Raw genomic sequence first — 117,063 nt, 5'->3', positions numbered from 1 at the left:
ATTAAGGTTTGAGTTGGGAAGTACATTAGCATTTCTATTCTAGATCACGGGACTGTCCATTTTTGCAAAGAACTTATGGCATTGGCTTGAGAGGAAGGAATATCACAAGCTAGAACAACTACTATCTTGAGGCATTCAGTAAAAAGAAAGACATTGCTATGGAACAATCCTCTTGTACATTGTGAATTGGTTTAATATAATGTGGATTGGTCTGTTGCCAGGCAAGGAGTATAGGTGGGGTGACAAAACTATGGATGATGGGAAGGAGAAGGGCCGAGTCAGAAGTTGCCATTAGAGGCAGAGGGAGCAGAGGATGATTGTGCCATGCTAATAAAGGTACCGCCATGTGGCAGAACATAAATAAGAAATATGGATTAACTTAAAATGTAAGAGCTAGTTAGTAACAAGCATTTACAATGAATATAAGCCTCAAACTGGTTGGGACAAGAAACTTTCCGTTATAGGATATGCTGAAGAGGGGATATAGGGTAAGCGTGGAAATGTTGAAAGAGGAAAAAACACTTCTGTATTTCATTGATTGACCTCTGAACACCAATTAATCATCAAAGGGAAGCCTCAACAGCTACTGAACTGATCCTTTTCATCCAAATTCCACTGAAACAGTAACTACAGTTTTTCACCTTCATATAGCCTAGTATTGACTGTCATGGGGTTAACAGTAATCACTCTTATACAGACCTGTCATCAAAAGGAGAAAGCTGGGCAAAGAGAAACACAAAATGTCCACTTGAGGAGAAAAAGAGCACCAAGAAACTTAATGGAACAAAATCCAGTGCTCAAGGAGATTAAAAGAATTTTAAAGAAACCTGGTGCTAAATGATATAAGGGGACTAGTGACTTCAGGGCAGTACCCTTCCAGGTAAACTTCCAACTTGTGAAAAGGAATTAAAGAAAACCTTAAGCAGTGAAGGAAACTATCAACAACAGAAAGCTGATGCAAACAGAGTTGAAAGAAGGGACCCAAGCGCCAGCCCCATCAAGCAGCAGAATTTGATAGCATCACTCACACGGCTTGATCTCTAGAGTCAAGAATACAAGAAAGGGTTGTAGAATCTTCAACCACGGCTAAGGAGAGCCACTAAGGCATGTGTCAGGGGTGTCCCTGCATGGAGGCCCAGAGAGGCCATTGTGTGGAGCTGTGAAGGTGAAGCCTGGATTGCCTTGGAGACACCTGTTACAGAGTTCAAATACACTTGGAAAAGACCAAAGACTTGATTCAAATTATCAGTAAATGAATTTGTTAATTACTGCCAGCAGGTCAACAGCCTTTAACTCAAATCTAAGACATGTTATGCAGATCTGTCTAGAGGAAGGGTTCTTAAAGGTGCATACCACAACTATCTCAATTGTGTCAAGTGTGAGGCTGAGTGAGAAACTGCTTTTTCTCCCCTCAACTTGAAAACCTCTCTCTATCCCCCTGTACACACTGATAAAGGAGCTGTATCACTTCATGGTACACACCCAAAAGTGGATTTTAAAAACCAGCATAATTGATTAAGTATCTCATAGCATTTTTACAAGTTTGGGGTGGGGGCAAGGAATCAGAGTTGCTGGAAGCTCATCTTTTAGAAATTTAGAGTGGGTTGCTAGCACAAAGTGAAATTTTCCTTTTAGGAATTTAGAATGAGCTCCTAGTGCAAAAGGAGTTTTTCTTAGCCATCACAAACAAGGATGTTGGTGATGTCAGAGCCATGGGTACCTGGAAAGAAGATGTGCACATCTGATGTGAAGCCAGCGCAAGACAGAAGTGTGTTGTCGTCAATAAAGCTGAAACTTTGGAGACCTGAAGAGCATTTTGACATTGAGATTCAGAATAGGATGGTCCTCCTAGTTTTTGGTTATGCTTTGGTTGAGTATTTCCTCACTATACTCCCTTTCCTCCCTTTTGGAATCATAATGAATATTTTGTGCCATTGTCTGTTGGAAGAATGTGATTTGTTTTTTCATTTTGATTTTGTGAGGATAGCATTCAAGAGATTTCCTTGAATCTGAGAAGAGACTTTGGACTTTTAAACAGTGTTGAGACTGTGATAGATTACAGGGATTTTTGAAATTGCACTGAATGCATTTTTGCATGATGATATGACTAAAAGTCTATGGAGGCCAAGGAGCAGAATGAGGTGATTTAATAAGAATGCTCCCAATAGTCCCACATATTTGAATGATTAATCACCAGGCACTATTTGAGGGGATAAAAAGGATTAGGAGGTGTGGCCTTGTTGGAGGAAGTGTGTCACTGGGGTGGGCTTTGAAGTTTCAAAACCCCATGCCAGGCCCACATGTCTGTCTGTCTGTCTGTCTGTCTGTCTGTCTCTCTCTCTCTGTGTGTCTGTCTGTCTGTGCATCTGTCTCCCTCCCTGCCTATGTATCAGGATGTAGCAATCATCTACTGCTCCAGCACCTGCCTATGTGCTGCCATGCTTATCTCCATGATGAAAAGGGACTAAGCCTCTGAAACTGTAAGCGAGATCCTAATTAATGCTTTCATTGATAAGAGTTGCCTTGGTCATGGTGTCTCTTCATAGCAATAGAACCGTGACTAAGACACTAGCCTTTGACTTCCAACCTTGATGTCTGAGCGAACATCTACTGATGAAAAAAAAACTCTAAGAACATATCTCAGAATCAGAGAATGGCACCCTCTGCCCCATGAAGCTAAGGATGCTGTCCATCTAACACCTATAAATGTGAAGTAACACACCTTGTTGCAACTGCCCACCGATGGTCCCCTTTATATTCTAGGAAGTGTATTCCAATTACTCTTCTCATTAATGTGATAAAAACTTGAGAGCAGCAGCTTGAGCAGGGTTCCTTTTGGCTCACACTGAGGGCACAGTCTGTAAAATGAGAACCCACACCTAATTGCTGCCATTGACATCTCCTCTCACAGGTATCACCAGGCTGTCTAGGAAACTCTAGCCAATAGACACCCAAGAACCATGCTTTTTACCCGGGGATGTGAGGTTTATATCAAAGAAGGTGTGCTGTCCACACTGCCTTCTCCACACCCCTTCCCTGAATCCTGTCTTAGAATCAAAGATAAGAAGGGAGCCAGGCTCTGACATGCAGGCCCTGATTCCTATCTTGAAAACTCTCACCATGCTGTCTGCTTCTACTGTTGGGTTTTAATTCTCCTCAGAGCTTCTGCAGTGTGGCTAACTGTCCATCTGTCTGTCCGTGGTGTCAATAACTCTTTCACTAAACTCCTGTCTGCCCCCACAATGCACTTTAGTGAACTCCTTGAGTCTGCATCTGAGAACTTTCAGTTTATCATGGAGGGGAGGCCTAGTGAAGGAGGGGGAGGGGCTTATCCCACTGTATCTGTAGCCAGAGGAGGCAGAGAGCAAGGGATGCTGGTGCTCAGCTGGCTTTCTCTTTATTAGTAGTTTATTGCGGCCCCTGGGGTGATGCCACAGCACATCAACAACAGTCTTTCCACCTCTGTTAAGACAAATTAAAAACTTCCCCATGGCGAGTCCAGATTCTAAAAGCAGGCAATATTGAATGTATTGATCTGTGACTTTCTTTTGTTCTGTGATGGCAAACAGCTAGTACCCTCATCCAGGGCCATGCTGCAATTGAGGGAAATGAGTCCATATCATCAAGATTCCCTGTGTTTGATATTTTGACTAGAGACAGGTTCTTCTTGGAGTTTTAAGGCCCATAACTGTTTGTGTTTCTAGGCTTTAAAAATCCCTAATATGCGATGAGTATCATCTTTGTTCCTCGTACAAGATAAAGGACCCTGGAACTTATCATTGACCTTCCAGTCACATGATGCAAGTTTTATTGATGATTTAAAAAAAAAAACCCAGACAAGAACAACTTAAGGGAAAAGTGGCTTATTCTGGTTCACAGTTCAAGGATATAGTTCATCATGATGGAGAAGTCAAGGCAGCAGGAACTAGAAGCGTCTAATCACATGATATCCACAATCAGGAAACAGGATGAATGCATGCATGCCTCCTCAACACAGTGAAGCAATGTGTGCTGCATATGCATTTGTGGACACCCAGGAGAGAAAATGGAAAGGAATGTGTTGTGTAAACACACCTGTTGCAGGTATTAATCTCCACACCCACAGGGTTAATTGAAGCAGCACTATAGTTCAGGGAGGGACTGTGACCAACAGGCATGAACTGAACATGGCCACAGACAAAAATGCAAGGAGCACGCAGAAGGAAAGAGCAGCATCAGCCTTCATTGTTGTTTTGAATCAGGGAAATCCAAACTTTAATTGATAGATTTTCTAACAGATGGAGTCAGGCCCACCCACACCATCTCTTTGGGACCATTATTTAGGAAGATGATCAGTAACTTTACTTTGCAAATTCCCTTCACAGTACCACCTAGACTTGTGTTTAATGATGTGGCTCAGGAGATGTGTGCAGCCTCTGAAGGACACTATTCCCCTCTGCTTCCCATGAGGGAGCAATCCTTGAAGCTCGTCCTAGTGAGGAACATACTAGGAAGGAAATTCTAGACAGTTCAGTGAGCCATGGTGACGTGCCAAGCACTATCTCATGTGGAACATGCAGCTTGGACTAAATGTGGTTCTCTTCCCCTTTGGTTTTGGCTTTTACACTGATTTGTGGAATCACACCATGGCATATATATGGAGGACAGAGTACAACTGGAAGGAGTAAGTTCTCGTCTTTCCTGTGGGTCCTGGATATTGAATCTGGGTCACCAGTCTTGCTAGTCAGCATCATCTCACTGTTAGGTTCAATGTGCGGCCTCAACCCCTGAAATGACAGCTTGGGTTCAGGGCAAGCTGGACTCTGAGCCGGTAAACACATGGATTGCTAGTGGATAAACAAAAGTCTAAAATCAGCATTTCTTAGAAACGTGTGCAGAGAGTTTCTGTGTTTCAGGAGGAGCCACTACTTCCCGTATCTTTACACATAAGAGCAGGCATCAAGTCTGGAGCAGGAAGCCATGGCCACTACATGATAACTGGACATGCAGGCTCCCCAATATAGCAGCACCTTAGCTCTCTATTTGTTAAGTTTCTCCCTGGGGAATCCAGGAGGAGAAGCATACAACAAGCCTCCAGACACTTGAGGCAGATGAACACCACCTTGGGATCCTCTCAAACAAGCCTCAACCTGTGTGCAGACAAGAAAGTTAAGAGATAAAGTCAATATCAACTTGTGTCTTCTCAATTCCCAGGAATGCTTTCCTACTATTTACTCTCAAATATTCAAATAAAAATGTAGGCTTTATATATCTACATCTATCTATATATCTATATATATAGTTACATATTTGAGAATTATTTAAGCATGATGGGCAGCCAATCGAAATGGATGCATATAAAACAAGGTGGCAAGATGTTCATACAGGATGAAGTGAATTAAGGAGGCTAATAGTCAATTACAAATAAATGAATAAATCAATGAAATAGAAGGATGCTAGAGCATCACACAAACCTTTGATTGCCCCCTTGATCGTAAAATGCATTTCTTGGACAAAAAGAGTAGCCTTTCTATGTTAAAATTGTACAGCACATATATTGTAGAAATCTGAACCACAGAGATTTATAAAATATGGTTTGGTTTTCACAGACCCTTTCAGAGTGGTAGTGTTAGTGTATGCTTTGGCTTCTAATGATGACTGCACAGTGAGTCATTTACAGCTTCACTGGAGACACAAGAGTGCTGTGGATATCGTTCTGTATAAATAAAACACTGATTGGCCAGTAGCCAGGCAGGAAGTATAGGCGGGACAAGAAGAAAAGCGAATTCTGGGAAGTGGAAGGCTGAGACAGAGAGTCACTGCCAGCCGCTGCCATGACAAGCAGTACGTGAAGATGCCAGTAAGCCACGAGCCATGTGGCAAGGTATGGATTAATAGAAATGGGTTAATTTAAGATAGAAGAAGTAGATAGCAAGAAGCCTGCCACGGCCATACAGTTTGTAAGAAATATAAGTCTCTGTGTTTACTTGGCTGGGTCTGAGCAGCTGTGGGACTGGCGGGTGACAGAGATTTGTCCTGACTGTGGTCCAGGCAGGAAAACTCTAGCTACACAAGAGAGTTTAGACTGCATTTACATTTCAGAATAGGGAACAGGCTGGATCCAGACAGCCTAGCTTTACACATAGTGCCTCCACTTGCTAATTGCTTCCTCTTTGGTATTTTTGTAATGTATTAGAATAGTAACTCCAGATACATAGTGGGTTCCCTGTCTGTATCTCCTTGGCCCCCAGGAACAGGTCAAATCTCTTGCATCATCATTTCTTTGTTTGCTTCCAAGTGTCCTTTGCCCATGAGAAGGTTTTACCCTGTTGAAGTCAGCCTGTGTTCTGCTCTACATTTTTACATTTTGTATAAACATTTCTGTTTTGTTTTCTGGCCCTGAAAGACTCCATTTTATCACCCAGTTTTGACTTCATCTTGAGAAGGAAGGATGACTGTGTCCTGGGTGGACGTATAAACAAGACCATCCTTTGAGCAATACACCATTCAGAGTTATGAGTGCTTATCCTTGGAAGCTGAAAATGCACCACCCAATGAGGTTACCAGGGTAGCTTGAGAATGTCAGGGAACTTTGGAGGCCCACAAAGGTTTCCTAGTGAGATCTGAGCTTGCTTTACCCGGCAGGGCTACATCAGAGGATTACTTGAACTATGTGTGTGGTGACCAGGTGATTGGAAGGGTCTGTACTTGGCTGTGCTAGGGGGAGGTCTTTTGTTCCACCTCTTGGCATTCCTATAAAAGGCCCTTTAGAAGATACAGGAGGGGCCGGTGGATATTGATCCAGGCCCTCCTGAGGCTATCCTGTGTTTCTATCTCTTTCTTTCACCTATCTTTCTATCTAAATATTTCTCATCCCTCTCTACTCAAGAGCACCCTGGAGAAAAATTGGGGGCAGTTTCCCCCTCAGATGGCACCTGAACAGGGACAGGAGACTTGGCAAAAGGAGGGGTCACAGGTGTAAGGGGCCATGCCTGATAATGAATTAAAAATAAAGGTGACAGTGTTTTATTCTCTGGAGTGAAAGTAAAGTGGCTGAAGAAATGCTGAAGTGAAAAGTGAGGCTGTGGCAAATCTCTCTCTCTCTCTCTCTCTCTCTCTCTCTCTCTCTCTCTCTCTTTCTCTCTCTCTCTCTCTAGGTTCCTTTCTTTCTCTCTTTCTTAATTTCTATCTATAAAACTAAGCAAATATAGAATTATATATAGGAATATTGGATAAGAAGAAATTCAGAATAAGAGTACAATTAGGAATATTGGGTAAGAAAAAACAGGGTAAGGTAGAATATAGTGTAGAAAAAACTTAGAGTAAGATAGAAAAATAAGACAGAGGAGCTATATTCTTAGAACTATGAATGCAGACTCCTGGGGAAGAATCAGAGTCACGAAAAAATATTTTGAAAGAAAATAGGCAGAAAAAGATTCCCGTGGAAACTTTTGGCCTGTGGATATCTTAGATCTAAGTCCTGAGTGGCAGGGAAAAAAAATTTTCCTTGAGGTGGATGCAGGCAAGACAAAAAAACCTCCACTCTGCTGATATTGCCACTATATGAAAACATCATACCATCAGGATTAGTTTCCTTTTGGACATGAAGCTGAGAATAAGGAATACATGTCTTGGGGAAAACTTAGTAATTTCTCTCTAAAAAAAACTGAAAGATTTTCAGGTCTTTCCTTCTCAGCTCTCTTTTCTTTTTATAAGGGCAAAATTAGACTCACCTGGAAGGAACGTCTCTCAGAATGGGAAAAATCACCTGTAATTGCCCTAGAAAAAACCTCTTGGAACACGGCAAACCCTCTCTGCTAGTCCTGTCTCCCCTTCGAGCCAGTATTAGAAAAACAGCAGACACTTTGGACCCTAGCCAGTGTCCCCTGTGGCTAGTGCCTAGTGAGAGATGCCCAAGAGAACACAGGCAGAAAGCCCAGCAGGGGCAGCTTCGCCACAGCGTGGAGCCACAGCAGAGGTGGTGTGGGACCCAGGGAAAAGCTACTGGCATAGAGAAAGCCGTTAGCATAGGGCTGAACCGAGGCTGAGACATCAGAGACTCTGCATCTGGGGAGGAGACAAGTCAGGACAAAGAAGATCTATCAGGGAAAAAAAGCTTTCTGAAAAAGTTGTTGTTTCAAGTACTCTTTTCACTGACCTAGTGAGGCAGAGGAAAAGCTTGGTTTCAGTACAAATAAAAAAGGCAGCTTGGGAAATGTAGTTTGTAACATCGTGGCAGTACAGGCAGGGCTGGAAGAAAATGCAGTCAGACCAGGACAAAAAAAATTTATTTTTTCAAATATTCCCTGTAACAGAACAAAAAGACCCAAGGAAATATTGCTAGTACCGTTCTACACCCCCCCTGCACCCCCCCAAAAAAAACCACTCTGCTTTTCCAGCTTAAAACATTGCTTTTTTTTTTTTCCCCAAATGCTGCTAGAAAGCTTGGCTTTACTTCCTGACAAATGAGAAATGGATGATGCCTGTCAGAAGGCAATTAAGATGCTAATGATGCTTATCAAGTCATTTTGAACCCTTAAGAAAGCAAGGAAAAGAAGTCTGTACATTGGGAAATTGCTTTAGGTATGAAAAAACTTATAGGCAAATAAAAAACTTGGGTTGTGCTATGAGATACTAGAGGAGACAAATGAGGATAATGAGAGAAGTTCTTTGCCTTTTGAACAGGGCCTGCAGGGAGTGATTCCTTTGCAAATCTAATGGGGTCACAAGGAAGCATGTATTCAGAAAGGAGTAACTACTTTGTAGATGGGGACCAACCTCCTGAAAAATCTAGCTGTCTCACATAAATAGAGTCACTTCACTTGAAAGTTCCCTACAAGAAAACAATGCTAAATTAGAATGCTTGCTTAGTGAATGCACTAATGGTTGTCAGAACAGGAAAAGTGTGCCAAGTACTAAAGTCTGAAAAGCCACAACTACAGTCTGAGCTGAATGACTCATGATCAGAGTGTATCACAGCAACTAGTAAAATGGTGTCAGGGGTTGAGAAGCTAATAAATGAAGTAAAAATACTAAATCATGAAAATGTTCTTCCACAGAATGGGCTAATAAACGATGTGTTCCATGATAAATAACACATCTATGTTCTTCTTCTTCTTCTTTTTGAGTGTACCTTTGGGGCTTGTCTTGGAACTCACTCTGTAGACCAGGCTGGCCTTGAAGTCACAGAGATTCACCTGTTTCTGCCCCCCAAGTGTTGGGATTAAAGGCATGCACCACTACTGCCCAGCACATTTATGTTCTTGACTCCTTTGGATAGTAGCAGTTTCTGTGAACAAATAACTCTGTCAGAAATATTGGGCTAATAAAAATCTATTAAAGACAAAGCATCATTGAAAGAGCTCAAAGCAGTCTAAAAAAGTAGCTTCAAAAAATTAAGAAGGGGGAAAATTGTACCCTTAGTCACCAAAAGAAACTTGCTCACTGAGTTTGGTATGAAACTAACATTTTACTTGCTTTAACAGAAAAATCTAAAGAATATCAGTTATAGATGATTGGGATTAATGATCTACTGAACAATGTTTATGAGCAATATTATGTTATATATTTGATCTAGATCCTTTAATCTCATAAATAGTACCTTAAGAGAAGTATTCTTATTTCTACTTTTCAAGTAAAGTCCAAAGAAATTACTGTCTTGTTGGAAGAATAATGTAAATAGTTCTTTTAAGAAATCTCTCCTAGATAGGTGCTAAAGTTTATAAAATAATTCTATAGAGTTTCCTTTTGAATATGTTTGTAAAAAGTGTAAATATGTGTAGTAATATTCATACTGCTTGTAAATATGTTGAATGTAAGGTTTGTAAAAAAGTGTAAATGTTGAATGTAAGTTTGTAAAAAGTGTATAGTGATGTTCATACTAGAATTATTTTTATTACTCTTTACCTTCAGATATATTTGAAAACTTTTTATGATAGCCTAAAATATAATTTTGTGGTCTCAAGTGGTCCCTGGAAAACTTAAGCAAAGGTTACATAATCATAACTAGGGGAGTTTTTCTGTCTTCTTTCTAAAAATTTCCACTTCTCCTCTGTTTCTGTTTAAAAAGGGGTAGGCCTCCCCACAAATGGATAGGCCTCTCATAATCAAGTTAGTTTGTACAGAAATTCTACTGCTGTGATAGGAACACATATATATGAGCTACTTAAACAGCTAAAAGTGTCTTTATAATCAGCATGGGTTTTTGTTTACTTGAGTGGATACTTTGAATTGTTTTGAAATGACTGTTTTCTCCTAGGAATCAAAATAGTCTCTTGAAAATTTTATTTATTATCTGTTAGGAGAGAGTTTTAATTTAGAAAAATACTTGGTGCAGCTAAGACTGCTGTAGTCACCTTAGACTCATTCCCAAAAGGATATTCCCTCTTTATTATCCTCTACTCCTTTACTGGGAGGTGTGGCAGCTATGGAAATCATTGTGGATGTTTGCAAGCTCTTAGTAGGGACCTGGGTCAGAGCTGAGTTAAGCTCTGTAACCCCCTCCTGCCAGAGGCTGGTAGCCAAATATGGGCAACTTTCTTCTTGATTGCTTCCAACCTAAATCAGATTATGCTTAATGGAACGTGTATCTCCATGACAGGTAAGGAAGATTATTCAAGAAGGGTGACCTAAGACAGGCACAGTCTATCTGAGAGGCCTGGGGGGCCCTTTGTTATATCAAGAAAGGGAGTTGTAGAGGCCCACAAAGGTTTCCTAGTGAGATCTGAGCTTGCTTTACCCAGCAGGGCTGCATTAGAGGAGTGTTTGACTATGTGTGTGATTACCAGGTGATTGGAAGGGTCTGCACTTGGCTGTGCTAGGAGGAGGTCTTTTGCTCCACCCATTGGCATTCCTATAAGAGGCCCTTTAGAAGATTCAGGAAGGGCCAGTGGATATTGATCCAGGCCCTCCTGAAGCTATCCTGTGTTTCTGTTTCTCTCCCCTCTATCTTTCTGCCTAATTATCTCTTCTCCCTCTCTCCTCAAGAGTATTCTGGGGAAAACGTGGGGGCAGTTTCCCCCACAGGGGACACTGTGAATTAAAAGCCTCATAGGATGAGGCCTGTGTAGTTTGAATGAAAACATTCAGTCCTTGGTTGATGGCACTGTTTGGAGAGGCTTAGGTGTGTGTGGCCTTCTACGCTCTGTGGTTCAAGTTGTGAACCCTCAGCTGCTGCCCCAGCAGTCTGCTTCACCATCACGGACTTTTATCCCTCTGGAGCTAGCTGTCAACACCAACTCTTCTCTAAGGTTCCTTGGCCATGGTTCTTCATGAGACCAGAGAAAAGTAACTGACACAACTGCCTCAAGACACATGCTTTCCAGCAGCTGAAAGAAGTCAAAAGAGTAACCAATAGCTGTTTGACAAACAGAAAACCTATGAACAAATTCCTCATTGGAAATACTGATAAGCATAGTAAAATTACCATCAGCAGACAGGCAAGCTTAATTTAATGGGCATATATAAAATTTTGTGGTGGACAGAGAAAACTTGACACATGGTCTGACTCCATGTTGAGTTGCAGAGCAAATCTTGTTGGCCTCTGAGATTCATCACCATATAAAACATGTTCAAATTTATTACATTTACTTTTTAGTGTGTGTGTATGCGTGTGCATGCATATGCACATGTGTAGAAGAGAGAAAAGTTGTGGCAATCATTTCTCTGTTTCCATCATTAGGTTCCAAGGATCAAACTAAGGTTGTCAGACATGGCAGCAAGCACCTTTAACCATAGAAAAGTGTGTGTCAGAGAAGCTTCATCCAGGTGTTGGCCCCAAGGCTATGGCCAGGGCACTGAAGGACCAACTCAACCACATGTATTCAATCAGGTGCTTTAAAAAAGGACTCACGCCTGTATCCCAGCACAAGGGAGGCTGAAGCAGGAGGATTGTTGTGAGCTGGAGGCCAGCCAGAGAGCTACATAATACATTCAGCTTACACTGCAGAGTGTCAGAAAAATGAATCAAAACAGAAAACAAACCCCAGAAAAGTACACAAAAGAGCTGTGTGCTAACTGGCAGTCGAAAGATGAACAGAGACTCTCAATTCAGACTGTGATTCTCCAGAGTACCAGCCATATTCAGTGACCCAGCATGCCCTGCAGTTTTGTAGAACACGCTGTTGAGGCTCTATGTGTTAGCTTTTATTGTCAGCTTGATATAGTCAAGAATTACCTGGGAAAAAGGAGTCTCAGATGAAGGGGTGCCCAGATCAGATTAGCCTGTGGCTATGTCTTTGGCAATGCTCTTGATTGATGGTTGATGTAGGTGGGCCCAGGTCACTGTGGGCATGGCCATATAGCCTTTTCCAGATGCTGCTGGGAAGGAGAGCCCTACTCATACATATGCATACAAACATACATATATTCTCATTCATATACACATATGCATATACAACTGGAATCTCTCTCTCTCTCTCTCTCTCTCTCTCTCTCTCTCTCTCTCTCACACACACACACACACACACAAATGCTTACGTAAACAAACAAAAGGGCATCAATGTATGGCAGTGACCAGTCATTTCCTTGTAGATATGGTTTTCTTAACTTTCTGTTGATGGACTATCTGACAGGGGGCCACTTTAGATGTCATCATATTGAAGCATCCAAGGTATGCCTTAGAAATAATCTAATGCTTTAAGTTAAAAGAAGGCTTGTGTGGGCTGTGGAGGGGAAGAGAGGGTACAAATTTTGAAGAATTTAGGTAAAAATAGGTAAAAAGTACAAAGGAAAATTGACCAGCAAAGGCAGCATGGAGTGTGCTATTCACAAGGAGGAATTCCTGAAAAGAAGATAAAAACTCCCTAATAATTTATTCTCCACTGCTAAAACTGCATGGATAAGAATCTTACTTATAAGTAAGCTTAATGGTGAGGTAGTATTCATAGTTGAAAATAGAGGCAGTGGAGATTAGAAAATTACTGATGGAATCAATATTCTGTTGAGACCAAACAAGAGACAGCAGAGTAGAAAAGAGAACAGCTTGAAAATAAAGACACACACGTGAAAAAAAGAGATAAAGGAGAGAGAGGGAGGGAGGGAGGGAGGGGGAGAGAGAGAGAGAGAGAGAGAGAGAGAGAGAGAGAGAGAGGTTTAAAACAATAACCATTAACACTGAGGAAACAATTTGATTGAAACATGATCTAGAGGACACAGGTAGTTTAACACTGAGATAATATCGTCATAACACAGAATCCCCACAGCACAGCAAACCCATCTAGATGCCTCGCCGGAACTGAAGGCCATCCTGAGCTACATAGTCTATGTGGAGGGGTGGTACACAATGTGGGAATATACCTGCATAGTGCACTATCCATAGCACTATACACAAGCAGCCACATCAGTCATGGTCATCTCCACTTTGCCTGTCATCATGACCAAGAGGAAAGGCCCACACTACCAAGTGTACTTTTCACAAGAGGATTTGTTAACATTTCAAATTTTATGTATTGTGAGGGTATCTGAGTGTATGTACTCAAGTCACCAAATGCATTCAGGAACCCATGGATATCAGAAAAGGGTGTTGGGTGTTCCATGCTTGACACATGATTATGAGTCAGAGTTTAGGTCCTGGGACCTGAATGCAGGTCTTCTGCAAGAGTAGTAAGTGGTCTTACCACCAAGTTATCTCAAGCTATCTCACCAGAAACCGCAAAAAATTTCTTAGGAAAGAAAATGAAGCTAAAAGGCTCATCACATGATCCTGTGATGGTGATGGGAGTGCACCAGTTGGTGTGTATGAGCCCTACTCATACACATACATACAAACATACATATACTCTTATTCATATACACATACGCATATACAACTGGAATCTCTCTCTCTCTTTTTCTTTCTCTCTCTCTCTCTTACACACACACACACACACACACACACACACACACACACACAAATGCTTACATAAACAAACAAAAGGGCATCAGCGTATGGCAGTGACCAGTCATTTCCGTGTAGAGATGGTTTTCTTAACTTTCTGCAATTCAGAAAGTTATTCAATAGTTCAGTGACAATGAAAGACAGAGACTCTCAGTGTCAGAGCAAACGGTGTGCATTAAGATTTATTATTCACTTGAGTGTTTCAAGTTATGTGTGAGGATTCTAATATTTACACAAAAACAAAAACAACAGTGGGAAAATACATAAGGTAGTTTATTTTAACTTAAAAATATTGGTTATTTCTAAGGTATATAAATCAAGAAACACATATTTCCTAAACATACTGAAAACAAACAAAAACTACCAGAAAAAAAGTAGAATATTGTGGTGTGGATGAACATTATGTTTAAAAGTTTAAAAAGAGAACTATAAAATAAAAACGCCTCTGACCTGTGAGCCCCACCTGCCCAAGGACAGATAACTTCCAGGAATATTGGGTGTTTTCTTATAATTGCCTGATTTTGTTTATACAAGATAACAAACCACATGTTTTCACGTCTGTAAACAAGCTTGTTTGCCCCTAACAGCATGTAAGAAGGTTGCGTGCTTTCCTACGTGTAGGCGGGATGTGTACCTGATTGCACATAGGCAGGAAGTGTGCTATTACATGATTTCCCTCTTGAATGCAGGCAGGCAAGAAGTACATAGCCTTGTGAGTTTTGCCTTTATAAGCCCCTTACTAATGTAATTTGGAGCATCTTTAGAGAGCTTTAATGTGCTGTACTGGCATCATGAGTATCTGACACCAGAATCTGAATAAAGCCTCTTATTAGTTAAAATTTATTCATGGTCAGACTGGTGAATCTCTGAATGACCCGAGATCCATAACAGTGGTGGTTAATTTCTGTGTCTAGCCTTGTGTTGATTGTGGAATGCCTGGGAGTGTCTATGATCAGAGCATTGGAAACACTGGACTCAGAACTGCAGCATGACGATTAGTGTGGAGATCACCACCCAACCTACTCAGGGTCTTACAGGAGTTTTAGGTTGAGGAAAAACACTGCCCATCTGACTTGCATGGCCACTGAGGCTACAGTAGAAACCCTAACTAAGACAGAATCCACCACTGGGACATGAAATCTTTATCAGTTTTTGTAATCCTTGGATGGGGGAACAGCACCATTGTGGCCTGGAGAAAGGAGGTTGTGAAGATAAAAGATCAATATAGTACCAGATCAGCTTAAGACTGGATAAACCAGAAAGAGGAAGAGGCTCCTGGGAAGGATGTGGCTTCTCTTCTCTACAGTCACACTCTGCCTTAACACCCCAAGACAGGAACAGATTTCCTGGACAGCATCCAACTAGTACAACTTGGCATGAGCTGTAATCTAGTAGGAAGACACTCTTCTCCTCCTGGCTACCCATGTCCTACACCCCAAGCTTCCCTCTTCATGAGGAAGAATACTACTGCTTCTGCTTGTCCATGGCCCCTGTCCCCACTCAGCATGCTTATGGTTTTCTTCTCAGATCTGTCACTGGAATTTCCTATGGCCAGTGCCTTAGGGTTTCTATTGCTGCGAAGAGACACCATAACCACAGTAACTCTTATAAAGAAAACATTTAACTGGGGTGGCTTACAGTTTCAGAGGTTCAGTCTATTATCTTCATAGTGAGAAGCATGGCAGTGCACAGGCAGACATGGTGCTAGGGAAGGAGTTGAGAGTTCTACATCTTGATTTCCAGGCAGCAGGAGTCTGTGTTTACACTGAGTGTAGTTTGAGCATAGGAGACCTCAAAGCCCATCCCTACAATGACACGCTTCCTCCAACAAGGCCATAACTATTCCAACAAAGCCACACCTCCTAATAGTGTCACTCCCTATGAGTTTATGGGGGCCAATTACATTCAAACCACCACAGGCAGACTTTTCTCCTCTTTCACCCAGCTTCATGACCTTTCCTTCTCCTTCTCTTACTCTTTTCCCTCTTAACATGTCCCACTTGCTCCTCTTCTCCTCCCCTCCCCTCCCTCATCTCCCCATAGTGCTGGGGGAACTATAAACTTATGCAGCGGGGAGCTAATAGCTCATACTCTGCATGGAAAGAAGGAGTAAAGAGCCTGTACCCTGGTTGCTGGAGGAGTCTGACAGGTCACAACAGGTTTTGGGGGTACACAGCCTCCTTAATTTCTGGCCTGGCTTCCTCCTGGGACTGTTTGGACATACAAGGCCAAGCACAGACCCATGGTTTAAGAACCATGGACCTAGCCCTGTTCTTCAGCCCTTGAGAGGAGACGCAAGCAAAGGGCACGTTAGCGCCTTTGACATAGGCAGGACTTAGCACTGAGCCTCCCTGCTGCACCATAGCTCTGATTCTTCCCTTCCCAACTTGTGATTCCTTTCACCAAATGCTCTTTCCTTCTTCCTCCATCCCTAGTCCCTGGTCACATCCTCTGCTTCTGGATCTACTTCCCCAGAACTCACATGAGTGAGGTTCAGTGGGAAAGCTCCCTCTAAGGTCACATACGTCTTATGGTTCATGTCCTATAAATGGGGGCAGCCTGTCAGTGGAAAAGGGCCTTGAGAAAGAAAAGGTCAAATTCAAAAATGAATGTTGGTTGCCATTCCGACTCAGTTTCCCTTAGGACTCCATTTTCCATGCCTCATTGTCCCTCGAGGTTATGTCTCCTTTCTTTGGGGTGAGGAGGCAACAGCATGAGCTTTGAAACAGGTAGCTAATCTGCCTCCTCACCCCTTTCCAGCCTCTTCTGTTATTGGTGAAGGCTATGGGTGCCTCCCGGGGCTGATCCTTGCCAGAGGCAGGTGGTGGGTCCTCAAGGATTATGCCTTTGATATTTTCATATTCACTGTCCCCATCCTGGGGAGGTTCCAATGATATATAATATTACATGTTCTCTCACTGAACTATAGGTCAGTTTCACTCACATCTCTAATGTTGATGCTGTCAGTAACTTCAGCATCATCCTATGGTCCTGGGGTCTCTTTGCAGTTGGTATCCTCCAAGAACCACAATACATCCTCCATCTCAGCCTCCACACTATCATCCCATAGGGTTGAGCTAGAATCAGATGTGGTGTCCTCCAGGTAGGACAGGAAGTCCTCAGATGTGTCACCAAATGAGACAGTATTCTCTGTTTCCTCAGAATTGTTGATGCATGCATTCACAAGGTTCCCCTGTGGGGAAGAATTGCAAAGCAAACTGATATCCAGTGTGATGTCTAAATCAGATGAGCTGGACCTACAGTAGCCCTCGTTACTATTTTCTTTATTTATCTCCTGCTCTTTGTTGTCCTCAGATGCAATGAGTGTGGGCAGGGCAGACTGAATCCATCTCTTGCTTAAGAGAAAGGGAGGGAGAGTTAGGAGACATTCCAGGCTCGTGATTGAAAGGATCTTTTGAAGATGCTCTATTCCCCCAAGGATGTAATCAACACTTTTTTTTTCCAATAGAAGACATCATTTTTTTGCCAGGACATCATTAGGCTATTTATTCCTCAAGTCAGCACTGTTTCTATTGGCATGTGGCTCAAGGGACACATAGCATCCACAATGGTGGAGATGGATTACCTGGAACTCTGAATGCTGGTGGTAAATTTGACTCTTAGAGATCCATGCATGAAAATTCCTAATCCACATCCTCCACCTCAAAGGTGGGGAATGGAACCACCACAAGGTGCTAGAAGTAAAAAAGCAAGAGCAGGTCTGGGAGACAAGTTTATGGTTACCAGCTTATGTGTTACGAAAATCGTAGATATCTCAAGCAAGCTGATCAGAATAAATTACAAAGTGTGAATTTTGATGAGAAGAAGAGCACCAGGAAGTAGAATTGAGCTAAATCCTGTATTCAAAGAGATAAACAGATTAAAAAATGGAATAAAGAGTCTGGTGACATCAGGGCAAGATTCCACCCAGCTAAGTTTCCAACTTGTGGAAAGAAACTAAAGAAAAGCTTGGAGCAGGGAGTGGCGGGACACCCCCTTCAATCCTTTTCATTATAAATCTTCATTAGAGTGACCACTAATATCCACTCAACAGAGTCTATACTAGGTTGTTTTGAGATTTCTTCTGCCAATGGAATTAATCCAAATTTCTTCACTTCATCCTCAGGCAGATCCTTTGGACAAGGGCAAAAAGCAGCCACTTTCTTCATCAAAATATCACAAGAATGATCTCTAGGCAACATACTAAAATTTTTGTCCTCTGTAACCTCTTGAGCAAGCCTCCCCCCCCCCCCAACAGTTTATCAAATCGCACTCAGCACCTCTGTCTTCCATGTTCCTACTAGTATGGCCCATTAAGCAGTGCTTAAAGCATCCCACTGCTTTCTAAACCCTAAGTACCAAAATCCAAATTCTTCCAAATAACCACATGGTCAGATCTATCAGAGCAATACCTCATTCCTGGTACCAACTACTGTCTTAGTTAGGGATTTCATTACTGTGAAGAGACACCATGACCACAACAACTCTTATAAAGGAAAACATTTAACTGGGGTGTCTTGCTTACAGTTTCAGAGGTTCTGTCCATTATCATCATGATGGGGAGCATGGCAATGTGCAGGCAGACATGGTGTTGGATGAGAGTGCTGTATCTTGCAGGCAAAATGAAGTCAACTGAGACACTGGGCAGTATCCGCACCATAGGAAACCTCAAAGCCTGCCTCAAAAGTGACATACTCACTCCAAAAAAGCCATACCTCCCAATAGTGCCACTCCCTTTGGGGGCCATTTTCTTTTAAACCACCACACTCAACACACTGCTTCACCAAAGAGACAAGGAAAGATTATTCTAAACTTAATCTAAAAAACCAGTATTACCCTGATGTTGGAACCATAACACACACACACACACACACACACACACACACACACACACACACACACCTCAATATCCTTGAACATTCAAGTGTACATCTTTAATAAGACTACCTCAGAGTTCAGACAAAGTTCAACAACATATGATGGAGATGGGTACTTCATATTCACAGTAGGTTCATCATGGAATCCTAGGATAATACCACACAAAAAGTGGTTAACAACAACCATATAAGGAGGTCAAGGGAAGAGGCCCATGTTCAGACACAGAGAATGAAATTTTGTCATTTTCTGAAAATTAGATGGACCTAGGGTTGGTTGTCTGTAACACGCCAGTTCCAGAGATAAGGTGAGCTTAACTAGAGCCATGGATGTGTAGTTGGAACCTTAATAAGAGGGAAGGACTTTTAGGCACATGCCAGGGGCTACTGAAATATAACAGAGCAGATGGTAATGATCCAAGTTCACTATGAACAAGTATAGAAGTGTCCCAGGGAAATTCTTTACTTTGCACAGTTAAGAGTTCAAATAAGGAATATGATTCCAAAACATGGCAAGCAAAAATTGTCGAAAAAAGAACCAATTAAGAAAACTGAACACACAAGCAGAAATCAATACTTCAAGCAAAAGCACTGATTGCATGAATTAAAAGGAAAAGTAACACAAAAAAACCAAACCAATAAAGAGGAAAACTGCCAACGTCAAGTCCAAGAGATTAGGAAAGCCCAAGTTTATCAAGACCAATGCTGGAGTCCAGTGGACATGTTTTTGTTTTTTCAGGGATGGGGCATGGTGCTGTGGGGTACACCAGGGAAGGCTGCTCGGACATGGGGTTAAGCCAATAGAAAATCTTTATTAGCTGGCTGGTAACTACACTCGGGGTTTGGGATCCCATTGTAGCCTTGAACCTTTCTCAGGGTGAGCTTTTCAGCACAAAAACCATGTTCTGGATTGACATACTTCAGTTGACAAGAATAGTTAACCAGAAACGGAATGATAGAAACCAAAAAGCAAGGTTAGTACATTTTGAAACATCCAATAACTATGGACATTGATGGATTAGGCCTTTGTTTTAGTTTTGGCAGGTGGTGTTGTCTGTATGTGAGTTTACAACCTGAATGGTACTTCCATCATGGAGTCAATTGTGCTAAGTCTGGGGCCCTGTTACAATGGCAAGTCTGGAAGATAGTTAACAGGATAGGTGAATTTCTAAGCCCAACAAAACTTAGTAAATATCATAGTACAAGGGGTGTATCCAAAGTATACACCATGATGAAATTCCTTATTTTCTACCTCTTACTCATACTAACAAAGCACTTAAAATCAGAAAAATTAAATTGAAAACTGGCAAAGAATCATGCTTATTCAAGAAGTAGATTTATGGGTGCAAAAAAAAAAGAAAAAGAAAAAGAAAAAGAAAAGAAACACTCATGTAAAACCAATTAGATAACAAATTAAAACAAGCAAACCAGGATACAAACTCACTCTTCACATATCAGATCAACAATGTCTGTTTCCAAGAGGTCAATAATATCAAAGTCTACGGAAACCAACATCTGAGTCCAACCTCTCTTCAGCCAACCAAGCAACAGCATCTCTACAGCTACAGCATGAGGGCGAGGACAAGGACAAGAACAAGCCCCCACTCCCCCCCTCCCGCCCCCCCCCAGTCCCCGGCCCCCCCCGCCCCAGCCCCCCAGCCCCAGCCCCCCTTGGTTCCCGATTGCCAGGATACCTCCAGATCAGAGCCGCAATGCTTACAGGAAGCTTTGTTCTTCCCTAGGTTATGGACACTGGCTTTTATTAGTTGAGAAGTTATGAAGAATTCCTTGAAGGCATTGTGACTTGGCTTTTACAGACCTATCTTCTCCACACTCACGGTGTTCAATTCCTTTTGCTCTGATGGGTTTAAAGTATGTGGCCCCTCACTGACACTGTCATACTGTAATGCTCTATTTCTGAGGCACCTCAGGGCATCTGTGAGGAACATCTCGGGCCTTGGAGGAAGAAGCTTCATCCCAGCTATCCCATAAGATCCTCATTTGATTTCTCATTAGAAACCCTAGATCTCAAAAGACAGTGGTTGATGGGTTTAGTATTATTGAGAAAGTCTTGTCATTCCAGAGTACTATACACACAAAAAAATTTGTTTCTGGGGCTATGGGAGATGGAGCAATGCTGTCCTGGACCTTCAACGAGTGACTTGGTTTGCATCATTATTAAACTGTGGAAATCAATTTATTGTTTTATTGGTAATAGTGAAATCAAGATGAAGCTACCAGAGGTGAAGGGTGGAAAGGGGGATGCTTTTTCTCTCTGTTTCTCTGCTTTTTGTACCCAACTGAACTTAGATCTTTGTTTGTCCTACATTCTGCTCATTCTGTTACATGGTTTTTCTTCCAAATCACTGGCCTGATCGGCCTCTCTGCCCTGCATAGAGACAAAGCTGTCTAAATTGAAGGAAGATCATATTGTCCTCTAGGAGATTCCCTGCAAAGCTTTCACCTTGTTACCCAGTGTGTATTTTGAGGATTGACAGATGGAGAAAGAAAAGAAACTAATGTAAAACCAATTCGATATAAATTAAAAATATGGTGGAACAGGGAGGGATTGATGTGCATGTGGCTCCCAGGGCCCTAAGCTTTAACCTGCTTTATTCTTAACCTGCTTCAGGCTTCCCTTTTACCTTCCAAGATCAGCCTGGTCCATCCACTGTCACCCAGGTAAACAATCAGGCCAGCACGACTGCTTACCAGGCTGCCCTCTGCCATCTTCTACCTCCCTCCCCTTCCCACCTTCACTCCTTTCCTTCTCCCCAGGAGCTGGAGTCCTGCCTGAGGCAGCCTGGGACCCTTTTCCTTGCTCCTGCCACCTTTCTACACCCCCCCCCCTTTTTTGGCTTCTATGATACAGTGTGACTCTGTTCTCTTGTCACTCAGGTCCTGCCCAAAGTCCCACAGCTTCTGTTCTCAGCTCCCTCCAAAAGTTCCCTTTCCCCTTAGAGCTACCTGTTCTGTCTGTTCCTCTGGCAGAGCTCTTCCTGCAGCTTATATAAACAATGATCCTCAAATCTCTTTTATATCTCGTTCTATTCTATACTTCCAAAGTTTCTTATCTCCACTTTGAACTCAGACATCTTTTAGCTACTAACTTATAAACTGTTATTTAACTCATTTAATGACAAGCTGTATTTAATCTCCTGTATGTTTTCAAGATTAAGCCTAAAATCAGGTATACCTAATAGATAGATAGTCCTCCAACTCTTCAGAGATATGCTGGATATGGCATTTAAAATGTTTAATAAAAGTGCTTCCCATAATAGACATACCATTTCCTACTGGAAATCCCAAGTTCTAGAAAGAAGATAGACGGGGCATGATGACTCCACCTGGATTGTGGTAAAGCTAACCACTGGGGGAAACGTTCTGTGGTGGTACTGTGTTCCCCAAAATATTGTGTACCTTAATAAACTTATCTGGGGTCAGAGAACAGAAAAGCCACTAGATACTTATGATAGGCAGTGATAGCACACACCTTTAACCCTAGCATTCCAGAGGCAGAAATCCATGTGTTCAAGGATACAGCCAAGCATGGTGACTCACGCCTTTAATCTCAGAAAGCGAGCCTTTAATCCCAGGGAGTGGTGGTAGAAAGCAGAAAGATATAAAAGGTGTGAGGACCAGAAACTAGGAGCATTTGGCTGGTTAAGCTTTTAGCTAGTTAAGCTTCAGGCTTTCGAGCAGCAGTTCAGCTGAGACCCATTCTGGATGAGGACTCAGAGGCCTCCAGTCTGAGGAAACAATACCAGCTGAGGATCCGGTGAGGTGAGGTAGCTGTGGCTTGTTCTGTATCTCTGCTCTTCCAACTTCACCCCAATACCTGGCTCACAGGTTTGATTTTATTAATAAGACTCTCTAAGATTCCTGCTACAATGTTCCATGCCTTGCCTGAGGCCAAAGCTTTGCTCAAACTGTGGACACTTTTGGGTTTATTTCCCTACTTTGCCTGGCCAAGGCAAGGTCAGTTTTCCCAAGTTCCTCTACAGGAAAAATCTCTCAGACCTGGGTTTGACATCCAAAGGCCAAAGTTGCTCCATGTGACAGCTGAGGAAAAAATGCTGTCCAGTATGACAGCTGAAGACCGACCACCACTGCCCAGCCTTTGAAACCATGGGGCCCCGGCCAATCATCTAGGTAATGAAAAAGTCTCCTACTATAGTTTATCCTCCTCAGATCTCGGATGACACTGACCAACCTGACTAAACTCACACCAATCACTCTCCAGCAGCCTAGGGCCTCACTTCTCACTTCGTGTGTCAGGTCGCCTTATCACATTCTTCCTAGATATCAGGGCCACTACTTCAGTCCTGAGAGAATTCTGGGGTCCCACTCACCCTTCTCCTTCCTCCAGACTCCTGTAAACTCCACCATTAACTTGCTCCTTCAAAGGCTTCTTCTTTTCTCATGCCTTTCTCCTCATCCCCTCATGCCCTGTTCCCTTACTAGAAGGAAATATCCTCTCCAAAATTGGCATAAAATTTGCCTTCTGTCACAACACCACCTCCCAAGACACCCCTCTTTCCCAAGCCTCTGCATCCCTCCTCCTCCTTTCTTTGGCTTCTGTTTGTACACTCTCTCACTTTCCAAGATCCCCAAACCCCACTCACCCTCTGTCTCTTTCCTTAGTCGATCGCACTGTATGGGATACCACCTCTCCTTCCATTGCTGGGCATCATAAACCCCTTCTTATTGCACTCAAAGACCCTTCTGCCTACGTCCTCAGACTCCAGCACTCCCTACCCATAGCCAGTCTCAGAGGCCTCAAATTAATCATCCAATTCCTTTTATTCAAACAGTTTCTATGTATCACCTCTTCACCCTACATCACCTCCATATTGGCAGTCAAAAAAAAACACCAAAAAACAAAAACCCAAAAAACAAAACCAAACAAACAAAAAACAAAAAACCTACCCAAACCTTCTGCCTAGTACAAGACCTTCACTCCATAAATGCTGCTGTTGTCCCTTTCCACCTTGTGGTCCCCAACCATCATGCTATTCTGTACACTATCCCTAGCAACACTACTCACTTCTCAGTCCTAGACCTTAAAGATGGTTTTTCATCAATACCCCAGATACTCATTCTCAAGATCTTTTTTTCTTCACTTGTACAGACCCCAATACTCAGCAACTCTAACAACTGACCTGGAATGTACTTCCTTGGGGATTCAAAAACAGCCCTTACCTTTTCAGCAAGGCACTTACCACAGACCTGGCCTGCCCTCCCCCTCTTCCTTCCTGCCTGCTTCAGAATGCAGATGTCCTTCTCCTTAGCAGTCCTTACCTCTCTGATAGCCAACCTAACACCACCTCACTCCTCAGCTTCCTCGGCTCCAGAGGTTACTGGGTCTCACCTTCCAAAGCTCAATTCTTTTCTCCCCAAGTCATCTATCTTGGGTTCTCTCTCACCTCAACCCATAAACACCTCATTTTAGACTACCCTGCCCATCTCTGCTCCTTATCTCTGCCCTCAACAAAAACCAAACTGCTTTCCTTTTGGGGGATGGCCAATTTCCTCTGCTCATGGATCCCTATATACTCACTTCTAGTACATTCTCTATACCAAGCTGCTTCTAAGTCTTCCCAGGAGCTTCTTCTTCCCATTAACAAATAATTCTTTAAAATCAAAAATGCTCTCCTATCAACCCTGGCCCTCTGCCTCTCAGATCTATGCAGATCTTTCCACCTTTACACTTCTGAAAAACAAAGTTATGCCATGAGGTCTTGGGACACTCTCTAAAACCGATCTTTACCTCTGTCCCTTACCTCTCCCAAACTCTAGACATTGTCTACAGCTGGCCTTTCTGCCTATGCACTCTTGTTAAAAGCTTCTCTGTTCATCTCCAAATCGAACAAATGAACTCTGGGATCCACCTTCACAATCTATTCCTGTAGTGGCATTTGCTTTGCCCATGACCTTGGACTATACAGTCCAAAGGAGGCAATGCTTCCTGCCATTGAACATGACCTCTTATAAGGAGTTGGAGAAGGCTCACATTCCCCTTCTCCCTGCTCCTGCCTGTGAGGTGGATTCACTCCCAGTTAGATCAGAGGACAACTTCAGCTGTCTACTCCATTCTGTATTCGTGAGTGTATTTCCTCAATTTATATCTTAATAAATTCTATTACCCATTTAATAGACTCACATGGATTGATCATAATAAGTGGCACCCATGTGACAAAAAGATCCTACACTCCCTGTAGCTCCTGCCCACAGCCTCTGCGACAGTGGCAGCAGGTTGGCTCAAGGGCTTGTGTGCTCACTGCAGGTCAGCCATGCCAGCACTCCTGAACCTCTCTGTCCTAACCACATGGATCTGAGCCCCACACATCCCCAGTGGGGCTACTTGAGTGACCTAATCCTAAGGCACTCGGGCAGCTGCTGGTGAGTTTCTCTGCCCTGCAGAGCCTACATAGCTCAAACCCCCCAGGAATGACCTGACCCCTGCTCTGGTGACCAGCTGCATACAGCAGCCTGACAGGGTGCCTGTAGACCAGGCAGCTCACATGGCATGTGAATCAATCACTCTCTGGCCAGGTGACTCACCAGGCATCAGTTCTTGTAACCACTGCCAGAAGCATGTGTGTTCTTCAGCATGTAGAGCACCAGAGAAAGGTGCCTGTACTAGGCGCCTTTCTAGTTCCGTGCTTTTAGCAGCCAGATCGGGTCATAATCCCCTGCCTGGTTAGAGATTACCAGCAGACTGTTCTTTTAAAATTGTTCAGTGTAGCTGCTGCCAATTCCGGGACACCCTGGGCTGCCACCCTCAAGAGCGCACCTGCCTGCCTGCTGGCTTCCACCACTCAGGCTGAGTTCGTCCCATTGCCACACCCCCACCTGCAACCACTGTCACCAGCCCTGTAGCATCAGCCAACGAGACGGCTCCTGCCAGGTGTGTGACCACACCTGAGTGCTTCCAGATCACTGGTGCATTGCCTCATTGTTGTATACAATCTGTTGTGGTCCCAGCAACCTTACCTAGTGTTCAGGGGTTGCCTGGGTGAGTGCTTAATTCACAGGAGCCATTCAGGGACCTGAGTCAGCTTGCACCAGACCTGTTTTGATGCTACACCTGCGACATCTACTGGCAATGATACTACATCCACAAATCATTGAATGAACCAGCCGTTCACAGTACCTGGTCAATTACATCTGGAATATCTGGACATGTGGGACAATCTTTGAGGATTTTATCTGAGTTAAATTACTTGATAATTTTACAGTTCAAACTTTTTTTTCAAACAAATTTTTTTGCTTGTATGATGAATGGATTTTTATAGGACATATACAACTTTCCTGGGACATATATAATATTCACTGCTATGGCAATTAGTATAAAAATTCACATCACATCTTTTAAAAATTGGCTCAATATTAATAGCAAAAATGAGGCATTAATGGGACTGATACAGGACTTACAAGGTAGTAATGAAGAGTTAAGTAAAAGAATTCTTTCTCTGGAATCTGCTAACTTACCACAAGAACTTCAGGCTTCACAGAGTAGCAATGAGGATTTAAACAGGAGGATTCTTTCTTTGGAACATGCTAACTTACCACAAGAATTTCAGGCTTTGTGGAGTAGCAATGAGGATTTAAACAGATTCTTTCTTTGGAATCTGCTAACTTATCACAGGAACTTCAGTCCACTAATAACTGTACAACCAAATTTAATTCTATTGATAATAACTATGAATACTTAATGGATAAAACAATAACTTTCCAGAGCAATATTAACGCTATTCAGATAATTTATAAGGAGGAAAGATTATCACTAATTGATAAAATAAGGTCTGTGGAATCATATTTCAGAAGAACATAAAAAGTTGCATGATTCCATGAAATCTCTGGAATCCTTTACAATAGAGGAAGTTCAGATGCTGCAACAGACCATAGTTGCTCAATTGCAAGCTCTGGAAGAATCTCTCAGTAAAGATGACAAGAAACTAATAAACAGAAGACAAGTCATAACATCTCCAGATGGCTCTCATACAATGGCTTATCCTGTCACCATCTGTGAAAAGTCAGCAGATGATAGACATCCTGAGCCATATGTAGAATATATTTTGCAACCTATTCATGTGAAAGATTTAAAAAAAAAACATTAAGAAAGTGGTGGTCACCTATGGTATACAGTCAACATATGTAAAACAGATGTTAAATAAGTGGTCTTTCACAAATAGAATCATACCAGATGACTGAAATCAGTTAATCCCAGATGTTCTAGAATACAGCCAGCAGTTATAATGGAAAAGCTGGTTGAGAGGGGAAGCTAGAAGCCTGGAACAGCAGGATAAGATCAGAGGTTTTGAGATCTCCCAAGATCAAATTCTCGGTGGGGGATGTTTCCCTGATAGAAATGTATAAGCTACTTTTGATGAGCATACAGTTTCCCTATGTTGTATAGCAGCTTTAAATGCTTGGGAAAAAAATTCAGAACCAGGGAAATCAACTGAGCTATATTCAAAAATTTTCCAAGGACCAGAAGAGCCTTTTACTGATTTTATGCAAAGGCTGACCATGGCTGTAACAAAGCAGTGTCAGACCCATAATTAAGATAAGTATTAGCCAGGCGTTGTGGCATATGCTTTAATCCCAGCACTCAGGAGGCAGAGGCAGGCAGATCTCTGTGAGTTCAAGGCCAGCCTGCTCTATAAAGTGAGTTCCAGGACAGCCAGGATTGTCACACAGAGAAACCTCTGTCTCAAAAATCCAGAGAGAGAGAGAGAGAGAGAGAGAGAGAGAGAGAGAGAGAGAGAGAGAGAAGAGAAGAGAAGTATTAACTCAATCCTCAATCTTTGGCTTTTGATAATGCTAATAAAGAATGCAAAAGAATATTTACACCTTTAATGGTCAGGTCCACACCACTGGAGGAATGGATTCAATATACAAATGGTATTGAGTCTCTTAACTATGGCTTGGATAGAAGAGGCAATTTCCAGAGGAGGAAGGAGGCCTTGAGTTACCAAATGTTTTAACTGTGATACACCAGGTCATATGAGAAGAAATTGTATACAGGGTGCTCCTAAAAGCAATACTCCTTCTAGAATAACCCAAATGGGAGACCCCAACCTTCTGGATTATGCAGAAGATGTGGCAAAGGCCGACATTGGAACAATGAATGTAGATCAACAAGAGATACACGAGGCAACCCTTTACCAGCAGGAAATTTCTCAGGGGACCTTTCACAGACCCCCAAACCAAAAGGTATATGAAGAAATGAAATTTGGAAGATGAATGTGTTTCATTTCGCAGGATTCAGAAGATTAAAATATGTACACCATATCATTGACACCTATTCAGGATTTCAATCGGTAACTCCTATGAGTTCTGAAAAGGCTGACTCTGTGGTTACATATCTATTAGAAGTTATGGCCATCATGAGAATATCTGTACAAATTAAGACAGACAATGCTCCAGCATATATCTCAAATAAAATTAGTCAGTTTTTTGCTTATTACAACATAAAGCATGTAAAAGTTATACCACACAATCCCACAGGCCAAGCAGTCATAGAAAGATTGAATAGAACTTTAAAGGATATGCTAAATAAACAATAACAGGTAACAATGACTCCTTGAAATAGATTACATAATGCTTTATTAACCTTGAGTTTTCTCAATGCTGATGAAAAAGGAACAAGCTGTGGAGAGACACTAGACAACAGAGCTAAACCAACTGGTTTACTTCAAAGATGTGTTGACCTCGGAATGGAAACCAGTATATGTCCTACATTGGGGAAAGGGTTTTGCTTTTGTTTCTGCAGAAGAAAAGCTATGGATACCAACAAAATTAATAAAAATTCGCTTAGAACAGGAAAAACCCCTTGATGAAGAGAAGTAATAGCTCATCCACCAATGTGACTACTCTACAAGTTATAAGAAAAAAAAAACCTCAACAAAGGTTGGGGAAGGGTTCTGGTTTTTGTCTTTACAGGATAATAGTAATACCCATTTTCCAGAAATCATAAGGCCTTAGACACTCAGATGTCTACAGCAGAAGGGAAGAACCTATTGATAACAATATACTCTACAGGGTAATATCCCACTGTCTAACATCAATATATCTCTAACTCTAGAATAGTTGTGGTTCCGATTCAATTATAAGTCTAGCTGGCTTTAGAGTTGGAATGTGGCTCTCTCCTTCTCTAAATACAAGCTTATTGTTAAAAGAAAAAAAAAGTCAAGAGATTCTTCTGTCTCATATTGGAAGAGCCAACTGGTGTGGGGCAGAAGAAAACCAATAACCTAAGGACCATTGTTATCAAGATTCTATTTCTCTCCATGCTTATTCTTGATTTCTCAGAATCCTTCCTTATATGTCATATCATCTTTAAATCCAAACTTTCCATTTTGATATTATCAAAGTTTTCCACAGGGAAAATAAATCTTCCCAATAGTAATCTCTGACATCTCCAAAAGGAAGATGGGCCCCCACAACAATGACTCTACTCTGTCCAGAAAGATGCCATGGTACCTAAGAACATTACTCAATGATCAGTTTTGGACTGAAAACTCTTCAGGACAGTTCTAAGATGAGATGTCCATCATACTACACTTCTAACCAGAATCTCAAAAATCTTATCCATTACTGAGGCTGGCTGCAGACTCTACAGTTAGTCCTATTGAGACCTAACAATCTAAGCTTTCTTACAGGACCCCACAGAGATACTGTCAACCCCCTAAACAGAAGGAAGCAATTCTAAGAAAATAACCCCCCTCTCCCAAAGGTTTCATTTTTCTCAGGGTTATGGATGGATGGTTATAGGGTTGGGGGTGGAACAGTAAAATTTGGACTCAGTATTCTCCTTTAGAAAAGAAAAAGGGGAATGGATAGGTATAGGATATTAAGGTAGATTATTGTATTTACTAGTAAACTAATTCAGTAAAATATCAGTCTTAGATAATTTGCACAGATATGAATTCTTGTATATTGATACAAATTTAAACCATTCTTATATTCCTATTTAAGATAATTTGTATATTGATACAAATACAAAACTATATTTGTTGTATTGTACGCATATTCCTACTTCTGTTTGAAATATTTTGTATATTGATACAAGTATAGTATTATATTTATCATACTGTATATATGTTCTACCTCTGTTTAGGATATTTTGTATATTGATACATATTAAGGATATTATTGTCATATTGCATATTATACTATACATTTCTACCTCTGTTTAAGATATTTTGTGTATTGTCACAATTTTGAGGTCATTATCCTTATATGATACATCTGCTTACAGATGGTTTACCTTGTTAATGTGAAGCCTTAGTCCTTAAGTTATTTTGGTGGATAAGATTTATAGAACTATAGTCACTCATGCTTGCCATTTCTATAGTTATATTAGTTAGGTTGTCCAGATTTACAGAAACATATGTTAGATGGATAGGTAATCTTCAAATAATTCATAGACCTAGAGAATATGGCATGTAAATATTTTGATAACTTAGAATTCTGTTGACATGAGACAGGATTACTCCTGGAAGCATTGATCTGATCCTAAGACAATGTTGGGCTTCAAGGACACTCCATATGGAAGCTTGTCTTCTTCTTGGTACAAAATGGCTTGCTGGGCAAAGAACTGTCCTTTCCTTGACTGCTGACAGCATGTACACTGTCCTTTCTGGACAAGCAGGACACAAGGAAAAGTGACTGCTGAACCTTACCAAGACAGGGTAAGATGGTCTTTCAAAATTCCTTATGATCTATTTATTTTCCCAGAGTCTCCCCAACATTAGGGTCAAGCTTGAACATCTGGAGAAAAGGCTCCTAACCCCATAGGCACAAGTCTTAGCACTGGTCTTTAAGGTATACCATGTGATAGATGAAAAAGCTCATAAATAAAAATACCAAATGCTGGCCAAGGCCATCTGACCAGCTTCAGCAACTGCTCACATTCCCTTGTTCCCTGGGGCTCGAGGACCACTGAGTCCCTGCTTCAATGTGGTCAGGAGGGTCACTGGGCCCAGGCTTGCCCTAATCCCTGCATGCTACCTGGGCCCAAAGTGTCACCAAGAGGGACATTGGGCTGTTGACTGGCCCCATGCCCCTTGGTTTTTCGAGACAGGGTTCTCTGCATAGCTTTGCGCCTTTCCTGGAACTCACTTGGTAGCCCAGGCTGGCCTCAAACTCACAAAGATCTGCCTGGCTCTGCCTCCCGAGTGCTGGGATTAAAGGTGTGTGCCATCACCACCCAGCTGGGAGCTTCTATGTCTTTTGCTCCCCGCCATTCACCTGACCCCAAACTTGCCAGCAGCCCCTCTCCTCCTCCTCCTAGCCACTCACCCTACTGGTTCCAACATGTTGTTTCCTCGGCCAGCCTCCCAGGTGGACCCCTAAGTCTGGGACACCCCAAGCCCCTCTGTGCTAGACACCATTCCCCCTTATCGTCCCATTACAGGGCTCTACACAGTACATTACTCAAGCCCAGTACCCACTCTCACTTCAGAGCCTTAGGGAACTTAAACCCATCATCTCTGACCTCCTAAGGAAAAAAAAACTACTTTATCCCACATCTCCTTTTAACACCCCTATATCTGCAGTTAAAATGTCTAATGGGACCTACCCCCTGATTCAAGACCTCCAGCTCATTAATTCTGCAGTGGTTCCCCTCTAATGGTGATTAACCCTTATGTACTCCTCCCCACTACCCCCTCAGGAACTTCCCATTTCTCAGTTCTGGATCTCAAGGATGTTTGTCTATCCCTCTTAGCACTCAGTCTCAAAACATCTTTGCTTTCACCTGGACTGACCCTGACACCCAACTCTCTACTCAGCTCACTTGGACTGTCCTGTCCCAGGGGTTCCAGGACAGCCCACACCTATTTGGCCAGACCCTGGCTTCTGATCTACTCTGTCTCTCCCCAAATCTAATCTCATTTTACACTATGTAGATGACCTTCTCCTCTGCAGTCCATCTCTACAAATTAGCCAAACTGAGACCTCTGCTCTTCTAAATTTCTTGTCTAGCTGGGGTTATAGAGTCTCACCCTCCAAGATACAACTGTCCACTCCTCAGGTCACCTAATTGGGACTAACCATAACCCCAACCTGCAAAGCCATTAACTTTTGATAGAAAACACCTAATCCAGTCTCTTGCAGTCCCCTCTACTAAAGAGGAGATTTTATCATTCTAGGAATAGCTGGCTTCTTAAGTTCCTGGATCCCCTCTTTTTCCCTCCTTGCCCACCCCTTATATGAAGAGCCCTTGGTCCCTCACATGAGCCCCTCACTCCCATTACTGAGCCCTTTCAGAAGCTCCAGCAGGCCCTCCTCCAGGCCCCAGTACTTAACTTCATCTCCCAGACTTAACTCATCCCTTCTCCCACTATGTAACAGAAAAAGAGGGATATGCCCCTGGGGTCCTAGGCCAACAACTGGGACCTTCCTTTGTACCCGTAGCATACCTGTCAAAAACCTAGACCTTGCCACGCAGGGATGGGCACCCTATGTACATGCTTTAGCAGCTGCTGAGCTCCTTATTTGTGAATCAAAAAAACTAACCTTGAGTCACCCACCATTATCTTCTCCTCCCACAACCCGTCCCATTTCTTAACTTACAAAGGCTTACAAACTCTACCTTCTTCCCAGGTTCTTTGTCTCTAGGTGGCACTAGTAGACGATACCACACTTCCTTTCCGATCTTGCCCCCCACCAATATCTCAAACTTTCTGCCTTGACCAAACGCTGACCACTCCCCATCTCATTCCTGCACTGAAACCCTAGAGAAACTACTGCCCCATCCCTTACACATGCAGGAGGGTACATTGAGTCAAGCCATCTATACCTGGTACACAGATGGCAGCTCCTTTTTACGTGAGGGTACCCGAAAAGCAGGCTATGCCATAGTGTCAGACACTGAGGTGGTTGAGGCACAGGCATTCCCCGCCCACACTACTAACCAACAAGCTGAACTAATACCTCTCACCCATGGCTTCCACTTGGCACAAGGACAATCCCTAAATGTTTAGACAGACTCCAGATGTGTTTTTCATATCCTCCTGTCCCCCTCTGCCATCTGGAATGAGTATGGGCTACTTACAATGAAAGAAGGCTTCATAACTAACTCAGGTCAAAATATGGCCACGTTAAAAGCCTCCCATCTCCCCACAGCTACAGGAATTATTCACTGCTGGTCTCATTAGACTGACAGCTCCATCTTCTCTAAGGGAAATTGCTGAGCTGACTAGGCCCAGACTCACCTCACCCACTACAGAGAATCCGTGCACTACGACCCACATCCCCACTGTCGCCCCCTGACACTTGACAAATTCTGTCCTATCTACACCAACTCTTTCATCCTGATAGCCAGGCTCTGTCTCACTTTGTCAAGACCCACCTCCAGCCCACCCCTGAGGACTTGCATTTCTTAAGAACTATTACTGCCCCTTTAAAATCTGTCAAATGTCAGACCCCGTTTTCAGATGCTGCTGCTCTCCTTTTCCTACCCACCAAGCCAGAGGATTGCTCCCAGGGACTGACGAGCAGCTTGAGTTGACCACATGCCCACAGTCAGACAAGTTAAGTACCTCCTGGTCCTAGTGGAAAACATTCTCAGGCTGGGTGGGGGCATTCCCAATCACTAACAAAAGGGCTCAGACAGTCTCTGACCTCCTTCTCCAGGAGATTATTCTCCAATTTGGAATCCTTGCCTTCCTCCAGGTCCTGAAATCACCTTCCAGATTCCCCAAACCTTATCCAAAGTCCCCAGCATTCCTTGGCATTTTCATACCCCATACCACCCCCAGTTCTTAGGAAGGACAGTACAAACTAACCACTCCTTAAAAAACATCATTGTTAAAATGCCAAGGGAACATTACCTAGATTGAGTAAAGCTCCTGCTTCTGGCTCTTTTTAGGCTCCCAAGCAACCCCTTTCAATCTCACCATTTAAACTCGGGAAGCTGGTTCTACTCCTGGTCTCTTATCGAAACCCTCACCTCTCCTGATAACCTATTCATTCCCTTACTCTATCATCTCCACTTTCTTCTATGGAACTTTACTGACCACTCCCTACCCTGACCATGTGCCAACCTCTGTCCATCCCTAATCAACACTGGGGACCAAGTCCTTCTCTCTCCTCTAGCCCCTTTCCCCTCCCCTCCTAAATGGCAGGGTCCCTTTCAAGGGAATTCTTGTAACTCCCACAGCTGCTAAGTTGAGGGCCTCTCTCACTGGATTCATTTATCTCATCTCAAGCCCTTTAATTCCTCACCTCAAGATCACTTTTCTTCATACACATCAACCCCAACAGGACTCTGCTCCCTTAACTTCCAGAGGATGAGAGCAACTGTCTTGTTTCCAATTCCAAAAGAATGAGGCTTCACCCAGCAGTCATACTCAACTCTACCAAACTGAGAATCACACATGGAAGAGAATGCTTTCCTTCCTGACTCCTCTCCTCATTCTCCTGATTCTACTAATCACACCCTGCTTCATCAATTTCTTCTCTATGTATTTCCAATGACACATTCAAATTTCTCTAGTCAAACAACTAATTAGCTGTTGTTACAGGACTGCCAAGCATTAGCCACAGAGCTGGAGGCATAAAGACCACCAAACATGTCAGGTGGGTAAGAAACAACAGTGTTTCACAAATTCCTAAAGGTCTTATAATAAAAACCTGGAGCCAGATATTGGGGTAAATGCTGAAAGATCAGAGAGACAAAGGAACAAGTCACTAGAGTAATTTCTCACCACTACTAAATTCTCAGGCCAAATGGAAGGTGAGATCCTATCTCCACAAATCCTCAGACTGCAAGCCTCTGAGTCCTCAGCTGAAAATGACTTTTTTAGTTCCCGTCTCCTCAGGCCTTATATGCCTTTCCTGGCCATTTCACTTCCTTCCCAGTACTGGGATTAATGGCGTGTGTGCTCCCCAGATACTGGCAGCAAAGGCACGAGATCTTAAGTGCTGGGATTAAAGGCTTGTGACTCTCAAGTACTGGGATTAAAGGTGTGTGCCACCACTGCCTGACTCTCAATCTCATATAGTTCAGGGTGGCTTTGAACTCACAGAGATCCAGATGGCTCTCTGCCTCCCGAGTGCTAGGATTAAAGGTGCATGCCACCACTGCCTGGCCTGTATGTTTAATCTCACTAGATTAAATCTGATCCTCAGAGCCAGCTTTATTTGATACACAATATATCACCACACAACAGCACCCCAGAGATATCCACATCATCCACACTAAAAAAAAAAAAAAAAAAAAAAAAGGAGACTCACAGAACAGATTTCATTGTACTTCTTAACTATTGACTGCCCTCATCAACCAACGACCTGTGTCTCCTGGGTGTCAAGGTGATGCCATGGTAATGGAAAGGAACAGGTGCTTTAAGGTTTGTTTCGGTGAAGATGGTAAAGTTTCAGTGGTGATAAGAAAAAAGTGATTTGAGATATATAAAAGAATGCAACATGTTCCAGATTTCTCCCTCGTGCTATGCTACTGTTCACAGCCTTAACATTAAACAGTGGAATTCTGAGAAGCCATTAATCTCGCTCTGGCAAAGTACAAATACTATACTATACAACTATATTATCATAGCCACAAGCTCAGGGTTTAAAATCCCCTTTGGTTGCTTCCCAATGACTAAAAGTATGCTTGCTGCCTTTTCTCCATGTGGATTTCTATACAGATTATAAACAATGGGAATGCTAATGTGCCTAAAACTTACCTCTTTTTGTAAACTCAAAATTTCTTGTTAAGCTCCAGGGAGTCAACTTGGATTCACCTCGAACAGGTCAGATGCACCCTAGGGAAGTACTGTCCCCACCCTCCCCTGACCTTGGGACTCCCCACCAGGACCTAAGGGAAAAAAATTTCCCCTAAACGTAACTTTATCTTCTGCCCTGTCAGCCTCTTGCCAGGTCCAAGCTGTACCAGATGATTCCACAGAACCTAGACAGCAGTGAAACAACCAGCTACCTCAGGACGTGGCCAGCTCCCCCAGCTTTCTCGGGTCTCCCAAAGACGACCAACACCGCCCAGGTCAGCAGGAAGCGGTCTCCAGAACTCGGTATCCTCACTCCCGCCTCACCTGCTACCCCTTCCCAACTCCTCACCTTTTATAACAAACAGAAAGGAGGAACGTTAGCATTCAGGCATTATGCTGGCCTGCCCTTGGGACCTGGCAGGGTATGTCATCCCTGCGTGCCTGTGCTTATCAGCATTCAGGCATCACGCTGGCCTGCTCGGGGTCCTCAGAATACATCATCCGCTATGTTGCTATGTAGTTCCTGTGCACATGCACTACACCCCCTTATAAAAGGTGGACCAGCCACTTCTCCCTCAGAGGCTGGTCTCTGCGCCCTTTCTCTCCCCTTCCCCAATAAACAAACCTCCCTCTTGTTGTATGGTGTTCTACAATAGCAGCGTTGTGGAGTAGCAGCGACTTCTTCAAAATGGCCTACTGCAGCTGTTCTGGTGGAAGGCAGAGAAGGGAGGATTTTCTCGGCAGCTGTATCTCACGGGTACCCCTAGAATCCCTGTTTGTATGCACATCAGCTCAGTGACGAGCCCAGTGTTCATGGGGTGTTCTTTCTTTGGACCCTGTCTCCTTCTGTCTTGCTGCTTTTGTTCCTTGAGACTAGCGCAAGCTTTTTGCTTTCTCACCCACCCTCCCTTCTTTCTTCTGCGTTCTAGCCAGAAGGCACAGACTGGCCTGAGGCAGGCAGTCTCCATTACTTCAGCCTTCTGAGTGCGGTAACAGATAAATGAAATAAGGAAGGCAATACAGCATAAGAAAGAAAAGTACAATTAAGAGGCAGAAATACTGGAAATAATAATAAAATTGAAATTTTGGATATGAACAACTAAGTTAAACAAAAAGAAATCTTAATCGGAAGCCTCACCCAGAAAATGGCTTAAATGGAAGACTGAATATCATGGCAAATCATGGGCATAGAAGTAGAAGAACCCTGTTGCACTAACAAATTCCTCTCAAGTGGCTGCCTTGAGGGGATTTCTATCAGGGGCCAGAACAGATGCTACAAGTGGCTAAGGATTCTAATCTGAGGGATATTCAATGAATCTAAGCATACTGAGTTCGTTACTCCATGCATTTTATTCTTCTAAGTCAATTCTATCTACACAGTTTCTTTTCTGTTCTCATACTTAGCTCCTCTCGGTCCCTCCTGCTCTCAGTCCCTTCTGCTGTTCTCTCATCATTCTACCTAGTTCTTTCCATTTCCGTCCTCATCTCTGTTCTTCTCAATCAATTCTCTTCCTGTTCTTTCATCTCTATCTAGGTGTTTTCCATCTTCTCTCCTTCTTTGTTGCCCCAAGCATGCATATAAATACACACACACACACACACACACACACACACACACACACACATTCATTAACAACTTGTTAGTAAAAACTACAAAGTAAACTCTCAGGGACAAGTATTCTGATAGGAGTCACATTTGGTAAAGACTTGGTCAACTTAATTGGTGATTGACAACAGCTGTAGATTGTAAAAAATTCTGGCTATCTCTTAAAGGGATCGCTACAAAGGTTACAAAGAAAGAAATTAAACCAATGAGAGATTTAAGGAAAAGGCAAAGAATATGTTTGCTATTTTATGTGATTAATAATAACCAGATATGGTTAGTCAGTTAACAGCCTTTTTCTGTTAGTCACCTGAATCTCAGGACCTATATATAATTAGTCTACTGAACCTAAAATCTTGCATTAAAAACTAGTGTAGAGCCAGGCGGTGGTGGCGCATGCCTTTAATCCCAGCACTCGGGAGGCACAGCCAGGCAGATCTCTGTGAGTTCGAGGCCAGCCTGGGCTACCAAGTGAGTTCCAGGAAAGGCGCAAAACTACACAGAGAAACCCTGTCTCGAAAAAACAAAACAAAACAAAACAAAACAAAAAAAACTAGTGTAGAAATAAATACAAAGTGTTGTTATTTGAATCAGAGTGGGGAGGTGCTAGTGGAGGAAGTTTAGGGTAACATAGGTGCTATTGATCTCTTGAAGGACTACGATATACCAAGGCCAGACATCTGCACTATCACTTCTGGTTCACTATAATTCTGAAGAGTTTTGCTCTAACAAGGTCAGGCAACTGCAATTCCACTCTGTGAAAATTCTATGAGGACGCTTTGTCTGGCCAATATTTACCTTGTCAGTGACTAAGGATGGAGAGGAAGACCTCTAAGTGTCTACAGTCCACATGGAACAATAGACCTGCATGAAGCATATTTAGTAAACCATCTTCTAGACTATCCACAATGAGATGCAATCATGAGATTACATGTACACATTAACATGGAAATGCACAGTAAATGGGGAGAATCATAGCTGTTATTGCGCAAAAAGTTTACAACAAGAGAGAGCCAGTTCATTCAAAAGGCCTTGTGTGATGGTTTCCTCTAACAGAACCCTTAGTTCTGATAGGTTGACCTTCTGAACTCTAGCTGTCACTGCTGTATACTCTCATGGACTATTGCTACCAGTGGCTCTCAATATTGCATGAATCCTTAAATGGTCTTTTAAAACCTGGAGTCAGATATTGGGGTAAAGGCTGGAAGATCAGAGGAAATGAACCACAGCCACTTGCCAACTCCTCAGCCAATCTTGTCTCCACGAATCCTCTGAATGAATGCCTCTGAGTCCTCAGCTGAAAGGTCTCCTCATGCCTTATATTCCTTTCTCTGCCCAGCCATTTCATTTCCTGTCTCAACCTTCCTAGTGCTGGGATTAATGGCATGTGTGCTTCCCACATACTGGTAGCAAAGGCATGAGATCTCAAGAGCTGAGATTAAAGGTGTGTGCCACCACTGCCTGGCCTCTATGTTTAACTCTGGCTGGCTCTGTCCTCTGGTCTTTAGGTAAATTTTACTAGAGTACAACAAAATATCACCACAGACCCTTCTTCCCTGTGTGGTATTCGTCTTTCTGAGTCTGGCATAGAGAAACGTACACAGCTGTTTACTGCAGCCTTGTTTCCTTCAGTTTCATAGGCTATCCAATAATCCCGTTCTTTCTAGACGCAAAGCAAACAATTGGTATTTCAGGAATGAACCTTTTTGGACTAGGTTTGACAGCTAATGATTTGCCACAAGCACTCTCTGAAGACACATTTTCAATGATGAGTCCCACACAAAGAGAAAGGGACTAAAGCTGTGAGGTGCTTAGAGCGTGCTTTCTTACAAATATGATTGTTCTTTTTGTGTGTGTTTATCCTGGAAACAGAACTGAGGATTGATTACATTTCAAAGTCCTTTCATGGTGTCAGTTGATACCACATCCACTCACCTCCTGCCAAAGTAAACACTGTCATTTTCATGTCCAATTAAGGCTAGGGGGCCAGGATTGCCTCCAGTGTCTTACCTCTGGATTCTTCTGTTGTAATGTCCTTCAGCTTTCCCCTACAATCTCTGAAAGCTTCTGTGTACCCTTTCACATAAGAGTGATTTAAACATTGAATGCAAGAAAAATAAACTAAGGAAGGAAAAGAGGGGAGCACAAGAGACTAGACATTGTGAGAGCTCTGTTTGCTCTGGCTAACACCCCCTTGACTTTGTTTTTATCCTTTCAGCCTGACTTGGTGACCCAGGAGCTGCAGGTGCTCTCGTATATCACCCCCGCACCCCCCCACACACACATGGACTTGAGTCATATATATAGTCTTCCTTCTGAGAATACTCAACTCGCATCTACATGGATCGCAACTTCAGTCTCAGAAGCCATCCACTGTGGAATCTGAGAGTCAAGGTTAATGGATGGGCCACTCTCACTACTCCTTGGCAGATTTTATCCTTTCATGGAACACATAAATGCCAAGCAGTGAGGCTATTTTTCAATAAAACGTATCCAACTTTATATTTCTGATCAAGTGAGTCTTTTATTAGCTTATAAAAATATACTCTTTGGCTCTTCCTTAAGGCATTCCTACAAACAAACATATTTTACTTTCTCCTAGCTATGATCCAATATTTTTTGCCCCATCCCCACCCCATGAAGCCTATTCAAACCAATATCACTGTATCACTTTTTGGTATTCTGAATTTCTTCCATTCTTAGTTTTTATTGAGTATTAGATATGGAAGCATGGGAATGTAAAAAATGATGACTGAATGAATGAGAGAATGATGACTAATACATAGGAAAAAATGTTTTATTTATCAGTTCTTTGAAAATACAAAAACAATGTTTTTCTTAGGAAGTCCTAAGAACAGGACTCCGGTAAAACACTTTATTCATGGTGTCCTCAGTCATTTTGATAATCTGTAGTAGTGAAAAGAAAAGAACATTAACATGGACTTGGGTTTCCATGAGCAAGCGATGTCCCTGCCTCTAAGTATAAATAGGGTGGAATCCAAGGCAGTTCAATGAACGCAGGAGGAAACGAGACCCATTACAGATAATTACCCAGCCAGTAGTGCTAGTGCTGCAAACTAGCTGAGAGCTGAAGAGGCACCAGGCCTCTCCAACACATGTTTTTCTATAATAATATGCAATATAAGCAAAATGATTTCTTAGAGGAATGTTTATGTAGACTTTCTTGGAGGAGGAAATTTGGGAGACAAACCAGAGGAATTCTGGCTATCCTTTACAGGAGTATGAATCGTTTACCTTTGTGGCAAGGAGCACTGTACTCAGCAACTGCAAACTCCTCTGAGAGAAAGAGAAAACAGAAACAAACACCATTATGTGATGTCACTATGAGCATCGGCGATTGCATCAGAAATGCCCATGTCATTCCCCTGATGCACTTTTTGCTGCCTTGGGCATCCTTCCAGGTACAATGAGCCACATTTTCTTTTACTCCAGATTCTTGACAGTCAGTTGTTATACGTCCTTAAATCTCACATTGTCCTACAATTGGTCTATCCAACAGAAAGTTAACTGTGCAGCTGTTTGGTTTTGCTGGTTGATATATTTAAAATGTGCTTTCTCCCACAGAAGTAAGGAGATTAAAAAGTCAAGTATCCAACCTGATGGAGACAACACTAAGTGATGAGAAGCCAGTGCTAACAAGTCACCCAACACATTCTTGAGTCCTGTGATCGGAAGTTGGATTTCTCTGTTCAGGCAGCTCCCACTCACCTTTCTCATAGTAATCATAGACCTTCACTATGGCTGGCTTCAAGTCTCTTATTAGAATATCTTGCTGAACCATGAAGGACAAGTTTATCCTTTCACTTGACACCTGGAAATCAAAAGGAGCTCAATGACTTTCCTGGGAGCTTTCTTCTCACTTTGAATAAACAGATAAGTATTGATTAGGGTCTTAGGGGGTGGGGGCTTTATCTGCTAAAAGTGTGGTGCATGGTGTAGAAAGCCTCAGAGTAAATGAGGAAAATTACTTCTTAAATATCTAACAAAACTTCATCACTACATAGGCCTCAATCCAGTGGTTCTCAACCTTCCTAATGCTGTGATCCTTTAATACAGTTCTTTATGTTGTGGTGACCCCCAACCATAACATTATTCCATTGCTACTTCATTACTATAATTTTGCTACTGTTATGAGTCAGAATGTGAATGTCTGATATGCAGGATATCTGATATGTTGACCTCCAAAGGAGTCATGACTCACAGGTTGAGAACTGCTGCATTAATCAACATCAACACATGGCTCTGTTCATGGTGTGTGTGTGTGTGTGTGTGTGTGTGTGTGTGTGTGTGTGTGTGCATATTGTGTGCACTCCAGCTTTCTGTTAACTACCTATTATATCTTCTTTTAAATTTCAGAGGTTTAGTATAGTTTTGCCTTTCCATTTTGTAAAAATACAGATACTATAAAGATGAACTATAAAAGATGAATCACTGCTCCTTTGTCAACTGAAATTCCTCTCTACAGAGGTCTGACTAACTATGCTACTGCACCTATCTTCTCGATTATTAGTCCATGGGGTAGATTGGTGTTTTACTATTATGCAGTCCAAGTGCCAGCTGAGATTGATGGCATTTTCTCCTTTTATACTGTTGATGAAGATGATAATGTAATGACTGACTGATCACAATAATCATTTCCCTGCATTATTCAGTATCTCTAAGCTAACTGGTTGATATAATGAAAACTGTTATGGAGAATGTCTTACAGGTCCCTGGAAGTATTCATACCCCAGGAATATCATGTGGCATTTTTACTCACAGTCTCAGATGGAATATCTCCAAAGAGGGGGCAGCCACTGTGACACTAGAATTCTCATATCTCTAGCATTGAGGTGATGACTCTATAATACATACACTCAGTTTCCAGACAGCTCCTGGAGGATTCTATTCTATGTATTTTGCACCAGACAGTTAGGGCTCTCACCTTCTCCATGTAAATCAAGACGTGATCATTGCTGACTTCTGTCCGACTCACATCCATAGATATTTCAAGCTGGGGAAAATGGAGACATCACAAATGTTAATAAATAGATGAAATCCCTGGAGAATCCAGGGAAAATAAAATTATTATCAAAATACTGAGGGTAGAATTTCTTCAAAGGTCCCTTATAGATAAAAAAAGTAAAAGTGAAAATGAAAGGTAGTTTGGATGAAGGGCATACTATTAGTGTGGCATATGGTGCACTTGTAAAGCTGATGTATCTGAAGAGAGGGAATTACTCATTGTTCAAGTTCAAGTAACATTTTATTTATTCACGAAGGAGATCTTTTTCCTTGTTTTTTCCTCTAACTTAAAACAATTTCATTTTCACTTAACATCTGTGTTACAGAAGTTTATGACATCAGTCATTTTCTTATTATTTCACTAGTTGATATTCACATGCTTTATCTCCTTGAGATTCTAAGATCTAAGCAGTTAGACAACTGTTGAAGGGGACAATGGGCCCCATAACTGGTGATCAACTGTGAAATCATATACACACAAGCAACAGGAAATGGACTTAGCAAGTTGTATTTCTATATTTATGTGTTTATATATGTATACATATACATAAAAATATGTAACAATTGGGCCGGGCGGTGGTGGCACACACCTTTAATCCCAGCACTCGGGAGGCAGAGGCAGGCGGATCTCTGTGAGTTCGAGGTCAGCCTGGTCTCCAAAGCGAGTTCCAGGAAAGGCGCAAAGCTACACAGAGAAACCCTGTCTCGAAAAAACCAATATATATATATAACAAAGAAAAAGGGGCCAAGAATTTGAGAGAAAGCAAAGGGGGAATGTGGGAGAGGGTGGAGGGAAGAAAGGGAAGGGAGAAAATAATGTAACTATATTTTAATTAAAATAAGAAAATAGCCGGGCGGTGGTGGCGCACGCCTTTAATCCCAGCACTTGGGAGGCAGAGCCAGGCGGATCTCTGTGAGTTCGAGGCCAGCCTGGGCTACCAAGTGAGCTCCAGGAAAGGCGCAAAGCTACGCGGAGAAACCCTGTCTCGAAAAAACCAAAAAAAAAAAAAAAAAAAAAAAAAAAAAAAAAAAAAAAATAAGAAAATAAAGAGAAAAAAGATAACAAGTTTCCCTGGTAGCCATGATATCTAAACAATGCTACATACACAAGCATAAACACTTCATTTGGAGAAGGCATAAGTCTTTAAGACCTAATGTAGTAGCATTTTAATAAATATGACCTTGGTCTGCTAATGAATAACATAAAATGAAATGTGCTATCCTGGGATTATAGTGAACATACCATCTTCACTGTTGGTTTCAAGGGGACGAAGCCAGACACCATCTTCACATCAGCAATTGCCATGTTGGAGTTAAAACGGCTTCCAATGTAACTGAAGATCCAGGGAAGGAAGACTTAGGTTTTCCTGTATTATTTAATATTCTTTTTCTATATCTATATATTGAATATTCCATGATTCCACAAAGTATATATAAGACTTTCCAAGGATCCTGGAACACTTTCTATGTGTTGGAATTTGTATAGAACTTAGTAAATCCATAGAGATCAGATCTGGAATCAGAATTTTAAGTATGTGGACTCAGATCTGTGTTTTAAGGAAGCTTCACAGGTGACATGCCCTCAAGGCCTCCAATCTATACTAGGTTTTTGTTATTCTCACTTTATCTCCACGGTTCCCCGAGTAGGGTAGCCAGCCAACCCACAAGGGTCTTGTGGATACATTTTTGTAAGTGCTGTGGCCACTTGACTACTGCTATGGACAACTGTGCTGTTTTTTCTAACAGATTATACTATAGATAACTAGATTTACTGATTGACGGTGGAATTACAATGGGTGAGCCACTGCTTCCTTTGATTTCAGACTTCTAAGAAGTTTTTCTTTTGTGAAGACCAAGATTACTATATAATTTCGTTATATAGAAGGAATTCAAGAAATAGACGAGGGGTGAAATCGCTCATTTATTTATTACCAGGAGTTAAGTAGTTACCTGAAGGAAGAGGGCAGATGACATGAGCTCCACTTCTGAGAAACTTGATTTTACCAACTTAAGAGAACAGCTTATTTTTTCAAACAGATTCAAATGTTTACTGTCCCACAGCTTTGCTTAGTGAGAAGTTCCAGTAAGAAGATGGATTGTTCCCCTCCCCCACCCCGAATTATGAAAATGAGTCTTACCTGATGTTAAGTAAGATCTGGAAGCTGGTGTGAGGTTTGTGATCATGACAAATATGAGGCAGAGTTTGCACCACTAAAGCAAATGGGAACCCCTTTTCTTCTGGTTGGACATTGTATTTCAAGGATGTCTATGGAACATTCAAGACAGGCATCAATTTTTCTCCTTTCCTCAGAATTCCCCTCAACTCCCTCGACTCTTTCTCTGACTTGGCCATTTGCTTACTGGGTTATGATTTTCCAGGGAGAACAATGCCTGGGACCTTCCTCCTCTGCCCAAGTCTTACCTGAAGGTACACACACCCTGCTCCTGTCACCTCTGTGGTGTAATCCCCAGGCACAGTCGGCAATGAGACCCTCTGTAATAATAACTGGTTGCCGTTGTTCACTTGGAATTTTGTAGAAAATAAATCTGTAGAATAGATGGTCACCTGTGCGGCTTTCTTAGCTCCTGTGAAAGTAGCTATTCCATATTTGGATAAAGCCTGCAAAGCCACCACTGTGTCCTGAAAGAGGAATGGCACACCTCACTATGTTTGGAAGCAATTTGTTGCTCGCAAGTTTGAAGCTTAGTCTCCATGGTGTCGCTATTGGTGGTGGGTCAATGCAAGCAGGAGGTTTTTCTGAAATGAAAGTGTCCCACAGAGGCTCATGTATTGGAACACTTGTCTGTTCTCCTGTGGGTGACACTGTTTAGGGGATTTTGGTTGGTATGGCCTTGCTGGAGGAGAATATGCCATTGGGGTGGATTTTGAGAGTAAAAAGCCTTGCGTTATTGCCACTTGGCTCTCTGCTCCATGCTTGACATTAAAAGTGAGCTCTCAGTCTGGTTCCTGCCACCATGTCTGCCCCTTGCTGCCACACTTCCCCTGCCAGGACAGACTCTGATGCCTCTGGGACCATAAGCCAAACAAACCCTTCCTTCTATAAATTATCTTGATAATAGTGCTATATCCCAGCAACAGGCTAGTAACTAATACAGAGGTCCTTGAATCAATGACCTCATTGTTCCTGGGAGGGATTATGTTCTGGTGGGAATCCTAGGGAGTTCTTATGAGTGGGTTGTTATAAAAAGAACAACCCTGGCCCGACACAGATCTCTGGCTTCCTGTTTTAAAATAGGATATCGTCTTCCCACATATGTTCCCTCCACAGCTATCCACCAGAAGGTGAGGAAGCCATCAGGCAGGGCAGCCTGGACCAGAGCCTTATTTCACATTTCTCCAGACTTCCAGCATCAAAACCTGTAAGCTAAATCAGCCTCTGTGCTTTGCAGAATTACTCTCAGATATTTTGTTATGGAATGAAAGGGACAATAATATAGATATGAAAACTCCAATTTTCCAAAGTCCTGTTAGCAGTCACAAGGGTTTTAGATTTCCTATTTTTGTATTTTTCCTCACTTAGATATTTAAGCTTTAAAGATTGATCCTAACTTTTGGATGGATAACGGGATCATAACATCACATATATGCCTTGGGTTGTGTGCCCTACAAGTTTATCAGCAAATTGATTTCTCTCTGTCTCTCCCTATATAAGTGTGTGTGATATGGGATGCAGAAAATATATGTAAATGGGAATGGAATACTTTATTGGCTTCAGCTATTTACTTATGGTGGCCCTTTTGACCATTGTGATCCTATCTGCTGTTCCCCAGCCAGAGCTTGGTCTGGCTCCCCTTCCAAATTAAACTTCTCCTGTGCTGATGAGAAAGAATCCAAGGCCTTTTACAACTGCTTAGAGTCAGGCCTCAGTTTCTCCAAAGGAAGCAAAGGGCACTTATTCTAAACATCCTCCTGATGTGTTGCTGTTCTTACTTGACTCTCCCCTTTCATCAGAATTCCGCCTGTGCTCACTTCCTCCTCGCTGTGCTGTGTTCTCAATGCCATGGACACTGAGCTGGGAGGGCATACTTAAATGGATATTTCTAAGAAATACATGAAAGCAATTTTTAATAAAATCATTTTTTCATTCTTGTGGAAAATATAACCTTATTTTTAGTGCAATAGAAAAGGGCAAGATTGTATTTCTCCATACCCTCTTTTCTCTTAGAGAAGATGTATGCTAACATCTACTTCCTCTGAAAATGAAGTTTCTTACTGGGCTCATGCTGATGAATTGTTTAGATGCATGAACACAGAGCTGAGCTTGAGAGATTGGATGAGTAAAGACAGTCTATTATGTTCCTAGTAAACATATTTTTGTGTACCGAGAGGTGTCTGAGGAACATCAAAACTGTCTAGTTTAAACAGAGACCCACCAGTGGACATATTTGCAAGGAAAGAATGCTGAGTTATGGTTCCCATGAACAGTTCAAAAGAGTTTTAGCCTTCAAGAAGAATGATAGGTAATGTTCTCTTCCTTCTTCTGGTGCCTTAGTACTATTGCAGGCACATGGATTTGTTATTGAAATGAGGAGACCATGGCAATATCGGGATGGGGTGGGGGGCTGTAGGCTAAGAATACTTTTTTAGCTGTCTTTGAATTTCTTCTCCTTATCTTTGCATACTGATAATCCTTCAAGCCATCTCTGGTCTTTTATTCTCGTGTGTGTGTTTAGAGTTAGTAAATCTTTCACCAACTGAAGGTGAAATCAAAGGTTCTGGCCAATCCCTGACCTGAGTGGAGGAGAAGCCGCCGTTGGAATTCTGCTGCTTTGTGAGCCATCTGATGATGAGCATTGCAGTAGTCAGATCCTCTTCGTCTGGAGTTGGCTGGATGGTGAGATAGGCCAGGAGCACGTAGGCAGTCATCTCTACCTCAGCAGAGGAAGCCTGAGGTTGGAACCAAAAACCCACTGGCAACATGTGTTTCTGAGGTCTTGTCCAGTGGATGGAATTGTCTGGAGGTGAGAAAAAGATACTCACGGGTGACTAAATATTTATACTTAATTGTTTGGAAGTAGACAGGGCAGAGCTAAAGTGAGGACTGCACTTAACCTTAGAGACATGCATTCCCTTTGGAATAAATGTGAATTTGACATTTCAGTCCAGTTAAGGCTCTATACTTCTATAACATTTACCACATGCCACACACTCCACGAAGTGTTTACATTTATTATTCACTTAATGCAACAACTACAATGCAAACATTATCCCTGTTTATAGAAGAACCATGCCCAGCTTTACACAAATAGTTCATTTTGGAGCAAGTCTCCAAGGCTGGGCTTCTCACCACTATAGCTGATGCTTCTTATTTTTTGATGTGTAATGTTAAAAAGGTATTATGTGGGATCGATACCTAGATGATAGATAGCAGGTACCAGGAAGGACAGAGGTTACAAGAGGAAAGAAAGGTAGGGACATTCTACAGCACACTTTTTGATGCCCACAATGTTGGCAGGAGAAAGATCTCAGATGGGCTCTCACCTTCTTTCACAGCTTCCTCATCAAGTGATTCCAGGATCTCTCTTCTCATGTCCTGGTTCCCAGCAAGGGCAAATGCGTAGGCCAACAGTGCCTTAGTATAGGCATGGCTGCCATGGGCTCCTTTCTTTGCTAACTTCCAGGCTGTGTCCAGGCAAAAGAGGGCATTTCGGACAACAATGTGCTATGAAAGGGGGTCAGAAAAGAAACAGCTCTGTGAACAAAGGTTCTGGCATCCCCAGGTAAGCACACAAAGTAGGGCGTGGCGCTGGAGAAAAAGAAGTTTTTCCAATTCATTCTTATACATAGAAGAAATAGCACCTAACCAGGGCTTGGCAACGTCACAGAAGAGGTGGCCGAAAGGATGTAAGAATGGGGGGGGGCGGTGCTGTGAAAAGCTCACTGCTGAATATGGCCTGGCTAGCACACTGTGAGCTTACAGTAGCGAGGGCCACAGACACAAGGCCTACACATGATCAAGCCAGCCAAGATTCTGGCATAGATGGGATAGATTCAGATCACACCCCCTACTGAGACACTCTTGGCACTTGGTAGTTTCTGGAGGGAGAGCGAAATCATTAGTTTTCAAGAGTACAGCCGCTGGTCAAAGTCCCATGCTTCAGTGGATGGCCCCATACTCATGAATATATGAGCAGCACTAGCTGGACTTAGTGGGTTATATTTTTCAAAAAAGGCATGAGGTTGGGAAAGGATGCTTTGAAGAGGTTATAGAGGGGATTTGGAGGGAGCAAATAGTGAGGGGTACATATAATTGCACGTTACTGTGTACATGCATGAATTTCTCAAGTAAAGAAAAAATAATCTACTATTAACCAATTCTCTGGTATTAACTATATCTTTAGGATTCTTTAGGGAGTAGAGATGGTCATGGGAGAGAAACAGTATAAATGTCTCCCTGGGAAAATGTAAACCTTTCTTCTTTGATGGAGCAAGTGGATCTGTGAAACATTTGCAATGCATAGAAGGGGAGCTGACACTTGATGCTTAGGAAGCTCGAGTCTCAGACAACAGACCAGGGTTGTGTTGCATCCAGAAGCACTTTTTCACAGGAAATGAAGTGGTACCCACAGTGATAGGGAGAGACATCTCCAGGAGAGCAATGGTGACGTAGGCAGACAAGGTGACCTCATCTTCTACTCCTCCCTGTGAACGGACAAGAGGGAGAGGTCAGAGTGGTTCTAAGAATTTCATTAATTAGCTATTCTTCTTCTCTTGTGTTGTGGAGCTGATCACTTTTTAATGTCCATACCCCAGTCAATACATCGCAATTAATATGAACTTACCCTCTCTTTCTTGGTGATGTCTAGGTCTTATTGTTCTTTGGTGGATCTGTCGGTAATTTCTACCCTTTAACCTTGTCTCTCTGTCCTCACACATCTCATAATGGATAACCCAAAAGTAGCTCTGGAATGACTCACCTTTATTGCATTGTTGATCAGAGACCCGGAGCTCCTGAAACAGCCATTGTCGTTCTGCTGATGGGAAAGCCAGAGGACGGCTTGGGTGATAAGTGCTTCATGGATGAAGATATAGTTTTGAGCCTGAGCAAAACTCTTCAGTACAAAGGCTGTGAGCCTGAGTGAGGTGGAAGTGATTGTACATTTGCTGTTATAATGATTTTAGAACCACTTCACATCAACACGCTTCATGAGTCACCCCCTTACATTGAAGAAGTATCTAATGGGAATCCATGTACACTGGAGATGTCCTCTCCCTCACTCTCCTGAAGAAGATGCTAGATCTAGAATTTGCTTTAGCCATAAAGAGTCGGTAGATTTCTGACCCAATTGTTTTTCTTGGTTCTTTGAGGAAGGCCTTTTAAAGAGGCAAACGGTTTATATGGTCTGAAGAGAAGCCAGCATGGGATGGTTCTCGACTCTTCTCTTTAAAGGTGTCTTTCTACAGATGACAGAGACTTCTCCTGCAGTCCTCTTTTACACAGTAACTTTACATTTCCTTTTACATTAGGAATGTAAAAATAAGATTTTGCACCATTCTTAATTCTTTCCTCCCGATAAATTCATCCTCTCTCAAGGTAAGTGTGACCCAAGAAAGATAATATAAGCTGAAGTTGATATGGCTTACCTAGAAGTCATATAATATCCTCACCATATCTCTTCAAAACTCTCAGTCAGGGGAGCGAGTTTAGACGAGAATATTTTGGTATAACATGGCCAGGATGAATTTTGGGAACACATTTAACATACATGTACTTGAATACCAGATTCTCTGCTTGTTAACTCACTAATACTGGTGCATTCATGTAGTATAATCCAATCTAGATCTAATAACAAATGACTCAACAGAGTTGCTATTGATATAACTGGAGTATATGAAAAGAGCCGATTCAAAATAAGAACTCAAGAAATTGGGTTCTTCTTACCAGGTACTGGCATCATTCCTGCCAGATTTATCTCCAAAGGTGCTGTAGGCACCATCTTGGTGCTTGTAGTTTAACTGTCTTTGGTACCCTACAATGGAAGGTTAGTGAAACAATGTGTCAGCCAGAAACCCATGGAAGCCAGGAAGATTATTAAAATGTTGCTATCTCTTGTGACCTTTCTTCATTTTTTTGTTCATATATAGTATGTTCTTAGTTTGGAATGTTTTATTGGAGTTTTGAAAGTAGACAGTTTCTATGAAATAAACCATGATAGTGCTTTCTGTTATGGTAGCCATTACAGCGGAATAATATGTGATAGTAATGATAAACAGTTCAATCCTACTGGGCAATCCAACTGAAAGAATACTGTTAACTTTCAGTCCCTCATTCAGTACTTACCCACTTTGAGATAGTCAATGGCTTTGTCCTTGATCTCCTGGGTCAGCTGTTGTGTTACATTCAGATAATCCAGGACATAGATATTAGGAGCAAACAGAGCCATATTCTGTTCTCCACAGCCATAGGGCATCTCAAGGAGATCCTGTGTGTTTTGCACGGCAGTACCCAATATATCTCCTAGAGAATGGGAGAGACGGGAAATAATGAAATTTAAGATTGCATCTGAAATATCAAAAAGAAATGAGTAATTAATCATGTTAAAAGATGAGTAATTTTGCAAAGGATGCCTTTCAGGCACAGAAGGATTATTGGAAACAATAAACAATTCAAAGAAGAAAAGAAATTAAAGTTACATTTTCATGAATGTGTGTATGCATGTATGTATGATGTATATATGTGTGTATGTATGTATGAATGTGTATGTATGTGTATGTATGTATGTATGTATGTGTGTATGTATGTATGTGTATGTATGTATGTATGTATGTGTGTGTATGTATGTGTGTGTATGTATGTATGTATGTATGTATGTATTTATGTATGTATTTAAGACAAGGTTTTGCTATGCAACCCAGGCTGGCCACAAACTCTGCATCCTTCTGCCTCAAGTGCTCAAGTGTTGGCATAGTAGGTGTGTATTACCACATTTTTTGTTGCTGTTTGTTTTGAATAAATATTTATAGAAAAGTAACACTGTATGGACTGAGCAGTTATATTAATATATTTAGGAGTGTGTGTGTATGTGTGTAACAACAATTTTTTAAAAAGAGGTAATAATTTAAGAGAAAGTACAAGAGGGTACCTGGGAGGGGATTGGAAGGAAGAAAGGGAAAATTATATAAATATATTTTAATTTAAAAAGCTAAAAATTCTAAAGTAAAACACTTTTGCTTGGTAAATACAAATACCTTCTCTCTCTGGCTCTCTTTCTGGCTCTTTCTCTCTCTCTTCTTCTCTCTCTCTCTCTCCGTGTGTGTGTGTGTGTGTGTGTGTGTGTGTGTGTGTGTGTGTGTGTGTGTGTGTGTACATGTATAAACAAAAAAGAAATACAGCCAAAGCTAATCCACAAATTCCCTGGGGAGTAAACTCACCCACAACTGTGACAGAGGCTTGGGCAGAGTCCTCTACCACATCTGGTGGCAGCTTCAGGGTTATCTGTTCAGACAGCTTAGTACCTAGGGTAAGAAGCATGTGAGCAACAGGACAGGCCATTCTGCACAGTTGTCAATGGCTGGGACACTGGAATTAATGCCTTACACACAAGCTACTTCTGAGCAGTTACTCCTTTTTAAAAATAAAACAGTTTTTGTTCTGATCTTAGGGGCTCCTGGGATTTGGAGGTTTTCAGACTTTCATCCCAAACCATGTTTTGTTCTCCCTTGATGGGAAGTCACATTTGCAAGGAAGGCAGCGAGTCCAGGAGCCTGAAGCCGAGGCTCTGTCATAGTCACACCACAGCTGCAGTGTGTTCGGGACAAGATGACCTATTTTAGCCTCACCTTCACAACTCCTCTCTCAATAATCATGAGAGGGGAAAGTCCAACAAAGATTCGTGTGTAGAAATAAGCAAAGAAAAACTCCCTAAAAAGTCCCAAACTTTACAACAATGCAGTATTCTTTTTTTTTAGATATGAATATAGTACATTTTAATGGAAGACCTCTAAAATAAGAGTAAGACAATGAATAGTACCTGACTGATTAAAAATAAAATTATCACTATAATAAAGATTAAAAAGAAAAGTATAATAGTTCCCATGCGTCCTTTTCATAAAGTTAATAACAAAATTTTTGCAAGAAAACAAATACTCTAAGTAAACATAAAATAAAAATAACCAAGTGGAAGAAAATATTTTGACTTGCTTGAAATAAAGTAATAACAATTGATGAATAAATATATGCTGCCATTTTAATCTTGGTGGAATCTATGAATAGGAAAATGAAAAAATTGTGGTATTTATTATCTCTTACTCATAAAATCAATGTTGAGTTACATAAGAAATCAGATGCCATAGATAAGGTTGAAAGAAAACCCAATGTGTTCCTCAAATAATCAGTGTTACTCAGCTCAGATCAAAAGAGATAAAATATTCAAACACATGTGGTTAAATGATATGGTGAGATTTTATAAACAAGCCCCAAATAAACAAGCAAGCAAGCAAGCAAGCAAACAAACAAACTAACAAAAAACAAGTTCAACTTCACTTGTGATGAAGCAAGACAACTTCACAATAATTTTAATCCAAAATTTTGGCAACATTTGTAAGCAATGGAAATAAATAACAATGCTGAACATACATTATGGAAATGCAAACTGATTGAAGAATAAACACAGTCATAGTAAGGAAGTGCTTTTTCTACTAAAACAAAGACTAGAGAGAAATATGATGAAATGGGAAATATCAAGCCCCACTACTTCCCATGCAAGGCTCAGCCAACATCTCTTCCGGGACTAGCATCTGTTTAGAAACTCTCATTATACAGACGCAGTCTTAGACACCTGGAGCAGGTGGCCCACAACCAAAGAGAACCAAAAGCAGAAAGGTAAAGACAATGGCATTTTATCACTCCACTTCTGCTTTCTGGGAGTTAACACAACACTTGATGGAGATCTCCCCAAGCCCACAGCTTGTACAGGGGGAAGACAACAGAGATAGTTATCCACCCCACGGGGAGCCCACCATGGTCCCAAGTGACAGAAAACTTGAAGGCAATGTCACAGCTAGATCACACAGATTCAGATGAAGATGCCTTGAGACAGATTTCTCTAATAAAGATGCTCTAAGCCTCACGGCATCTAAAAAGAAAAACTTTAGTAGAAACACAAATCAAAACTAGAAAGGGTTAAAAACAACACTGCAGGAAAACATCAGAGCACAAAAGAAGACAGTGAGAGGGCAAGAGATGAAGCACCTACAATAGTCAGGGAATGTTAATGTTTGCCTATCGGTAACCACCCCAAATGTAGAAGGATCAGACTCTCCAGTATAAAGACAGAGAGAAATGAATGGATGAAACAAGAGCTAGGTGTGTGGTGCTACAACGCAATCACCTTTTCAGGACACACATGGAAACAAAAAGAATGGGGAGAATGGCACTCCTATCAGATAAAATAAATTTTAATTAAAAAATATGTGAAAAGAATCAAAGACCTTCTATAGAGATTCTTCAAGAGAAAATAACAATTGAAAATATACACATTCATAGACAAAACAAATATTAAAAGATATGAAGCAATACAGGCTGTAATAGAATAATGGGACAGATGCTGTAATGCAGAAATGAGGGGGACCTCAATACCCCATTTTAAAGTGTAGATAGGTCATCCAGGAAGAAAATAAAGAACTCACTGGACTTAAGCAGCACTCTAACTTAGCTAGACCTAAAAGATGACTGTACAACATTCCATAGGGGACAACAAAACACCATTCTTCTTTATAGGGAGGGGAGCAATGCTTATAAATATTGATGTGATCAAAATATGAAGGCTTTGATTATCAAATGGAATATAATTCTCAGATTTTCTTGGCTAAACTTTTCTTTATTCCTTCCTGTCACCCATCTTCCTATCTAGAATTCCTCTCATTAAATTATGTGTGTGTGTGTGTGTGTGTACATACACACATTGCTAACATTTGCTAGTTTTTTAAAATTAGTTCTTTGAGAGTTTCATACATGTTTTGATCATATTCATGTACTCCCAACTCTTCCCAGATCCACCTCCCAACTTGATGTTCCCCCCACCTTTGGTACCACTTTGTTCTATCCAAATGTTCTTGGATATGTGGTCTTCCACTAGAGTGTAGTTAACTTTCCAGGGGCTACACTCTTAGAGAAAACTGTCTCTCCCTCTCTCAGAAGCCCCAAACTGCCATTTGCTTGGCAGCTAGAGGTGGAATCATGTGCCAACACCCTTTTCAGGCTGGGATTTGATCTGGCCTGGGCCTACGCAGGTTTTGTGCACACTGTGAGTTCGTATGTGTGGTTGCCCTGCTTTGTCAACTGCTCTGCTGTGACACAGTTTCCCTGTAGTCATTCACCACCTCTGGCGCTGACTTTTTCTGTCTCCCTTTCCACAACAATTTCTGAGGTTTTGGGGGTATGGTAAAGTATAGTTGTTTCCCTTAAGGGCAGAGCATTCTGCAGTCTCTTATTCTCTACACTTTGACCAGTTGTGGGTCTCTGAGTTAGTCACCATCTACTGCAAATAGAAGCTTCTCTGAGGAGGGTCGAGGGATACATTGATCTATGGGTACAACAATAAGTCTACTTTAAGATTTCATCTTGCCTCATTAAGAATGGCTAAGATAAAAAAAACATAAATAATGACAAATGCTAAAATGGATGTGGGGAAGGATTCATACTTATTCACTGCCAGTAGAAAAGCAAATTGGTCCAATCACTGTGGAGGTTCCTCATAAAGATAAAAATAGATCTACCATGTGATCCAGCTATGCTAAGCTTATGTATATACTTAAAGGACTCCATAGAGACCTACTTTAAAGATACATTGCTGCTCAACTCCCAATATCCAAGAAATGTAAACAGCCTAGCTATCCATCAACTGATGAACAGAATGAAATGCAGTACATTTACATAGTGGAATATTATTGAACTATTTAAAATGATATTATGACAACCTGCGGTAAAATGCATAGAGTTGCAAACAATCACTCCAAGTGAAGTCATCAAGATCCAGAAAAACAAATGTCACATGTTTTCTCTCATCTGTGGATATTAGCTTTGAATCTTCATAATGTATATTTCATTTGGAATAATCATAGACATCAAGAAATCACTAAGGGTCCCTGAGGACCCTCAAGGGAGGGAAGATAGACTGTACTGGTAAGGATAAAGGGGAATAATGGGAAAGGCTAAACTGGGGTTGGGGTGGAGGGTAGGATAGAGCACGGAGTACAGAAGGGGTAAATAACGCTAAAGACCTTTCAAAGATGACCATTCCTGGGGCTCACATTGGGGAAGTAGCAGAAATGGAAACCTGACCACCTGCAGGAGCTTAGGCAGCTCGAGGAGGATCTAGGGCTCTGTTCTGGGGAGACCCACCTCTTCCTGGCCACTCATTCTTCTGAAGCACATCACATGTTACTATGGGTAGATCGTGTACTAGGCCACAGGATCAAACAACATGGAATCGCTTTTTGTCAGTATGTCATAAAATAACAACAGGGAGTGTCATGGAAAATCATGAATATGTGGAAATTATGCAACCAGCACCTGAAAAATCAGTGTATCGATGAAGAAATTGAGTTCCATTTAAAAACATCATGGTGCAAATGAAAAGGGAAACACAAAATATCTAAATCTAAGGATCACGGACAAAGCAGTTCTAAGAGGAAAATGCATAGTAATAAGTAATAAATAGACAAATTTCTAATTTGTCTTATTAAATAAAAAACACAGAGCCAGATATAGGGGTAAAAACCTGAAAGATTGGGGAAGTAGGGAAAGCCATAGCTAACCTCACCTCACAAACTCCACAGCTTCCAAAAGCAAGCTACTTCCTGTCTATCCACACCTATATGCCTATCTGTTCTGCCATCTGATTTGCTCTCTCTGTCCAGCTACATTCCTCTTCTCAGCTCTGTCACTTCCCATCTGTCTGTACAGACCTCCAGACCTCTATGGTTGGTGCTGGGATTAAAAGCATGTGTCACCATGTCTGACTCTGTTCCCCAGTGTGGCCTTGAACTCACAGAGATCCAGACAGATCCCTGCCTGCCAAGTGATAGGATTAAAGGCATGTGCTATCATTGCCTGACTTCTATGTTGTGGCTGGCTTTTCCCTCTGATCTCCAGGCAAATTTTATTGGGAGACACAGTATATTGGGGGACACAATACATTGCCACAATAAGTGGCCAAACTCAAATAGAAGGAAGACCTCAAGTAAATGACTAACATTCCTCATGAGCAATTATAACAAGACAAACTACCACAAACTGGTAGAAACAATATAGTTATGCAGCAACAAATCAGATAATTTAGAAGGAATGGGTACATTCCTGGAGATCTGCAACCAATGAAGACTTCACCAAAAAAAAAAAAAAAAAAAGGAAATCTTAACAGATCAAAAATGAATCAGAATATTGACTTGGTACTTAAAACCTCCACTAAAGAAAAAATCTAGAACCTGATGATTGTACTGTTGAATTCAATAAACTAGCTAAAGAAATAGCACTAAACTTTCTGAGTCTTTCAAAAACATTCAAGAAGGAATAATTCCAAATAAGTTTTATGAAATTAGCCTTACCTGGCAAAGGCATTACAAGAAAAGAAAATTGCAGGCAAATGTCTTTATGAACACAGGTGTAACAAAAGTCAGCAATATAACAGCAAGCTCAATTCAATGCCACACTTACAGGATCATACACCATGATCAACTGTGACTGGTCCCTTGGATACAAGAGTGGTTCACCATAGGCCAGCCAATGTTTTATACCACAGTGACAAAATAAGGAATGAAAGCACTACTGTTTCATTACATGGAGAAGAACAACTGAACAAAATTCAAAATACTTTCCTGATAAAAACCCTCACCAAATTAGGTATAGAGGAACATACCTTAACCCAACAAAGGCAACACTTACTCAACAGAGAAAAATTGGAAACCTTTCCTCTATGATCTGGAACAAGATAGGACATCTTACTTTTTTCACTTCTACTTATAGTGCTTGGATTGCCAAGAGCAATTGGACAAGAAAAGAAAGAAAATCATCCAGAGCATAAAAGAAGAAGCAAAATCATCACTCGGTTGTGATGATTACAGAAACCACTGTAAAGTCATCACAAGGGGTAAATGAACATAACCCTCCAGGATAAAAAATCAACACACAAAAATCAGCAGTATTACTATGCTAACAATGAATGATCTGAAGAAAAAATTGAAATAGGGGCTGGAGAGATGGCTCAGTAGTTAAGAGCACTGGCTGTTCTTCCAGAGGGACTGGGTTTGATTCCTAGCACCCTCATGGTGGCTCACAACTATCTCTAACTCCAGTCTCTGGGGATTCAATGCCCTCTTCCTGCCTCCGTGAGCACCACACATGCATGTGGTACACATACACACATGCAGGCAAAACACCCATACACACAAAGTAAAAATTTATCCCAAGATCCAAAAGAAATCTAAATAACAATCCCATTTATAGTTGCTTTGGGGAAAATGTATAGGAATAAATTTAACTAAGACAAGAGATTTAAAAAAAAAATGCTGGGAAGTATGAGGCATTGAAAGAAATTAAAAATGAAACAGATAAACGGAAAGGCATCCCATGTTCATTGATTTGAAAAATATTATAAAAATGCTTGTATGATCCAAATCAATCTATACATTTATTACAGCTCTTTCTAAATTTCATAATCATTTTTCATAGAAATTGAGGCAACCTTAAATTAGATGTGGGAGCAGAAAAAATATAGCAAAGGTAATCATGAGCTAAAAGAACACTGTATCTAAGCATGTTATAAAACTGACATAATTAAAATCACATATTTACATTAAAATATACATAGAGAGACCACTGTAAAAGTATAGAGACATTAGAAATGAAGTCACATGTGCATAGACAATTTCAACAAAGAGTAAAGAATACAGTGAGGAAAGGAGAGTCTCTTCAAAAGTTGGTGTCAAGAGAACCAGATATCAGTCTGAACACAAGAGGAATTAGCTCCTTGTCTTTTAGGAAGAATTTTCTCATCGTGATGGGTGTTTGATTGTTTTTGTTTGTTTTGATTCCCCTGCCTTGGCATGCCAAGTTCTGGGATTACAGGCATGCACCAACTCTTTAGGAATGACGTTCTAACTCACTTGTCACATGCATTGATGACACTTCAGGTTTCATCCCACAGAGAACATGAAAACAATCTTTGAATTTCAATGTTATACAAGTCTTAGTCAAAGTCCATTTAACTATAATGGTTGAGGCTTACCCTCTGGACAGTGCACGCTGTTGAATGTCACTTCATTTTCTAGACCTTCAGGCTTTAGGTAAAAGAAAAAAAAAGTTAAGATGAAATGCATTGAGACCTTCTGGATGTGTGTGTTGTTGATTCAGGGACCACAGAGTCCCTCATAGTGAAGAGAAAGATTTGATGCACTATATAAATAAATTCTATTCATTATACGTCTATAAAAAAAAGATGGATTGGTAGAAAAAATGAGCAAAGATTAATGAAATTAAAGAGACTGAAAAGGATAGATACATAGATGATAGATAGATAGATAGATAGATAGATAGATAGATAGATAGATAGATAGATAGATAATGAAGATAGATAGATACATACATACATAGATGATAGAGAGATGATGGAAAGATGGATGGGTGATGAATAGAGAGATAAAAATATTGTGAAACATACATATTATTATTATTACAGTACCTACATATTTATGTTATTATGAACTTTATCATGGACTGTGCACTACTGAACACTGGAAGAAGAAATTAAAGAGTTGAGTTGAAACTCTAAAAAGAGTTAGAGCCCTAACTGATTTCCCTCTTCTGTGACTCACTGTGTCCCCTCGAGGTAGGCAGGTTTACTTACTTCAACGAACAGGGACTTGATGACTGTGTCTTTCTTTCCATGCTCAGGGACCACTGGTACTGCATTCCCACATCGCTCCTGAGAATTGAGTGCCTCCGCACTCACAGTGAAATTCACATTTCCTAGTAGAAAAAGAAAGTCAAGTAGAGATGAGTACATTTCCCCTTCCTCCACACTTCCAAACTCAGAACTTAAAACATTTGCTTTAAATCAGTAAAAACACAGGAGCAGAAATGCAAGCAACATCCACTAGAGGTCAATGGCTCTAGAGGTGGAGGTGAGGAAGAGAGGGTCCCTTGTACCCTTGTCTGACAAGAAAAGACTTCTTTTCGCTGTGGCTATTGTTTTACTTTATTTGTGAGAGGGCTCCATTATGTGGTCAAGACTGGCCTTGAGCTCATGTTTGACACTGTCTCAGGCTTCAAAGTGCTGAACAGCAGGTGTGTGCACCAGTAAATTAGCATTCAGGAATGAAAGCCCAAGTAAAACAGTCCTCCTGCCTGGGGTCTTTGTCTGCAGCAAAGGACCACTGCTCTGGCTGTGACTGCTGATCCTGTGGGACCCTGCTGCTCACCTAATGACTTTGGGGTTACTATCCAGGAGATAGTGTGACGCTCATTCACACAAACGCAGTGAGACTCTCGTGCCTTCTGCAATGGTGCAGTTAAGAAATCAGGAGAGGCCTCTAGGTGCACAGCAACCTGGAAACACACAAGAAGCAAGATTAAAGGTAGGAGACCAAGTTTAAATTGAGGTATGCTTGGAGATGGTTAGATTCTGTGTTGCCTCACATCGTTGAGACAGATAGAGACAAAGTGCTATGGTATATTAATCCTTCACAGATAAACCTCAGCACGTGGAAGATTACTTGGTCTTTTAAGCAGTGGAGCCAGAAAAAAAAATGAAGTTATGTTGCCTGGATGAGTGCTCCTGGGACTTGGAAGCATGATTATTGCCTGGCTTAGTCACTACGTAGTTACAGTTTTCACAGAGGTAAGATGTACACAAACAACATTTTTAAAGGAAGCTATGTATAAAGAATGCACTAAGAAAAATTAAACATCTAAGAATGTAGGAGCTGGATCTACAAACATGGGATGGGGTAAGGGGATGCTTGCTCATGTAAGAACTTCTTCGACAAACAACCTAACTTGAAAGGGTCATGAAACCTCTCTTTGTAGGTTGATTCTTAGAGATATTCACTTTTATAACATAGGAATATATGTATGATAGTTTCTTCCTCTGTTGACCATATGTGTAGATAAGAAGTGAGTGTATTTGTTTATTTTATTTTTATTTATTTATTTATTTTATTTTTTGGTATTTCTAAGAATGTGATTTTCTTTTAATCTGCTTGTGCTTAATTAAGGAAATAGATCTCTACCTGGATGCACATTTGGAGGTAGTTCAGCACGGTGGCCTTGAGCTTGAAGGATTCTCCACGGATCACAGAGTAGGGCATTTCAAGCTCCAAGAAGAAGGGCTGGAAGGCTTGGAATTGGGTTATGGGAGACAGGCCCAATCCAGCGTCACTGGACAGGCAGAAGGCCTCGGCCTTCCACGTGGTGATGGTGTCAGGGACTGTCATTTCTATTTCAGCCATTCCAGTTGAGCTGCAGAGAGTGGGGTGTGAAGTAAAGAAAGTGAGCCCCTAAATAAATCCCCTTTTAGGAGGAGAGGCCTATAAGTGATTCCATGGTCATAACATAAATGCACTCAATAGAAATATCAGTAATTGAAGAGCAAAGCCAAGGCGTTCAGCAGGGAAATGGTGAGGTTTTCTTCTGTTTTCAGTTATGTCCATTTTAGAATTGTCTCCTGATAATGGAGTTAATCTCTTATAGAAAAACATAGTTATAAAATGTGCATGTAATTGATACTTTTCTCAACTTCTGTTACAAAACCTGATCCCACTAGGGTGGGTCTATAGATTTTACTTCTGCTACTACTGTGTTTGTTTTGGCCAGAATTATTCTAAGCTTAACTTACACTTGCTTATCAATAAAGGAGCAGATTATTTTTAATATGTATGGTACTTGCTTGCATTTGGTCCATATGCTCATTTTCTAGAATCTTATAATTAAAATTTTCCGAAAAGTCTTGCTTCTGACTTAAAAGATATATTTTTTAGTTTCTCTGAGAAGAGATTCATTTAGCCTCATTGCTCTCTGAGAGCTGGACTCCTCATTAGCCCACTTTAGAGAAGAGGGGGTCCCACAGAAGACTGCTAAGAGCTTAAATAGAAAGGTGGGCACTTCCTACTCTTCTGCTCCAGGTTTTTGCTTCAGTGACAAAATTCGTTTCTGGCTTCTCCTGGAAGGAATTTGTGGATGCATCAAGCATCTCAACTTTTATAGCTCTGTCCAAGGGTCTGGTCTGCCTCCTAAATCACGCATCTGGGGGAATGAATGGTGCTTGCTGCTGTGGGATGTTCTGTATGCTAATAAATAAAACACTGATTGGCCAGTAGCCAGGCAGGAAGTATACGCAAGACAAGGAGAGAGGAGGATTCTGGGAAGCAGAAGACTGAGGCAGAGAGATACTGCCAGCCGCCACCATGACAAGGAAGATGTAAAGTACCGGTAAGCTACAAGCCACGTGGCAAAGTATAGACTAACAGAAATGGATTAATTTAGGATATAAGAACTAGATAACAAGAAGCCTGCTGTGGCCATACAGTTTGTAAATAATATGTGTCTGTGTGTTTATTTTATAAGTGGGCTGTTGGACTGCCGGGGCTTGGCAGGACCCAGAGAGAAAACTCCAGCTACAACTTGCATTCTCAAACTCTCTAACATCACAGAAAACAAAGAGGAAACATGAAACAAATGTGTATTTGTGACTAGTGCCTTTCTCCTAAAGCTCAGCATAAAGAGAACAAGCAACAGGCATTCAGCTCTTAGTTTTGTCCTGGAATAAATTTGACCACACACTCAGTGACACTGTTCCCCACCCCACCACCCCACCCCCGGGGAATCTGGCCTTTAGTGAGCTCATAGTCCCCTGGGAACCTGAACAGCTGCATGGGCCTTTCCTACTGTTCCTTCTGCTGAACGGCCCCAGAGATGGATCAAAGTGTCCCAACAGCTTGCCTGTCTCTGGAAGCAAAAGGATAAGATGTTTCTTTGCCCCTTTGCTGAAAGGATGAACAGAAATATGTGCAGTATGAACAGGAGTGGAGCCATTGTCACAGACCTTCTCCCTGGCTTTGCACAGTGTGAGCCCAGCTCCTGGACTCTCCAAGAGGAATGGGGGGTTTGGAACAAACACTTCACGCACAAATGATTTTGACCATGAGTCAGTGGATCAATTTCCATCTCACCTATCTCAAGGCACTGACTGATCTTGGTAATTGCTAAGTTCCTGGTGACCACATGGCAAATAGGGTGGTACAAAGAAGCACAAAGATCTGAGAAACATCTAGACTCTCTGGCTTGGCTGGCACTATTTAAGTGCTTCTTAAATACTGGATGATCCCAGTACTCCACGTTCAACCATAGCCACAATATGCAGACAAATCCCATGAAGAAATAATAAACTTGAAAAACAATCAACTAAACAGACGTATATAAAACTTTCAGGGAAAATAACAAAATATGAAGTCTCTGCAAGCACACAGTGGGTACACTCCAGGGTAGATCACATGCTGGGTCAAGAAACAAGTCTCAGTAACTTTAAAAAGCAAAAAAACCATTTTGCGTATCTTTTCTGACTAGATCATTTCATCAATTTCCCTGACTTAAGGAAGAATTAACATCAGCCTTTCAAAGACATCCAAAAATGGAAGTAGAGACCAGCCTCTCTCAGATATCAAAGTCAGATGAGAAGCCCACAAGAAAATCAGTCTATAAGCCAATATTTTAAATAAACCAAGAACCACAACCCTTAATAGAATAATAGCTAACTGAACCCAACAGGACATTAAAAATATTATGTAGTGACCATTGAATGCACAATAGTGTGGTCAGAGTGACACACCACATTAGCTGAATAGAAAGTAAAACTCATATGATTATCTTAATAGGTACAGAACAAAAAGTTCTTTCATGATTTGAACTCTCAATAAAGTAAGTATAGAAGGAAATTTTCTCTATATCATACATACTGCTCAGGAAAGCTCCCTAACATTATAACCAGTGAAGAAAATCTGAAAGCTTTGCCTGTAGGATCCAGCACAAGATAAGGATCCCACTCCCATTCTTGTTCCACTGAGTACTGTCGAGAATAATTAAGGGGAAAAATACGGGGAAAGAGACGTCAAGAGTATCCAAGTTGGAAACGATGAAGATAATCTCTATTTACAGATTACCTGATCCCAAATGAAGAAAACCTCAAAATTTCATTAAAAAACCTGTTAGAACTAATAAAGAAACTCAGCGGTGCTGTTAGATATAAAATCGATATATGAAAGCATGTTTGCATTTCTATACCAGTAACAAGCTATCTGGAAAAGAAGTAAAGACAACAATCCCATTTATGATGGAATAAATACTTAGAAATCAATTTAACCTAGGAATCTTCTACATTGTTCAACCTTAGCAAAGCTTTCACAGTGAAAGTGAAAGACCATGTCAGGCAGTCCTAAATATATATATACATTAAAAATGGAAAACTCTCTAAGGTTTAAAATCCTTGATAGATCTATATTTCTGCATCTTATAGAAAAATAGGTTACTTACTCCACAACCACCAAGTCCCAGATCCACGTCTCAGGGAAGTATTTTCGTATAGTCTCCTGGGGATGCTCGAAAGCCTCTAGAATATCCTCCACAGGATTGTGGCTTAAGAGTTGATATGCAGTTGGTACTATGGTAGGAGAGAGAAGACAGGGGCAATAAATACAAAGATTGAGTTCATGAGATGTTGCGTTACCCAAGTGCTGCGACAAAAAGATCGGGAACGTGAGGTGGGAGACGGAAAAGGACATAGGGCCAACCAGGAAAGCTTCTTGGAGGAGGTGGCATTTCAGCTGAATTCTGAGGCATTAGAACAAACTGAACCAGGGGAAGAAAATCCCAAGCACAGAATGGAAGAGGTGTGGCAGAAAGCCTTGGACTGTATGCGAAAGAGAAGGTCTTGTGGAATCCCAGGAAGCTACTTCCCATTGTGCCAAATGAAGAGACCTAGGGTGTTGAGTGGGGAGGAGGGCAGAAGCCCAAGTTGCCATTGGTATGTTCATCTATGGGAGCAAAGAAAAAAAATATAGTAGTGGTTTTGAGAATCAGTTTACAGTAATGGAGGCATCAAGTATGGAAAAGCTCTGTTCTCCATAGTGAGTCAGAAGGTCAATCAGCTCACCCACGCTATGAACGTGTGACAGCCACCCCCTTTAGGAAAATACACAGATGGACATATTGATAGACAGCAGATACAGAGGCAGATGATAAATATATAAATATCCTATAAATCTTAATAGTAAAGGATTCTACAATTTATAAATAAAAATATCTGATTCTCTGTAGTAAATGTCACATAGAAAATGGATTCTCACTGAATGTTTTCCTAGACTTTTCCTTTTCTCCATACTTAACATGGCCAATCACTAGTTAGCAATATAATACTAAATCCATGCTGCCTACTGTGATTCAGCAAAGAAACAGCTTACATCACCTAAAATAGTGAAGAGTCTTCACTGATAATTTAGAGCTGTTGAAGAACATCTTTGCTTGACTGAGAGAATGCAACCCTGCTTTGTGGGCATTTCTAACACTGGCTTCATAGGTAAACCCCTGGAAACTGTCCTTTTTCCTTCAGCCCCCTCATTTCTGTTGGCAAAGACGGTTCTTAGTGGCCGATTTCCTGACTCCTGAGAGTCCATTCTTTCTTTACTTTGTGCCTGTATTGAATCTGCACTTCTCTTAGGCCACTGTTGACAATCTGCCTTCCATGCTCTGTACTTGGTGGAGGGTGACACTATCAGATTTGAGTTTATGTTGTTATGAACATTATTCAATGGGCTTAATATATCTGAATCAAATCTTTTGTTAATTTTGATCACATTTTGTCTTTAAAATTTTATATTATTTAGTTCGGTATTTTCAGTACTAACCTTTTGTGATTTCTTCGGGTTGTTCACAGATCTTATGTTTACGGATATCTGAGTTGGTGAATACCTTCAACCCCATGTCCTACAAAGGAGATGATCAGCTGATTAGCGCATAGCCATACACACCTCCTTCCATCTGAATGAAACTTTTTGCATCTGAAGCAGGAACATTAGCAGGCCTGTGGTGTTAATGTCATTTTGTCCCTTAAATTCACCTGACAGTAATAATTCTACACATGACACTTATGACTATCACAAAGCAATGAATTTCAATAAAAAGAAAAAATCATTAATCATTAAATCTCCTGGTCCTTATTCTGCTGCGTTTGGCAGATCTGCTCCTCCTGGTGACCTCAGCGAAGTCACCTGATTCTTTTATTCTGTTATTTTCAACCATGACAAGAAGGCATTGAAGCAAATAACTTCTCCATACAGGATACTTTAAGAACCTTCAGAACTGTCCCTGAGGTAAGGATTTTACCTTTAGGAAGTCATATATATCCTCTTCATTTGTATTCTGTACTGGGGAATACAGGACGCCATTGATGTACATGTTGTTTTGCCTGACACAGTCTTTGCTGTCTTCTTCCTCCAGATCTGCACCCTCAGGGAAGCCAGTGAGGTCTTTCACTGGTAGCAGATCATAAACCTGCAGAAATGCAGGCACATAAGGCTAACTTGTCTGTGGCATTTTCTTAAAAAAACAAACCAAACCAAACCAAACCAAACCCAAGAACAGCAACACCAACCCTTCCCTCAAACACTGAGATATGGAGCATTTTCTCACTCAACAGAAATCATTTTACATGTGATATTTATATTACAACGTGTTTTCACTTGGAAGATGTTTAACTGTTTTAGAAAAATAAAACTAATATGCTTCCCATTTAATTAATCGAGGGTCATCAGACTTGTTTATACCATTCAACAGCAAACACTATACTCAATATTAAAAGGAGATGAAGCATTAATAACTGAGAAACTGGACTGTGCTGTAAATGACACAACATTGTGGGAAGGAATGAAATGATATTTCTGTCACCATTTTGCAGTTAGCAAGTGACTCTGTATGAATGAAGGGCACGTGTCTCAGACCGAATAAGTACTGCAAACACCCTCCTTGTAGGAGGGAACAATACTTCTAAGTTTTTATTCACAGAGACAAAATGCTCCGGTTTCATCATTCAGTCCTTTAGGGCTGATCTCTGAAACTCTGGACACAGGGCTTTCAATCCATTCAGGGGAGAGAAGTAAAACAGACATGAAGTGCTGACAGATGCGCAGATGTGCATTCAAGGGAAAGAGACCATGGCCTGGACAGACTAGACTGGAAGCATGTGGCGTTCCTCACAAGTGACTCCTCCTCAGCCCTGCCCCCGCAATTTTCCTCCCTTGCTTTGTTTTTCTCCTAAACATATATTGTCCATTTCAATTATGAAAGTGTAAAATCTATAAGACACAAATATCCGACTTCCCATAGCTCACAACTGCATCCCAGCACTTACCGAGGATGCAGAGAGCTCAGCCTCAGGTTTCATGAGCAGCACACTCTCGTCCACGGCTCGCAGAGCACAGAGGGAATGAGGAAAAGCTGTGACACTCAGGAGGGCACGGGAGGCTGGAAGACCTTTACTTTTACTGAAGATCAAATTCACCTGGCATATAGGAAAGAAAGGTCAGAAAAACCCATTTCTGTATTCCACCATGTGTTACCTACATTTCCCAGGTGTTCCTTACCTTCAGCACGTAACAACGTTGGTTGCTTTCACAGTGGCTGCTGTTATGCTATGTGAGCAAGGCTCCTTCCCACCTTGGAATTTGCTTTGATTCTCAAGATTAGTTAGACCATTGTAATGGTCTCTAAAGATACTTCTAAAATGGCAGTTTTGAAGTATTGGTCTCGTATCTCTGATATACAATGGGTGCTCAATGACTGCAAAAAGCTCTAACAAAAGCGTTTTTGTTTGGGCTTCATGTGGCCTTAAACTTGCTTGCATACTTGCTAATATTCCATTACAGAGACAGGAAGAGGGCATTGAGAGAGGTGGGCTATGTGTTGAGTCAATATTACACAGATAATTTTGAAAAGGAGGCAATAACATGATTTCTTAGTGTGACTCTGCTGTGACCTCGCTGAGACATTCACTTAATCCTTCAATCCACACACGTATAAAAAGAACAGCTAATAACAGGGACTGCTAGTTATAAATGTTGAAATTTTATTATATAAAGCACACACACCTTGTTGTCCAGACAGTTTCCAATCTCATATTTGACAGTATCTGCAACTATTTCTCCATCAGGCAGAATGATAAAAAGGAGCAATCGAGTTACAGGAGCCAGGTCTGTCTCCACCGGCATGAATATGGAGAAATGGCCTTTCGCTGAAGAGGAGAGAATGAGAGGCAGCAGCCATGTGTTAGACACATTCAGAGTGAAGATGAGAGTCGCTTTATTACACAGAGCTAGTCTGGGTCCCTGGCCTGGCTAATCACTGCTCCTCTTAGTGGACACAATGAACAGTACACATAACAAATGCACAACTACCTTGCAGAGTACCCTGGGACTAGAGAAGGCAATACACAGAATCCTCTCTCCTCCATCAATTATGTATGGTTTTTATCACTTTTGAGATTTAGCTGGCTGACACTCACCTCAAATGCTACCTAAGGGAGTGGACTTCACCTTCATTCCTTCTTGATTCCTCATGTTAGGAGAGAAAGGAAGTCATGTGACCTGATGCTAAGAGCTTAACATACTGTATTTATGCTTATGTCCTCTTTCCCTATGTGAAATATGGGGTGGTGTCTTTTTCTCCTGAAGAGGAAGTCTACACTCCTGCAGAAGTCAGCTTTGCTGTCTACCGACACTGTAGAGCCTGCATTAAATGTTCTTGAGTCCACTGCAGTGCCTCCATTTTGGCACCAAGAGATAAAGAGGTGCTCATTTATAGTTTTCTAGTAAGTCGGTGTTTAGACCCCAGAACAGGGGAATGTTCAGATGTTTATTTTTCATGAGCAGAGTCCCATTCCATGGTAGATATGCCCAACTGAACTTTTGTAAATCAATGCTAAGTTCAGGGGAGAAACACACACACACACACACACACACACACACAGAGAGAGAGAGAGAGAGAGAGAGAGAGGGGGGGGGGACACAGAGAGGGGGGTAGTGCAAAACCTGGTAAGTAAAAAACACTTAAATTTTCCCCATCTCTATTTATACAACTCTTAAAATGTCCTTCACATTGAAAAAAAGAGTTCACAAATATTTCTGGCTAGAAATTTTGAAATAACTACAGTATACTCATGACCCCATCAACAGCTTAAGTAACCTAAGCAAAATGTACTGGGAAAGAAACTATCTGATAAAGAATGGCAAAAAGGAAATTGCATTCCTCCTTGGCTTCCTCTTTTTTGTGACTAGGTGGAAAAGAGACCCATTGGAAGCATCCCTGACAGGTAATGAGGCCGGGCAGTCAGCATGGAGCAGAACTGTGGAGATAATGCCATACTCACTGTCTCCCCGCTCCACAGGCAGTGTGTGAGTCCCCGATCGGATAATGCCTCCCTTTGCCATTATCTGCAAAAGAGGAGATTAAACAATTTCCAACAGCGATCTTATCCTAGCTTCCATTCTACATGCTTGCCGTATTGAGCCCCTGCTGGAAATAATGAGCCCCATGAGAAGTCAGACTTTAGGAAGAAACAAGAGTAAGAAGGTAGGAGCCGGAAAGATGGCTCAGCACTTACGAGCAGTGCTGCTCTTCTAAAAGACCCAAGTTCAGTTCCCAGTACCCACATTAGGTAGCTCATCACCACCCGAAACTCCAGCTGAGGGGCATGAGACCTTCTTTTCTGGCCTCCACAGGCACTCACACACATGGCACACAGTCACAGATACATGCATACCTAAGAAAAAGAAGCTTTCAGAGGAGGTCAAAGCAATGATGTCCACAGTGTCATAAGCCCTTGTCCCCAGAGAGCTTTATCTGCAGGTAATAATGCAGTAAGCTCCCTTCTCACCAGGTAATAGAAGACCAGCTCCTTCATCTCCAGCACAGCCTCTCCATTGAGAATATAATGCGCCTGGACCTGCTGTGTTTGGTCACAGGGCAGTTTACCAGCTATGGATTCCAGGTGCACAAAGCTTTTGCTTGGCGAGAAAACGGCATTAGCAGTGTGCTGTGCCTCCACATTCTCTCCTGTCAACCATCTGAATCCATAACAGACATGGTTATCCTTGTATTTGGCCTAAGGAATTAGAAAAACAATGTTACTTCACTAGATTCTGTGTTGGGAACCATTGTCCTCACAACACTATAAGTTTACTAGCCTTCCTTAACTAGTAGCTGGAAGTCTTTTCCTCTACAGTGAATGTAAGAAAGGCCTTTATTTCATCTGTCTTAAATATAGGCATGGCTCTGACTTTCCACCCCAGAACATCCTGAGTTTCATATTTATATATCAGAAGAGAATAGTATGAGCTGTATGTCTTGCTGACTAGTTGGCTTAAAGGTCTCTTTAAGGGGAAGAGAATGCCAGTAACTACGTCACTAAGTAGTTTCATATTTGGCAATTAGTTCCAACTGGGTTTTATGAATAAATGAAATGGTGTACCTTATAAATTTGAGAAAATGACTGCAAAAACCACTGGCTAGAGCTGAGTTAGAGAATTAGCTGATATCCCTTCCAGGCCTGTCTTAGGTATGTGATGAATGTATTCAGAATTTCATAATATTTAAATCAGATTAAGTATCTTATTTGTTAACATAAACATTAAAAATGTTTTAAAAAAAAAAGCTGAGTGGTGGTGGTGCACACTTTTAATCCCAGCACTTGGGAGACAGAGGCAGATCTCTGTGAGTTTAAGATCAGCCTGGTCTCCACAGTGAGTTCCAGGAGAGCCAGAGCTACACAATGGGGAAAAACCTTTATTATTTTTTATGATAAAAACATTAAAATACTTTCTTCTAGTTTTTTAAAATATACATTACATTATCATTCTCTAGGTTCATGCAACTGGGCAGTAGGGTGAACAATAATGTACATAAGTAAGACTGCAAAATCTTATAGAAACTCCAGTTGTTTTTATTTTTATTTGATTTTTGAGAAACTGGCACAGTATTTTCCACAGTGTATGCACCATCTGACAAAATAGAGCACCCATATTTAGTCACAACATTACTTTCTTATTAAAACTATTAAAAGTTGACCTTAATTTGTCTCTTAAGTTTTAGGGCTGTTTTCTCTCCATAGGAGAGAAACACAATTTGGAGATTTCATCTCCTTAGGTTGCAACTTTGTTTTCAAGACTTATGCATGTCCTTATCAACCTCTTTCCACACTCACCCTGACAGTGAGGGAGGTGCCTATGATGTCGTCGGTGATGATGGAGAACCGCATCAGGCCATTCTCCCCAGTGGTAGCATTTGAGTGATGGTTTGCTTCGTCTGCTTCAATAAAGACCATTTCATGTGGGATAGGGATGCCTTCCCCATCCATCAAGAGCACCTGAAGGTTAAAAGCAAATGTCTATCCCTGGGTATTACATGCTCACAGTCCCAGGCATTGTGGATATCGTCAAGGGGATACAGGGTGGTAAAAGGAGGCTAAATAAACATACAACTAATGTAAACTACTGGGCACTAATCAACCCTAGGGAGATAAGTACGAATATGAGGAGATACAAAGCAACAAGAATAAACCCGAGTGACTTAGCAGATGCATTGTGGCTCATTTGCAAAGACTGCTACATAACTCACAGAGAGTTATAGAAGATACGAGCTATATAGTGATTAAAAAATTAGCTCAGTTGTCGAATTATTATTATTTGAGCCTCAGACACTAATCTTGTGGTAGACAAGATAACGTCCTATGGCTTAATGTTATGGAGTGTCATTATGTATGCAAGCAAAGAATTCTAATACAGGTCCCATATGCTTCTCCAGTTGACTTATATATGGACCTGCTTCTCATCCTAGATGGTCAGTCTTCTGGAAAACAGGCAGACTTGATGATGTGCTTCCCACATGACAAATGTAAAATTGGGGAGACACACTTAGCATTGAATCAGGTTTTAAAGCCTAGCTGTTGTTAATACTGAACTTGGCAAAATAGATAAATAAATGGATAGATGACAGGCAGACAGATAGAAGGTAGATAGATAGATAAAAAACAAACCAATCCATATTATAAAGTTGGTGACTTTTTTTTTACTATAAGTTACTTTGAAAATAATTTTTTGTTGTGAGTTTCATCTTTAATGGCTGAGCTGTCTCTCTAGCCCTACTTTGAAATTTTTTGAAATGCTTTTTATTTTTAATTAACACATAGTACATATTTATAAAGTCCAATGTGAAATTTCAATACATATGCAAACAGTGTATAATGATAAGGTTAAGATAATTGGCATATCACTTGTCCCATATATTTGGTAGCAGAAAATGAAACAGGCTGACATGTATCAGTATTCCTAACTATCAATAAAATCTAGGTTTATCAAGAAAATGTCAGCTTCATGTGCAAGCACAAGAATGGGCACACAACTTCACTCTTTGGTCATCTGCTAAGAGAGTCTTATGACAGATAGTAAAGTATTTCCCAGTGTTAAATTAGAAACACTATAATATACATCTGAAAAAATTTTAAATGGACTACACTTTGATTTTAGAAAATGGTTACAGTTTCTGAACATGTTCTGCCACCATAATTTAACGGAACTTTTCACAATGTACTCTGTTTCATTTAAGTCCAGTCCTGTCTTTTACAGCCTCCACAGCGAAGCAACCTTTTCATTAAAAAAAAAACACAATACACAGTAGTTACACACTGAGCTGGACATAACTGTCACCTCAGACTTCTGGAGTCACAAAGATCATTTACACATCTGCTTACGATAGAAAAATCATAATAGAAGTTGTCACAAGTCTGCAAGAAAGGTCATTATGAAAGGCGAGAAACCTCAAATAGTGCTTTATCTCTATATTTAGGGCTTTTTAAAATACATATTTGTTCTTACAGAAAGCTAGTGCTAATATAATACTTATGAAAAACCCTAGGCACAAAGGAAAAGCAACCTGTATATCCATTTCCACACAGAGTCGATGTTAGAAGGATAATGTGACTTGTCATTATGAATTTTGACAGAATTAGGGGATAATGTAGTAAAAATCTGCTGGTAGACCATGAAAAGACTTACTGATTTCAAGCAATGTTGTTCTAAAAATGATTTTAAAAAAAAAAAAACTTATTAACTTGATAATCCTTTAGGATAATTTTAGAGACTTCATATACAACTTTAAGGCAAAAACATCTATTTTTGTAAATCCTAACTTTTGGTTATATAATAGACATGTGGTTATAGTTTTTCCTTTTGGCTACATTGATTGACAGCACTAACAAGGTACAATTTTAGCAGACATTGTACCCATGATGTGAATTCTGATAGCACATGGCTTGATGGATTGAAAAATACTCAACCTGTCCAACAAATGGGATTCCTGGTCTGAAATGTGGGTCCACATTCACAAATGACAGGTTGGTTAAGATTCTTGTGATTTTAATGAACCCTTTTCCAGTTCCTTCCACATCTGAAACAGAAGGGGAAAGGTTCTTTTGTTGAAGGCCAATATCTGTGAATTTCTTATATCATTACCTCTCTCCTTATAGTTCATAATTTGGCCCAAGCAAGAAATCAGTGTCATTTTCTTCCCCCACAACCATGCAACACACAACCTGTTCCGTGTTCTTGGATCTTGGCATTCACTTCAAGCTGCATCTCATACTCTTTCCTCTTTAGCTGGAAAGCCTTGGTTTCCACTAGCTGTGAGAAGCAGCCATCGTCATTTAGCTAATAAGGGAGAAAATAAAACATGAAAACATAATGCATATTATACTGGATATATCAGTAGTTGGTTAATCTGGAAGAATTTAGGGGGAATGATAAAATAATCTAGGCATTTTATATTGTATTAAGACACATTATGCACTGTTCAGGGACTAATTATTGGTAATTTCATAATAATATCTTGTGTATAATTGACAGAAATAACTCCTCGCTGCCTGACATTCCCTGGAAAGAATAATTGAGAAATACGCTAATGGTTTAGGTAATCTTACTGCAACAGAGCTAACACTTCTCCAAATGCTGGGTTCCCTCCCATGGCAGACAGCTGGTAACTGGGCATCTCTCTGATGACTATCTCACCTCCCTGGCATCTAGATGGGGCATTGTAATAGGTTCTTGCTTCTAAGAAAGAAAATAGAACTGACACTCTTCAGGGTCAAGGTGATTTAAAAGATGTGTGGCGTGTCTCCTTCATCTACAGAAGATACCTGGAAAGGCTTTGGGTGGCTTGACTTGTTCTTCTGGAACAAGTACATTGGGCAATAGCAAAAGACCAGTGATTATTTTTTAGCTAAGTCATTTTTTCAAGTTTCTTAAAGGCATTATAGAATTTCTCCCTGGCTTAGCACCATGTTGCCATTAACAAGCAATGTGTTTATTGTTATCTCCCAGAAGGCACAGCTCTGAGCCTACCTGATGACCGAATGTCTCACAGAAAGCCATGGACTCTTCACCAAAGCAGTTAGAAGGATGGCTGTACTTTCTGCAAATGTTCACAGTCACGTGTCCCGGAACAGGTTTCCCATAGGTGTATCTGCCATGAGAATGTTGTCAAGTGACTCAAAGCAAGCACTGGGAATCCCTGTTGCTTTCTTCTGTAAGTCCCCTTCAACTACAGCAAGCTGTTCTCAGTGTTTCTGTCTGCCCTGTGCTGAGGCCACTCGTTACACACTGGACGCCGACAAAGTCACTGTGACTCAGAAAACCTCCAGGCCACGTGCTGAAGTTCACGCCACTCTTCTTTTATCAGGTTTTTTTTTAATCTTGATTTTTTTATTATAAGTTAATTTATTTTGAGACAGTTTTATAGCCTAGGGTAACCTTGAACTCACCATCCTCTTGCCAGAACTTCCATTGTGTTGAGATTATAGGCATATACCACTGTACTCTGTTTTTAACTTTAAAATTCTAGTACAGTCAGTCTTTAGAAAGGTGTTTTTGTTACAAAGGCTGACTAGATTGTTTCATTTAAAAATTTTTAAATTAGGACACACACAGTATTAGGTTTCATTATGACATTTTCAAACAGCAATTTTTTGATTCTACCCCAATTCTTCTTGCCCATTTCCTTCCTCTCGCCTCTCCACTTCCGGGCCACAGGTATTCTCTTTCTCTTCTTTTCCCTTCTCCTGGTCTCATGTTGTATGCCCACATTCATGCCCTACTTCTATGCACTCATATGAGCATTACAAGCTGGGATCCACACATGAGAGAGGATGCATGACTTTACATTCTTAAGAGGAAAGTAACACCAATATACACAAAATAAACTTAATAGAAACTACAAACATTTTCAAAACGACTTAAGAATCCAAACTATCAAAATGTGTCCTCAGTATAAATCTCTATGTATATGCTTGTTTACTTTTTATAAAAGGAATAGGGTTGTGACATTAATGTCACATGTGATTATTTTGTTTTCAAGGGTATTTGTTTCCTGCCCTGTTTGGAAATTTAAAGTATCCCCTGCCTCTGTTTGCAAGAGCTTTGGTCAGGAGTTACAGGGAACTCGGAGGCCATGATTCCGAAGGAGCTGATAGCATGTGTGCCACACGTAAAGCCTCAAGGCAGCGCTAGTCTTTCTGCTTTCTGTTCTCTTAGTGCCACTACAGGTCTCTGGGGGGCTTAAGATCCTTCAGACATTTCTGGATTCAAAGGGACCATCCTGAAAGAACATGTTCAAGATCTCAACGAAAACGGCAGTACAGGGAGGGAGGTGACAGCCAAAAGCAGCCTGATGAGTTATGTATGATTTTGATTCTGAATCTACTCTTGTTACCCACTGTTTGCAAGGTCAAATAGTGATATGTTACTGACTGAAATTCCTTTAGAAGCGTGCATTATCTCCCTCCTAAGTGTATTGGTATCACTTATGGCTACAGGGAAAGCCAGGGTCCTTCAGCACACTTGCATGCATGCGAGTGTGCGAGTGTGTGTGTGTGTGTGTGTGTGTGTGTGTGTGTGTGTGTGTGTGTGTGTATTCAGCTTTCTCCCTTGTAGAGTCAATCCCATCTGTGTGGCCTCTCTATAAATGGTCCCCACCTCATGACAGTTATAGAAATGTTGATAGAGACATAAAAGAAAACAAGAAGGAAACACAAGAAAGGAACAGGAGAAGAATGGTCTACAGCTAGGAACACTCCCAAGGGACTTGAAGTCCCCATGCTGCCCCTGCTCCTGGGGAAATCAGCCCGAGTGTCTCAAGCAGTGACTCTGCTTCCAAGAGTGCAGCTGCTCTTCCCATCAACTCACATGCCACACACCACCACGTGGATCTCTTCTTCCATGATGGTGATTGTCTTTGGCACGGTCACTTTCACTTCAAACCTGGGAAGCACTGTGGACCGCAATGAAGGAGGTTAGGGGTCTCTCTTCAGATCTGAAGGCTTGACTATGTTCTAGTTCTTTGTAACAATTCCCTAACGATATTCTGGGATTTTGTAAAGGCAACTCCCTTCTCCAATCTATCCACACTTACTTCATTCTCAAATACAGATTTTGATGAAGGCACTATGAGAGTTCACTGTGACCTTAAAGAGTCTCTCTGTCTCTCTCTCCACTTCCTTCCCTTCCCTTCTTTCCTCCCCCTCTCACTACTGAAACAATATTTTATTTTGGTCATTCAGTATTGCTACAAACAACTACACTAAATGAAATTTTATTCACAAAAAACTGATGCCTCATTGGACTTAAACATAATTGATTCTACTCCAAGCCCAAAACCATCCATAGGAAACAAAAGGAATCTGAACAAACTCAAACTATGTGCTCTAGAGGTCTCAGCTCTAAAGGCCATGATTCCATGATTCATACCGAATTCCTCCACGGAGAAGGTGTGCTCCACGGTCCTGCCTGTTTCTGTCCATAGCACCACCTTGTAGGAGCCCTCAGGGGGCTCTAAGGAGAGGGGGAAGGACAACTGTTTGAGGCCACGTTCTAACTTGAAGCTCTGCCACTGTTCAATACGATTTCCATTGGGGTCCTGTAATAAATTAACCATAATCATTAAAGTGCAAAGAACATCAGAGATTATGAAAGAAATCTACGAAAGCTTCCATGTTATCCATAAAGAGCGTAAATGAGAAGGGCTCAGAGTGCAGATGAGTTCCAGCCGTCCATTCCTGGGTTGGCTGGGAGCTTCTCCCTTTCCCAAAGTCTCTGGCATATTATTGTAAGAAGTCCAGAAAGAAGGTTTCCCCTGAAATAACTGCTTTTCTTCTGTGGACCATTTGCATTGCTTACCTGAATGTACAGTAGAGGAATCTGAAAGAAAAGAAAGAATTGTATAATGTTCTCAAATATGTGGAATAGCTCAACAGACACACATATATCTGTATATATAGTCTACCAAATTAAATTTTACCCAAGTTTTAATTAATTCATTTCAAGCCACTAATAGGTGATATTAAGAACTTAGTAGCCATGGATATATATCATGTGCTATTATTAGAAATAGGGTTTACTAATATTATCTAAAAGCTTGCAGCATCCTAGTTAAGAACATTTCCTTGTTATACAACTTTACAGACAGAAAAATAAATACGTGGTGCTGGAAGTAACTATTCTTGAACCCAATTATTAATATGCATCACTAGGTGCTTCTAAGAATGAGAAAGGGTAGGATATAATAAGAATAGGAAAGGGATATTTATTACACATCTACTTATATGCTTTGTGTCATTCTAGATGCTGAGAACATAGCAGAGTAGAAAAGAATATGTCTGTCTGTTCTCATTCTAAGGATGAAAGGATAGATGGAAAAACAAAACACACACACACATATGATGACATCATATATAGGGTTTGATATATATGTGTATATATATGTACACATATACACACATATGCCTGTCACATATATATTGCACATACATGTTAACCTGACAGAGTGGTAGATATCATATTTGATTTTAGGTAGAGTGAAAGTAGAAGCTGAGAGACAAATATCAAGGTTGCTGCAATGGTCTTGTTTACAGATGTTGGCCAAGTTGTAATAACTCAGGTAGTAAGAAATAGTATTTTTTCTGAGCCTACATGATTTTGTGTGAAGTACATATAGATGTGAGAGACAGAAAAGCCAGGGTCATGGCATCTCCTTTTGTCTTTGGAGTTAAAAGATAATTCTTTTTTTTTTCTGTTTTCTTTCTTTCTTTCTTTTTTTTCCCCTAGAGCTGAGGACTGAACCCAGGGCTTTGTACTTGCTAGGCAAGCGCTCTACCACTGAATTAAATCCCCAACCCCGAGAGAATTGATTCTTTTAAAGATGGGAAGATGTAGTGGAAAACTCAATTGAGAATGGAGAGTTGGTCTGATGCATTGTGGTAGAAAGAGGTGTGAATCCTCACAAAGGAATAAATTTAATACTCCCAACTTCTTTCATAGTGGAAATTTCAGTGTGTCTGAAAAAAGATTTAAATCTCTAAGAAATATTTGAACTTCGATCTTTGGATAGCTGTCCATTGTTTATTTTCTTACTCTTCCTATTTAGAAACTCAAGGGTAAGTTTAACTATATGACAAGCAACTGAGTGCCAGTCATGACAGAACACTTCCCCTACTGTTTGAGCTGGGATAGTGTTTTAAATGAAAACCCTTTGGTCTTGCAAGGTGAGAAATCACTGGTAGTGCTATTCAACACTTTCTTCCTCAATAACCCAGAGTCCTGGCCAGTTCATACAAACAACAGTTCATGTAAATATTAGGAGACTTACCAATTCATTAAGGGGGTGAAAATGGTTATCCAATGAGACAACACGAAATTTCACTGAAATAGAAATATTTTTGATGAGCCACTGACCAGTCCTATGGGGGGGGGGGGAACAAAACTGTTAAGGAACCAAGGTCACAGGGACTGTGAGGAGCAGGCAGAGGGAAGAGCGTTTCCTTTTTGATGCTGCCCTGACTGTGGGGCTCACTGTACCTGTCTGCTCTGGTTTGTAGACAGGTTTGTCAGTCTGGACAAAGATCAGGCTCTCTTTGTTCTTAGTCAGCACTGTGTTCCGCTTCCTGAATTCCTGAGTTGGTCCTTTTACTTGGACAGTGAGGAACACCACCTCATTAGACAAAGACTGTGGGATCTGAAATATGGAAGAGAGTCTGAAATGGAGTGAGTCTCTCCAGCCCCTCCTCTCCCTGTTCTACATCTCAATGGAGATCTCGACCTTTTTGATGAATTTCACCCCCTCGTTCTCGACCTGGAAGTTGGTGTATGCACAAATTCTGACATTTTACCAACGGGAAGACCCCCGAGCATAATGTAGAGAAAAATACACTAATAAGAAAAGTTGTGACTGGGAATCTCATCTTGATTTGTATGCAAAATACAGTGAAGTCTGGACTCAGTTACGCACTATGTTTGACCAAGTAGTTATATACTAACAGGACATTGTAGAAACAAGTCTTCGGGGTCTTAACACTATGGAAAAAGAAAGTATTTTGTTAGGACTAGATTACAAGTATTCCTCCGGATATCCAGCTCTGAAGAGACTTTGGACACATGCCCAGGGTGGTTTCTACAGTTTTTACTCTTAGAAGAGTATGAGGTATAGGAGGTGGCTTATGATTAACCTTGACCTGATTTGCTTTATAAACTTTAAAACATAATTTTAACTCTAAGTAAAAGTCACAGTTCCCCCTTCTCTACTGCATGCTGTTGGTTGTTTTTTTTTTTTTTAGACTAATAGAATTTTTCTTTGATCATTGAATTTATTTTCAATATGCCTATAGTATGTAGGTGAAACAGATGAGGTGATACTGAATCTCTATACTTGGCTGCCACCTTTGAATTCTTTATTGAGCACCTCACCCCCGCCAGCCCCACTGTCTCCACCCAGTTTGGCAATGCTTCATCTTGGTAACCCTGGATCCATGCTCTCTGAGTCAAGTGTACATAAGCCAAGTGGCTGCACTCACAGTGAAGGTGACACACTGGAATAAGTCCCTGTCAACCATGAGGTCAGTGAAGAGGCTCTGATTTCCCTGGACAGACTCCATGAAAGCACTCACAGACACCGTCTCGTTTAGATAGCTGAGGAGAAGGCAGCCCTTCTCAGGGGTGCCCGTGTGGAGCAAGGAAGGGACCAACACCATGTAGATTCTGGGGATGGAGGAATACAGTTAGAGGAGAGTGAAGGAGTTGTTGCTATCAAAATCACTGTGTCCCACCACAGTTCCACCAGTTATCACCCATCATCCTTAGTCACACAGCGAGAGAAGACAGACAGTGGAGAGTCTCTATTGTGGCAATCAGATAACAAAGTCTTTGTGGGTTACCCAACCTGGATGTTTGCATCATGTGTGTTTGCCTTTCTAAATGTAGAGAAAACCTCCATTCAAACATAGTCCATCCTCTGGTAACTGTGGGGCGTTTACCCACCAACCCCACAGCTCCCCAGTTTTCTTGAGTGCAAGGAGCAGGAAATATTAGATAGAAGGATTTATTGCGGAGAATCTTGCGGAGATAAACAGATAGAAAATAAAGGATAGCCTCGAGAGGGCCTGGAACCTTTTCCAACGGCCCCCAACTGGCTCTGCCCCAGGGTTTTTATAGAGACGCCAAGGGGTGAGCAAAAGACCTCCTCCCCCAGCACAGGCAAGTGCAGATCATCTGAGACACCTGCACTCAGGCCCGTGATCCTAATTATCCTCTATGTGGATCTACTGGGTAAAGCCACGAGGAAGCAGAGAATGGGCTCCCACAGGTAACTCAGAAGCAGGGCAGACAGTTTCTCAATACCATGACATACTACTAAGGACACTCTGGTTTCAAACAGCAACTCTCAAGACCATTTTTTAAATGCCATGAACCTCTCAAGTTAACGTCTTTTTTTATTACATTTTTAGATAAGCAAATATACTCGTTTGACATTCTAAAATAAGACTTAATTTCTCTTAAATTAGGTTTCAACTTCTCCATAGAATCAAATCTTGTAAGTACTATCACCTATTTAAAAATATACATTGAAAGATACAGTGCTACATGACCTGGGAAGCTGAGGCAGGAGGATTACCACGAGGTCTGCCAGGCCAACATAGCAAGACCCTGCTTCCAAATTAAGCAAGTAAGTAAATAGTAAAATGAAAAAATTCTTTTTGTATTAGTCAAAAATTCTAATTTCTGTACTGCTAACTACCTAGAAGTTTATACTATGATTTTCTCATGCTTCAAAATAGCTCTGAACAATTCTTAATTTTTTTAACAGGTATATACACATATATACTTCTACATGAAATTTATATGCCTGTGGGTTACCCACCCTGGATGTTTGATATACTCTCCCCATGGGTATGTAAATATAACAGTAACTCTTCTTTTAAATGTGTAACCATAACTTTGCATCAGTATTTTCTTATGAATAAATTATTTTCAGAAGTTATAATATACAACTTACCAAAAAATCAAAATCATGATTCATATATAGTAGATTGAAAATTAAAATACTTTCAAAGCTCATCTTTATTTAGAATAGTGTCATCCCCCACCTCCCTACCCCTCGGTGAACATTGATGATCTGTGGTTGGGTAGTCCTCACAAAAACAAATAACATTTTTCTTTTGTGTAAATATAAGCACTAAGAAAAACAGCCACTCGCACAAGTAAATGTCGAGAATAATTATGTCTTTGTCATTATTTCTTGCACAGTCTCTTATATGACCTGCCCTGGATTACCCAGAGCCAATGCTCCCAAATATTGCTCTAGCTGTCTGTCTGTCTACTCTCCTTGGTTCTTTCTTGTTTCTTTGAAACACAGACTTCATCAACACTAGCTGATCTGCACAACAGTCCTGTTCAGTCACTAAAGTCCTTTACTTTCTCAGCATCAACGTCAACATTGGGAACCATTCCTAGGGAATTGTAAATCCCAGGACAAAGCGCCACTGTGGAGAGGTGTGTCTTTATCAAACAGGGTGAGGAATGTAAAGGAGGCAGCAGGAAGGACAAAGCATCAACAGAGCCACACCATCTCCGGGTTCTGAAGACTTTTAACAGGAGCATCCAGGAAAGTGGTGCGTCACAGGGGGGGGGTTGGATATTCTGAAATCCAGAGAGCTCAAGAGAAATGATTAAAGTTGTGAATGAGTGATTAATGAGTGAAGGAGGAAGAATGAATGATGGGGATTTGGGAAACCTCAGAGCTGGAAAGAACCTCAGAGGCGAGAAAGGAGGAGATGGTTTTATAGAAAAGGAACAGATACGCAGAAGACCCTAACTAAATTCAAGCTTCTCGCGTTCTGTGGAACTCACGGCTTTTGTGGTGTGGAGGTGTCTGTAAGCAGCAGCAGCAGCAGCAGCAGCACCGCCAGGCTTGGGTGTGGAAGCCTGTGCTTCCCCATGCTGCAGAAAGAACCGGAGACCCCGTCGTCTTGCACCCTGCTCCTCGCCGCCGTAGATCTGGTCTTGAACATGGTGTGGAGCAGCTGGGCTTTCAGCTCTTCCTTGTGCAAACCCACACAAGTTCTCAAAACAAAGCTGAGGTCTTTGAACATTCTCTGAAAGGGTCATTGATGGCCTAATTACTGCCAAGGTTAATGCCTGGCCGGCTAGCCAGAATTCCACAAGGATTAACCACTTCCCAGTTACTGCTCACTTTTTCTGGTTTTTACAATAAAGCGGATAATCGGCTTCTCCACCCCCGCAGCCTCCCGCAATGTCTTTTATTGATGCTCTGGGCTCCTGCCTGGATTGGACAGTTGGCAAGGAGGCTGCAGCTTAAGCAGCACCAAGGAGGCTTGAACAGTTCACTCCAAAGGAGTGTGCCAGCAAGTTCTGGACCACATACGGCCTGTCTTTAACGTCAGGCCCACGTTCAGCAGCCTCCTGTAGAAAGGATTTTGAGCCAACCTAGTAAGTAGGTTTTGACTTTAGAGATACTATATACTAGGTTGCAAACGAAGCGTCAGAGGCAGGAGAAATGACTGTTTTTAAGTTTCCTAATGCTTAGCTGTGATCCAAGTGCTGGAAGACAGTAGACAGCAGTATCCTGAGCTTGCTGGTCAGCCAGGCTAGGCTAAACACTGAATTTCTAAGTCTCAATATAAAATAACATTGACCTTAGCCTTCACACACATACACATCTCTACTTTAAGGCAGTAAAAAGTAACAAGTTTCAAATAACCCCCATCTACTGTGCCTAACAAAGACCCAAAGTGTCTTCGCCATCCAACGTTTTTGTCCAGCACTCCCCTCTCTAATCTCTACATCCTACAGACAATTTTATTAATTCATGCATCCACCCACTCATTCTTGGAGCTCCTTGGTTATTTCTAACCATTATTGATCCTCCCTGACTAGAACCTAGCGATGGAATGTCAGATAAGTAGAAGCAAGAATGAACAAAAATTCTAACATTCTTATGGGGCAGAGGATAGGACAAATTTTACAAGTGAGACAAATGAAGTAGCCAACCATTATCGTTAGAGAAGCTGAAGACTCCTTGAGGGCAGATACTAGAGGCACAAGGTCCAGATGTGAGCTCCTGGAAACAATTTGGGAGGAAGTGAACATCTGAAAGTAAGCTGTGAAGTGTGAGTGGTGGTTAGCCAGGGGAGGGCAATGGGGGAGGGGGCATTCTAAGCTTCAGAATGACATCCACGTGGAGGAGCTCAGGAGGTTAGAGCAGCAATGGTTCCCTTAATAAAATGAAATGTATTTGTCCTGAAAGAAATGCCTGATTGTCTAGAAGGGTGGCAAAGATAGTTGGCTTTAAATCGAAGAAGAACTTTGGCAATATTAAAGTTCAGATTTGTTCCTTGAAAAGATCAATCTTACTGAGGTATGGAAGGGTGACAAGAAAATAATCCAGAAGATGGCGGAGTGAGCGGGGTGAGTGGAGTGAGTGGCGTGGGTTCTATACCAGGGCATTCACGATGGAATTGGAAAGAGGTTGCCGAGTGACAGCCTATTTGAGAGATAAGGTTACAGGGAACAAAACCTTGTTTGTTTTAATTTCCTAGCTAGTCAGTGAGTGAATTATGCTGCCTTAACCGAGCAACATGAGGAACAGACAGGCAGGAGTAGAGGCAAGGACAGGGGGCTGAGCTGAAAGAACACGTAGTTTTAGGAAGTTCTGGTGAGGTATCCAAGTATTCTGTTCTTGGTCTGAATCCTAACTGTGTGTCATTACTTACATGTGAATCACCTCTATCCTTAAACTATCGATGTCCTGGGTCATAATGCATACCTGGGCTATATTGTTTCTTTGTGGACAGCATCTTGAAAATATGCACTATTTCTTATTGTATGCTGAAGTTAAGCTGCCTGGATACCTGAGGTCCCTTGTACAGGCTGTAGGAATGAATGTCAATACTCAGAAGATGCTGACGAAAAAGTCAAAAACCCAAGACAAGGGTGCAAGGAACACTTGTCTAAGTGACAGGCCGAGGCAGTCAAATAGAGCAAAAGTCAGGACAGAGGAATCTCAGGAGGGTGAGTGGGTCTCTGAGTCCCAAGAATTGTGAATTCATGCCAAAGCATCCATAACAATACCATTCAAAATTAAAAATATAAAGGACTTACTTTATAACACCTTGATTCAAACTGTAACCTAATTTTAGTTGTTTTTGTTTTTGTTTTTGTTTTACATGCTAGAAACAAGCATTTCCAGGGATGATTTCTTAAGACAGGATGGACAAAAGTTAGTAAAGTTTACTTGATCGCTCATCATAAATTATGAGGTCACCACTGTCGAGTTTCTGACTGTTTGTGTCCAACATCACTGTGAAATTAAATTCTAGAACGACAACTATTCATCTAGATTGGGAATGAGAGCACTGAGATCCATCTGTCTCCATGTTTGTGTGGGGCAGAAGCTTCATACAGGCCCAGGGAACATGATAAACAGGAGAGAATTTTGCAGTGGATCCGAAAGGGAGAAAATGGCAGTGTATGTCTGCTAGATAAGCAGAATAAAAGGAAGTTTCCTAAAGAGCAGAGAGTCTGAAACACATTTAAATAAAATCTTTCTTCTGTAAATGCTGAGTGGTAGCAGCCAGTGTAAGGTGGGGGGGGGGGGAACTGTGTAAGGTTGAACTGTGATGTGATGGCTAGAATAAACTGTCAGCTTGGCAGAATCCAGAATGACCTAGGAGATGGGCCTCTGGACATCCCCTCTTACCTTGGTTACCTTGGCTGAGGTTGAGAGCCCACCTCTTGCAGGTGGCACAATTCCTTTAACTGTGAAAATGGAGAAAGTAAACTGAACACTGGTCTGCATGCTCAGTTCACACTCCCAGGTGGCTTTGACTGCAGATGTGATGTGTCCAACTGCTTCATGGTCCTGCTGCTTTGAATTTTCTGCCATGTTGTACCCCTAAAGCTCAAGCCAGAATGAGCTTTCTCCTCTAAGTTGCTTTTTTCAGGATGTTTTTGTCACAGCCACGGACAAGAACTTAACACTTGTGTAGAGAAGGAATCATCTCACATGGAGCAGATGTGCTATAAATGTGTATCACAATGGAGGAGTATTCCATTATAAACCGTAAAGAGATGCTGTCATTTGCAATCAATGATGGAACTCCAGAATACTATGTTAAGTGAAACAAGCCAGTCACAGAAAGACAGTAGAAGTCAACTGGAAGTAGAACTATGATTACTAGAGCCTGGGAAAGACAAATGGAAGTCTGGAATTGATCTGTACACACTGTGTGCCTGAGTGAATACTAATTAAAAAAATAAAGGCTGTGGAGGGAGGGATTAATTACCTCCTGGTGGAGGGACATTCTCTCCTCACATATCCCATTCCCCACATATTCATAAAGAGGAAATGGTTTTCAAACCTATTTCACTTGGAGTGAAGAACTTGAGAAGTGGGTGGAGCAGTCAGTCTCCAGGTCACTGGAGCCTCAGTTCCGAATGAACTGTGTGGTGGTGGCCACCTGGATGATCTGCCCTGCACCTCAGCTGTCTTGCCAGTGAGTTGGAAGTACCAACATCTGTGTTGTCAGATTCATGGGGATAGTGTGGACCAGATGCTTCAGCATTGATCTGAAAACTATAAACTTTATTAATCTTTATATTTTTAATGAAAATTAATCTTTATATTTTTAAATCTTAATGGCTAAAAAGAGATTGTTCGTACCTTTTGTGGGTTTTGCTATAGGAACAGTATCCAATACTACTTCCAGGGGAAAAAAAGCACAAGTTGCTTTACCTGAATAGACCATCCCTTGGGGGAAAAGGGAGTACACGGCCTGGGTGGGTTTTACACAACTTTGAAGAACTTATTGAGTGTTTACAGATAGAAAAGTAAGGTAGGGTAATTGAAAGTAAGAAAATAAGGAAAGCAGTTCATGAAGCAGAAAGTAAGGGTGCAGAACACAGGGAGAATATTTGGGAGTTGAGAAAACAACAACAACAAGATTAGGAGACAGGCCTTAAAAAGTTAACAAGAAAAAACACTTGCCCTCACATTGCAAAAGTACTTACTGGTACTAGAAACTTCTGTGATTGCACTCGGTGTGCACGAGCTAATATTGCCCAAGACACAAGAGAACACAGAGAACAGATATACAGACATATCTTCTCTTCTTGGTGATGGAGAGGACGTTTAAACCATTTATACATTAACTACCTTCAAAATGAGAAAGTTAAGTTGGTGACATTGTCACACTCACCAATTCAGAAAGTCTGCAGGCCTGTAGCCAGGAGTGAGGGCAGCGCGTGTCCACAGTGAGGCTCTCGGGATTAGGCACATTTTATTTGTGCTATCTCATGACTCCCCTGCCATGTCTAGTGAGATTAAAGCAGATCAGTTCCTAGACATTTCTATAACAGTGTCTTTGCTATGGATTCCCTAAGCCATCAAAAGTTTAGCATGTTTTGCCTTTTCACTTAAATTCTACTTGTTCCCTTACATTTCTGAAGACAATTGATACCACCCACTGTGGTAGACCCTACATTGAAATATGAAGGAATTAGTGCCTAGACTAAACCAATTTAATATAACCAATAAAATTCCACCCCAGTCCACACACTATGCACATTCTTTGAAGCCTTATAGATGTGTTTTTGTTTTGTTGTTCTAGATTTATTTTATTATTTTTTGTGTATGAATGTTGGACCTCATGTATTTCTGTGCACCATGTGCACATCTGGTATGTGCAGAGGTCAAGGGCAGGTATAAGATCCCCTGAAACTGAGTTTCAGACGGTTGTGAGCTGCCATGTCAGGCCCTTTGGAAGAGCTGTCAGTGCTCTTAACCATTGAACCTTCTCTCCAAAGCCTGTAGACATGTTTTAATTGATGTGTCTGTATGATGTCTGCTAAAAGTACAGTCTTGTAAAAAAATCCTACACACACTTTCATGTCATCTATTCAGAAATATAATCTCTTGAGGAGTCTTCAGAGCCCGGTACATTCAGAAGAGGCAGGTCCAAACCCTTTCCCCCTGCATCAATGCTGTGCAAGGTGTCCCACCATAGGTAGTGGGCTCCAAAAAGCCAGCTCTTGCACCAGGGATGGATCCTGATCCTACTGCCAGGGGACCTCTTAAGCAGATCAAGTTACACAACTGTCTGGTTTATGCAGAGGGACTAGTCCAGTCCCATGGAGGCTCCACAGCTGTTGGTCTAAAGTACATGGGGTTGGGTTGGGAGGAAAGGCAGGAGGGTGGGAGGAGGGAGGAGAGGGGGATCTGTGATTGGTACATAAAATGAATAAAATTAAAAAAAAACCTTAATAGAGAAAAAACAAAACAAACAAAAAAAGAAATATAACCTCTTGCCAGCAGTATAAAAGACAGTACCATGTTCTCACAAGCAATCTTTTAAAATGGCACCAGTTTATGGAGGGGACACGGCAACACACCTTTGAATTTTGAAGTCTGTGGTCTCTGAGCAGCTTGGCATCACTGCCACTTCTAGGTGTCATGTCTGTCACTCATGGCTTACCTTGGCTTGGGTTTTATTTTCTGATTAGGAAATTCTTCCTAATCAGAGGAGAAGGGTATATTAAGATGAAGCTGTCAATGATAAATGGCACAATTCACATAATTCATGTATTTTTATAGCAAGTTATAATTAAGTATGCTCATAAACCTTGAAATAACATGGTGCCATTTGATGGTAAATTACAAGTTATTTATAAAACATGAGGCATATGCAATGCATTATACTCTGAGTTTTTTTTTTTGCTGTAATAACAATTCTATTACTTGGTTTAAATTATAATGTCTTTTCTCAAGTTAATGCATCTTAATTTTTGTTACAAAGAGAAAATGTTTAGTTTCAATATTTCTTGTTGGCATATCCCATAACTTTATAATAGCTTTTAAACTCCATCATTTAGCCTGGAGTAGTGTTTTTTGTTTTTTGGGGTTTTTTTGTTTGTTTGTTTGTTTTTACATGAAACCTGTTCTCAATACAGTAACATTTTCTAGAACTTGAGTTTTTCTTGTTTGTGAAGGAACTGGAATAAAGACTCTTCATAAATATTTTACACCCTGCCTTAAAATGGGCAATTATTTCTTCTAGGCCTAATTCAATACCATTGTTTTTTTGTTTGTTTGTTTTTTGTTTTTTTTCTGTAGGAACTGCAAAATGAACCTTACATTCTACCAGATAAACAGGATGCTGTTAAAGAACACTACTAAAGGGTACAGCAAAAGGATGTGGCTAAGGATGCTTCTAAAGGATGCTGCTAAAGGATGATGCTAAAGGATGCTGCTAGAGGATGCTGCTAGAGGATGATGCTAGAGGGTGCTTCTAAGGTTACTAGAATTATGCCAATATGACTGCACTGACAGCTTGGGAGGTTTACATCAAGCAAAGACAAGACACTGAAAACATAACCAAGAGAAAAAAATGCAATGCATTTAGATGCATTCAGTATGTTTAAATTCATGAAGTCCTGATATACTATTAAAGACTCTACCTTGGCCACTTCATTCATTCATTTTTTTATTTAAGTTGGTTATTTTTTACATAAGGTCTAACTAACTACATAGCCCTTCTGTAGGATGTCTTTCTGTATGCTGTGAATATGTGTTACTCTTTTATTTATTTAGTTAATAAATAAAGCTGTATTGGCCTATGGCAAGGCAGCTTAGAGGTAGGTGGGAAATCCAAGACAGAGACAGGAAGAGAAAGGCAGAGGCGAGAGAGACACCAGCACCACCAGGAGAAGCAAGATATGAAAATACCAGTAAGTCACGGCCATGTAGCAACTTATAGATTAATTGAAATGGGTTAAGTTATAAGAGCTAGCTAGTGAGAAGCCTGAGCCATAAGGCCATACAGTTTTTAAGTAATATAAGCCTCTGTGTGTTTAATTCAGTCTGAGTGGCTGTGGGACCAGGTGGGACACAGGAAAATTTCTGACTACATAGCTCAGGCTAGCCTTAAACTCAAAGAGTCTCCTGCCTTATCTTCCCTGTGGAACCAAGCCTGACTTTAATTTTTTAAAGACATTTCTTATTTTATGTATATAAGTGTTTTGCCTGCTTGTATTCATGCACACCACATGTGTGCCTGGTTCCACAGAGGCCAGAAGAGGGCACTTGATGGCCTGGAACTGGAGTTATAGATGATTGTGAACCACCATGTGAGTACTGGGAATGGAAACTAGGTCTTCTGCAAGAGCAGCAAGTGCTCTTACTACTGAGCCATATAAGATGAATTGCTAAAGGGTATTATTAATAATAATAATAAAACAATGAGAGCCAGATATTTGGGTGAAACTGAAAGATCAGAGAAACAGAACAAGCCACAGCCAACCTCACTTCACCAACTCCTTAGCTGATCCTGTTTCCACGAATCCTCAGACTGGAAGTCTCTGAGTCCTCATTCCTGAGTGTCTCAGTTGAACTGCTCAAAAGTTCAACTGGTCTAGTTCCTGGTCCTTACACCTTATATACCTTTCTGTTTCCTGCCATCACTTCCTGGGATTAAAGGCATGAGATCTCAAGTACTGGGATTAAAGGTATGTGCCACCATGCCTGACTCAATTCCCAGTGTGGACTTGAACTCTGCAGGATGGATCTCTGCCTCCTGAGTGATAGGATTAAAGGTGTGTGTGCCACCACTGTCTGGCCTCTATGTCTAAACTAATGGCTGTTCTGTCCTCTGATCCCCAGATTGGTTTATTATGGTACACAATATATTGGGTCACACAATATATTACCACAGAGCCATCTCTCCAGACCCATTTAATTTATTTTTAATTGACTATATATTGTCTAATATATATACAATATATAACATATATGTGTATATAACATACAATATATATATAATATATATGTATATACAGTCTAAAGCATGCCACTTAAAAATGTGTATACATTATAGAATAGCTCCAACATTTTTAATGACATTTTCACTTGTGTGTCTGTGTGTGTGTGTGTGTGTGTGTGTGTGTGTGTGTGTGTGTGTGTGTGTGTGTGATGCCAATGTACATGTGGAGGTCAGAGGACAAGTTGCCAGAGTCAGTTCTCTCCTTCCACCATGCGGCTCCTAGGATTAGGTGTGGTGGAAATGCTTTTTCTCACTGAGCCATTTCACTGGCCCTTCCCTCCATAACATTTTCAGGGGACTCTTTTCTGTTGAGTCTTTCTAAGACTTTTGACTTTGGTTTTATATAAAGACAGAGATGCCTTTTTCATATTTATATTCTATCAATTCATTTATTACTAACACAGATGAGAGTTATAATGATACAATTGGCATACAAGTTAAGAAAACAGCACAATAATTTAGAGAGAGGCTGAACTTCTAGTGTAAGTAGCAAGGGAATTGGGATGCTATTTGACACAGCTACTCATCCTAATATTTCACTGGTTTCATTTTCAAGAGTGCTTTGAGTTCAGACTTGTGAAGTGTTCACTATACTTCATTTAAGTGTTATGTAAGAATATGATGTTCTCCTGAGACTTTATTTCAGAGCAGTAACAACTTTAGAGCTGCCATGTAAGAGACAACCTAGTCTGTGGAGCAGCTGCATGGGACAGGACATTCTGAGAGGGATGTCCAAGTCTTCCTGCTGGTTCCTCTATTGCTCCTCCTTTCTGTACCAAGTGGCAGTCCCAGTATGGGTTCTTAATTTTTGCAAAGAACAAGTAACTTACCAACAGCCATCTGACTTCCAAGCATGGATTTACCCTACATGGCAACTCAGATCTCCAGAGGAGGTGCTGTGGAGGTCTCACATAGAGCCTGACTCCAAGGGACAGTGGTTGTTAAAGTGTCCAGTTGCGTCAAATGTATGGATTCCCCATCAGGACCAGCATCCTCCAATGTCATGTCTCCAACAGGGGATGCAGCTGGTGGACCCTTGTAACCTGTCAACATGATCCTTTCGACTCACTTCTGTGACCCCTTTCTAAACAGAAGGGGATCTAATTTACTGGGCCCGTTTGTCCAGTCATTATCATTCATTAACAGATAATGCTGGAAAAGGGTGTTAGATTTTTGAAAGGTCTGAATAACTAACTTGTGAAAACATAACACTCAGGTAGAGCAGAAGGCTCTGGGGTAAATACCATGTCCATGAATGGCAGTGCTGGGGCACTGTCAGGAGGCCACGGTGGGCACACTAAGCTCCTGCCCTCAGCCCTTCTTTCCATCTTCCTTTCTCTTCATAGAATATGTTACTCTTTTGTATTTCTGCCATCTTTCCAAAAAAAAAAAAAAAACATTTGAAAATGTCTGCCTAATTCTACTAAGAATTGAGGAGAGAAGAAAAGAACTTGAATAATTTTAGTTCTTTCAAATATTTATTAGATTATAAAAGCAAGTCATACTTACACTAGTACACAGAAAATGATACAAAGAACATATGAGTTGCCCCAAGTATTTCCCGACTATAAATATCACACATATGTTAGACATAAGGATTTTTCCTTACTCATAATGATTTTAAGGACAGAGTTCAGTGGTGTTGCATATATTTACATTGTTGTGAAACAGATTTAATTCTTCCCATAGTTTTCATAAATGTCTATTTCATTATTGGTAAGTAGCACACTTAACAGTTAAATACATTTAAACAGTGTAGAGATGGCTGCATGATGGGAGCATTGATAACTAGATAACAAGCCAACAGGGAACTGTCTATATATTTAAAATACAACTCCCGTTTAATCAACCTTGGATTCGATCACCTTCTTAGAATTGGGGAGGGGAGAGACTGCTGGACACATGGAAATATATTAAGGCCAAATCTTCTGAAATCCATTCCCAGAGGTTTCTTTCAAATGAATTAAGCCTCCAATTTCAAGGCAAGTTCAACTTTGTGGCCTCCTGCATTAAAGCTCTTCCATTCTACCAGAGCAGACAGAGTTCACACCAGGCCTCAGAGTCTGAGCACATCCCACTCCAACTAAACCAAAGTTGCTGACCTTCACAGCAACGGAAGCAGGAAGATCCGACGGGAGTTTAGCAGCAATGCCAAAACAAGTGCTGTTGACACCTGATGTCTGTAGCCATCAGTTTTCTCAGGTCCCGCCCAACCCCTCAGTCCCTCAGCCACTTATAAAAGAATCACTCAGAGGCTTAATGTTAATTGCCAATTGTATGGCCTATGGCAGGCTTCCTGTTAGCTAGCTCTTATAACCTAACCCATTTCTATTCAGCTGTAAGTTGCCATGTGGCCATGGCATTACCGGTATGCTGCCATCTTGCTGCTCCTTTGGTGGCAGCTAGCTTCTCCCTCACTCCACCTTTCTCTTTTCTGTCTCTCTCCTTGGATTTCCCACCTGCCTCTAAGCTGCCTTGCCATAGGCCAAAGCACCTTATTTATTAACCAATGGGAATAACGTATATTCAGAGTGTACAGAAAGGCATCCCCCAGGAGATGTCCAAGCAAGGTTTACTGGTATCAAAACCTTCATATACTTTCTGATAAATTGATTCTCCAAATTCTGTCCTGTGGGACAACTCAGCCCTAACAGGCTTGAGGGCCAGCCAGCCCAAGCTAGTAATAAGATACTTTCTGAGAGCCAACCTGGGTCTGCCTAAGGCTCTTAGCAACAGCAGCTGAGACATGATCTGAGATGACCTGTACCAATGAGAGGCAGCCATGTCAGCCCAGCAGATGCATATTCATCAGACCTTTCCCTGGGGTGGGGTGGAGGGAATATAAGGCTTGCCTCTTCCTGAATAAACTGGGGTTGTTGTTTCAACATCCTTCCAGAGTCTGTGTTGTTGACTCTGTGTCTACTCACCCCCTCTGCCAAAGGGAACAGCACAGGACCCTGCCACATCTGGTGCCTGAACAGAGACCTGTTAGTCTCCCTTTCTTCATGTGTGGCACTGATTAAGCAGCCCCCCTTGAGTGGTGTATTTTGATGAGTAGGCCCTCTACGTTGTGTGCTTTTGGTCCCTTCAACAGGTAAGTGTTGGGACTCCCCACCTCCTGCTTTCTCCTTGTTGTTTGTCTTGTCTTGTTTGTGAGTCTGTCTATACCGTAGGGTGGCATAAACTTTTGTTTTCAGGCTTGTCTGGTGTTTCCATATAAGGGCTTGTCCCTCAGGAAACAATAGCCACCATCTGACTATTTTTAGCTTTTTTTTTTTTTTTTTGTGTGTGTGTGTGTGTGTGTGTGTGTGTGTGTGTGTGTGTGTTCATGAGTACATGCATGTATTTGTGGATTGTGATTCCTGGAGAGATGGCTCAGTAGTTAAGAGTGCTTGCTCCATGGATCTCTTCAGAGAACATGTGGGATCCTGATCTTGGGATGAGAGTTGTGTTCCTGGCTAGAAAAAGGGAAGTGGCCTCAGGAGTAACCCTCCAATTGTTTGTTAAGCCCATTTTGTTGGCTATAATTGCTAGCCTAAAGTCCTCCTCTACTGAGGAGATCATTAAGACTCACAATAAGCACTACCAGGAACAATGTAACAACACCTTATCAATCGCCTTCATTCTGTCCATGACTGATATTTCCTCTGCCTCTGCTGACAAGGAGAGGCATGAGAATAGGTGTAAGGTAAAGGAAAGGGATGTAAAGAGAGAGGAAATGATTGTGGCAGCACCCCAGCCTATATGACAGCCCCTCTTTCTGCACCTCCCATGCCTCAAGTGGCTAACCCCTCACTGCAGTATCCACAGAGTGATTTACCTGGATTCTGCCTGCCGAGCCAGCTGCTTCGCATACCTCCCAGGATATTCCACCTATAATGCCTCACATGCCCACCATGGCATTTCCAGTTAATGTGGGCCCCAATTCGGCCAACCAGCCATGGACACCTATCCCTCTTACAGACCTGTCCTTAGTCTGTGAGGCCACTAATGAATCATGTCCTGACTCACCATATTTTGAGCAAGTCCTAGGGCAATGGGCAGCGCATTTACAGACTTATGATTGGTACCATTTGATGAAGGCTGTGTTGTAGCCTACAGTCTTCCTTAACTGGCATGCTGCCTATGATGACCAGGCCAAGGCTCAAGCTCATCTTAATATACAGTACAATATCACTGTTTTTCTTGAGATGCTCATGGGCTAAGGACCATGTTAACCCTGTCACATAAGCCCAAACTGGACAACAGACTTACTTACTTGCCTCAGGAGACACCATTGCCCTTGGTGCATTGGAGGGATCCCATCACCCTTCAATGGCAACCCCCTGCTCCCCTATTAACTTGAGGGTGATGGTATGCTTGTATTTTTCCACAGAATACCACCACATCAATATGGTGTTTGTCTGGCAATGAACCAAGAGACTCTGACCAAAGAGCTTCAGAGGGGCAATGTATGATTTGCTCTGCTACTGTGGCATTAGTAATGGTCATGTCATCACTGGCATGTGACCCTAGCTATCAAGCAATTGCCTCACCCCCTACAAGGTTGCTAATGCATCATCAGAAAGACTTCAATTAGCACAATAACTATGACTAGGGTCCCACCCATGTCCTTGAAACTGAATTCTTGACTAACCCTTCTCTTGTTCAAATGTCTTTTACAGTAGATTCACCAACAGAAGGCAGCCACAAAGGCAACCATACATGTTTTATTGGCTCTCAGACACTGAGATCAAAGTCCTCCTAGAGAGGTAATGCATGTATGGCTCACTGAGATACAAAAGGCTACTGCCTAAAGCCCATCACCCAGACAGCTCTCCAGGATTGATGCTCTTCAAGGGCTGGTAGTCAAAGGTGGGTAAGAGCTTGTTTAGCAAGCCAACCTAAGCCAGGCACAGTTCATTATGCTGAGCTCTCCTGAGGTGGGGTCAACAAGGTTAGGGCACCCTAGCACCCACTGAGCATGTCCCATAAAATAATTAAAGGGGGTGGATATGTAGGATGACTCCGTCCTAATAGGCTTGAGGGCCAGCCAGCCCAAACAAGTAATAAGATACTTTCTGAGAGCCAACCTGGGTCTGCCTAAGGGCCTTAGCAACAGCAGCTGAGACATGATCTGAGATGACCTGGACCAATGAGAGGCAGCCATGTCAGCCCAGCAGATGCATATTCATCAGATCTTCCCCTGGGGAGGGGTGGAGGGAATATAGGGCTTGCCTCTTCCTGAATAAACTGGGGTTGTTTCAACATCCTCCCAGAGTCTGTGTTGTTGACTCTGTGCCTACTCACCCCCTCTGCCAAAAGGAACAGCACAGAACCCTGCCACACTATCCCATTATTGACATTGGTGTGTAACTGGAAGTCCCCAGTCCTGTAGCCTACTGCAAAGTTACTTGCTGTGCAATAATCCTTCTGTATGCTGTGAATATGTATTACTCTTATTGTTTAATAAAACACTGATTGGCCAGTAGCCAGGCAGGCAGTTAGGCGGGACAATCAAACAGGACTGGAAAGAAGAAGGGCAGAGTCAAGAGAGACACAAGTGAGCTGCCCAAGAAGCAAGATGGGAGAGGACCAGTAAAGCCACAGCCACATGGCAATACATAGATTAATAGAAATGGGTTAATTTAAATGTAAGAGCTAGTTAGTAATAAGCCTGAGCCATAGGCCAAGCATTTATAATTAACATAAGCCTCTGTGTGGTAATTTGGGAAGTGGCTGCCAGGTACTTGGAAACAGGTCAGACAGAAAACTCTGCCTTTGTTTACAGTTACTCCTTGTCAGCTTTGACTTGGCACTGTCAAAGTTCAACTGGTACCCAGCATGCTGGCACTCTAACCAAAGACAGCTGAACCATGGACTGTAGGTCCAGCAAAATGAAAGTCAACATCACAGCCAGGGTTTGCACATGTGTTAGGTGCAAAGGTCATATCAAACATTAGTCTCAAACATTGACAAGTCTGGTCTTCAATTACAGTCTCTATCCCTACAGTGTCATCCATGTTCCATTTTTCTGTGAAAGTCAGACCATACTCACACAAGCACCATTTGTATTTGGTCTCCAAGGTCCCAGTAACTTTCCCAGTGTCTGTATTGGATGAACTAGTTGTTGACAGTTCTACACCACTGCATGACTTTGTTTTCACATCCAGCTTTACCAACCCAAAGCCAAATCCTCTGTTGAGAATGTCTCTGGCAGTTTTGCTAAGGTCAACATACGATGGAGGGATATACATGGGCAGGTCCATACACAGCAATCCACCATGGTGAAATAATGTGCACTAGTGTGTGTGTGTGTGTGTGTGTGTGTGTGTGTGCATGTGATCTGCTCATGTCCCAAGTTGTGCTGTCACTATGGGTTGACTCTTAGCTGAAGCTACTTGCTGTCTGGAGATTGCACACACTGCAGCTGGGGAGGGGCAAATTTAATTCTTATCACTCAAATTTGAAATTTTATATTCATTAATCAAGGATTCTTTTACTTCCCCTCCCCATAACTTCTAGTAACACCATCTGCCTTCTGCTTCTGTAATTTCTGGTATTAGGTATTATAAATAATCTACCTGATTTTTAATATACAAGGTAGAGTACATAGATTATGTACAAACACTACAATATTCTACATAAAGGACTTGACCATCCATGGGTTTGGATGTCTGAAGATGCCCTAAATTCAAGCACTCACAGATACTGAGGAAGGATGGTCTACTTACAAGTGGAAATATTGAATCATAGTATTCTTTTTCTTTTTTCTTTTCTTTTTTTTTAAATCTCATATATATAAATTTGTGCCTTAATAAATTTCATATTTCTACAGTCCTAAAAGCAATGCACAAGAATCACAATTTCTCTACATTTTCATCCCTATTTCTTATTTTCTGTGTCATTTTTAAACACTGACCATCACCAGATATGATGTGATATCCCACTGTGGTTATGGTTTGCATTTCTCTGGTAAGCAGCAATGTTAAGGTCTGTCCACAGGCTTTCTAGTTATATGTACCTTGTCTTTGGAGGAAATGTCTTCCAAGACATTGCCAACTAACTAACTCAGGCTGTGTTTTGGTTGTATATTTATAGGAATTCTTTATATATTATGTATGCTAGTCACTTGTTAGATATATCATTTACAAGTATTTTTTTCACATTCCAGATTGCTTTTTAATTTAATGTTTGTGCTGGTTGGGAGGAGAAATGTCGCCACATAGGTTCAGTCTCTGAGTAATTGGTACCCAATTGAGGGTGCTGTGTGTGAGTTATTATAGACTCTTTAAGAGGAATGGTCTTGCTGAAAGAAGTGTGTCACTGGGGTCAGGCTTTGGGAGTTTACAACCTCACCCAACTTCTAGTTCATTTTCTCTGCTTCACACTTGTAGTTGATGATGTAATCTCTCAGCTTCCTGTCCTGGCCCCTATCACCATGCCTCTGTCATTATGATCCTCTCTCTGAAACCGTAGCCCAAATAAACTCTTTCTAAGTTATCTTTGGTCATGGTATCTTATCACAGCAACAGAAATGTAACTAATACAGAGTCTAAATATTTTACATTTTATATAAGCTTATTAGTCCATATTTGCTTTTACCACCTGGGCTTTTAGTTACTACCCTACAAATCATTGCCAACACTGTGAACTTCTCTACTATTTTCCTCCAGAAGTTTTATAAATTTAGGTCTTATTTTATGGCTTTAACTTTTTCATTCAATTTTAAATTTGGTATAACATGAAGGCCTAGCTCTATTTGTTTTTTCCAAATACCTTTTGTTGAAAAGTCTGCCCCATTTAGTAGTCTTGGTATTTTGTTAAACATCATTTAACAATAATAGAAGGGTATATTTTTGGACTCTATTGTATTCCACGGGGTTATTTAGTCTTTATTCCAGCACAACTCTGTCTTCATGACTGCATCTGTGTAATGAGAAGTTAGAAGTATGAGCTGTTTCCAAAGAACAAAATTGGCTGTGTAGGGTCCCTTTTGATTACACATGCAACTTTAAATTGATTTTTATTTTCAAAGTAATATTTTACTGTAGAGTTTACTTTTTCATGTAAACCTGTTTTGAAGCTAAGTTCCTATATACAAATTTTTATTTTAAAAGAATATACTATTGTGAGTAGTTACACTATATATATTATAATTAATAAGTCATATATAGACAATCACTTCTTATTGTTCTATTGCAACTTCAGTGAGAATCCTTTCTTTGAGGAGTAATCTGTAAGTTAAATTACTAGGTACAAAAATATTGACTCAAAGACAAATATTGGATATAATACCATAAAATGAATGATTTGGATCATTGCTATACAATAGTCAGTGGTCTGTATTGTGAATGAGGTGCTTGCTAAATACTCTTGTAATGATGAAAAAGATATATATATATATATATATATATATATATATAATCTAAGATATGTATCAAGAAAATGAAAAGACATTTTCTCAATTGTTTCCCAGTGCCCCAGGATCCTGGGAGACATTGCTCAAGAGCAATCTTTTCTCTGGCCACCTTTTAACTTGTTATGACTATTTGATAAAGTCTGCCCAGTGAAGTTTGTCTTAGGGTTTTTATTGCTGTGATGAAACACCATGACCAAAAACAACTTGGGGAGGAAAGAGTTTATTTCATCTTACAGCTTGTAGTTCATCATCCAGAAACATTAGGTCAGGAACTCAAGGCAGGGACTTGGAGGCAGGAAGTGAAGCAGAGGCCATGGAGGGGTGCTCCTTACTAGTTTGCTTACCCCTGGCTTTCTCAGCCTGCTTTCTTTTAGAACGCAGAACCACCATCCCAGGGGTAGTGTGGTGATATTTTATTTGTGCTGAAATGTGGTGGTATTTTATTTGTGCCTTAATAAATAAAGCTTGCCTGGAGATCAGGGGGGAAAGGCCAGCCATTTTAAGTAAACAAAGAAGTCACACAGCACATGCCGTAATCCCTGAGCAGGCAGGATATCCGTGTGTTCAAGGCCACATTGGGGAACAGAGCCAAAGGTGGTGGCACACGCCTTTAATCCTAGTACCAACCATAGAGACCTGGAGGTCTGTACAGACAGACAGATAGACAGACAGACAATGACAGAGCTGTGCAGGAAGAGGAAGTGACGTAGCTGGGCTAACAGCCAATGAGAGGGCAGAAAAGCAAGGCATATAAGCCTAGGTAGACAGGAAGTCATGCTCTTTGGAAGCTGTGGAGTTGGTGAGGTGAGGTTAGCTCATGGCTTTTTGTATTTCCCTGATCTCTCTAAGGCTTTAACCCAAATTTCTGGCTCCATGTTTTTTATTTAATAAGACCATTTAGAAATTCGACCACAGGGCAGTACCGAACACAATGGCTGAGTGCTTCCACATCAATCATCAAATAAGAAAATGTGCTACACAAGCTTGCCTACAGGCCAGTTTTACAGAGATGTTTTTCTCAACTGAGAATCTCTCTTCCCAAATGACTCCCAAATGGCTAGTTTTTTGTTGACATAAAACTAGCCAACACAAGGATCAAGCAAGAAACTGCTAGGTGGGTCTCATCCACAGAGGCTTTATGCTTTCTAAACACACAGAAAAAGAATTGCAGTGTGCACACCGGCCTTTATGCTTGCTCCACGGCAAGTGGATGCTTGTTTGAAATTCAGTGACTTTCTTGAAAACTTCAAGGAGCAGCATGAGGACAAAATTTTGTTTGCTAGGCAGGTGCAAAAGTCAGCAATGGCCTGACTCCTTCCCAGCATGTTTGAGCAATAGCATCAACCTGGCAGCCTTGGAATGTCGATCTATGGACCTCTGTTTGTTTAAACAACCAGCAGTTTCTTTCCGTTATTGTTGCCAGAGGGATTCCTGGTTAACTCACAGACATGTGTGATACATTCTGGAGATACGGCAATATGGCCAAAGAGATGGAATTATGAAATAACACAAGGTGTTAGACAAAGTGCAAATACAGGAGCTTGACTGGGGCCAAGAGATAAAGCTAGAGAGAACAAGGGCTTGAGTTGCATAAGAAAGACTCAGATTTAATGGAGGCAAGTGTGCATTTAGTGTGTGGGAGAAGCATGATTGCTCTGGGGAGACTGTGGTGTGCATGTTAGTGAAGGGCAATGGAGGAATGAGGAGGGAGTGTTCAGGTGAAAGAAAACGAAGATTCAAACCTACATTATGAAGAAGAGAACATGTGGACTTTTAATATATTTGACGTGACTTAATAACATTTCAACACTAATAATACATTTGAGAAAGAAATTATAATTCTGTATGTTATCACATCTAAGATACCATCAACATAAAGGACACAATTATCTAATGCACTGTTTAAAGAAGAAAAACCCCACCTAAATAACTGAGCATATATTGATGGTAAAACACATTCTGACTTCAAAGCCGAGATTTTGTTGTTGTTGTTGAAGAATCAGTTGATGCTGGGCTAGCTAATATTTATGGAAACTGTCCATGTGACACAAACGACAAACATTTCTGATTAGCACTTTGTCTGTGTCACTTTACTTCATGTGTGTGAAATTTTATAAATTAGGTGTGTGCTTTTCTTTCCAGTTGTAGAGGGTGACTGCAGGTTTTTAACTGAAATGAAGACATGGTCTTGTTGATGGCAAATCTGAGGAAAGCAGGAAGAAGACTCTCAGGTGTACAGAATTTGGGCTTATTTGGGGGAATATCCATTGAAGATGTTCAGTAGGGCATGGGGCACATTCAGTGTTTCAGGATGCTTAAGTAGATCATTCACTCAGTCAGCTTTCAAGAATCTACAAAGAATGAGGCTCTGCATTAGGTCCGGGGGTGGGGGTAGGGTGTCACCATCAAAACAGTCAAACAGAATCAGAGGACCTGTCCTGCCAGTCATTACGCACTGTGTATCCAGTACTGTTCTGTGTTGCACAAAAGCCATATAAGTGTCTACACTTACATTCCTGCGGAAAAATACAAGCCAAAATATGCAGGCAAAAAATAAGGTAATTTCATGTGATGATAAATTTTAACTAAAACAATGCTTGCATTTTCTCGATAAACATACTAAGTTGTGGTGATGTATTGTGTCTCCCAATAAAATTTACCTGGGGATCAGAGGAAAAAGTCAGCCACTATATTAACATAGAGGTCAGGCAATAATAGCATATGTCTTTAATCCTATCACTTGGAAGACAGGATCTCTGTGAGTTCAAGGCCACACTGGGAACAGAGCCAGGCATGGTGATACACTCCTTTAATCCCAGTACTAACCATAGAGGTCTGGAGGTCTGTACAGACAGACAGGAAGTGACAGGGCTGGGCAGGAAGAGAAAGTGATATAGCTGGGCTGAGAGAGCAAATAAGAGAACAGAACAGAAAGGCATACAGGTGTGGGTAGACAGGAAGTAGCTCGCTTTGGAAGCCGAGGAGTTGGTGAGGTAAGGTTAGCTGTGGCTTTTCCTATTACTCTAATCTCTCTCAGGCTTTAAGCCCAATTTCTGGCTCTGAGCTTTTCATTAATAAGACCGTTTAGCAATTCATCTACACTAAACATTCTCAAGATTACAGAGAGGGTTCTGATCTTAGCTGTGTGACCAGAATTCCATTGGTATGGCTTTTTACCCTTATAGAGAGGGAGAGGGCAGATTACACAGATGTAAAGTAGAGCGAAGCATGTGCTTAAATCCTCAGACATGAAGTCCTGGAGTACTGAGAGCATGCTAACGTGATGGCACATTATCATGAAGGAGGAGAGCAGGGGTGAAGACACAAACATAGGAGGATACAGATGACACTGAAAATAATGGAACTGGAAGCGGGAAGGTGGTAGGTTAGACACTCAGCATTTCCCAGGATCCCCATGGCCACACGGAGGGATGGGTAGTGTGGAAAGGCATCGGAGGACAATAGTGAAAACTAGACAGAGACTAGGTAAGATCCAGAAATACCAACCCTTAGATTTGTAAAAGAAACAACTGATCCTAAGGTAGTGTGCTAGGCAAAGTGGTAGATAAGGGAGGAAATCTCCCCTGTGGGACGTTAAACAAAAGACAGAAGGGAAGCCTCGGTGTGGTCCACACACTCGCACTCTTCGAGAATAGGGCTTGAGATTGGAGCTGTGTGATGCATGCAGCAAACAGATGCTGGAAAATGGTCCCCCTTCCTACATTGCTTGGATGTGCCTTGTGGGGGATTAATGTTAAGAGATATCTTACAGTTAAATATTTCAGCTAGCGAGCAGAAGGAACATCATCTCTATACTTCCCAGACTCAGAAGTCTCTGCCTTTCCATAGGCTGAGTGACAGCTCAGAGAATCAGTGTAGTGGTCCAGAGACAGGGTCACAAACACAGGCCCAGCACTGGGATCTTGGGACAATTATGTTTGAGAACTCCAGGCCAACATCTAAGAAGAAGAGAGAGACCAGACTACGTGTGAAAACGAGAGAGGATGCAACGACAGAGGCCAGCAGGGCTGGGACACATAGGAGCACTCAGAACTCCATTTCTTGCCCTCACTAGAGTAGATTTCTTTGGTCTACCATGCACCAGCAGTATATTTAGCAGGATGGACCATCCAGGTGGTCCTCAGCTCAGCTGAAATGCTGCTGGACAGAATAGAGACAATTAAGATGGGAAAGAGGCAGCCTGTAGAATGGGAGTAAACCTTTGTTAGCCATTTGTCTGATATTCAGAAGATAAATAGAACTCAAAAAACAATCCCCAAACCAAAAGACAAACCACCTGTAATGGATAAGCGAATGACTGCTCAAGCATTTTCAGATGAAGCATAAACAGCCAACAGACCCATGCAAAGATATTTACTCTCTTCAGCCTTCACAGGAAATGCAAAGAACGATGTGTGTCCAGTCAGCAGCACGGTTTTCTGTCTTTTTCCATCTATTCAGTCTGCAGCTTTGAATTAGTAAATTTATAGTCAAACTTGTTATTGATGGCTAAGGGCTATTCCTGTCATACTGCTGCAGTCTCCTGTTTTGAATGTTTTTGTTCCTTCCTACCTCTCTCTCCTGTAGGTATCTGTGAGGATTTGTTGTCTTAATATTTGACTCGTACCCATTTCATTTTTGTTTATCTGCTCCTTTAGCAGGGCTGACACCTTGACATACTTCCATGGTGATAGATAATCTTCCTCAATTCCTGCGCAGGCATTATCAAGCACCCTTTGCAGAGTGCATCCGGAAGTCATAAATTCCATCTGGTATTGGTTATCTTGAAAGGCCTCCATTTCTTTTTCATTTCTAAATGATACCTTTCCTGAGTATAATAATTTTGTTGGCAGTTATTTTCTTTCATAACTTATACATAACTCCATTCCTTCTGGGCTATAGGGTTTCTGCTGAGAAATCTGTGATTACTTTATTGAGATAACTCTCAGATGTGACTTAGTCATTTTTCTCTTAGTGATTTTTAGAAATCTTTCTGTATTGGACTTTTGGTAGTTTGGCTGTAATATGAATTGATCAGGATCTTTTCTGATCATCTTTGTTTGGGGTCCTATGGGCATCTTGTACACATATATCCTTATCTTTCCTAAGGTTGGGGATTTTTAAAGCTATTATTATATTTAATTGATGTGATATGTCATGAAGTTTTTTCTCATCTCCTTAAGATACTTCATTTGTATTTGCCATTTAATGATGCCTCAAAAGTCTTGAGTGGTGTCTCCATTCCTTCCTATGTAATTATTGATTTATTTATTTACTCACCCATTTCAAAAGATTTATATCAAATTGGGGTATTCTTTCTTCCACAGAACAGATCTAATCTATTATTGAGTCTTCCCTTTATTTTTAAATTTTAAAATTATTTTATGCGTATGAGTGTTTTGTCTGCACGTATCTGTGTACCACATGCATGACTGGTACCCACAGGGGCCAGAAGAGAGTGTTGGGTCCTCTGGAACTAGAGTTACAGAAGTTGGAGCTGCCATGTTGGTGCCCAGAATTGAACCCAGCCTCTCTAGAAGAGCAGCCAATGCTCTTTCCTTCTGATCAATTGCTCCATGCCCCTTTATTTGTTTTAATATATATTAAACTTTTGATTCCTGAGATTTCAACTTGATTTTTTTCTGAGTTAATCACTCTTATCTTCTACTATATTCCTAATGTGATGTATGCATTCATATTCTTTTAGAACTCAGAAGGCTTTCTTAAAATCACCCTTTGATATTATGATGTATTTTATCCATATTGACTTCTTTGGAGTCTGTTGTTGAATGCTGCTTTTGTAGGCATAATGTCATCTTGTTTTTCATATTTCTGTGTTCCCACCTTGAGATTTACACAGCTGATGAGTCAATGTTCTCTACCAGTTTTTCAGGGCCCCCCAGTAACTTTTTTAAGGTGTGTCAGTTTCTCACAGAGTACTGACTTTGGTCCTAGTTGAGCATGATAGATAGTATCCCTATGGCTATTATTATTATAGTTAATGACTAAGGATATTCCACACCATACTGGAGTTGTAGAGACCCGCTGTCTCCATAGGTCATACTAGAATAGTAACATCCTAACAACTGAGGCAGATAGACTTGGTTCTCACATGGTACAGTGTCTCTTCACAGCAGTAGAAATCCTAAGACAAACACTGAACATACACAAACTAAAAATGCACTCAATTTCATAAAGCAAATATGAGTGGGCATAAAACCACAGCTTAACCTCAGCACAGTAGTAATAGTTGATTTTGGTACTCCACTTTCACCAATTTTGTCATCTAGACAAAAATAAACAAAGAGATGTCATAGTTAAATAACATTATAGATTAAACGAACCTAGCAGGTACTTATAGAATATTTTACCCAAACACTACAGGATATACAATATTCTCAACAACCTATGGAAGTTTCTCTAAAATAAAGCACATATTGAGTCACAAAGCAAATTCCAACAAATATAGGAAAATTAAAATAATTCTTGTATTCTATCTGGCCACAGTAAAATAAAGTTCAAAATACATAGTAAAAGAATATACATGGAAATTAAACGGTCAAACAATGACTCATCACTGAAGAAATCAAGATGAAGAAAAAACCTTTGAACTCAAAACAAAACAAACCCCAGAAACTCTTGGGTAAGACAATGGAAGGTAGAAAACCTCTCATTCTCATAGATGGGAAGAATTAATACCATGGCAATAATCATCCTAGCAAAAGAACTTTAAGGATTCATTGTAATCTGAACCCAAATCACCTTGGTATTCCTCACAGAAACAGAAACAACAACAACAAAAAAAAATCTTAAAATTCACATGGAAGCACAAAAGACCCAGGAGAGCCAAAACAACCCTGAACCAGAAGAACAATGCTGGAGAAATTATCATGCCTGACCTCAAGCTCTGCCGTGGAGCCACTGAAATTAAAGCAGTGTGGTACTGGTACCAAAACAGACAGGTCAATGGAACACAACAGAGGACCCAGGTATAAATCTTTGCAAATGCAGAGCTGACTTTTGACAAAAATACTCGCTGAAGAAAAGATAGTATCAGCAGGCACTGTATGGTGCTGGGAAAACTGGGTAGCCACATACAGAAGATTAAAACTAGATCTCTGTCTATCACCCTGTACAAAAATCTACCTCAGATGAATCAAAGACCTCAATGTGAAATCTGAAACTCCTAAAGGAATATGTAGGGAGTACCCGATAAGATATAGGCAGAGGTTGGGACATTCTAAAGAGGACCATAATCACTCAAAAACTAAGGCCACCAATTGACAAATGGGACCTCACGAAACTAAAAATGTTTCTTTACAGCAAAAGAAAAAGTTGGTTGAAGAGGAAGCCCATGAATTGGGAAAAAAATCCTTGCATCTGATAGAAGATTATTTCCAAGAACACTCAGAACTTAAAAATCAAAGCATCAAGAAAATGATCCAATCAAGTAATAGGCAACAGAACGAAAGAAATGCAAATGATTACTAAACATTTTAAAACTGTTCAAATGCCATTAGTCATCAGGTAAATGCAAATTAAAACCACTTTGAGATTCCATCTCACCTCAGTCAGAGCAGCTATCATCAAGAAATCAAATGAGTATGGTGAAGGAGAACACTGTTCACTATTAGAAGTACAAACCGATACAGCCTGTATGGAACTCAGTGTGGAAGTCCCTCCATAAGCTGAAAACAGAACTGCCATAGGATCTGGACACACCACTCCTGGGTATCTAGGGACCCTGTAACCCTCCTACAGAAACTCTTGCTTATCCATGTTCATCACTTCTCTATTCACAATAGCTAGAAAATGGAATCAGATGTCCATCATTAACAAGTGGATAATGAATTGTGGTAATATACACAATGGAATTCTATTCAGTTATAAAGAATTGAAATGGTGAAATTTACAGGTGAATAGATAGAATTCATGTATATACTAGGTGAGGTAACTCAGGCCCAGAAAGACAAATGGCAAATGTTCTTTCTTCCGTGGAACCAGGCTTGGAATTGTGAGAGCTGTGTGTTTAACTTGAAGTACCTGTAGATGTAAGGAAACTAGAAAGTGGCCATTCAGAAGGAGGAAATGCTTTCAAGAAGGGGGCTTGGTAGAACATCGGCAATATGAAAGTAGAGAGGGCAAATATGAGGGTAGAAAGGCTTAAAGAAGGCCCGGAGAGGTGGGAGGGGGAGATGCGGGGAGGGTTAACACAAAATGAGGGTGCATGAAAAGGGTGCATATGGAAGCTTGTTATTCTGTAAGCCACTTAAAACAAGTTAAAAAACAGAGTGGAAGGAAGTTATCTGTTGTAGCATAAATCTTAAAAGTTTTTATTAATAAAATCAAATCTCAGCCAGGTATTGGGGTGAACACTGGAAGATCAGAGAGACAGAATAAGCCACAGCTAACCTCACCTGGCCAACTTCTCAGCTGGTCTTGTTTCCTCAGACTGGAAGCTTCTATGTCCTCATCCCAATGGCTCTCAGCTGAACTGCTGCTCAAAAGACTGAAGCTTAACCACCCAAATGCTTCTAGTTTCTGGTCTCCACACCTTATATATCTTTCTGCTTTCTACCATCACTCCCTGGGATTAAAGGCTCACTTTCTGGGATTAAAGGCGTGAGTCACCGTGCCCGGCTGTTTCCAATGTGGCCTTGAACTCACAGAGATCCCAGATGGATTTCTGCCTCTGGAATGCTAGGATTAAAGGCATGAGTGCCAACATTTTATAGCCTAAGTATCTAGTGGCTTTTCTGATCTCTGACCCCAGATAAGTTTATTAGGGTATGCAATATTTTGGGGAACACAATACCACCACAATCTGCCTGATAGATAATTCTGCTACTAGAGGTCATAGGTTAGTAAGTCAAATTCTCAGTGCCGGGTATGAAGTCCCTCCTCCTGTGGCCCTGCTGGTCTCCCAGAGACACTGACCAACAATGGGAAGCTTCAAAGAACAGTCCAAAAAGTATGAAATAAAACGGTAACAGTGACCATCATTGACTGGCTGGCTGATGAACACAGTGAGGACCAAAACCTCTCCAGGGAAAGAATGGTATGACACAACTTCTGTTTCTCCGAGTTTCTTTCCCTTTCCACACAGCTTGTTCTCATGCATTACTTAATCTTTTTGAAAAACAGAAGTTTTACTATGTTTTCCTCAGATATCCAAAGAAGACACGTAAGAGCAGAAGCCTTAGACTCTCAGAATGTTTGATGCAATTATTTATACTCTCCATAGGATAGTATCAGAATTATGAGCAAAATTTCAAGAGCTAAAAAAAAAAAAAAAAAAAAAAACACTTGAAAAGGGACATGAGAGAGGTGCCCCCGAGGAAGGCAGAAGAGAATGGAGAGTCAGAACTGTTCCTTGGAGAAATTCAAGTGACATTTTCACTCTACCAAGCCAGAGTGTGCTCTGCCTGTTTGCTGTCCTTTGAATCACACATTGTTTGGGTTCATGTAAGATTGGTTTGTTTTTTTGTTGTTGTTGTTTTGTTTGTTTGTTTGTTTGTTTGTTTGGAATTATGGAGATCTAGTCTTCAGCCAAGAACTCTCCACCAGGGGGCAGTTTTGCCTTGTCTCGCCTGGGAATAAGCCATGCCTAGTACAGTGGGGAGAGGCCAGATTTGAACAAAGGTCACACAATGCCAAAGACAACAGTTATCTGGCTTCAAACTACAGTGGGACTGATGATGATGATGACCTTGCTCTGGAACTGTCCAATGAACCCAGGCAGCCTTGGAGAGGAGAGAGGTTTGCCCTTAATTCCGCATTGGTGCACACTAACAAAATCTAGCAAAAATTGTTAGGAAAAAGTGTCATTTTTTTTTTCAAATCCTCATCATCCTCAAATATCCCTAAATACACCTTATATGATTTAACCTTCCTTATAACTCTTCCATTTTCAAGCTCTCCGGTTGCCATGTCACCTTGGAGAACGCTGGGCAGAGGAGAAACCGTCATGAGAATTCTGTTGCTTCACAATGGACAGTGCAGGTGGTTGAGGGCAGTCATGAGCAGATGAGCCTGACATTGGAAACAAAGATCTGCTGTCACGCTGGGTTTCTGAAGTCCCTTCCCAATTTAAAAAAAAAAAAAAAAAGTTATTTTCAGGGTAAAAGAGCAGGAAAGAGAGACTAGCTGAATCGATAAACAGAGAGTAAGTGAGTCTACGTTACAGGGAGTTCAGAATAACGGAGGTGCTTTGGCTTTCTGCACAAGGCCCTAGAGCTCACTGGCTTGTACGCCTGTATTGAAGTAGTCAGTCTAGTCTGTCAGTCTGAAGTGGAGAATGCTGATGGAGGAGGAGCATAGACCATCTTTATCAACCCCCCAAACGTCATTTTAGTTGGAGTTGTTGGAGAAGAGGAATGAAGACAGCTCTTCTATCGATTTTGATACTTCCTGCAAATTGGAGTATTCGTTGGAATACTTTAAAAACCAAATTATTGACTTAGAGGTTTTGTGAAGATCTTAACAGAAATATTTATTTTTTGAGACATCACACACTGTAATGATCTTGAACTCAGCATGTGGCAGAAGATGACCTTGAGCTTCTGATTTAGGGGTTACTGGGAATCAAATCCAGAGCCTCCTGAATTCTAGGCAGACACTCTACCAACTGAACTATATTCCCATCATCCTCTGCAATATTTTAGAAAAAAATAGAAAATGTTTTACTTTCCTTCCTACATACATTTTGGTTTATTTCATTCAAGCATATAGGCGGACATCATATGAAAATATATGTCTGTGTAATGTCTTGGGTTTAGTCAATAGGAAAAAAATCCCGTAATTTATGTGTAGCACTGGTACCTGTGCTCTGCACAGCACATGTTGCCCTAGAGAAGGTAATGAGGTGCTTGGATGTCACAGAATATGATCTGATTAAAGAATTCCAGATGAAGCATCCTACTTCTAGAAGGGGTATACTTTTGAGTAAAAACACTTTATGCAAATCTGTGCCACTTGCTCTTACCATTTGAGCTTTTTCATCAAATGTATTGAGTATTTCTCTATTCCTATTTTGTTCCCACCAGAATAAAAACACAAGCCCAATGACTGTGGTTTAGATATGACTTTCTTGGGTTCCTTCCTCCACTGTGTCCCAGGCTGACTCCAGGCAGGATAGGTCTTTGGGAACAGTAGATGCTGTGAGAGCAAAAGAGGTTGTGGATGGAGAAGAGGAGGAATGATCCCTGAGGCAGCCACTGCTGGGCAGAACGAATTAATGGTAGACAACCAGATGCCTATCATATTTAAACAGAAAAATATTAAGATCTCTTCACTTCTTATTTCACCTTAAATAAAACAAGAGAACTTTTGCTTTTGGGTCCATAGACATTGCCAGGCAAGTTTAAATGCCCCATTAATGCTCTCCCGAAAGAGCTCACTGACCTAAAAAATTGCCTCCTCACTAAGCAAAGAAAATGAGATTTGGCTTTTGGTTGGGATTATTCTAGAGAACAAGCAACAGTTTTCCTCATGGGGAGGGCTAGTACCTGGGGCAGCTGGGAAAGGAATCCCAGAGAGCATTTGTAAAGCAGGCCGCAATGGTTGCCTCATCATCTACTCTAAAGAGGCCGTGGGGGGGGGGGGGCTGTTGAGATGGTCTTAAGTTCCCACTCCACACTGTAGAACATTGTCTTCCGCCATCAGATGGGAATGTTCCTTACCTGCCTTTATCTTAACAACTATTTCTTCACTCTGTGGAGAAGGGTTAATATGGTCAGCCTTCTATCCAGAGGTTCAACCAAGTATGGATGGAGAATTTTTAATTAAAAAAAAATCATCTCTATTAAGTATATAGAGTCCATTTACCTTATCATTACTCCCTAATAAACACAGTATAACAAATACTTATTTACCACTTAGATTGCATTAAGTACTATTATATGTAATCTAGAAATGAGATATGCATAGTTTGTATGCAAATACTACACTATCTTATTTGAGACTGTAGATTCCAGTATCTGCAAGAGGCTTAGAACCAATCCACCAGTTCCTTTTAGATACCGAGGGACAAGTGCACTTTCTCTGATGCCCTCCCACATCCCACAAAAGTTCATCTTTTCAGTCTCTCTTCATCCATGACAACACTATGCTGATCCACCACGAGGGTCAGAAATAGTTCTCAAAAGAATTCGTATGTGTGACAGTGTTTCTCCTGAAACAGCTACTGTCCTGCCCCTGGGAGAGTCAAGTGAGGGTGTGGGTATGTGCACTTCATGCATAAAACTAAATGCCTGAGCAAAACTCCTCAGTATAGGAGTGAGTCTGCAGGGAAGAGAGAGTGAGCAACAAGCCTCTGTTTTTCACTCATGTTCTTTTGTACATAGAGGTTCCTCCCCATGGAGGACTCTTATGGATGGACTGCAATTCATTTATAAAATATATTTCCCAGATTCTTCTTAATTCACTGCTATTTTAAGCAGTGCCAAGAAAGAGAAATGGCCTCATTATTTCCTAAATATATTTTAGAGACAGAAACATGCTTAAGTGTGGTAGAATACTTGCTACCAACTTGTCTGTTTGAAAAGTCTTAAGCAATGTGAGCTCAGCATCGGAAATCCCACTGCTCACCATCCTCATAGAGGGAGGCCCTGGAAAGTGCCCTTTCTTTTCTCTCTCAACTTACGTTCCTGCTCTTACCACAGACACAAAATACTGTTCTACTGTCCATAGATTATTATGACTCTACCAAAAAAAACTTTATGCAAATTAAATTAAGAGTTCAGGGGCTAGGGATCCAGTTCAGTCCCAAAGAACTTGCCTGGCATTTCCAAGGCTATGTGTTTGATCCCCAGCTACAATACACAAATGACTAAAAAGAAAAACAAAGTTCAGAGTTCAAGTTTTTCCTCATTGACTTAAAAAAGTTCTCTGTAAGATGAAGATGGCTTTTATGTGATATTCATATAAATGTATTGTGAATACTTTGCAAGTATAGAGTCACTTTATCCTCAGATTTTGCTTAGTCAGGTCTTGAGAATGGTTCATTTTAAGCTTTTAAAAGCTCAATCGCAGAATGCATCCTGAGCATACACCACGATGTAGCATGAATCTTAAAAGTTCTTGTTAATAAAATCAAACCCGAGGCCAGTTATTGGGGTGAATACTGGAAGGTCAGAGAGACAGAACAAGCCACAGCTATCTCACCTCACCAGTTCCTCAGCTGGTCCTGTTTCCTCAGACTGGAAACCTCTGAGTCCTCATCCAGAATGAATCTCAGCTGAACTGTATTGCTCCATAGCCTGAAAGCTTAACCAGCTGAATGCTTAACCAGCCACATGCTTAACCAGCTAAAAATGGTTCTAGCTTCTGGTCCTCACGCCTTATATACCTTTCTGCTTTCTACCATCACTCCCTAGGATTAAAGGCTCGATTTCTGGGATTAAAGACGTGAGTCACCATGCCTGGCTGTTTCCAATGTGGCCTTGAACTCACAGAGATCCCAGATGGATTTCTGCCTCTGGAATGCTAGGATTAAAGGCGTGTGCTATCACTGCCTAACTAGTGGCTTTTCTGTTCTCTGACCCCAGATAAGTTTATTAAGGTGCACAATATTTTGGGGAACACAATACCACCACACCACGACCTACATTCAGTCCCCAACACACACAGCCACAAACACAGGCACACAGACATGCACATGACACAGTGTTTTGTAGTCATTCTTAGTCTTATTTGTTTTGGTACTTTTCTCTCCCCTCTCTCTCTCTCTCTCTCTCTCTCTCTCTCTCTCTCTCTCTCTCTTTATTAAATTACAATCTACCAGGAATTTAGTTTAGTGACATAAAACTGTAGCTAGTTTTCTCCAAACAAATTAATAAGCTTATGAGGTCATGTTTCCTACTGACAGAGGTGTTACCAGAATCAGTATCTAAATTCTTACCTATATTTGATTGGGAACTTCTGGGTTTTCATTTCTACTCTGCTCACTGATGTGTCTCTTGGCTGCTGATAAATGACCGATTGTGAAAACTCATGTTTTGATACTTTAGAAAGGTTTTTCCCAGTGTCATCACAAAATCAAAAGCAGCATGAGAAACTCAAAATTGTTAAGACGTGATGTTCTTACTCGGTTTATGTAAAAGTGGTAAGGATATGTTGTTCACATTCTGGGAATTATCAGTCTTCTACTCGAGAACATGGAACTATTTTCCTACTTCAAAATGCAGCAGAAAACACATGCACACAGGTGTACGTTAATATATTATTGGATATTACTGGAAGAATTTTTAACCTTGAACAGAAATATTTCTCCCATTATGTATTTTTACAGTGGAAAATATCGGGGACTATTGGGGTCCAGCCCCTAATAGTCTCCTTTCCAGGGTCCGCGGAAGGATCTATCAACCAGCTGAGAATCTATTCTTTAAGGTCGGTAAATCAGTCTACGCACGCAGAGTTCTTTGGTCCATTCGCTTTAATTTTTTTGGCATAACATCCTTTATACACAGCTTCAGCTTTGTTCTCATGTCTAGCTCCTTTCTTGCCTGATTTCTCTATATTTATCTACTGTCCCCTCTAAGTTCTATCTTAATTCCTTCATCTAGTTCTATCCCTTCTAGGTTCACATCTATCTAGTTCTTTCCCCTATCAGCTCCTCTCCCGTTTCCTTCTCTCTCATCTGGCTCTTCCTCATCTTGTTCTTCCCCATCTGGCTCTTCCTCATCTTCCATCTCGTTCCTCTAGTCCTCTCTTCTAGCTCTTCAATCTAGTTCTTCCCCATCTCAGCTCGTTCCTCTCAAGTTCTTACCCATCTAGTTCTTCCATTCTCTTTTCTCTTCTCCCCCTATGCCCTGGAAGTCCCGGTATATAAAAGGGAGGGTCCGAGCTAAATTGTGTAAAGCTATTACTTAACGTCCACCTCTCCTAGGCGGTGTCTCCTTGTGGAATTTACCGTAAGTCAGGAGACTTGCATGTGGGCTGTTATCATTGTTAGTCCACCTGGGACTAACAATGGGCGCCCACCTGGGTGGTGTTTCCTGTAGTCCTTGAAAATGGCTAAGGGAGATAATCTGATTCCAGAGAAAGCCTTTCCCTGAGGCTGTTCTCCAAATTACCTGGAATATGTATGTCCAGAGAGTGCTCAGTCTACACTGTTAGTCCTTCTTAGGGAAAAGTCAATTGGGAAAGCTATGAAGGCACACATGATTTTCATAACAGAAGACAGCTGATATATAACAAGCCAAGTAACACCAAAAACTCCTTGGGATTTGGCTTCCTCTGGAGGAATTCCATGATCCCTCCAGGTAGTGACTTTGCCATAACCAGCTGAGTTCTTATGATATATTCCTGCGGCCCGCAACAGGAAAACGTTTTTAAATGTGTGCAAAATAATTAAATTGTTTAGTTAACTTGCTTTACATAGCCAATAAAGAGAACTGTAAGTGAATCTTACTCCAACTGGAGTGTTTTCCTGTTGCTGTCTTTGCTACTCATCCAGGGGCATGCTCTAGACCCCACCAAGGCTTAGGCATCCAAGTGCAAGGTTTCCCTTCCATCAAGCTTCCTTAGTGAAAGCCAGCCTCTGGCCCTGCCTTCCAGCCCGGAAGCCAGACAAGGTGCATGCTCCCCCACCGGCCACGTCCCGCCCCGCTAGCCCTATTTATTACCTGTCCTTCTCTCTATTGTTCACGACACTTTTCCTAAGGATAAGGATGTGCTGCACTTTGGCTACATCACCCACGCTTGCAGCCTTGTGGATCTTGCCCATATCCTTGTTGTGAATGTGGTACCTGGGCATGTGGGAGCCACCAGCACTCACACGTCCAAAGCCCACGGAGCTGTTCCGCGGGCGGGCGGAGGGGCCCAACGGCGATGGGCCCTTGCTCCTGAAGCCAAAAATCTTCTTCATGGCAAGAGGGTACGCCCCTCACAGGCACCTTCTCCCCCGCGTGGCGTCGGTCGGCTGCCACCACAATGCAGCCCTAGCGCCTACTGAAAAGTCAGCCTAGTTTCACGGAGTTCCAACAACAAAGTCGCCGCAGGGCTCGGTAGGATTTTTGTTGTTGTTTTTGTTTTGTTTTTCGAGGCAGGGTTTCTCTGTGTAGCTTTGTGCCTTTCCTGGAACTCACTTGGTAGCCCAGGCTGGCCTCAAACTCACAGAGATCCGCCTGGCTCTGCCTCCCGAGTGCTGGGATTAAAGGCGTGCGCCACCACCACCACCACCCAGCGGTTATGGTGGCTCGGTAGGATTTTAAAGCACAATAATCACCAAGCAAAGCTGCAAACTAGCACCCGGTGCCTTCCCCCACGCATGCGCACATAGGCCCGGCAGGAAATGGTGTCCAGCACGCATGCGCAGGGTCAAGGCTCCGCCCTCTCTCTGTTCCCGGAGGTCAAGTAGCTGCAAAGCGGCGTCACTACCCCTGGACTTTCGCCCGAGGTCTCCTCCCTGGCGGTGCACGTCTCCCCTCAGCTAGTGTGGGGTGCGGGCCAGCCTCGGCTTCGGGGCGATCACCGCAGGGCTCCAGCGGGGACGGGAGCGCTCGGCCCGGTGGAATGAGGACCCAGCACTCCAGGACCGCCTGCTTTTCCGGTGCCTGCAGAGGAGCCCAGAACCTTCTAGAGCAGCAGGAGGCCTGCTTCCCTGCTTAGCTTTGGCCTTGGATTTCAGTGGCAGCTATAAGGTCCTCGGGGAGCAAACCTATTGGCCTCTAGTCAGGCGACTCCTCTAACTGGACCATGGACCAAACTAGAGGCAGCGTGGATGGGGGTGTGGAGTGGGAGATGAAGGGAAGAGATTTGTGTCAAACCAGTCCGTTGAGTAGTTTGGGAATTAGTGAATAAATGGTTGTGTTTCATAGCCTAAAGACAGTGTATGAGTTGTACAAGTTGATGGAAGGTAAAAATGTCTGCATTTGGGGCCTGAATGAAGCAATATGACCTTAAGTTTTTGGTTTGGGACTTGGAAAAGGTAATGTGTAGTGAATAGTTTTCCCAGTGAAAATTTAAATTCTTAATCATTTTGTCAGTCTGGAAACACAGTTCACCTCAGAGGGTATGCTGGCTCTTCTAGGACAGCTTGACACACAAGCTAGAGTTATCGTAAGGGAGAGAACCTCAGTGGAGAAAATGCCTCCATAATATGAGGCGTTTTCTCAATTAGTGATTGATGGAGGAGGGCTCAGCCCAGTGTGGGTGGTGCCATCCCTGCACTGGTGGTCCTGGGTTCTATAAGAAAGCAGGCTGAGCAAGCCAGTAAGTAAGCAGCACTCCTCCATGGCCTCTGCATCAGTTCCTGCCTCTGGGTTCCTGGCCTGTTTGACTTCCTGTGCTGACTTCTTCAATGATGAACATCAATGTGGAAGCATAAGCCAGATAAACCCTTGCCCAAATCATGCAGCCCAGAATCTTAGAGCCCCAACTTGCTTTTTGGTCATGATGTTTCATTGAAGCAACAGAAACATTAAGACAAAGGAAAGAAAATACTATTTATTCTGGAGCCAAATATGGCCACCCCTGTTGATTGATTTTTTTTTTTTTCCAGACAGGGTTACTTTGTGTAGTTTTGTGCCTTTCCTGGAACTCGCTTTGTAGACCAGGCTGGCTTCGAACTCACAGAGATCCACCTGGCTCTGCCTTCTGAGTGCTGGGATTAAAGGTGTGCGCCACCACCGCCTGGCTGAAAATTTTAAGAACTTGAAAAACTGACATCTTTTAAAATAGTCTTCTTTTCTTTTCCTCTTAATGCATAAACAACACACACACACACACACACACACACACACACACACAGGAGTGTTCAGTGTGTTTTTACATTTGGAATCAAATATGTGAAAAACAGAATGATTAAATTCATTAAATACTTATTTTTAGATGAAACATTGACAACAAAAAATTACTCAAAATTATAAACACATGACACAGTCCCACCTCCCAAGCACCCAAAGGCTCAGAGAGATTCAGTCCAACAATTCAAGGTTGTTGTACACATGTCTGATGTTCTCAGAAATAAGTCCATATTTTAGAAACTGTAGGGAAATACCATTCTTAGTCAGAAGTTGGTACAACTGTTTTTTAGAAAATTGGTAATATTTAGTAATTTTGAAAGCATGCGAATGGACAAATCCCCACTGTACCTTGTATAGGTGATGCCTGCCCCGTGGGGCAGGCAATCTACTATGTGACAGCTCCAACCACATATTCAGAAATTCAATAATTATATTTACTCCTGGACATCTATCCAAAGGACTTTAGATCGTATTACAGAGATATTTTCCATTCCATGTTTACTGATGCTCTATTCTCAATAGTCAGGAAATACAAACAGCTTAGATGCCCATCAACGGACAAATGGAAAAGGAAAATGTGAGCATTTACACATTTATATTATACATATATGAAATATTACATAGCTGTTAAGAAAAAGGAATTATTTTTGTGAGGTAAGAAACCACCACACAGACACTGTGAAAGTCGAAAACAAAGTCATTATTGCCAGCCAGTGGCCGCATGGGGAACTTGCCCAAATCATGCAGCCCCAAATCTTAGAGCCCTTTGTCTTTTATGCACAAAAAGCACATCCTGATTTTCACAACTGCAGAAGCTGAAAAGCAAGGTCAGTACATTTAGGGCCTTCCCTTGAACTGTGGACTAGGTCTTTGATGGATTAGATCTTTGTTCCCATTTTGGAAGGTGTTGGGGGTCTATGTGCTGGGTTTTAAGGTCAGAATGGTATCTCTAACATGGTGTCTGTTGTGCTAAAGTCTAGGGGCCTGTTACATTATGAAATTTGTAGGTAAATCGAGGGAGCTGGAAACAATCATTCTGGGTGAGGTAACCCAGACATGAAAACATGCTTTCTCTAATTTGTTGGTGTCAACTTTGAATTCAGTTTGTGTAACCTTGGACTCATTTCAAATGTAAATTCTTAGGCACTACCCCAACCTCCTGGAAGAGAAAAATGTGGGAGACTCACCAGTCTGTTTTACGAAGCGTCTATGTGATGCTGACAGCCACTAAGTTTAAGAATCACTTATTTTTTTTCCTCTCCATCTTCTGAAAGCTTCTGGTTTACACTTGATGAATCATCTCTAGGTTACATCTCAAACCTTTTATCTTCATCCCTTCATTTCTAATTCAGAGTACTGTGACATGTTTCTCTAAAATGCCGTGCCTAACCTGGTGCCTGCAGCTGATGTAGTATCTGTGGCTCGTCTGGAGAAGAGGACCTTTCTGCCCAGTGAACTGGTGTCCACTGCTCATTGTTCTCTCCCGTCATCAGTACTGTTAGTGTTACAGCTTCTACACCAGTGTTTTCCGTAAGTGGTGGCAGGTTTTAT

General features: G+C 41.3%; 1 protein-coding gene, 2 long non-coding RNA genes and 1 pseudogene across 7 annotated transcripts; 2 read left to right on the top strand and 2 right to left on the bottom strand.

Annotated features, from left to right (window-relative positions):
* The first annotated feature begins 25,580 nt into the window (after positions 1-25,580).
* On the top strand, positions 25,581-40,785 carry LOC121828363 (uncharacterized). 2 transcript variants are annotated; one of them, XR_013050136.1, is made up of 5 exons: positions 25,581-30,431; positions 34,269-35,743; positions 39,290-39,586; positions 40,310-40,493; positions 40,657-40,785. It is a non-coding gene; the product is annotated as an uncharacterized LOC121828363 (long non-coding RNA). The 2 variants fall into 2 exon arrangements; XR_013050135.1 differs by lacking the exon at positions 25,581-30,431 and having other exon boundaries at positions 31,420-35,743.
* Positions 39,855-82,438, bottom strand: LOC102928203 (alpha-2-macroglobulin-like). Of its 4 annotated transcripts, XM_042274040.2 has the most exons (37): positions 82,373-82,431; positions 81,380-81,624; positions 79,048-79,231; positions 78,056-78,212; positions 77,847-77,899; positions 76,379-76,399; positions 75,950-76,118; positions 75,389-75,473; positions 73,550-73,670; positions 72,745-72,859; positions 72,490-72,599; positions 70,360-70,521; positions 69,034-69,261; positions 68,527-68,590; positions 67,250-67,392; positions 66,514-66,663; positions 65,490-65,657; positions 65,012-65,090; positions 63,642-63,768; positions 60,347-60,575; positions 59,537-59,663; positions 58,963-59,084; positions 58,345-58,396; positions 51,491-51,574; positions 50,400-50,576; positions 50,001-50,088; positions 49,036-49,192; positions 48,686-48,760; positions 47,600-47,780; positions 46,850-47,073; positions 44,519-44,737; positions 44,235-44,362; positions 43,340-43,430; positions 42,017-42,085; positions 40,801-40,903; positions 40,327-40,368; positions 39,855-39,978 (listed from the first exon to the last, which is right to left on the bottom strand). In XM_042274040.2, exons 2-37 carry the CDS (start codon positions 81,619-81,621, stop codon positions 39,962-39,964), a joined length of 4,563 nt encoding a protein of 1,520 aa, XP_042129974.2. In that variant the 5' UTR covers positions 81,622-81,624; positions 82,373-82,431; the 3' UTR covers positions 39,855-39,961. The 4 variants fall into 4 exon arrangements, with proteins under 4 accessions (XP_042129974.2, XP_076423991.1, XP_042129972.2 ...); XM_076567876.1 differs by lacking the exon at positions 79,048-79,231 and having other exon boundaries at positions 82,373-82,425; XM_042274038.2 differs by lacking the exons at positions 39,855-39,978; positions 40,327-40,368 and having other exon boundaries at positions 40,411-40,903.
* Positions 81,825-88,016, top strand: LOC121828107 (uncharacterized). Its single transcript, XR_006070581.2, has 2 exons — positions 81,825-82,645; positions 87,660-88,016. It is a non-coding gene; the product is annotated as an uncharacterized LOC121828107 (long non-coding RNA).
* Positions 88,017-91,327: 3,311 nt separating this feature from the next.
* LOC102928800 (non-selective voltage-gated ion channel VDAC2-like) lies at positions 91,328-95,629 on the bottom strand (annotated as a pseudogene).
* Positions 95,630-117,063: the final 21,434 nt, after the last annotated feature.

The sequence above is a fragment of the Peromyscus maniculatus genome, chromosome 3, assembly GCF_049852395.1.
Source record: "Peromyscus maniculatus bairdii isolate BWxNUB_F1_BW_parent chromosome 3, HU_Pman_BW_mat_3.1, whole genome shotgun sequence".
Taxonomy (NCBI): Eukaryota; Metazoa; Chordata; class Mammalia; order Rodentia; family Cricetidae; genus Peromyscus; species Peromyscus maniculatus.
Note: the sequence above shows the minus strand (reverse complement) of the source record. Positions and strands in the feature narration are given on the sequence as shown.

Coding starts and splice junctions, on each gene's coding strand:
- LOC102928203 (XM_076567875.1), bottom strand. CDS start 81,621: ATGTTCAAAGACCTCAGCTTTGTTTTGAGAACTTGTGTGGGTTTGCAC. Junction 66,664..67,249: donor GAAACTGTCTGGACAACAAG/GTGTGTGTGCTT, acceptor CCTATATGCCAG/GTGAATTTGATCTTCAGTAA. Junction 59,664..60,346: donor ACCTCCAAATGTGCATCCAG/GTAGAGATCTAT, acceptor GTGTGTTTCCAG/GTTGCTGTGCACCTAGAGGC.